The sequence below is a fragment of the Drosophila bipectinata genome, chromosome 3R (assembly GCF_030179905.1).
Source record: "Drosophila bipectinata strain 14024-0381.07 chromosome 3R, DbipHiC1v2, whole genome shotgun sequence".
NCBI lineage: Eukaryota > Metazoa > Arthropoda > Insecta > Diptera > Drosophilidae > Drosophila > Drosophila bipectinata.
In genome coordinates this window covers 19,184,195-19,291,298 of record NC_091739.1, presented here as the reverse complement: position 1 = coordinate 19,291,298, position 107,104 = coordinate 19,184,195, and the positions used below count along the sequence as shown (strand labels likewise).

Here is a 107,104-nt window from a genome sequence, read left to right as displayed (position 1 = left end):
ATAAGTATCTGGGGCGTGGTGTGGTCTTCCACATCCTTCGAGTCGGGCTCTTCTTCCGCCTTTGGGTTTATGGCATGTACTGAGGCATGTTTTAAGTGGTTTTACAGGACGCGCTTCATTGCTTCATGCAATCAATTTACCCAGCTCGTTATGTTTACCAAACGGTTGGCGAATTGTCGGCACACAAGTCTCCACCTCTACGAGCCCAACACACTGCCACCCAGCTCATATAAATTTATTCATATTTTAACTAATATTTATCAATACGAGCTGCGGTATGCGGTGCTCAGGTAGTGAAATTGTGTATATGGGTGCGTCCTGCATATTTAGTGCTTATTATGGCAAAATGATTGTTTTTCTTTTGCACAAGTTACATTTACATATCCGCATGTTGGATACAACTCTCCTAGATACGCACATAGACGCAAAAATATCCAAAGGTGGAAAAACATAAAAAATATATATTTATGCGCATACATTACCCAGCGTTGCTCTGCCATTTAATTGGTCTTTAGCAACTCACGTACATATATGATAAAAGAAAAATGCGTAAAACTTAAACAAAGTCCTTATGAAATGTATTAAAATTTAATGCAAATAATCACCTATTTTTTTTAAATAATTTTTCAAATACGCACACATTAACTGGTAGTCATTTTTAAGAAGACCCATTAATTTAAGTTGATTTTCCTTTTAATAGAACTCTTATTTTTGAACAATTTTTAGCCAATTCATTTCAGGATAACCCAAACCAACACTTATCTAAAATAGACAGACATTTGCATTGTAATTTGCCACTCACTGGGACACGTAAGAGCAGAGTGGCTCAGAATACGAGCATATACACAAAAGGTGTCAGAGGCCTTTTGTCTGCCTGTCAATGACAACCGGGCGAGCCAGCCTAAAGTGTGCCAAAAAACTCGGCAAAAGACTTTTTTAACCCCAAAAACGACAACGACGTCGACTTTGTCAGCTAAGAAAATTGTGTGCAAAATTCAAATCGCCTTCTTTCGGGCCGGTTGACGATGTCGATGGTAGCCCTTTTAGGCCCGCTGCCATGTCTAACATAATTTAAAGCCGTAGAATATCGAAAGGGGCAAAAGCAGGAGCAGAAGCGGGAGCAGCCGGAGTTGAAATGCCGGCCGATTGGGGGCCATAAGCTAAGCGCTGTCAGGCCTGCCAGTTGACCCTGACGAGCAATCGATTTGCCAACGACCCAACGACTTTTACAAGCCTGTCACTTGACTTGGTCGTTGGGCCCTTTGTTAGTCGATTTTATGCGGCAACAGAAGCGGAACAACATCGACGTGTGGTAATCGGTGCTGGGCGAAGCCTAAGTCGGATTATTGACACGCCCACACACACAAAGACAAAGGGAAAAAACACAAGGAGGCCATAAAAATAAAGAACGAACCTTATATAAAAAAATTATTCAAAAATTGTATTTAATATTGATTGTACAACTTTTCTATCCAATTTCCACTTATTTTTTATCCTTTTTTAAATCTTAAATTATTGATTTCTAAACCTGCCCGGAGTATCCCGTATCTTGTATTTCAATTAAACGTTCCGGCCCTTTAATCGAGAAAGCTCCAACCCATAACTCAGTCAAGGAAGAGCCTTGCGAGTGTCCTGCGATTCAATTATGCTTTGGAGTCCCGTGTCCTTCTTCCTCGCAAACTAATCGTAATTGAAGACTGCAGCGCGGCCTTCACATTCCCAGGTGTGGATGTGTACTGGTCTCATTATTTATGGGTCTGTTGTGCAATTTGGCTTAATTAAGGTGTTTGGATGTCATTTGATCTCGAGTTGGGTGTGCGCGAAGATTATCTGCGGGATGGACTACAATTTCGCAAGACAATTTAAGTTTTCTTTCTAAGTTAAAGAGGGCTCTGATTTTAATCAAAGCCCACACACCAAAGAAAACACAATTTTCCGTTTTTGAAATGCAATTACTTTGTCTTTCTAACAATTAGCAATGTGATTAAGATTTGGCTTGCCTCTGGCCTTGTCTATTTCATTTCAAGAAAATTAAAAGCTAACATTTCTATTTTAATTTCCAGAAATTATTCATCATAACTTAACGCACTAATTATGCAGTTTTCTGTGCGTGTGTTTGGAGGGGAATGTGTGTTGAGCATTTGAAGGTAATTTTTCAATGTTATTTTTCCTCGCTATTGAGAAGCATAAAAACCATAATGCACATGGTATGTATGAATATGGCTTTGTGGGTGGTGGGGGTGATGGGGGTGAGAGTGTGCTGCACTTATCCTTTCACTTGATGCGCATAATGAAGAGCACTTTGCGCTTATAAAAGCAATGGCTAAAAAACAGGCAACAAAACAAACAGCCAAGCAAACAAACAAACGTCAACGAGCGTACGATTCGCATAAAGAAGCCTGTTGGTCCTTCCCAAAACGGGTGGCCAGGAGGCGTGCCGGTGGGCGGTAAGTGGTGTGTTGCATTTAGCATGCTTAAGATCGCACCCACACAACCACCCATGCACACATTCGGGGCCAAGCGTGTGCGAAGGACATGAGCACTGCCTGCAAAAACAGCAACGAGGGTGGATCTAAAAAAATGCAATATTTTTGTGATAACTTTAAAAAGATTAGGAATATTTAAGTCAGAAATATTTATGACTTTTTTTTTTGGGGAAAATATCAAATTATTATTTTTCCAAATACTATTTGATTTGCTTTATGATATGCCCTCGGTACTGCCCTTTTATGATTTTTTTCAAATGAAATGCAAACAAGAGAGTAGAGCCAGGAGGAGTAAGGCTGTGGTAGCCGCCCCGCTGTCAATTGACAGACACGCCTTCTTTTCCTTATAAAAGAGAACTTAGTTTTTAATTCCAGCTTTTACGGACAACTACGCCCCATGGTGGCCTTGTTTTGCTCATTTAATACGTGAGTTAGCCAAAAGGACACTTTCTATTTTAATCATTTACCTTATTCTCATTATAAAGCACATTATATTAAAGTAACTTATTTCAAAAGTAAATGCTTCAAAATACAACTGCCATAGAAATGATTAGTCTTCTTGTGGAAAAAAAGGTTTATTTTTTATTTGCGGTTTTGATGTGTTTATGTATTTACAGCTCACACACATAAATCACATACACACACACCCGCATTGGTTAGAAGGGGCGTAAGTGGCTTTAGCCAAGCGTGAGCAGAGGGTGCAGGGCTGAGGGGCAACAGTAAACAGCTGCGAGATAAATTGCTCATCTGCTCGACCTCGACGTTGATGTCGCCTTCAGCTGACCCCGTCATCCCCATTCGTCTGCCTCCTCGGAGGCCCTGGACTCAGTGACATCGCTTCGCAGGGCGGCGAACTGAAGTGTTAAGTACATAAAACCCACATACAGTGCGTTTATCCATAATGATGACCTAACTTATGACTGGCTCGTCCACGCTGCGTATACGTAATGCGCATAAGAAGCGAAAAGCAGAAACGAAAAGCATTGCCGGAAAGCAGAAATCGCTTGGAATTGGTTGAGCTTGTGCTTGTCTCGGTTATTCGACATAAAGATTGGATTTATGACGGCAGTCACTTAAATTTGGGAGAATAGCCTGAGAAAAGGGGCTTCTTCAAGACTTCTCAAACAATGAATTTAAAAAAAATGAAAATGATAACAAGATTTAATAATTGTAGAGTCACACATTTATAATTTCCATGTCAAGCTAAGCTTAACCCATTGCCGGCCACTGCAGATGGTTGTGTCCCAGCCAAACTCATTTCATTGTAGTTCGCTCACTGCAGATGCCAATCTCGTAGAACAATTGAACAGAGTTTTGTTTAGTAGTTCAATGCACATTTCCCGCCATCACCTAGTTTCGAACGATTCCGGATGTTTTTGTCCGTGAATGGAGCAATCGTTCCTAGTTCTGTGCTCCTTGCTTCCAGCTCCTGGCTTTCCTTATGCTCTGCCCTTTTTGCCATTTGCCTTTTCCATGCGGATGCCATAGCCAGCAACCAATGGGGAGCACTTTGCCACTCAAGTGCCAAACAATTTCAAAAATCAACACCCACACCACTACCCGAACAGTGAGGAAGCAGGGAAAGGTCAGAAAAAAAAGGAAAGAAAACCAATTCATTTGTGGCTCTGTATTCGGATTGCACTGACACAGCCAGAGCCAACCAATCTTTGGGCTCAATTAATTAACTTGGCTAAAAGGTAACTCGGGGCTTGGCTCTAATGAATACCAAATGAGCACATCAGCGTGTGTACCGCCAGACAGCTCGCGATTTATTTTGAGTAATAAATTCGCTAAAAAAGTGTCACAAATTTATGGAACCGCCAACATTTCAGGCACGGATGACAGATTGTTCTGGATGCGAATGAACAGAGATTGCCCGGGGTTTGAGCCGTTGGGTTCCAGTCTCTGGATTTATGTGGCAGCGTGAACGCCGGTCTCTCGACTAACCCCGAAGCGATACGGATCCATATGTCGGTGTCCTCCTTTGTGGATCCTTAGACTCCTATCTCGTTTAGTCATTCGTGCTAATGTACATTTTTTATGCTCACCGCTGATAAGAGCGCCACAGACTCTGGCCTCGACTACGAATCCAAATCCATCTCAGTCGGCCTTTCGGTCGGGAAACGGTCTTTTCGTTTCAATTTACATATGGCCCCGCCTTTGAGGAACACTGAAAGAAAATTTTATAGGTCATTTTCAGTATAGATAAATAAAATGTAATCTTTAATTTTAATCTTAATGCCTTTGGAAGATTTAAACTACAATAAAATTGTAGTTTATAAGCAAGAACTATGATTGCATTTTGAAAAGTGCACATTTTCGTGCCACATATAAATGATGTGTCAGTTTGCGTTGCCGGTTACGTTTTTACATCCAACTCGGTTTCACTCATTTTACGCTTCGCCACCGCAGCTTGGTCTTGGTTTTGGGTCCTGGGCCATGTCCTGGTCTTGGCCTTCTTCACGAAAAAATTCCGGCCAGCCAGGTAAGCGGCAGGATGTTGAGAAATAGGAGAGTGGGCGTGTAAGTAGGTGGCACTTTGGAGTGCGCGCGAGTGCAAAAACAGATTACAGTTTGGGACATGTTTTGATAAGCAGCAATTTAAAACGTGATGCTATTTTGGGCTTATGCCACGAAGAAGATTCACCACAGAATCAATGTTGACTGGCATGCTCTAAAAATACGACAAAAGAAAGAAATTTAATTTGTATTGAACTGAATAAGGAATAATCCTAGGTCTTAAGGGCCAGAGATATTCATACGAAAATGTGAAACAAATTTAGTTTAAAAACAAAGTAGTAAACCAACGAACCAATTAACTGGAAAAAGTGATATATTATACAACAAACTTTGAAATGTCAACTACCGTAGTCGACTGCCAGGCTGTGGTAATATCCCACATGGGTGCCATTTAAGCAATCTGTCATATGCCCGCCAAGATGCTTAACTTTTCCCCCACTTCGATTCGCAGCTTCTACCCACTTTTTTTATGACAGGGCCCGACAGCCGAGCTACAATACAACGATAACAACGCAAAAATAAATGGGCATCCGAAGAGGCGTGTGAAAATGTTGGGATATCTAACACGTTACACAGCGACAAATATATCAATTTTTTCTTAAGAAAAAAAATTCGAATTCAGTCAAATAAAAGTAATAAGGACTACAAAAATTTAAGATTATTTTTAAGAAAATGTATGCAAAAATATAAATGTACCTTAATACAAAAATAGTTATTATTTTAGCAGTGCATTCAAGGCCTAACAGGAACTAGAAGAAGTGGATGAGATGCTGCCGTGTAGTTATAAAAATTGTTATCTTAAAGCTTCTGTCAGTTAGCCGGAATTCCCCTCCAGGTTCGCCCAGCTGTCTGCTGATGAAAACGAACTTGACAATACGAATGAGTTTCTTATAAAAACGGCAGCAGAAGAAAACGGAAAAGTAAAGGCGACCGAGTGAAGGGGCGGCAACAAAATGAAGCGACAGCAAAAAGTGCGAACGTGCCGCCAAAAAAAAAAGTGTGGCAGGGGGTGGCAGGATGGCCAAGCAGGGGAATCGAAATGGAAACTTTTGGCTTTTGGCTCAGATTGAGCTCTTTGGTTTGTCGCAGGTTTCTAGGACAGTAAATCTCAAAAAAACAACGAAAATGACAGAACACAAAATGGCTTTTTGTATATGTTTTCTATCGTTTCGAAATGTTTTCCAGTAAGTTTAATAAATCAAAATTATTTACCTTATACATGTATAAATAAAAAAGCTTAGAAACGGAGGTAAATGTTTCATTTGTAAAACCACTCAACACACTAATTAAAGTATAAGACACAATAAAGGACAGAACTGTGTTCATATAATAAATATGTTTCGGACAACACCAATAGTGTTTATGTCAACTATTACCGATTTTGCCTTCTCACGCGATATCACATTGTATTTTTATGTATTATTAAAAAATTGTTCAGTATACTTTCCTTATTTTTGAAGGAAAATTTCACAAAAAAATCGAAAAAAAAATTTAATTTTAAATTTATATCATAAAAATCGTTTAAGGTATTCCGCTGAAGAATCAGACGATTATTCGCTGAGATATGGCCTTCGCAGGTGGCCATATTGTCGTTCTTGCATTTTTCCCATTTTTGAAGGGGATCCTCCAGATAATTTGATAAAAAATCGAAAAAATAGCTTGTTCCTAGATTTTGATGCAGATTGATGGAGAATCGACATACAAATCGTTTAAGGTATTCCGCTGAAGAATCAGTCGATTATTCGCTGAGATATGGCCTTCTCAGGTGGCCATATTGTCGTTCCATGCATTTTTGCCCATTTTTGAAGCGGATCCTCCAGAAAATTTGGGAAAAAATTGAAAAAATAATTTGTTCCTAGATTTTGATGCAGATTGATAGAGAATCGACATACAAATCGTTTAAGGTATTCCGCTGAAGAATCAGATAATTATTGGCAAAGTTATGGCCTTCTCTTACACATTTTTCAGGCTATTCCCCAAAAAATTTTACAAAAATGTAAAAAATATTACAACATTATTATGTACGTTAAATAGAAGGGACATTCATAAAGACAAATGTAATTATTAAACTTTACAATACATCATAATTTGCAAAATTGTTGCCAAATTTTTGGTGTAGTTTGGTTTGTATTATATCGGAATCATGTATCTTTTGAATTTTTCGTTCATTGGATAATTTAATAAAGAAAGTATGGAAAATTGGCGAACAATAAGCCCTTGATTTTAAATAGGTTTCATCTGCCCTTTACCATAATACTAATGAATTCTTTTCATTGCTTCAATGTGGAACACAAACATATAATATTGGAAAAACATTTAAGAATATTTAAAATTTTATTAAGTTTTACAGCGTACTCCCAGTAACAAAGAAAAGGCTAATAAGTCCCATAGAAGAATAATTTTCATTATAAAAGCAATGGCTGCAGCTCCATTTTGAATTGTTGGCGCCAGCGAAGCATTTTTATAGGCGTTTTCTTTAGGCCGTTGGCGAATGTTGTATTGGAAATGCCAGACACAGCCACTACAACAAAAATAAAATAATGCAAAGGACATTTTCGAACATGTCCTACAGCAAAGAGGGATTCGTTGCCATACTCGTCCATCGAACGATAAACAGACGCGATTAAATGAGCAAATCGTTTAATTATAAGTCCACTTAATGCCAAGCGTAAAGCCAAAGGCTTTATGAGCGCTATTCTGTGAGGGACAGGGAGCAGGAAAGCGGCAGGGCCGGATATGTGAATGGCAATTTGGAATGCCTTTAGCCGGTTTGGCATCGTGACGCGACATTTTGACATTTACTGCGACATAAGAACACTCGGGATAGCCGATAGCAACAATATGTCAATGCAATTTGCCAATGATACGCCAGCCTGTGTGAAAAACCGCCTGCCAGGCACCCACGTCGCCCATCTCGATTTTCGACCCAACTGCCACAAGTCAAAATTCACTGGACAAGACGACTGCTGCCTTTGGCAGTTCTTTCTGAGAACTCGCAATGGAAATCAAAATGCCTCTGCCGGGCCTACCGATGTGTCATTTCGTACACCTTTGATGATTCTCGATTTAATTGCAACAGAGGAAACACTTGTCAAAAATTCGTACATGTCTTATTGGATTTATGTTGTTCCAGATAATCAATAAAAGATACTTTTTAATTAAAAATGAATGAAATAATCACAATTCCTAAAGCATAAACTCAAAATGAATTTTGTATTCATATTGGTTTGGAATTCTTTAAAGAAGAACTAGAGATGAACTAGCCCTGATAAGTAGGCAAAGTTTTTCGGGTTAGGTGTAACACAAAACCTTAAATTGCATAGTCATCAAACGATCTAGGACCCACAAAAAACGGACGAAAGGAACCCCAGTGCTGGATCCTGTGTACGTTTAAATTGCCATCATCGAGTTGAACGCATGTCAGGCTCAGTTCCAGTGCCTTGTCATGACCCTGCAACACGTTGACTGACACTCGCGGCTCAAAATGTAAAATCAATGCTTGCACCAGCTCACTGCTCTTCACGGCTCTACTCTTCTACGACTTGCCCAAAAAACTTTCAGGGCTGTCACTGACTTGACAGATTTTCCTAAGCGCCTCTAGTTGGGTCAGTGATTTTCTGTAAACTCCGGGATTTTCCATTTTTTCAGGAATACTGTGTTTTTTTTGGTAGGGGACTTGTTTTAAAACAAAGATGGTTTCAAAAATATGTAGCTTTCATATTGAATTTATAATGTATCTATGACCATTGAAATTCATATTTTTAACGCACTTATTGATTCGGTGTGTCACTCACAGATGCTTAAAAAAAAATCAATTACGTTTTAGCTAGTTATTTTTAACGGAAACGATAAAAAAACAGAGAGCTGAAATTGATAACAGGCAAGGCAACAATTCAGAATGCAGTTCATGTTTATTTGAATCCGTGTTGACAGACTGACAGAGTCGGACCGGCCAAATATTTAATTTGAATCAGTGTCACTGTCTATTAGACGAGTGAAGTGGCGGGGATGGATGTGTGTCGATGATCAGGCCAATTGTAAATCGGTTAAATAAAAACACCATCTGTGGAAACGCCAGTGAAAATGGGACAAAACATAATGAAATTAAATTTAAATCTCGACTCACATTGTTTTTACATTAAATTGTCTGGTGGGCGGGCGGAAAGAGGATTGGATTGAGGAAAGGACGAAATTAACAATGTGGGAAAAAGTGGGTTGAGAGGAAGAAAAACAATCCTTGCTACATGTTATCACCTGAGAAGCGACTCTTATGCGGTCGTTTTTGCTTTTGTTTCATTTGCCTGAAACTACAAGGGAACCACCCGGAGATTGTCGGTGGTTGGTGGAGCCATTTACGTGTTTTCATTTAATTTAAAACATTTTCTTTGCCAAAATTACAAAATTCATCTAGCCGTTGTGCCCCGGAACAAGGTACTGCCTTCAAGAAAAATAAGTATATTCAAGAAGCTTGAAAATAGAGAAATTAATTATCAGCGAATAACTTAAATAGATGATTTTAAAAAGGTGAGAATATATTCTGTAAGTTTGTCTTTAATTTCTATTATTTTTAATGATTTTTCTTTGTGTTTTTTACATCTGACATTCCGCTGCTTTCTCGGATAGAGCAATTTCAAATTTCGCTGCCACGTGACTTACTAAATTAACTTTGATTGTCGCTCCTTCTGTGGCATCTAAAAAAACAGAAATCAGATGTGAAAATGAAAAGACTCCAATCCAATTCCCTTGCCGGGTGATGTCGCCAGAGATGACGGCCTGACAAATCGCGTGCAAAAATCTGGGAGATCTTCGTCTACTTCTATCTCTATCTGTATGTTTTGGTTTTATTTTGTGCACTGCCAAAAAAACAGTAGCTTGTTTGAGATAAAAGAATAAAGGTATGAGTGCATTATTAACATCTATATTTCCAAATAGCGTGATTTTTCTAAAACCTAATTTTAAATTTTTTTATGAAAATTTTTACATTTTTGTTGTATTTTTCCCAAGTGTATGCTCTTGAGATACTCTTTCGCGGACTCCATTCTTTGAGTTAGGTTTTGCTTTGGCGCCTCGCAAAAAAAAACCGAGAAAGAAAAACCTTACCAGGCACCGCCGGCGCCTCTTTGGCAATTTGTTGTGTTTGCTTTTTTGCATGTTGTTTCTGTTTTTGTTGTTCCATCCCATTCCACTGGCCATGGTAAATTTTTTGATTAATCAAAGGACATTTTTTGTGCAGCACCGCTGTGTCTCTTGGCTGTTGGTTTGTCGGTTGGCCAAAAAGGAGGCCGAATTAATGCAAAAATGATGAGTGGAAATTTGTCAAGCTTATTTACTTCCGTCATTTAATGGGCCCGCGGCGAATCAGGGAGTTGGGGCGGTGTACGTTGGAGTTCTCCGGAAGCACCGAAATCCGGATCCGGAGCTGGAACTCAAGTCGAACCCAAACCAACAGACGCTGGAACTTATCTTTGTTTGTCCCTTATTTTTTGCTCCTCTTGCTTAGCTCGAGGCAATTTTATGCATAATTTTCGGTCAATGCCTGACAGTTTTTGTGTCCTTGTTAGCCCTCCCGCTCATGGCCGACTGTCATTCTTACCTGAGGCGGCCATTGGCCATTGCATATTTTAGCCCGGATTTGTCCTAATGCGTTGAATATTTTTCACTGCCTTGTAAAGTGTTTGGTTTTTCATTTTTTTTTATTCGGAGGGATGCTAAATCGAATTTTTCGTTGTTGGCATTTTCCTTTCATTTTGGCTGTGTTTTTGTTTGTTTGTTAGCTTGACTGCCGCCGTTGTATCTGTTTGCCATAAGTTAGGTAAACGACTGCAGGAAAGGAAATGAGGGGCATAAGCGGTTTTCCAGGGGTCCCCATTTGGATTTGGGAATTGAGGAGAAGTGGCATTAGGCAGTAGTTCTTTTTTAGCCCAAAAGCTAAAAAGGAATTCGGTATAGGATTTTTTTCCGGACGTTCTTCAAAAGGCGCCCAGCGATGTCTAGGAATTCTTAGAAATGGGGCACACTTGAAAGATTAAAGCATATTTATCAATTTACAAAATTGATAAAAGCTTTGTCAACAGGATCCTATTTCTTGTCAGGTCAGGTTTGCTATGCCTTTCAATTAATATACAAATTCACATTGTTCAGGGCAGAACGTATCGTCTCTTGATATAGACAGCATAACTTTTAAAAATCTCCTTTTTTGAAAATAATATTTTGTTCAAAATGAGCCAGTACGGAATGGTTTATGAAGTGATGAAGATTTTGATGTTTCTCTTAATCGAGTTGCTGCATCTCCAGAAGCTCTTGTTGCAACCATTTAGATGTTCGGCTCCTGATTTCACTTCTATACTTTATATTATGGCGATGCATATATATCTTCAAGAAATGGGAACACTCAGCTTGTTGAAAAACTGGAAGACTATCGAGAAGAAGGTTATTTTTGGCGTGGTAGCTTTTCATACATTTCTCGTCAACTTATCGCTTGCCCTTGTTTGGGACCCTTTTGGTTGTATACTCGGTTATGTGTTGGATTTCCCGAAATCACTGGGCCTTATTAAGTATTTATATATGTGTCGTCTGGGCATGGCTTTGGCTTTGCTTATGGCCTCTATGTCTCTTACTAATGATCGGAAGAAACTGACTGAAAATGATCAGGAAGAAAGCCAAGACAATGATACGTTCAGCCTAGTTAAATTGTGGGATGCCTTTCAATTTGAGCTGGTGTTGGACGGACTGGGTCTACATTACCGGGAGCCAAGACCGCCGCCAAGGCCACTACCGAAAATGAATCCTCCGCAAACCATTTGTAATATTCTATCCGATTAAAAATGTTTTTAAGGAGTTTATAAAGTTTTAAATCTAAATTAAAATTGTTGAAAAAATGACAAAAAATGTTACCTTATAGACATTTACCTTATGCCTGCTGTTCATTAAAATTGTATAGAATCATACATATATTTATTCGTATTTATTTATTTCCCATACATCATTTAATACAATTAACAATTCACATACAATAATTAAGTTTACTTGCCATTGATTGTGTGTGTTCCATTTTCCGTGCTCAAATATTCATGTGTAAATTTGTTGATATTCGAATTTTTCACTTCTATTGAAATAATTCTGACATTTAATAGTATTTGGTAGCAAATATTACGTTTAGATACCTAGAATATTAATATTTTATGCTTTTCATTCTGTGATGATTTTTGGATTTTATTTTCCATTGGCTGGTTTACACATAAATAATTGTTTCGTTTTACACTTATATAGGAAATGGCTGGGCTTCCTGCATGGACCTTAACTAATTCAATTTCGACTATATACAAATTCAACTGTTGCTGCCTTGGCTTGTTAACTTTTCACTTGGCTCGAAATGGTGCAAAGAATCCAATTTATGTTGGCACCTCTGCCGGACTGTTGATTGTTTTCCAAGATGTGTATCCACTTATAGTTGATTCCCGGAAACTTATGCTAACAATAGACAACCCGTTAAAGCTAGCCACTAACTTTGGGTGCCATGCCAGCGTAGAAAATGGACAATCCCTAGCAGCCAGGCGGCGAGAGAAGCTGAAAATGATATATGTTAATTATAGTATTCATAAGAGTTCTTATAGTATTTCTTAAGATTTTTCTTCGGAGGGCCAAAGAAGATCTTAAACTCACCTGGTTGGCCATTGATGCAGGAACCGTTTTCGGTGAGACGCTGGTTGTAGCCGGCATCCTTTAGGGCAAGGACGGTGGTTCGGACCCGGCTCTCTCTCCTTACACTAGCTAGCCCCATGATGTCCGCGGTGCAGCGCAGTTCCAGCACCTCACTCTTGCTGATGAACCTCTGGTCCTCGAGTGGCAGGCGCAGCTGCAGGTGGCTGATGAACAGGTGGAGCCCATCGGTGTTGCGTGTGACTTCGTTAATTTGCGGCTGCAAGCTGTACCCAGGGACCTGAAGGGCCGGAAGAGATGGTGGAAGTGTGAGAGGATTTTTAAAGCCAACAGTGACCGAATGCGGGCGTGACTGACAGCAGGTTCTAGTTGCGCTCCTACTTTGTCAACATTTGGGTCAATTCAACAGCCAAAACGGGGCGAGTGAATTAACGACTGACTAATGTACACTGCTACCGCGCCGACATGTGACTTGTGGTTGGGCCACACACGTAGTTGACACGTCTCAAATATGCAATTTCCAAGGTACAGTCAAAGAAAATATATTTTATAGAAGCGTACGATATTGAGATCAAATAATTTATTGATTTTGAAAGTTTGGTTCTGCAGTACAATTTGTGCTTTTAACATTAGTTATTTATTTTCAATAATATATTTAAGTTCAATTTTAGTTCAGTGTACTTTCCTAGTTTAACTAATTTTGAACTGTCATATCTTTGGTGTATATTTGAAACGCTAATCACATAATCAAAATCAATACTCACCGTCTTATTGTTGATGTACCACATCAATTTTGACGCTGGACTTGACCAATCGGAACTGCAGTTGGCTAATAGAGTGTCGCGGTATTTGTAGGCATGTCGCCAGCCAGTTATAAAAGGACCCAGTTTTGGTAGAACTAAAATAGAAAATACAGATACATTTGTATTCATTTTTTTATCATTAATTATAAGGTTTAAAACATTTCTGGAATATGTAATAAGTGAGTTTTTCGTCCATTAAGAATCCTGAATATATTTCTAAATATTTAATAAATACTTTATCACTACTAATTTGGAAAGAACGGAGTAAACTTTAATTAAGCTCATAGTTTGAAAACTACATTTTGCAACAGAAAATGCAGACTGAATTTCGGAAACAAAACTTATCCCAATTAGAAGGAGCCAAAAGTCGTAGCTAATATACGCACCATGGAGTGGGAATGCTATATGGTAAGGTACCGGCAGCACTTAGGCAATTACCGACACGCCAACACCAAATATTTATTTGAAGTGTTAATTAATCTTAACAAATAATTGCCCAGGACAAAGTTTTTTTGATGAAAACAAGCGTAATTTAGTTTATGGCTCGGGGTGGCAGAATGCGCCCGCCTCTTCCCATGACCGCAAGGCAACAACAAATCCGAGATCCAAATGAATGTTGTTTTTGTCGAGAATTTGTGAAATATGCTAAGGACCCGAAGGCCTCACAGTTGGCCAAGAGACAATGGTGGGATAGGGGAGGTGGGTGGTCTGTTGGTCGGCTGGTGTTTGACTGGTGGCTGTGGGCGAGGCATCAAAAGTCAGGCAGCAGTCAGCAGGACTGTAAACTTTTTAATTGACTTAATACAAACCACTTTGGTGGAAAGTTTCTGACCTGTTTCAAGTACAACTTACGGGCACACAGACGGATGGGCGGACGGCGGACGGAATCCGGAGTTCAAGTTGATGATTGCGGCCATGTTATGCCAGCTTTCTCATTCCCATTCCGACTCCCATTCCTTGCCCGGTCCCCTTCTACAATTGGCCTCTCGAATTGTGTGACTTGCATTGCAGGCGAAACAAAAGCAGCAAAAATGAAAATTTAACGAAAAACAAAGCAATAAACCAGGGTAAATAAACCAAAAATGGCCATGTACCCAAGTACCAGTAAAGCACCACAACAAGATTGAAAAAATACTCCACTCGTTCCAGTTTCGGGAAGGGCGGAAAACCCAAGCCAAAAAACCAGGAAAAAAGTAAAATCAGTTCTGGGGGAAAATTTGTATTGTCCGAATGCTAAACGAGTTTGAAATACAGAGTGGATTTCAAACTGGACAGGTGTAACAATTTTGGTAGGTCTGTAAATTTTGCGGGAAGAGCTAACCTCAAATGATAAAGGCTATATTAATCTTTAAATATCACTGATAAAAATTTAAAAATTTTAATAAAGTATTATTAAAATGGCAAATAAAAATATATCTTTTCTTGTTGCTTAAGCTTAAAAAAAATACTGCCAGATGGTCCTAAAGAGGCACATCTCTCAAGTAATTAAGTACGGCTCAGTCGCCGTTTAATGGTCAATGTTGGACACACATTGCTTCGGCGTATCCTGTCTCTCTGCTGAGCTGTGCAAACTTGACAAAGTTAATCAGTGTGATGACACACGGCACGCAGCTAAGCGGCAAAATATTTGCCCAGCAAAAGTTTAAACCAAACCTCAAAGCCCCGGGCCTGATCCGGTTTTCCTTCGCATCCCAGGTCCAGGCCATAGTGTTTTTCGTGTATACCTGTGTATTCCTCTTCCTGTTTCAGGCATCATCAAAGCGTCCTGGGTGATTGCTGTTTGAAAATCGAGAGCTCTCGGCCCACGTTGTTGTGACAAAGTTTTTAAGGTGGTTACGATGGCGATGGCACTTTAGTGACAAAATTCCCAAGTCGATTGTTGGTCTGTCAACAGCTTCGCCTTCATTGAAACAAAAAACAGGCGACACGAGCTAAAACTACCATGGGGTTAGCACTACGTACGTGCATAGGATCCTTTTGCCCAACTCTTGTCCACCCACCTCCTCCTCTTTCTCGATTTGACCTCCTGTACCAACACTTTCACATTTTCCCAACACACGGACACATTGTCCTGAAAAAGAGGACTTTAAACTTTGCCACTATCTCGTTGATGAAGTTTGATGCCATGGCTGGTTGGCTTTACTATATTTTGTTTGGCTGCCCTCGGGGTATTGTATTTTTTTACAGCTTATTTCTTGGATTTGTGCTGCTGTGTGTGAGTACATATAAATTAAAATGACGAGACCAACTGGCCACTGACGCTGGCATATGCCAAAGGCACTCGTGGCTCGTCGGACAATACGGCCAGCCACCATGATTATATGGCGGTCGGATTGCCCGCCAGCCACCATGTTTTTCTACTTTATCAGTGAAAAAAGCTTTTATTTAAATTTCATATAAGCTCTTAGCTTTTTAATACAAAAAACGGAATAGTCATGGTACTATTACTCCCAATATTTTATTTTAATAAGTATCAAAGGGTTTTTAAACATTTTTTTAAGCTATGTTGTAGATTAGGGAATATAAGTAGTTCTTTATGAGTAGTTGTCAACGTTCGAGCTGCAGTTCATTATTTTCATTTATTTGAATATTTTCAATTCTGAATGAATCACTATAAATCAATAATCCATAAATAAATGCCAACTTATAATGGAGTACTTTCTGTTTTTGCAAAAACCAATGAGGGAAGTTTGTCAGGTGATGGAGCGAGTCTGCGGTGGCCTGGGAACGGAAAAGCACTCCACGTGGCTATTTGAATGTAGTCTGGCACTTAATCTAGTCACTGGGATTACCATGTACATTGTACAGCAACTTGAGCATGGCTTACTTTGTCTATTTAAGTACGTTGAATAGATAAAAGTCAAATTGACATTCAAATAGCGAGCACAAATACTGTCTGCCCTTTACCAAACATCCAATTAAAGACGAAATACAAATACGAAAATGCGAATTCAAATTTGATTGTTACGCGTAAACAAATGCTTAAGTGCGCATTATGCAAATCAATATCTCTTAAAGTAACGTCAATAAATAAGGCACCCACAACCTACGCGCCATACCCTCCCATGGCTCCCGCAGTCACAGTGGTAGACCCATTTACTGACATAACCACTCCAACAGCGCCTACACCCACACACCGTCGGGAAAACCCCTCTGAAAGCCGCCCATTTAGCATCTATCTAGCTACAAAAGGAAACAAATCGCTGAGCGTCGAAATTGCGACAAATAAATCATTTTGAGCCGCATAGAAACTAGAAACAAAAGACATAAGCAGGCCATTTCCATTTGCCTCGAAATGACATTGGACCGAAATCAATTGATTTGAATTTCAAAGTAGAACCAGCCCAGTAACCGAAAGTCTGGCTGGTTGTGTGACGGAATGCCTGGCGGTTCCTTTTGGTCGAAATCAACCGCAAAAATAGGGACGAGGTTACACCAAAAAAATATTTTATGGAAAAGTTCAGATGGACATTATAAAATTATAAAAAACATCTATGCTGAACTTTACAATATAATTAAATATTAAATTTCATATTATTAGCAAATACAGCATTATAACTTTTAAATTTATTATTTAATTTATCACTGTGTAGGCCAGTGGGTTTTTCGGAGAATTCATCGCCATGTACGCCGCCAATCAAAGCGAAATCAAAATGGCGGGTGATGCGTTACCGGCGATGGTGTCGATGGGGCGGAGTGAGTGGTGCTGGTGGTGCGGGTGGTGCTGGTGTTACTGGTGGAGCGAGCGGGTGACGTTGACGTTAACAAACCCAACTACAAGTGCCGCAAACGAGTTGGTCCTGGGATTTTAGCATTGTTGTTGTCTAGGCCCAGCACGTGACAACGCCAAACGACCGCGCATTGTAGATTATAAATTGATTCCTACAAAACTCACAATTGAGTTGAATTTGTTCACTAGAGCGTCAGGTGCCGCTGCGGGACGTTGGCAGGGGTATGGGAATGAGGCATGGGCTGGGGGGTACTGTCCGACCACCCGTGGCGGTGGGCGGAGCCTATGGATGGTTGTCAGGATTTATTAACAATCATTACTCATACAAATGGCTGACGCGTGTCACAATTTTCCAGCATTTATGTGACGCCCTTTTGAACTGCCTACCGCCACTGCCACGGACCTACGGTCGCGCCCTTCCGCCGTACTCCTCTCGGAATCGTGATTCCCTCCGCAATCCACCCGGAAAATACTCCGCCGTGTGGCATTGATAAATGGAAAGGAGTTGTCGGTTGAACTCCTACCTACTACTATACCTCGAAATAGCATCGGGTTCGGTGGCCGTGCAAAGACCATTTATAATTTTATTAAGTGTTTGCAAAATTGCACATAATTTGTTGTCTTTATGTTGCAAAACATAAATCAAAGACATCTACAAAAATTTCAGCAAGTGCACAGTGGGATCAAAAGGATTTGGTAATAGGAAATTGTAAAAAAAGGATACGTGTAGCTTGACATATTTTGAAAGAGTCTGTATATGATGTCTGATACCTTTTTTAATTCAGTGTACTATGGACCCACGATTGGGATCATGTTGGGATGCATTTATTATATGTACATACCACCGACTGTCATATTGGCCGACTGATCGATCAACTTGAACTCGGGCGCATCGCCAGAGACCTCGCATCTGTACTGGCCGGACGAGCTGGCGTTGAGCTTCTCCAGCTCTACGTTGCAGATGAATTGATTGCAATGCGGCGAACCGTTGGCAATGGTGACACCTTTAACGGGGAACCAATTTGTTGTCGGCGGAGTTAGCGGCGAGTATCTGCAAAAGGAGATAGACAGTTACGTAGCGTTAGATGGAGACGGGGATGGTGCAATTGGAGACTGCAGCTTAAGCTCAAGTGCTGCGCCAAAATCGAAATCATGAAATATTGATGAGGGAATCAAGCAAAAAATTCTCTTTTATTTTTCGGTTTTCATTTGAGTTTCTGCATCTGAAACGTTTCTTCGCATTGTATCCAGTTTTTGGCAGGGCTGTCGATTTTATTATGAATATTATGCAGTTGCCACTCGGTTTCGCATTCTCTGCAAAGCACAAATAAAATTCAAATTCCGAAAATTCGAAATTCAAATTTCTTTCGTATGTTCGACGGGAATGTTGCATTTGATTTCAGCAATTAGCACGGGGTTTGGGCAAAATCGTTTTCCATTTGTTAGATTTTACGCATTGCAAATATATGCTGAGAGTTAACAAATAAAAAGAGGATTTTCGAAAACAAAAGAATTTATGATTTTACAATATAAGAAAAATGGTCAATTAAGAAATACTGACTTGAAATTTTATTTTCGAAAATATTACTTTCTAAACTTATTGCATTCCATACACTAATTGGACTGGAGTTTTGCAAAAAGATCAAGCAAAATGTTGTACTCGAACAATAAGCTCACAAATTAGTAAATGAAAAAGCACGGTCCAACTAATTCAAAATTGTAAAAGTCTTTGTGACGTTTTTTGTTACAAATAGAAGCAACCGCAGTGTCAAATGTGCATGAATAATTGAAGTCGAGTGCAGACCACACAATCAAAACGTTCACACAAAAGCGTAATTGATAAAAGCCAAATGCCTACGGCAGTAAATTACTGGAGAGACGGCTCCAAAGACCGCCCTCGTTCCTATTTCCCCCTCGTGAAATCGGACGACCCTCGCGAATATGTCAAAAACAATAATTTTGGGCTGGGAAAGCCAATAGAATGTGGTCGCCAAAACGTTTCAAATTTACATTCAACGATGTTGCAAGGGGCGTTCTTGCCAGAGGGTTGCACTGCAAAAATCAAGTTTTTGTTAGAAAGAATATAAACAATTATTGGATTTATTAGTTGTTGTTATTTCTGAAAGTGCATTTAATAAAAGTTGGGCGTGTCAGTCCATTTGGAAAAGAATATAAACCCTTAAATGGTTCTACTATTTGACATAAATAAAATTTTTTTCCATCACTTGCCATTTGTTGGCATGTTTGCGGCTTTAAAATCAATAACCAAAACATAAAAAAAAATAAAAACTGTAATGCCCAAATATACACCTTTGTTAAAAATTTCGCACTCCATTAGGCCCCGGATGAAGCGCAGATCTGGGCTCCGGTTCAGTTCTCCGTTGTGCAAGTGTGAATATGAATGCAGCAATGTGCAACAATTAAGCCAGTTAAATAAAAAACTCTCTTCGCACATATTTGGGCCCGATACGGTAGCGCCACCTGGCCGCAATTCCAGGAGCCCATAAAAATCCATTTCAATTAAGCATTTAAATTAGTTGCGACACTTTCAAGCGACCCATTGCCATACCACGAATTTCCTCGCCACTTTTTTGGGTGCCCGGTTTCACTTTGTTGCGGACAGTGTTGCAGTTTCATGACGTTTTCAATTTGCGCCATAAAATCTGCATGAATGCACCAGCACATTTTCCGATCTCGAACTGCCAACTCGGTAGTTACCAACTACCAACTGCCAACTCCCTGGCCGCGCACTTGCGACATTTTATTATTTCAAACTGAATGCCGAAAAATATTTTTTTATGGAGCATTTTTATTTGCTTTTTGGCCACAGCCGTTGGCTCACCTGAAAAACTCGAGGCCATCCTTGTACCATTTGACAGAGTTCAGCGTCCGATTGCCCATCGCGTAGCTGCAGAAGAGTTTCGCCTTTTGGGACACGTCGATAATTCGCGGCACGGATAGGTTCGACAGGTGCAATCCCTCCGCGGGCAGAGGCGCCATTCCTGCAACAAGAGTGGTATGCGACATGAAACCAGAACGGAATGCGATTCGATTGGCATTATTCGGTAAGCTGTTGATAAGTGCGAGCTTGCCACAAGGGCTCACGGGGCGTATGAATTCGAGTGAAGGGCTATACGGCAGGTTGACCTGACCATAAAAAAAAATTTAAATAATAGATTTTGTTTCGTTATCCCAAGGGATTTCATTGTTTGTTAAGTGATTTCGTTTTTTGTGGATAAGCCTATAAGAGTGGATCAAGTGTATGTAGGGTGTCAAGAAATAGGTGTTTTCTTATAAATCTTTAAATTAAATATTCGAAGTTATTAAAAAAATGCTTGTATATTACTGATGTACTTTTAGCAAGTCCCACTGTAAACAAAAAATTCAGCTTTTAAAAAAGTCCTCTTCGCTGGGAAAGGTGCCAAAAAGGTCACCATCATTAATGCCTTGACTTTGGGCCTGGCTCTCAGCACTTTCTGGCTTTCTGCCTTCGCACTTTGCACATTTTTATTCCTACTTTTATATTTATTTTTATTTTTGTTTTTATTTCGCGCCGCCACATTCATTATTGCATTTAAGCCGGACCCGCAAATGCAGGCCATGAATCAAATGCCGGCCCGACGTCCGACGCGGGTATTAATTAAGTTTATTTTACTTGGCCTGATAATAAAAATTATACAAACGGACGAAATGAAACGAAATGGCGACCAAGGACGAGTGGGCGTACTACTATCTTTCCATGGCCCCATAGACCCATGGCCATGCCTACCCTTATTCCTCCTGATGCGGCTGCCGCCGTGGCATGTGAACTATGAACTTTGGCTGACCGACAAAATAATTAGCCCGGACTATGGGCATCTCTTTCGTGGCTAGTGTATATCCTTTTTTCGCACGCAGCTAGCGGAAGCAACAGTTTTTCGTTTGTTTATGTTCTCGGCATTTCCGGCCAGGGACGAGTTTTAATGGCCCCTGGGACAACGGCTTGAACGTCGACTAATTACAACAAATAACAGACAAACAGAAATTAACTTATGTGCTACATAAATTAGCGATGTAATATGACTTTTTCTGGCATCCTCCCCGAAGGTCTGAATTTATTGCCCTAGCAACTGTGGAATGATTTTTGTCCTCCAGGGAGGTGAAGCGATGACTAATCTCCGTGACACAATTTGCAATTGTAACAACGAGCTTTGTAAATTCTAATAAAGTGCAGTTTTTGTCAACTAAATTCATAACTAAGTCTTTCGAATTATATACCATTACTTAATTGAATATATATTTGTATTACATAAATTATATTATATTGGAAGTTGTGTATTTATTTTCATTTTAAATAGTTTTAGGCATGTAAAAAAATATTTAAATTAAATTATGGTACTTAATTAAACACAGGATCATTAAATTTGTAACTTAAGAGAGAAGTATATATTTTTACTTTAACTACAAAACATTTGTTCTACATTTGCGATGCAAATACAAGTTTATTTTGGAATTATTTATGCTGCAAGGACATTTAACTTTCGTTATTTCAAATGTTTGCTACTGTTATTTAAGTCTTTTTTTTGGTCACCGTGTTAACAGTTTTTTTACCGGCTATTTGTAATGATGTTTTGTTTGCATACGAAATTAAGGCCAGATGACATGTGCGATTATTTGGGCTTTGCATATTGTCCTGGGGTATTTTTTATTAAAGACTTGGTTTATTTGATGGTAGATTACATGAAACGATTGCATTATTTATTTTGTTTTGTCTGCCCGCTGGAATAGTTTAAATTGCGGAGAGCTTTAAGCAATTTGCCAGCCATCGCAATCTTTTCGACAAATTGGTTTATGGGCGCATTCCAGACACACTACTCATAATGACGGGCAAAAAATGCGATTAGCCTGAAAAGCAATTAACATGTAGGGCACACTTTTGTACCCTTGTGTAGATTGAGGAGGATTTTAACCCACTGAATGTTAGCTAAATGGTATTCATAGATTTAAAAAAAATTGTTTCTACAATCAAAAAAGTATCTATTGACTTTTTGGCTACAAAATATGCTGTCTTTAAAGTATACATTTACTTTAATAGTTCATAACTCCACTGAGTATTGCTTAAGTGTACTTTGGGTTAAATAGAACATCTGCGAAAATGACTAGGACAATTCGTGGGCAGCCACAAGAATGCTCTTGTGCTTCCCGAAGCCCGAAATCTGGCCTAAGCCTCTTTGGGAAAAGTGTGTGTTTTGGCTGCTGCCGGTTCAGTTGCGTTGCCCTTGACTGATTGTCGGTCAGTTAATATCACTCAAGCATGCCGTGGCGACCAAGCTCCCGATGACAGGCAGGCATACAGAGGGACAGACAGACAGCTGACCATGTGAGGTCGGCGATGAGTTGGCCAAAATCAGAGGGAAGGCAAGCCCAAATGCAAAAGCTCCGGCTCATCCCCAAAGGCTCACATGCGATGAGATAATGAATGCGTTGACGTTCAAGGATTTAATGTGCCGAAACAATGATGAATTAGTGACGAGACAGAAATTTCTCAAGCGCAAAATAATGAGGCATTTGGCTTGCTGTGTCCTCGAGGACAATCATGATGGGCCTGGGCCTGGCCTGGACCGCTGTCCTTTGGGCCATTGTGCGGACAATTTGCTTTGAATTTAGTTGATTGCCGGACGGAATTCGGCGCCATTTGTGCGTGTATTTTTTTTTAAGTTCTTGCAAGGCATTAAATTTACAAAAAAATCTCAATTTCGAAAGATGTTGTTGAAAGAGAGCAAAGATACAGGAGCGGCTATTTACTAATTTAAATTTTAATGGCAAATACAACGATTTTCTTAGAGTCCTTGAAGCTAGGTAAATTTGTCTTTGTCATTGCTGTTGACATTGACATGTGGTACGTTTTTGTTTTTGCTGCTGGCGAGGTTGAAACATTAATTTGGGGAGTATACTAGAAAAATTCCGAAAAAATGTAATCATGGAGTTTTATATAAGATTTTTTAAGAGAAACTCTTAAAGCTTCTCTATATTTTTAGTGCCATTTTTGAGGAATTTTTACGTAACATTTTAAAGAAAAGTGCTACTATACACGATTCGCAACGCCCTTAAAAGTAAGCATTCTTTGAATTTTCTTGTTAGTTTTATGCCAAGCTAAAGGACTATGAGTTGCTTGTCAATGCGCTTTCGTCCTTCTTGGCTTTCATTATTTTTCCCGTGTCCTATTTCCATCTGCTCCCCATTTCCATCATAATTTTTTGCTCAACATGTTATTGCTGCTGGTTGGAGCACACATTTCATCTTGGTTACATTCTCCAGGGGGAGTGAGAGCTCAACTTTCCCTTTTTTTTGTCTGAGGCCATACATTTATTCTCCTTGTATTTCAGTTAACATTTTTAGTGGCTTTCAGAGTCGGGAAACAACAAAAGATTCATCATCTTCTTACTTGTATTTTGCTCTTTCCGAATAGTTTGTTCGGGGACTTAAAGAATAGCTTTAATATAGTGTGTTTCAGAAGGGAAATGTGGTTCACAAGTTTCGTTTTGTTGCTGTAGTCGGGGTGGATGTGTGAGTGCTGTATCCTGACAGTTTTATACACTTGGGGATTGTTGGGTTTTAGTTTTGGGAGGCTTTTTGCTCACGATATGCGTTGATGGATTGCTTCGGGGCAGTTTTTCTACATGGCTTCGGTGTCGGCGATTGCATCAAGTTCCGCAAAATGATGTCTTACTCTCGCTGATTAAAACGACTCTAGAAAGAACCAGACTTTTATGGAATTATGCATAAATTTCACTTAAATATTTAATCAGATGAGAATCCAACAGATGCTGCCAATTTGCAAAAATACCTACAAACTTGCAACTACAAGTTGCAGTTAGTCGGCACTTGATTATAACACGGCAAGCAGGTAGGAGGAAATGTATATAATAGTTTCAAGTAGAAGTCTGAAAACTAGAAAACTGGCACAAACGAGCATTAAGTTCATTTCAAATAAAGATGACCATGATTCCCACCATGAAGATGGGACAAAAATAAAAGAAAATACATACGTATAATGAAAAAAGTTAATTGATTATTGAATTTAAGCTAAGAATGTTGGAAAGGTATTAAAAAGTATTAGAAAGAAAAGAAAGTATTCTTTAAGATCCCAAATCTTTAAGGCAGAAGCAATGTGGTGGCTTGCATCAATATATATCCCAATTCCACTTGCCCTTCTTTATTTATTACGTGGCGTATACGCAATGCAAATATTCAGAAATGCATTGTTTATGCCCATGTTTTGTTTATAGTTTTTTTCGCTCCCATATTTTTCCATTTCATCTTAGCAGTTTTTTTGTTGTGCCTCTATTTTGGTCTCTGACAAATTTGTTTGTGTTTAAATTTATTTCCGCTCCGTGCAATTTTTGCGATTGTTTGTTCTGCCTTTTGCATTTTGCAACTTTTTTAATCATTTTTATAAATTCAGAGCTGCAGTAACCATTCCCAATCTACCGCTGCCATTCTTGGCGTTCCTTTTTCCTTTAATTAAAAAGAACTCTCAATACAATATGCTCGGCCCTGGGAAAACGACGCTGGCCTTTTTGTTTGCTCTTAATTTTTCCGACTTCTTTTTATTTTTTTCGGAGTTTTCGCCGGGTTTTTTGTTATTTTCGTCATGGCTTTTGTAGCCAACAGATTTCCCACGTCCCACGTATTTTTTTGTTGGTTTTTCCGTCTCTACAGAGACGTTGGGGCTTATTTATTGTATGTGTGTGTACGTTTCGAAAACAAAAAGTTTCAAACTAAAATTAGTAAACTGGGCGCGGCCGAGAGTTCCCAGTGAGATGTGGCCTACAAAACGGGGTAAAGGCTCTTTGATGAGAAACTGTGCCAATTGCAGAAGTTATGGCCGGAAATTGAAGAACACCCCACCAGTCTGGCAAATTTCAATCTTCACATTTTTTCTGTGCTAATTGCTGTTCAAGGAACTTTTTTATGGCCAGCGGCCCAGAAAAGCGAGAGTAACTGAAATTCTAAACTGAAAACCGAAGCTAAACTGTCGAGCAAAAGATCATTAACGGCCGGCCACACGACAAGAAGGGAAAGAATATCAAAAAAAAAAAATGTAGAGAAAAGGGGGAAAGGACACTTCACCTGCCACGAAGGAGCGGAGGCCAACTTACACGAAAAACTGCAACAAACACTCGAGAAAACTTTTCTCATTTAACGTCGACTCGAACTGAAAAGCTACTCAAAATCTATTTGAGTTGCCGACGCTGGCAGCTTGGCTCTGAAATAGAATAAAAACCATTGGACACTTTCGCAAACTAATAACAAAATATTAAGTTTACACAAATTCGAAATTGCCTGCAATTGACTGCCATTAAAGTTGTTCGCCTTGCGGGGTTATATCAATTTTAATGTACATTTTCAATTGCAACGTTTAGGGCGAAAAAAAAGTTTGTACTGGCATAAATAGTATCTTTTTTTTATTACGTATATTCTTCTTGGTCGCGTTGCAGCATATTTTATGGAATGTGCGAGGGAGGAAGGAAGGGAGCTTCAGGATCTGCAAGATACTTTCACATCAGTGCAAATGTCGTCGCATAATGTTTAAGAAAATATATATTTTTCCCATTCGATGCAATGTCGCCGCTGCGTTGTTTTTTCCACATCGTCTGCTTATTTTGCCAAAGTCAAATATTAGCTGAAAAGTTGAGAAAGTTTTCTCAAGCAATTTTGCGCTTACATTTTACGGAGAAGCGAAAGCAGTCGAGGCATCCCAGAAACTTCACGCTGGCTCCTGGTCTATCTGTCAGGAATGTCCCCCTGCTAGCTCCGAGTTCTCGGCTCTGCGTTCCCCGTTCATTTTTTCCGCATTCGTTTTCCCAGTCCGGGACTGCGGCCGGGTACTGGGGGCCGGGCGTATTCCATTTTCCCACCCCGCCTCCCGACGATCTTTATCCTGAGCAGCTGCCTGCGTGTCTGCGGCCTCCGCCTCCTGCTGCCTGCCCTCTTGCGTTTCATTTTCCCCCAAAGTGCATTAAAAAATATTGTTGCTGCATGGTCGGATACGAACAGCGCGTATCATTTTTGATAAAATTCATGGTAATTGTTTCAACTGTGAATTTATCGAAGTTTTTCATGTTACGCACAAAACTTTGCCAAAGCCAACACACAGAGAGACAGCCGCAGAGACTCTGACAGAGATAGAGACTGAGTCTGAGACCGAGACAGTGGGATAAGGAGGAAGAATTGTGATGGAGACAGGGGCAGGAGAAAGAAAAAACATCTGCGGAGGAGTCGAAGGTTGCGGCTGGCATTGCTTTAATGGTACGATGGGGAGGAATTGTGGATTTTCGAGCAGATTGGATGGAGAATGGATGCTCTCGACATCGACACGGCATCGCTGTCAGTTAGCTGCCACAGATCTCCTGCTTTGCCCCACTTTCGCCCCCGCTGCAGGACTCGTTCTGAATCACATGTGGCATGAGTTAAGAGGAAATTAACTCTTTAAAAGGAAAAATTGTTTTCTAATGACTAAAAATAAAACAACAGGAAATAGGTTCTACTCTCTGAAGGTATCCCTAAAAAAAACTATTGACTTGTCCTTTATCAGTAAATAAAATATTATAAACTCGCAAAGGCTAAGGCAACTGTCACTTCCATCTGAACTTTCAGACACAACTTGAGCATTTTCTGGTAAAATAAGCTTATGTGGTAGCAGCTTGCATATCACTTTTATGGATCAACTCCCAAGTGTCAGCTTACTTTGATCAGAGTTTCGCCCCCTCGGCTCGGCCACATCAAAAAGAATGGCCAAGTCGGAAGTTTTAATTTGGAAACCCGAAACCCCCAGCAAACTGTCTCAATGCACAGGGCCACAACATTTACATTAACTTTTGACCTTATCACAACAAAGCCAATAGAATCAATTTGGACGTCCAAAGACAACAACAGGGTAATGGTGCAGGGAGAGGGGCATTTGCCTGGGTATATTGGCAGATGAAAATGGAAATGAAAATGGGAATGTAAATGGAGACCAGTTTCTGGAAAACTGTGTGCTAGCTGGTCTTGGCAGGAAGAACAAACAATTGTGTATCATTGGCAATAAAACAAACACTAAAGGTTAAAGTTTTTCAACCAGACTTGTGTACTTTTGCATGCAGATGTGTACTTGGAGAGCTCTTAGTGGTCAATAGTCGTTTACAGGGATCAAAAAAGGGAAGAAATCGAAAAAATGGCTTGCAGTCTTTGTCGACCAATTAAGGGGAAATATTATCCATTTAATAGGAGTATTAATGCTTTGTGCACTTATGCAGATTTTGTAGTCCTTTAAAAATAGTTCGCCCTGAAGACAATTACTCCTTATTGCCCCCTTATTGAATTAGCAGTGGGGGGAATAAATAAAGCGAACGACTTTATCATTGTCCCCATCCCCAGAGCAGCATATTTCATCTTAAATTATTACAAATGTACGTGTCTCGGTGGCACACATAGGGAAAATGATAATACAATAACAGGATTGGAGCAAACTAAAGTAAAATTTAAACATATTTTCAACCCCCCAGTGGGTGATGCAGTTCAGTATAGCTCGGTATAGGTGTGGGTTTGGGTGTGGGGTGTTGGTTGTAAGCGTGGGTGTGCAAGGGTACGTGGCCTTCTTGATTCAAAGTTATGACTGCTCAAGACGCGGCCGGCGGCTCTAAAATTTATTGTTCGCTACTATGAAAAACTGCTGCTTCCCGAGGACTGGGCTGGGCTGGCTGTGAACGTGGCCCAGGCACTTGGGTTGTGCAACTACACGAGATTATGATTAATTGTTTAGCACCCTCTCTGCAACCGAAAACCAACCAACCATCTTCAATCTACAGTAAACAGCTACAGAAAAAAAACAAAGAAATAATAACAATAAACATATTTAAAAACGAATAAAGTATTTGAACTAAAAGAGTAATTTTTTTTAGATTTTTATAAACTTTTTCTAGAAGATGTGTCTGTAAATATTCTGTTGAAACTTTCGATAGTTCCCTGTACCTTCTTGGAGGCGTGGCACACGTGACACAAGCACGGCCGATGACATAAAAAGCATGCAACTTGGTCATGAGGCAGCTGCTTTGGCTCAGCACATAAATATGGAGCCGCGTGACAAAGCCAAGGCATTAAAAATTAATTTACCCCCGGCCATGACTAGCTTACAGCGAGAAAACATATATATTCATGGGGAACAAAAAACAAAGCTAGTACAGCACTCAGCGCTAATATTTCACGCTCATTTTTGCGTAATTTAAAAACATCAAATATCCAATTAAACTTGCCACAAGCATTCATCCTCAATTTATAATAATTACAAACTAATTAACTCTGATCCCTTGCCGCGGCAACGTTCGCTGCCATCAACCGCAAGCAATGCCGAAAATGCGAAAATAATTATTAACAAAAATTAAGTCAAATTATAGCCAGAACCCCAGAGCCCAACCACCCATCGACCCTCAAATCCTCAAGGAACTCACCATAGCAATCAAGCCGAGCAATGGGGCTCGCAAAAAATATTTAAATTTTGTAAATGAATTAAAGCCAGCCACAAAGTCAAACTTAGTCCTCGGGCTACAAGAATACAATAAAAAAAACATCTTCCACGAGGAGAATGGCGATAAGATAAAGGCCGAGAAAATCTGTTCCCAACTACAGTTCATTATTGACGTTGTCCTGCTGTTACAATATCCTGTTCGGTGAATTAAATGAAAGTACATGACAAGAAATTGTTGTATTGCAGAATTTTTTTCTTTATATTTTAAATAATTTTTTTTTTCTAGTTGAATCTTCCTATAAAATAATAATGCAACCCTTCTGTACATAAATATCGATGCAGCTTATTTGCCAATTTTCTGCCCAGTGTGGTCCTTGTCCAGGATCAAATGCACGTGGCGTGTGGGTGGGGCAGCAAACTTCATCAACCACACAATAGAACCACCGGAAAGATGTAGAGACCCGGAATGAGCAGCCTGAGCATGTGCGTAACGTTAATGGAATTAGAAAAGTTTTTAAGCAAAGCTGAATATATGAGTGTGATTTTGATAAAAAGTCCCTCACTATGCCACGGAATTGCGGATGGGGAGGGAGGGACCTGGGATGCGAACATAAGCAGGCGAAGCGCAAAAATTGCTTAATGAAAAAGTTTTTTGCTTTTCGGAGAAGTCCCCCTGCACATCTTTTCGTCACACACCTTAAAATCTACTCAACACGCATACGACGAATGGGCCGAGTATTTTTCTGACATTTTTTCGACTTGCGGCGAAAATGGTAGAAAAGTTTTTGGCAAACGCAAATCACTGTCACCGACAGTAGTACTAGCTGTGGCGTATAATCAAAATCCACGGCTATTGACGTGGGATCTCTGGAGTAGGACAGCGTCCAAAAAGCACAATGCATTATGCCCCATAACCATAATAAAAGTAAGAAATCGGAAAAAATAAATTTCAGACACCCGGAAAGTTCTTAAAGTTAGAAGAAATTATTTAGAAAAATACGGCCCTGACTAAATTAAAAATAAGTATTGTATAAATGTGTAATATTTATTGAATCAGACTTAAAGGTACCATTTATTGCGTGTCCATCAAAGCACACAAGGCGTTGAAACAAACATTCAATTTATATACGACCATTAAATCGAGGCAAATAAAATTAATGACTTTTTAAATTAAACCATTTTATTTTACGGCCAAAGTTTGGATATATTTTATGGCCACTAATGCAAATCGAAACGATGCAAACGAAACTTGAACGGCATTTAAAGCTTCTCATTGGTGTCCTTCTGAAATATATGACTTTAGGCTGGGTGTATGTAAGTTTTTGACATCTGTAACCGGATTCCGAGGTCGGAAATGTGATGAGATGTGAAAAGTTTTTTTTAAAAGTGTTGCTACACACATATCAAAATATCACAAAAAAAAACCAAATTTATATTTATGGTTCGGCGCCAAGGCATCAGACGGCTGGCCAAAAGAAGTTTGCCGCCTGGCCGGATGGCATTATAATTTCAAATTTTCATCCTGCCTGCTAATAAGAGAGCAGAAAAAAATCTACCCAGACAAACGAGCCGTTGGCCTCAGTGTCCGTCTATCTGTCTGAAGGTCTGCGTGTAAAATTATGCCCCTTGTCTGCCCAGCGGCCATTACGATGGCATTCGATTTCGATTTCGTTTAGCAGCAACAGCGGCAAGCTGCTTTGGCAACACTTACAACTTTCGACAGTTCAAACGGCCTCGGGAAAATCGGAGACGGAATTGTATTGCACGAGAGGGAGGTTGGCGGTGGTAGATGGGCTTCGATTCCATAGTCAAGCGCTGCGGGACACATAAATCATATTTCCCAGTGCGAGAGCTTCAAAGAGCTGCCATTGATAAATGGAAAGGATCAACTTTAAGCGGAGCGGTATAACAATGATTTAGCAAAGGACAACTGGCGGATACAAATAAAGCATTATCTGGTGGAGAGCGATTCCCGCTTAATCGATTGATAGCTTAAAGCATCAAAAGGAGTTTAAAACAAAGTTATTTATTCAATGAGAGTTGCTTCTGTGTGTAGCTGGGCGAAAGCAGTTTAAAAATAGATTGATGGCTTATTATGGCTATAGTTTAAATTAAATTAGAAAACAATTTAAATGAATTTGTGGAGTTTGTGGAGTTAGTTAATGTGGGGATTACAAAACTACTATTAAAGTATTAATCATCAATCTCATTAAATTAGGCCTTCATAGAAATTTTGTTTAAATAATAATTGTACAGTTCCCGAGTTTAGGGCAATTTTATTTAATTCTTGTAAACTTTAAAAGTACTTTAATATCTGACATCAAGCCATTTGGAATTTTTTCATACTTTAAGGATTGCTTTTATTGCAACTTAATTTCGCTTTGGCTCACTCAACAAGAATTGGTCCGATAAACTAATTGTTTATGAATCAATTTGCCATAGATGGCTCGTTAAGCGGAGGGTTAAATTTTTTATTCGGTCATTAACATTTTCCTGATGTGCAGTTTATGGGGCCGCAGACGAAAAGCATTTTGGCATCCTTGTTTTCTTTTCTCCTTTCTCCAGACTTTCTTTTTTCGCCATGTTTATCTATACATTGATGCGAAAATGGAAAAATATTAACAGCTGGTTTTTATGAAGCGCGCTCAACTATTGCCAAGTAATTCTCGTTGTTATTGATATTATTATCATTATTATGGTTATTTTCGGGTTTTTATGACCAAAGTTGGCGCATCGCTTTGGGGTCTCGCATAAATGAATTTAATTATTCCACTTCCCCCGCGAGCACAAATCCCACTGGAGCAGACCGAATAAACAGCCGAATATGATGTGTTCAGATGGCGGGCTTTGCTTGCAAGGCAGGGTGAACCGGCAAGGACATGGGCATTAATATGGATGCCAACCTGTTGCCTAATGGCTTAACAAATCTGGCTGAATAGCGAGAATAATTACAATTACGCAACAGTTGTGTGCGAATGTGGGTGAGGGCTTTCCGAAGTTTGAGTGGCTCTCAGAGGTAAAGTCTTGGTGCTAGGAAGTGCCCATGGCATGGCGGTCACATTGTTGGCATCAGCCTTTGTTGACAGCCAAAGCCGCAGTCACACTTCTCGCAGCAGCAGCCCCAGCACGAGCAACAGCAGCAGTGCAGCAGTTGGAACAGCAACAAAACAGCGCCAACACTACAACAACGCCTGGCCTCACAAACACAACGCAGCCCAACAACAATAGAAAACAGTCGTTGACATTTATGCCGGTGAATGTCACATGCCAGCTATGCCCCTCAACTTCAAAGTCCTACAGGCCAGGCATAAGGAAAGGGCTTAAATGAAATTACGACTATAAAATACCCGGTTCACATTAATTAGAATAAAAAGTTTTATCTATGTTGTAATTAAATTACAATCTTTGAATACTAAGTTAACTCTATTAGGGATATACCACTATATGTAATATTTTTGATTCAACAATACTGGGAATAAAAGGCTACTAAAGCTATCCTTTATAGCCAATAGTAGGACAGAAATAAAAGGCAGACTTTCGTTGCAAAATGGGGCAAGAGCAGATTTTAAAGATTCCGAAAAACAAAAGAAAATAATATATTTTTTGATGAATGATGAAAAACTAATTTGAAATAGTTTACTAGATATTCTTAAGTAATAAAAAGAGTATCGTCCAATCCCCTCAGTTCGTTTTCAGCTGGCATTGGGCCCTTCTCGTTTAGAATTTGGGGTGAAGTTGTGGAGAAAATAAGCAGTTGTGGCACATAATCCAATGCCACAACAAACTTGCTGAAATGGGAATGCAATGTCACGCCGAACAACAAAAGCGACGCGACAAAGAGAATATATATTTACACAGACTTTCTTATAGGGCACACTGGTAAACACGGAAATTTCTTTATTACCAAAGGAATGTCAACAGTAAAAGCAGCTTTACATTATATTAGAAAATACTTGCGGTTGAAGCTGTAGTTTGAAATACTCAAATGCACTTGAAATGGAAAACGTGCTAAAGATAATAGTAATCTCAGGAACTTAACTATAAATTAAATTGAAATCTCAGATAGTTTTAGATTCTTAGAGCTTAAATGGCTTAACAATTCCAATTGAATTTTGACGTAAATCGGCTTTAAATGTGGGAATATGCATATATGTATGTATGTTGTGTTAAGGCCAAATTGCAACAATTCCTTGATAAACTATATTGAGGCTTTTTGTCATGACAAAACTCCAACTAATGTGGGAATTTAAGGTTGAGTAATTTAACTGAACTTGACATTCTTTCTTTTTGGCTTAATGTAACACTGTAATATATTTATTAATTTAAATAATGGCCAGCCTGGCCAAAAAGCAGTGAAACGGAGTAAAGAAATGAACCCATTTATTTATATCCTTGCTTATATATGGCTTGGTCCCCGTTGTTGCAGTGAATTTATGTTGCTTGTGCAGCCAAGATATTTTAAATAATTTATTCGAGTTTACGGTCTTTATGCCTGCTGCTATAAATTAATAAAATATTTTAATTAAAAGCAGTCATAAGTTGACGGTTGACGTTTTCTACAAAGTTGTAGGTAAGAAAATTTCAAGATTAATTCCCTGACTTTGACACTTTTACATATTCAAAGGAATTCAATTGGATAGCTTCCAGTTAACCTCTGACATTTAACTATTTGTATTAGAAGAGACACATAAACACGCACAAACACTTCATATAATTGAAATGCAATTACTTAAACTGCCAGGCATCGCCGAGCTGACAAATCAACGACGGCAATATACCAATCCAAAGTCAATTGCTAAATGACATAGTAATTACTTCCAATGATGTGGTAACATTTTTACAGCCCGGGCGACAAAACATTAACAGGATGTCTGACTGCAGCAGCTAACTGGGCAATTTGCTGCAATCCAGTTAGCTGGAAAGCTGCTGAGCAATTTGCCCGGCCATTATTCATGGCACATATTGTGTCCAGCTACCAGCTACCATTTACCAGTTACCAGTAACCAGTTAGTAGGGAGCAAGAGCCCAGTCAAACGAGCGGCAAAAGTGGCAAATCTTTGTTCACACCTTCTCAAGGGAAAGCGGAGAGGTCCTGATTCCGGTTCCGATTCGCTTTGGGTCGAATCAGTGGACTGAGAGGGTCGGGTCGCATGTGTTTGGTGAGCTATTTTTATGGATTTCTGCGTATGTCCTTTTGGTCAACCTTAAAAGTGTTTTCCTCTACATAAATTTGCTATAAAAACCATTTAAACGGAAACGTTTCAAACATTCAAAGGGGGAACCAATGCCAAGACGCAGACTGAAAAAAAAAAGTTTGACTTGGTTTTAAGGAAAATAATTTGGGTTTTTTGAATAAAACTTAAGTAAAAGTTAAGTCCTGGTATAGATTTTTTGTTGTCTAGTTCTATATTATAAAAATATTTATGATTCTTCATGTTAAATCCTTTTCTTTCAGTTTAGTCCTGAAAAAATGGAATGAGTCCCAGCTTGGACACATGGGTACGCTCTAGTTGTCGTTTGACTTGTGGTCCGGATCAGATCGGTACAGTTCGGTTCGATTCGATTCGGGGTGGACCGTTCTGCTGGCCAAATCTAAACTGCTTCAATAAAGCAAATTATCGTTAAAATGCTGCTACACATAAGAAGATTTACGATTGCTCAGCTCGTTGCCCGTTCTCAGAGTTTGGGGCTCGGATTGGGATTGGCTTTGGGTTTCTGCCAGTAGTTGGGACTCGAAGGTGAAGCAGTTGTTGGCAGTGTATGGGGGAATAGGGACACAGAACCTTTGGTCATGATTCGGTTTTGGTAGCTTGTTGTCCGTTGTACATTTGCGGTTCCCCTCTTCGTTTGTTTACTCGGCAGCTCTTGATTTTTGTTCCCTTGAAGGATACGTTTAGTCGAACCTTTTTGCTTTAGCCTTCCTGTGTGGCTCTTTTTGCTGTTTTTCCTGGAATGGATTTTTTCGGGCTTGTTTTTGTTTTCGTGAGCTCTTGGGTCGCTCCTGCATTCGATTTCCCTAGCACAAGCGAAATGAGCGTATGACCAAAACAAATAACCTACAAAGTGAGTTGTTCGATGGAAAACGGGGTACGGTTCGAGGGGATAGCTGCTCCCATGTGTGCGTATACGTAACGTATTTTTGTATGTAACTGGTGTGTTCTCTGTATTCGTTGATTTGCAGTGCCATGAATGCTTCAACGCTTCTGGCCACAGCTGGTGCGCAAATCTCACACAGTTGGTTATTTGACAATTGATGATAGCATCAAGATTGGGTCGCCAAAATGGGCGGCCCAGAATCCCGGTCCTATTTCACTGTTGCAGCTAGAGAGGAGCACGTGACCAGTGGCACTGTCACGGAAATTGTTCAGAGGGTCTGGCAATTAGCCTTTGACCTCAGGTTGATGTGCGGAAATTCGAAAGGGAAAAGGTTAAGGAAATTCAGTCATGGAGTACCATTTATTATTTATGTGAAAATTTACCCTAAAAGGCTCATGAAAAGGGAAAGTAATTTAAATGTTTCAACGCAAAGGATAAAAAAGGAATTAAATTTTTGACTGATAGTATTGCTAGGCACACGTTGTCCTCACTAAAGCTTTATCGTTATGTATTTATGTTTCTACAAAAACCACACCACCAACACTACCATTAACTTTTGTCATTTCGCATTTTGGGGTTTTAGATGGCTAAAAGGTTTTTTGCGGCAACTGTTAAAATTGAGGCAGTATTTAATTGCAATTTAATATTTGCTATTTGGCGAAATCAGCCACAAACCACTTCCTGGAGGGAGGGCGGCATTATTAATGAGTTGGTAAATTTACATAGCATTTTATAGGCCATGTGGGCTTTATTTTTGGCCCTGGTCCAGCTGAAATTTCGCGCAGCATCCGTTATTTTCAGTTGGTAGCCTCTTGATCAGCGCTAATGAACTTTTTGCTATTCTGGCCCAGGACCCCTCCGGCATGTCCTTCGCGCGGGTGTGCTGGTGAGCCATCCCCCCACCGGTCCGTTATCAGTGTTAATGCATGCGTTTTCTTTGTCTCCTTTATCGGTACTTCCTGTCATTACTCCTGCTATCGTCCTGGCCCAGCCTCCTTGCTTCCGTGTCCGCGCATTACCTTGTCGTCGTGTCCTCATTGTCGTCGCATTTTCGCCACTTGTTCTCTCGTCCTGTTCCCGTGAGATTACAGCACTCACACTGGGAATAAAATTTAACATATTCTTATGGAAAATGAATGAAAAATAAAAATACTAAAATAAGTTAAAGGATTAAAGAAGAAAAATAGTTATAATTCTCTAGAATTAATTAACTTAATTTTAAAAAATATAAAGTATTTCTTTTATTTTAAAACTTATCTGCCAGTTCCCTTTTATTGGGACACTGGCCATTGCTTAATTTCGATGGCAATTATTTATTTAAACCGCCTGTCGCCCCCGCCATTCAAACATGGCCGGGCTTAATTGTTTGACTTGGCGTCTCTGAAACTATGGCCTGTATTTTCCATCGACCATTCTCCATCGCCCAGCGCCCATCTCCGCTGCTGGTGCCGCTTTGACAACTCGTTGACCGTAAATTTCCAAGTTTTTCATTAGGCTGCCTGCCAGTCCCAGGCGAGACTTTCTGCTCGGCTTTCTAATCAACTTGGCCGCAGTTTGTCGCGCAGCCGCCTCCTTTGTCTGCCACGCCCCGTTTCGGCCGCATCCCTCTCGGACCTGTGTGGGAAAACTTTTGTACCTCCCATTCTGGCATGTTTAATGAAAGCGTTTTCACTGCGATTTCATTTCATTTAGTCGCCTCCTTTGCCGGTCCATGGGCTGTTCTGTTCTCTTCGGTTCAGTGGCGTTCTGCTCTGTGCTGGGCTCCCGCCTTCATTCATTATGCGCTGCTCAGATTTGTAATTTACACCTGAGGCTAACAAGCAGTTGAACAATGGCAGCCGCGAGGGCAGTTATACAACTTTGGGTGCACGGGGAATTAGGCCAATTGGCAAGTTGTTGAAAACAACATAAGAAAGTTGTTAAGGACAATGAGGTATTTTATCATAATTTTAAGGCCATTTGCTACCTTTTTTTTAAACAATATACGATGGGACTTGAGGGAGATTTTTGAATATATTTAACTATTAATTATTCGAATTTTGATTACTATTTTAAAAAGGCTAAGGAGGCCTTTAAAAGAATGCAAAATTTGTATTCCTTGTTATAAAAGCCTTATTTTAAAAAGCTGAGTAATATTCAATTAACTCTTTACAATTACAAAAAAAATTTTAAGAGCTTTAGGAAAGATATATTTCATTATTATCCTTCAAGAATCAAGTTTTCTTACTTCAGTTTTTATTGCTATTCATCCTTCGTTTTTAATATATGACATTTCATCCGAACGAGGGAGGAAAAAAAGGAATTTGGCTTAAAGGCTTAAAAATTTGTGTTTGTACACACCCTGAAACACAGTGAACCGCTCGAATAAAGCCATCCTAATTCCTGCGAACCGCCCACTTCCCGGGACTAGGCCAAAATGCGAAATGGCTGGCTGCAATTATGAGGGTGGGAACTGAGGACGGCACTGTTTCCGTTTGCTAGGGCAGTTTCCTGCAGCAACTGCAACTGCTGTAAAATGTTTATGATGCTTTTATGGCAGCTGCCCTCGGCGCGGCAAGAGCCGGAACACAAGGGGGCACAAGGGGTGACCTAAAGAATTAACAATATGAATATGAATTATAAATATGCAAAGGCTGCAAGAGGAAAGATGAAGTGCTAAATGGCTTATTACGATTACAGTTATTGTTCTCATTGTGCTTTCTATGTACTAGCAGCAATTTAAAGCAATTTTCTTGTTTACACGAACAAAAGTGGCAACAACAAAGCAAAAGGGCGAAAGCCAACACATTTTTCTGGCATTGACGTCACTGACGAATTCCCAAATCCATCATACGCCACGTGGCCCAAGGTCGAGCTTTGTTCGCATATTTAAATTTCAAATAGGTTGCCCCCTCTTCATGGCATTCGCATGGCTACTTTTTCACTTGTGCATAATCTTTAATTTAAACAAATGCCAAAGGCAAAAAATAAAGCCCAGCATCTGAACCGAGAATTTCTATCCAAGCCAAGCCAAAAACTGAACGTGCCATGCGAACCAACTAAGCCACAGAAAATAGGAACAAAAATATATATTCTACACAATATATAAAATAAAACGTCGGGGCTATGGTCAACGGACTGGGGTCTGGGGTCAAAAGCGGAACGGAAACTGTCGTCGAATGGATGTGGCCGGAGCTGGGACTGGGAATCAACCCTATGGTTAAAGGAAAAGACTTATCTAAGATATTAAAGCTATTCACTGGGGGTTTTTTAGAAGATGGTGGAAAAGATTGAAAATATACTTAATGAATAACTTGTGGGATCCTTCTGAAATATAAATGAATTTGGGCTTTGGATTTACCTTGACTTTAAGTGATGCTTTTAAAATTTAAATAATTTTAATTTCGACTTTTATTCTAATTGCAAAGTTTCTATAAGGTAAGGTTCGTATAGGATTTTCGAAAATTCTTTCAAAGCCGCAACGAACATCGTAACTTGCCAATGCGCCCAGGATGGCTATTGCAGTGGCATGATAGGAACTGGAGGGATTTCTGTGTTGCCACACATATAAGCCGCGACCTGCGAAATTTGTAGCACGCGCAGAACTCTGAAATCGCACTAAACTGAAAGCTTTAAGTGTCAAGGAAATAGACCATAGTGTGAGAAACAGATCTTGACCTAGGTAACACGTTTTCGTCTTTATCTTTGGTTAGCGCCCTTTTTGTCATTTTGTGTTCTGTATTGTATTTTGACTTTGGGCTTGGGGTTTCTTTTCGGAACTCAGTTTGTTTTGTTAGAAATTTATTTATCAACGCTTTTTGTATTTCCGCTGTGGCTGGCTGCTGGGCTGTTGGGCCGTTTGGCTTTTTGTTTATTTTCATACACTTCCTCATTTTTAATTTATGACAATGGCCCCGGCTATTGTGAGAGCCACGCCCTTCAGCCCGGCAGTGTTATTGTAACTGATGCTCTTATAAATGGCCTCTGCCCGTCAGACAGAGTTTCGTTTGGTGCTTTTATCGCAGAACCGGAAAGTGGCGGATGCGAAAAGTGGGTGGCCCAAAAAAAGGGGGCTCCTGTCTGAGAGTGGCGGCGGGTGTTTTCCAGAGGGGCCCACGTACACTTTGTATTTCCGTTAGCCCCCATTGTCCTTGACAGTTTCATTATGACAGCTGGCAGGAGTCGCCAGTTGCCTCCCATTTTTCGTTGATTTTGGTTTTTGTTGTTTAGTTCCGCGATTGTGCTATTAAAGTGTCATTTTGTTGTTGGTGTTGATTCTTTTCGCCCGGCTCCTAAGACAATGGCCAAGTGTTGGACTTAATATAATTATTATTATTATTATCAAACGCGCTTCCTTTTCCTGCCGCACAAAAGCAAGATAAAGGACGAAGGACAAGCGCGTAGATAAAACGCCGCCATTCATACTCTTGACTGATTTTTAGTTAATTTCATTGCCTTTGTGTGTACGGATAAGAGACAATACGGGGTTTATTACGCAATCAACTCTCGGAAATCTTATACTAATTATGGTCATTCCATTCGCTGATTAAATGACCTTTAAATTGACAAAAATTGTTAGTGGTTACAAAGCTTTGAATTCATAAAGTAAGAAGTGGCTTTTAATCATCAAATTATTTCTGAATTGGATAAATAGTAAAATAGACTAACCCAAAAAGGGTTAAAAAGCATTTCGTCGATAATGTAAGATTATTATATGTCAACAACACAAATAATATTTTAATGAACTTTTAGCACCTTTTTCGATTAAATTATAACGCTTCCTGGACTGTCAAAAATCCTCAGCAATGTCCTTGAAACAACTCTTCCATCCGCGTAAATCCCGAAATGTGCAAATATTTAATTGAAATAAATTCAAGCCCCCAGCCGGGCAGATGACGTCTGTCTGTCCAGAGAATTCTGAATATTACGAGCAGTCAGACGTTTGCGAATTTCGGTTTCGAGTGCGTTATATTAAAAGCTGGCAAGCCGCTCGGGATTTATGGCTGCAACTCGCCTTTTTCGGCGTCCGCTGTTCAGCTCCACAGATTCCCCAGCAGTTTGCAGCTCCCGACAGCTCCCGGCAGCTCCCAGCAGCTTTCAGCTCCTTTGGCTCAGTGGCCGGGCTCACATAAATATGCAATTATTTTGCATTTTCCGCTCTCCGGCTCGATTTTTATTTATTCGCAGCTGCCATTTGCTGCGGCGTTGCGGTCTCACGCACATTTCGCCATGTTTATGGCGTTCGCGACTTTTGGGCGGCGACAGCAAATTGACTTTTACACAAAGATGCTGGCAGTGGCTGGGCTGGGTTTTCGTGGGCGGGCCAGCATGGTTGGAGCATATCTTTTTATGCGACATATTTATTTGTTGATTCATATATTTATTCTTATTTATATGCATAATTTGCATTTGACATATTTTTATGAGGCCCGGGCTGCCTGCAATATGCGGCGCAAGCCAAAAGAAATCAAAATACGGTTCGCAGAATGCAAATATTTTCCGAATCATCTGAAAATCTCTTCTCTTATTCAAGTCAAAGCTGTTAAAGCATAGTTCATGGTAAGCCTTTATATTTTATAAATATAAAATTTAAATAGAAAGAAGTAATTTTGTATTTTATATGCAAACATTTTTAATACTTTAGACAACAAAATCCAATTGATATCTTTTATATTCCATTTCTTGCTTAAATATTACATGACAATTTTATCCAAAGAATTTCCAATAAATATTTCGATAAGAGATCCTTGACCTCTTTCAGAGAATATCAAAATCAAAAACCCGAAAATCCTTAGTGCATACACAAGCGTGTATTATTTTGACAAATATGCTTGACAAAATTCCATAACATAGATGTTGAAAAAGGCACACTTTCTTCTATTTTTTAAACTATTTTTATTTAATTTTAGTTTGGAGTGTCCTGTATGCGGTTGGTCTGTGTGTGTGGCGTTGTGTTTTAATAAATTGAAATGCATCGGAAGAGCTGTCGAGAGGCTTTTTCATAGTGTAATTTGTATGTAGCTTCGGTTATTACTTATTGTTGTTGCCGCATTGCCTTTTGTGGCAGCGATAAGCCTTTGGCATATCGCATTTTATTTGCCTGGCAGGCGGCAAAGCTGCAAGAAAAATGTTTGTTCATTTAAGATAAATTTATTGTTGTGTCGATGCAAATTGCAACATTTATTGAATTGTTGCTGCTCTCCAACGCCACTGTTATTATGATTGCCAATGCCAGAGATCGTAAATAGTTGTGCAAATAAATTGCGAGCGCAAATAAATCGCAGCTTGCCAGCGATTGCCGAACGTTTATGACACTTGCGGGTAAGGGCGGGCTTACCGTTAATCATGTTCATAAATATAGAACGGCGCTTTAGTCTACACTTCGAGAAATATGTGTATGCAGATTTAAAAAAATATAAAGCTTTTTAAATGAGTACTTTTCAGTAGAGTAAGAATTCATGCGAGTGCACTCACCATTGAATGTGGCCAGCAGCAGGGCTCCAAGCAGGCGCAGCAGGCTCATCCTCAAATCCTTTCCAATTTACTTGTAATCCAGCGCAGAGCCGCTAGTTTAGTGTCGCTCCCAATGCCGGGAATGAGCCTTCGGATTGAGACCCAAACGGAAACGCGTTTACATTGCCGCGATAAGAAGCGGAAGTGCTCGGCTGAAGGCTGAAGGTTCAAGGCGGCGAACGCAGGAAACCGGTTGGCAGCAGCAGAAGTACCACAAGGACTCTGGGGCAGGAAGCACTGCCAGTTTGACTGCCTCTAAATGCGGCGTGCCACCCGCCGAGCGCTGCGTTTCCCGTCTTTTTTTTTCCCGTTGATTTTTAGCCTGGCTTTGTCTTGTCCCGAAGAAATCCAGTTTCATTGCTCGCTGCCTCGCTAGCTGATGATATTTATGGCTCCGTTAGTAGTCGCATTTTATAGGGCAAATTAACGCCGTTGCAGTTTTATTGTTCGTGGAAATTACCAGCATTAAGTGCAAATATATCTGTTAAGGAAGGTGTGTGTAGTTCACGTTAATAATGACTTAAAAAGATTAATGATTGGCTCCCATAAAGATTCCTAGAATATTGCATAAAAATTATGTATACAGTCAAAGGTTGACATATTTTCTTCCAACTATTAAAGCTGTTGCATTTTCACAGCTCTTGTAGATTCTGTGCATTTAAGATATTTAAATATTAAGCCCGCAGGCTCAGCTCATGCATCATCTCATGGCGGAGACTTTTGCTAGCTTACATGCATGAAATCCACGTTAAAGATTTATTGTTCTTGGTGTACGTTATCCTACAGTGCTCCTTCTACTGCTGATGTTGTTGTTTTATGGGTTTCTGGTTGCCTGCCACTGTTGCGTTCTCGGAATTTCGGGTCTGTCTCGCCCTCCGACATTCAGACTTTGGCTTTGGCCTGTTTTTGCATTGGCTTAAAGCGAGACGAGACATGCAGAGAGCAGGTTAGGATTTGCCTTGAGTTACCGTGTCACCCATGTGACCCATGTGGCGTATACGTCATGCGGATTGTCTTTGTGGCAAGTGAAACGCCACAAGTTGAGTAAATGTAAGCGAGAAAGTAAAGAGCCAATCTCGCGCAAGAACACAAAACGTCTTGTTCAAGACTGTTGTCAAAAACATTAGAAATAGGGTTGTAAATGATAAAAAAAAACATAGAAACGACATTTTTTTTAAAGGTTCTTTAAGCATCTTTAAGTAATCATATTCCCTAATTTACAAATACCTTTTAAAATTTGACATTAAAAATATTCTTTTCAAATACGAAAATTTATTAGCTCCCGTATGCTGCGGAAACCCACATTATATAATACCTCTCAATTTTCTGTCAGTTCCCCAACACATTCATCTTGTTCCATCGAGTTCGCTTCAGCAAACCGGAATGCTAACAATTCAAAACTCAATTTGTAATACACTGCCGGCTACTTGGACTTTTTTCCCCACTCCCCTTTGTACTAACTTGACTCCCACGCCAACTGTCTGACAAATCGACAGTTGTATGCTGCAGGCCTAGCCAAGGGGAGCCGTGGAATCCGGCTGGGCCACCCGAGAGGGCCAAATCAAATTGGCCGCCAAACGTTGCCTGGCGTCAAAAGCCATCCATCAAGGACATGGAGCAGGTCACACAGGGTGGGCGCATCCAACTTTGCATGAAATTGGCTGTGTTTAAGCCAACGGCAATGGTAACATCATGAACTTGGACTTGGACAAAGGCAGATGCAGTGAGAAATATTTTTTATGATTTTGGTTTTCATATATTTACGAAGAATATTTTTAATTTGATAAATGTAAGTTTTGCTAATAAAAGTTAACTAAAACATAAAGTTAACTAGTCTAAACATTCATATTCATATAAAGTCAAAAATTGAATAAAATAAAAAGTGCTTCCTGTGCACTGTTACTCTAAACGAGAGTGGGAAAAAGAGTTTGATTAGCTGTTGCGGGATATGAGACCCACCACTTGAGACTTAATAAACTGATGCCGCCGGGCATCACGGGCCGAATAAAAAACAACAAAATGTAAATAAATAAACGCTTAACTCCTTTCAAAGCCAAGTTTTCAGAGTAGAAAAAATACGTGCTTGTATACGTGCATACGATACGATGCTGGCCGACAACAGCGACGAGTTTTTTGCATTATTTTTGCCTAAATCCCCGGCGGCATTATCATCAATTCATCATCACAGTGGGCGGAAAGGGGCCGGGCAGGAAGTATAGCCGTTTAGTTGCCTGAGCTGCCTCCTGCTCTGTTTATTTAATTTCGACAACAAAAAGTACTCTTGCCAACAAGGAAAAAGAAGAAATTGCCGGCTGCCTGAAAGAGTTGGTCCGAAAGCTTTGTATGTGTGGATGTGCGTATTAATGTGTCTATTGGTTGGTGTGTGTGTTGGCCATTGCGGCTGTGGCAGCGTCACCAGCATAACCATAGCCGCAACTAACGCCAGCGGCTTGACTGCGACTCTCAGTGATGGGTCGACCGACACTTCCAGAAAATTCGAATCATAAACGTTTTTGTTTTAAAAAAGCGCCAAAAATGTTTAACAGTCAAACAGTTTTTTTCAAAACATTTCAAAGTTGAGACTAAAAGACTATTAAAGACTATTATAATATTTCTCTAAGTGCAAATGGGTGTATTTGCTTTTTTTATATTCCGCTTTGGCTGTTGCTTGTGCTGCGGCTTTCTATGCCCAAACAACAGGCGAGCTAACAGCAGCACATGAGTCAAATAAATTACCCCAGCATTGTTGTTGGCAAATTTTTGATGGTTTAATTTTGTGGAAAATAAGTTAAGCCGCTACTGCGGCGACCATATAACACACACACTCGCACTCACGCCATTCAAAATAAATACGCACACATGAGCAAATACAAAGCATGCGAAAACCCACTCCGGCAAAAATTGTTGCCTACTTTGCTGCGCCGCGTATACGCAATAAAATAAACGCGTCGCAGTTACATTTCCGGTCTCCTCAGCTCAAACCCAAATGGAAACGGAGTGACTGTGGTATTGGTGCTCAGCTCTGCCTCTCGGCACATTTTATGCCGCATTGCCATTTTTATTTATTTATTTTTATTTGCCTTTGGCTGCCGCTGCCACTGCCATTGCCGCTGCTGTGCGCCCTTTATTCATTCATTTATAAATTATTATTGCAAAACACTCTGACTCCGCCTTGGAGTTCTAAGCACTGTTACTGCCACTTGAATGTTTAGAGATTGTGTGGGCGCGTGTGCATTTCCGTCAGCATTGTTTGCTTAAAAATGTATGAAATAATGAGTTTTTACCCGCAACGAATTGCTGGCAAAACAAATTAGCCAAATGCTTCAATGCCTGCACGGTTCCAAAGAAACAAAGCTAAGGCAACGGAGCTCAAGAGAAATTAAAGCGAGTGGAATCCGGTCACATATCTTTTCTAGCTTTTGATTTTTTGTATGTGGTTGATTTATATTTGGACCAGTCATCTCTTTTCCTCATTTTTTAATGTTCTTGGCATGCATGGAAACTGATTTTATTTTTTCCCTTTTCGTATTCGCTTTCGTGCGACGGCTGTTTTGAATTGAGCCACATCATCATCATCCACTTTGTCATCGTCATAGCCATCATCATCATCATCATCTGAGCCTGATGGCTGACATTGTCAAAAGGGTTTAAGTGGCTATACTTGAACCAGGAGGAGAATCAGCAGCAGAAGCGGCAGCAAGAGCAGCAGTTGAAAGTCCTCACCCCTAATACTAGACAAATATGAAAGCGCCAGCGGAGTGGGCGACTAGAATGGTGGGTGGTTGGTGCCCTGAGGAAGCATGACATGGAACTTATATAGCCACGTTGCCAAGGAGCAGTTTTAAAGCAAGTCCTCCAGCAGCGCAGAGCGGAACGAGCCACAAAATGAAAATTTAATGTTATATTGATTTCGATATTCTATAAATAATATAGTGAATTGTGCATGACTAGCTGAGCGTTCAACAAAGGAACAAATGAAGGAAGTTTACCTTTTATTATTTAATGTGAATTAAATCGTTTAGAAAGTATGTTTAGTTTAAAAAAATTGGGAAAAATATTATCAACAATATGTATGACTTAATAAATTAAATACTCTAATTTTTAAAATGATTGAACTTAAATAAAGTGAAGTCATAAGTCTTCCAATTTTTAAATAATAGTATCAATAAACACTTTTTCTAGATAAGCTCCCCATTAAGAACCCTCTTCTCCATTATATGCTTTGCAACCGGCAATTAAAATCCCACCTTTCAGTTGCTCCAATCACACCTTTCGTTCGAAATACCGTCGACAATAAACATTTAATTACCAACGATTGTACCCTGAGCAGGGCGGTAATTTGTCAAAGGGTCTAATTAAAAACTTGTAAAAGCCTCGAAAAATACCAAACTTGACAGGAATTGACACGTGAAAGAAAAAATAATAACAAAACACCCGGAGATTCGAAAACGTGAAAATGTTTTGTTAAGAGCTGATTGGACCATTTTGGAAACACGCAATTCACCTTCGTCATTGTCATGTTAATTAATTTGCCGACACTCGAAGAGACAAGTGAACATGGCCGGTGCAAAAAAAAGTATTTATTGTGTGTAACGGGGTAACCAAAACTGTCAAAAGCATTCGAAGGAGCCAATCTCGAGTGGCAAGGGTTAACTTCCCAGCCTTTTACACTTGTTAAGTCTTTCCGATGGCCATCGATTCCTCTCCCCATTCCATTTGCCTTTCTGCTCAGGACATTACACTTTTCAAATGGTAAAATTTAGATTTTCTTTAAGATCTGTTCAATATTTATTTTTAGAGATGTACATAAATAATAATAGCCTCTTTATTAATTCTATAGATAAAGATTATTCAGCTTTATTATAATGTTTTATACTAAAATACTTTTGTATTTTAAGATTATAAGTTCTTATCTATTCATATATTTTTTTTCAGTGGACTCGAAAACAACAACAACAGCAGCGAGACAGATACAGTTCAATGCTCTGGCACGGTTCATTGCAGATGGTAAACCGGTAGCCGGCAAACGTTAAAATGGGAAACGGACAGGCCGAAACATTCGTACACTGGGGCACTCACAATTTGTATTCTTTCCTACAATTTTTTTTTTCGTTTCTTGTTCGTTTATAGCTGGCGAAAATTACGTCTTTTTCGACTTATAACCGTGCTGCGTTGCGTATACGCCGCGTGTGACACATGTGGCGCGCGCTGAATACCCCTGCACGCACAGCAGGCTCTTCGAGACTGAAGCACCGATGCTGCGAATTCACGGCTCAGGATTCCTCTGGCAGTAGCTGCGACGGGCAGCGCTGCGGCAGAGCGAAAAGAAGAAGACCGAAGCGTTTAGGACCGGAGCAAAGAAATTCGTCGATGGTTCGCTGATGTCATGGGAAGCAGTTGGGAGCAGTCGAAGATGGCCATTCCTTCGCATCAGGGGAGGACGAGCTGGGGGGACAGTCAGCGAAGCGGCTATATAGTGAGCCCAACATATTGTCGCAGGGCAGCATTCTAACGAAATCAAGGACGAAGCTAAGCACTTCGTGGCAGAATCAAGAGTCCCAGTCGACTTGCCGCTCTTCGTAAGACTGAAAGCTGCTCTTTTGTAGCTTTGTAGCTGAGGTACTCTTAGACACGACTCTCGTTTCTAGGTCAGTTAGGCGGGTCAAATTATAGGGAAATAATATTTATTTTTCTTTTAATTTGTATAACCATAAATACTAAACATGTTTTTTTACATTTTACATAATTTTTTTTTTACGTTTTATTTTATACTTTCTAAAATATTAAATTCACATAAAAATCGCACTGTTATTTAACAGTGCACTTTTAGAATGTTAAGGGATGTTAAAAAGTCTCCAAAATGTTGTTCAGCTGCTAAAGAACATCAGCATCCGCACTGTTGTATCCGCAACCCTTCAAAAATGAGGAAACTGCAGGGAACGAAATATCGCCCCCTCCGAATGCCATATCTTTACCAAAACAAATCCGATTCTAAAACAGAGTTTCTTAAATGATTTTTAGATCAATTCTCCATCAATCTGCATTAAAATCTAGGAACAAATTATTTTTTCGATTTTTTCTCAAATTTTCTAGAAGATTCCCTTCAAAAATGTGCAAAATGCTTAGAACGAAAATATAAGCGCAAGTGAGGCCATATCTTTAACAAAACCTATGCAATCCTTGAAGGGATTAAGGATCTATCATAGCTTTTCCAAATGTACTTGAAGTCTGATTAGATTTCATTATTCACTAAAATCGATTAAAGGCTTATTAAATTTGTATATTAATTTAAATAGGGTTAAAGGACTTTTGGTTTCATGTAACTTTTATGAAGGACTATTTTAAAAATAGAACTTTTACAACCATTTATCAACCAATCAATATTTCACGATATAAAGAACGAAATCAACGGTGTAATTTGTTTTATGTTGAAAAGAATCGCAAAGAAACAGTGAGGAATATCCTCTTCTGAATCACTCGTATCGCCTCTAAACTGACATTCAGTGGACCAAAGCCAAAGCAATTACAGACTCTGACAATAGGCATGGAAATCGGGGCTTTTAACATTTTTTGATGGCCGGCAATAAAAGCAAGCTCCAGCTCCAGCTCACACCCTTCAGTCCCACCCCCTATTTCCCTGCCGACCACTTGCAACTTGGAAAACTAACCCAGATGTATCCATGAATGTAAGGGAGGAGAGAAGAAATAGCGCTGAGCTGAGAACTTCACGTAGCCAAGAAAGTCGCGTCAAGTACGTTTGGATATTTAATGCCATTTGGGGTCGTAAAATTTTGAGTGTATCTTCTTTTTGGGGCCAGGCTTTTCGGAAGTCGAGGATTTCCAAATACAAAATGCAAAGCACTAAGGACAAATTTGGGGCAGCGCAATTATCATGGTCTTGGACTTGGTTTAGCCATTAGATGACCCCAACTATTTTTGCAAATATATTTTACGCATATTTTATGGGCTTCAAGTTCTGTTTTCCTTTTTCCCTCTAAGGACCATTTTATGGCCTCAAAGTCAAGCAAAAACGGACCTCCAGGGTAATTCTCATGTAGCTTTAGATGTTACTCACAAATAAAGATAGAAAGTAGTTCAGTAGTGATAGACATTACCTATAAATATATAAAATACTTTAAGGAGATTAAAATGAGGACAACGATAGAGAGCAAAAGTTAGTTTTTGTAGGTAAATGTGTTATGTTCCAGATATTTTGTTTCCTTTTTAAATAGAGCTTTATAATTTGTTGTTAAAAATAGAAATGTATTATAGTTCCCTTCAAGTCATTAAAGGATTGGAGCTCCATAATCCCTTATTATACGGCTAGAAGCCACATGTTTTCGGATTCACTTAACACCTTTGAAATAAACTATTAAATAGTATTCCATTACCCGAAAGAATGTTAGAAACATGCAAGAGGCAGCCCGCATGCATGGAAAACTACTGGGATACTTTTGGTTCTGGGATGGTTGGTTAGTTGTTTGGTTTTGGGTTGTACTCGCACTTAAATGCGCATTAGTAAGTTTCATGAGGAGACAAAACCTCTTATGGAAAGGCAACAACATAGGCAACAAGAACAATGTCGAGAACAATTTAGAAATTGAGCTTGAAGCCAGGCGAAAAGTTTTTGCATTTTATGTGTTTTTGTCATTGGAGCTCGCTAATTTCCGTGGATAATAGTTTCATCTTCGTGACAGCACCCCATCTCTCTTCAGTTCTACTCCGCTTTCTCTTTCTTGTCCCCCGATACGTATATCTATCTATCTGCTTTCCTCTAATGCTTGACATGTTGAATTTGTCGTCTTCAGTTGGGTTCGTTTTTCAAGTTTCTTCTCGCATTTCTCTTGTTGCGTGTATTGGCGATGTGCTGGTGAGTGTGTGCGGCTTGGGAAGTGTTTGTTTTTCCCTTTTTTGAAAATATGTACGAGTGTGTGTGAGTGCGTGTTTATGGCGGCTTTAACTTGTCGCAAAAGTTTGCAATTTAAAAAAAGTAAATTGAAATGGAATCATTGTCTTTGGGTTAGAATCCGGCTTGTTGGGCTGGCCTGTGCACTGATGCCAAATGCAGTCAGTTGGCATGAAATGAGCCGCATCCATAGGCCACACGGAGCCAAAAAGATCCTAAATTAAATACGCATTTGTGCTTTGAATAATCTTGAAATTTGTTTAAAAAACACACTTCACCGGAATTAAAAAGAAAACTTTCATAAGTGATTTGGTAACTTTTCATTTCTGCACAAGTTTTATGAGGCAGTTGCAGTTGCAATGGTGATCCTGGATGGTGGTGGGTGGCGCGTCTCACACCCAAATTGACCCCATTAATCGTTGTGGCTCGAGACTAGCAGTTGCGAAGCAAATGCCAAGCCAAAAAACAATGACAAAATCACTGGCCCAAACAAGAGCACTAGATTCAGTTCCGGGGCAGTCAGTGGCATGGACTGAAGGAAAATGGACCAAAAACTTGTCGGGAGGCAGAAGGCAAACGGCAAAAGACAGTAGAAAACGTCGTTTTGCACTATGCCACTCTGGCATGGCTGTTTTGACCTATTTATGGCTTGTTGATCCTTTCAGGGGATAAGGCATTTGTATTTGTCTGCCGTCAGTAAGTGGAAATTATTCAAATGCACCTGAATACCTGACTCCCGAGTTGATAATTTTGCATTTAGCAAATTGATTTGATTTACCTAGTCTGGGGATACATGAATTTGATGACTTCTACATAGTCCATGAGTGTTTATGAATATGTATTTATGGATGGAAATGAATACCCCAGAATGTCTTAAAGCGAATTACTTTACATTATAAATACGACAGTATCTTGGTTTAATGCAAAAATCTTAAAGGAAACTTCATATAATTGATTAATTTTTGTGCAATTTTTGTTTCTAAATAAGCTATATAAATTTCACTGTTTCATTTCTGAATATTTCCCTTTCTCAATTCTCATATTTGTCTTCTCATATCGGTGAGGATATTTTTACCAGCTGCACTTAAAGGCTTAAGGGCTTAAGTCCCTCTCTCCTCTCGCAAAAAAACCCCTTCATATTGGATAGATGTTTTTGTGAGCGCCCTAACAAATGATCAATGCTGGAAACTGTTGCGTTTAATCTTGGACTTGGCTCGATTTCCCCAAAATCCATTAATCATTTCGGTCATCAAGCATGAAAGCGATTACTCATACATAGATGGCTCCCCACACCACAGTTGCCCCCCTTTTGGCCAAACAGAAATTGCCACAACAAACACTCCCTAATAGGCAGGCAAATGGAAAAACGAAATTTGTGCGACTGTGTGTGTTACACACAAGCCTAGAAAAGGGATGGGGATAGGGGCCAAAGGACCTTCTGATGCTGGCTAAAATTGTGAGCCAAGGCTGATCTAATATTTGTTCAAGTGTTATTTCTGTCGGCTTAGTTTGCCCCAGAATTATGCTACAATATTCCGTTATATTTATCACATTTGATTGTGCGTATTAACGGCAAGTTTAGTGGGGCGTGATGACAGGGACCTCCAGCAAGGGGAGTGTGTGAAATGTGGCGAGGAATTAATAAGATAACTTTTGTCTATATTGGCCGGGCCAAGACAGCCGCTGGCTTACGACTGTCAGCGGGTTCAGCGAAACTTGTTTATTTAACATTTTGGCTTAATTTGTTTTTATGGCTACGAAAGCGGTCGACTTTGGCTTTATTTCTGTGTAAATCAGCAGATTTATATATTTCACCAGACTACGCGCTGACTGGCTAATTTGATTTTGAGACCACAACTGAAACTGGGAGAGGAGCACATTTAAATGGAAATGGAATCAAAGTTAGGGACATGTTGTGCAAGTTAATTAGCACAAACAGATGGAAGGGCTTTCGGAGGTTTGGTTTTTTTCAGGGTTACACATAGGAAAAATTATTAAAAAGAACATTGGAAAAAAAGAGGAAAAATTCAATACTATAGATAAACTCTCAATGATACGAAAAAACAACACAATTGTTATTGAAACCCAATGACTACGCATTTAAGTGTTTTTCTCTAGGTGTTGTCGCCCAGGCTATTCGCATTTTGTGCGCAAATTGTTTCAAGGCCTCGGTTCCAATTCAATTGCCTTAGTGCAATACCATTTACAATTGTTTATTTTAAGTGGACTCACTGCACATGAGAGTGTGTGTGTATGTGCGTTTATTGCGGCTAATTAAAAACAAACAATGGCCGCACAAAGTAGGTTGCATGCGGTTGCCCTGCAACGACTACAAAAGGCCAGCCAATCAAGTCAAAGCCACATTACACGTTAGGTTATTTTCAAATCTTCTCTTTCACTTTTCAGACACACTCACACACACACATAGAGAGTATTTTTCTTTCGACATTTTGCGAGACCAGGCGCAGGCTTTCTCCTACTTTCTCCCCGCCTCGGACCAGCCCTTTGGTTTCGGGCCTTTTGTTGATGCGGCGCCATAATGAAACAATTAAGTGCACAAAATTAGGTTACAGCAGCAGTCGCGTAGCACAATGCCATGCAAATGCTGTGAGTAAAGTAAATACAAGTTGAATGCAACATCGGGACAAAGGCGACTAAAAAAGAAAAGACAGTAAGACAACAGTGAAGGGAGAGCCGGCCGGACACAAGGGCCGATGGGCTGAAGGGAAAACAACCGGGACAGAATGTGACAGGAAGGCGCTTCTGGCAGGCCACAAAAGGCAGGATAAAGGGGAATTAAAGGTTTTGGAAGAGAGCGGGGGAATCGTTACTTTGCACAGTGATTAAAAAGCATTAGCACTGCATATATATAATTGAAGTACCAAAATTATTTTAAATTTAATATAAAAGTTACAGGTTCTGCACTGGTACTTTCATTTTAACCTGAGACACAATTACTCAAAGGCAAACATTTTTCAGACTTAAGCACACTGTAGCATTGCACTAACTGGCTGCAGAATGTCAGTCCCCAGATCTCAGAACCTTTGTCCATTTAATGCGCCAGGAGCTCGGACTCCAGAACTCAGACGACGACATGTGTTATCAGTGTCAAGAGCTGCGCTAAAGTATGCTACAGAAATCGCATTGTGCAGCTAGCGGGTTAAGAGTGTGTGTGTGAATGGGCTAAGCATTTGATGGGCCAAGCTAGGGGACGGTAAGAAAAGGGAACGGAGGGCAGAAGGATGAGATGGCTTTATTATTGCCATTGTAGCGAGAGAAATGGAGCAGCCACTTGATCTACTTACCTAAGGAACCGAATCGAGTGGTAAACTGTTGCTTTTCGTTCGTTGTTCGTTGAAAAAATATCCAGACCATAAAATGGGAAAATTATTTACTGAAATGATCGAACTTTAATAAAAACCTAAATCAAAACACTGCCACTACTATGGGTAATATGAAAATGTATATGCCTCTTGTTTTGATGCAGCACATCGAACAAAATAATTTGGCTGCAATGTTTTTGTTTACTTTATCCTTTAGGTTTTCTCTCTGTTGGTATTTTCTGAAAATTTGCTCAATATTGCATAACATTCTTCTTTATAATTATTATTTAATAATCATTGAAAAAACATAGAATAAGAAAATAAACAATAAAATACATATAGATCTAGAGCATCTAGACCAATATACTGGGCCTGGTTTTTCCTATTCGGTCCTTACTGGCTCTCAGTGTTTTTGTTGGCTTTCTGTCAACATCAGGCCACATTCATATGTATGAGGTGGTCCGGTCAGGACGAGGGAAAGTTGCCTATTTTTGTTGGCCTGTTCATATGTGAAATGTGTTTCAAACGAATTACGTAGATGGCCTCGCCAATCTCCCCCCAGCTAACCCTATCTAAACATACACTGAGTAGAACCTTTTATTTTCGGTGGTTTTTCGCTAGCTGGAGGGCGCAGATTGATGTTGATTTTAGTGTTTGTTTTTCCGTCCTTGCATTTTATGAGTGCATGTGTCGTTTCAATTCGGCTAAACAAAATCATAAAAGAAAAACACAGTTGACTGCGAACATAGGGCGCCGTCGAATTATAAACAGTATACTACCAAATGAATAAACTAATGTAAACATCATTTTGTTGGATGGACACTATATCGATCATCTACTGTACAGCTCCCACTTGAAAAGCCAGATGGCCCGAAGCTATAGGGGTTTTCAATTAATAGAAAAGCTTTCGACTGTGGGAATATTTAGCCCAACTGATTTAATTAGCGAAATGAATTCAATGTTAATACAGTGACTTAACTGATTTATGCACTTGCCACTGTCTCTGTTCCTGGCCATTTGCAATTTGCTCAAATTAATTTGGTAAGAAATCACGTAGATAAGCAATTAACATTGCCACCGAGGACGCAACAGGGTTGCCTTTGCCCGGTGTCCTGTCATTTCATTTACAGGCCACGTACGAGATGTCCGTCTATTGTTAAAGAGCGTAAAATACACAGGCAGCTTTCAAATGCTGCAGATACTTTGCTAAAGATGCAGATACAGATACACAGATGGTTTTTGCACCTCGGGACTGCTGTTTGTTGCCGGAGCGTCTCTCTGAATACTAACCAACTTAGTATTTTCCACTGCTGACTGATTTCCCTATCATTCTTGAGAGAATTAATATAATGGTCCAAAACAATTATCTAAACGTGATCTGATTTTTGGGTCTTCTTATTGAAAGCTTTAGCGAGTCCAAAGACTTGAACACATTCGGGATTTCCAAAAAATTGCAATTTTAATTTCGCATTTAGAGCATTCTATTGATCACCAGCTAATGTCACTTAATGGCCACAGGAAAAAATAGAACAATAATTTAAATAAAATATCCAAAACTAAATGAATGCAAATTAGCATATTTAAAACGTAATGCCTGCTGACAATTACACAATGCTAGCTCTCCCAAAGCTGCAGTTTTATTATTTATATCGCATTAAATGCCAAGCCAACAAAACTGGGCCACAGGGAAACAAAATGCACTGCACTCGGTGAATTCATATGTATGTATATATTTTTTGTGAGCATAGTATTCAACGCAGAAATAATTAAATGGAAATTTGGTGGGAAAAAAGGAGTTAGAGAGATTCGCGCAGAGCTTAATGTGAATTTTCATCATTTTACATTGTTTTTAAGGCTTTAATGCATAATTATTGCCTATGATAATTAATAATAATTATTTTAGGCGGTTTATTTATGGCCTCAGATTTGTAATGAGATTAAATAATTGTATTTTTGGGGCTTTGCAATTGTTAAATTAAATTATTTCTAATGCACTTTAAGCCCGTTAATAAAGAATCCAATTGGAGGAGTATGCATTCAATTATTTAGAAGCACTTTTCCGTGGTGGTGGCTTATTAATGAAATGAAATAGCTGCTTCAAGCACCAATTCTTTAACACAACACTTTATTTAGCTTGCTAATTCAAGAAAATGAAAAGTTCGATTTTTTTAAATGAGTGTTTGCATATGCCGAGAGCGTTATTTTTTGCATGTCTGTGCGGGTATCAAATATTCAATTGACTTTTACCCGAAATATTTGCCCGGTCACGTTTTATTGTTAATTTCAACAAATTTTTGCAAAATGCATATAAAATTTAACGACCTCCCACAATGCCGCATACAAAATGAAAACCACTGTATTTTTGTTGGCCTGGGCGACGGGTGCCAATGGTTGGAAAAAGTTGGGTGGTGGTTGGTAGTGGGTGGCATTGTCAAAATGATAAAAAAAAGTAAACAAAAATATACCAGGCGATACGGACATATTGTAGGCAAACACACATATTTTGTTATAGGCCGATTTGCGCTTTGTGCCTTTGCGACATATCTTTTGGCGTGTCCTTTTTTCGGGTTGTTTTTTTGGGTGACTATGGACCGCATTCTCCGGCTTGTTGCATATTTAAGCGCTTTTAAAACATTTGTTACTCTGTTTTCGAAAGCGTGTGCTTGTGTCGGTGTGTGGTAGTGGTCCCACTTTTATTGTTTTGGTTATCAATGCTCAGCGCTTTTAAAAAATTCAATTGCGGTCGGAAGTCGTCGCACTCACATAAACTGCGACCCAACCACCTCTCGTCCCCTGGACGGCAACAATTTACATTTAAATGGCGATAAAAAAAGTGATACAAATGTAAAATTCTAGACTAGACCCAAGCCGGACCGCTTCGCTTTAATGACACGACATTTTCTGGCGACATGGAGAAATGGGGCAAGGCAAGGAAAGAGCGAGTGAGAAAAAAAGGACCTCTTACAATTTTGCGCAAAATGCAAATTTAAATTCTTTCCAATTGTTATTGTTGCTGTTCTATTTGCACTTTGGTGCAAACACTCGACGCCTCTCGACCAGGCCACAAAACAAACGACAAGCAGGAACATACGTTAGCTCTCGTTTCCTTTTGGGGATTCCCAATCGACACTTTTCCGCCCCCGAAAAACTTCACATCCACCCCCGCCTGTATCCTTTTCAGTTTGTTGCTGCTGGTTTTTTGAATGCTGCCAGCTTCTGGCGTCCCTTTTATTCGCTTTTGTATTGGCGAAAGATTTTTAAATATTTCATGATCTTCGTTGGTGTTTCGTCGTTGACCGCATTCCCACAAAGTGCAGGGAGAAATTTTCAATTTACAAGCAAATGAATTTTTATCGATATGAAACAATAATTGCAATGCGTAAATATGAGGATGATTCTCTTAACTGATGTTTGCTCAAGCTCCACGTTTATTTGTAAGCGATTTAAAATAATAGTTTAAATGTTAAAAGATTTATTGATTATACTTCACATACTTCACATATGTATATATTTTATAATCATAAAATAAGTAGGTATATTCAAAATCCATTTATTAGAAATACAAAACCACCCATAACTTGGAATATTTCTCATATTTTAAGAAGTATTTATTCCAAAACGCATTACCGAGACGTTTGGTTGCCTTTGGCGGAAATTTTGCCAATTTCCGAAGTGACAGAATCAGAGAATTTACAACGCCGTCAATCTTTATCGAAGCCATTGCACTTGGCTGGCCAAAAAGCAACAACCAATGGGCGGGACTTTGAGCATCTTCCGCCCGGGGCGTGGCACGTGGCATATTTTTTTTTTCGAAAACCCGATAAGCGAGTGCAAATCAGTTGGCAAGCTGACTTTCCGAAAAAAAAGTTCTTCAGTTGATTTTCTGCGGCATTTTATTTCCTAAATTTGCCGATTAACCGAATGCGGCTTTTTCCCCGAGACTTTTGAGCCCGTGCCAAGAAGTTGCCATGGCCAGCAAAAGGATTCTTGGCAAATCTGTTATCTGCCCGACTTTTCAGTCGTTTGACTCACAAACTGTTCCAGTCCACTGCAAACGGACTGCGTTCATAATTGACAAATTTATGACTTGTGGGGGGTGCCCGGTTCGAGATGAATGATTTATAACGAGTGGCCTTAAAGACCCAGGACTTCAATTCGAAATATTGTTTTAATTATGCAGCTCTATCTGACAGTAGATAAGTGTACAATGCACATTTTATGCTCCAATTGGCTTCAGATTCAGATGCGAATGCAGTGCAGTTCGGTTGTAGATGGTAGATGGGCTGGTTCTGTTGCTGGGCACGCATTTTAATGAAATCAAAAATTTACGACACTTTTGCCGAGTCAAGCAGAAAAATTCAGCTAGTGCTGTAGCTTTCAAAAGACTCCGTTCCACATTTTCTCCCGTTTTTCATGAAGTCTCTGCAAACAAAAATCTGTTTGCGCTTAGAATTGTGCAGCGAGCGAGACCAAGAAGGAGTTTTTTCAAAAAGGGAGTGATTCGGGCGGCTTGTTGGGGAAGGAAACTTCTCATACATGCAAATGGTGCATTGAAACAATAAAAAGGGCGCAGCTGACTGACGGCAGCTAGGGGGCGGGATGGCACCAGTTATTTATGCAACGAAGCGAAACAACTAAAATGCAAAATGCGCGAAGATTCCGTTTCGCCGAAGTGACGAGCCATGCAAATTGGCGAAGTGGTGGCACCCAGGCTTAGTGCCACCCCACAACCACTGTGCAACATGCTGCAGTATCTGGTGAAAAGTTTTGGGTGCCACTTGAACGACAACTTGGCGAAAACTTGGCTTACTATAAATAAGAAATAAATTAGTTAAATGTATTGCCATTTGAGATAGTTACACTTTATTTGCTGAATTATAGAAGCTAATTAAATTCAAGGAAATAGTTTTGGGAGTTATTTCGTCCAATACATAATTTTGATCGCCTTTCGACTTTGAATTGCATCTGACTTACACTGCACCCACAGAAGCAGCCCCTTGAGCTGAACACCTCTTCATGTCAACCACAAATGTTGCAGCTTTTGTGTTGCCGCCTTCACAACGGACACAATGCACTATGTTAATTTCTGAAGGAGATCTTCCTGTAACTGTCCTGCGTTGTTCTGTAAGCCCTCGTAAACAGAGAGCCACTCCGAATTAAAGTCAAAACGCCAAGTAGTGTCTGTCAGCGTCAGGATTTGGTCAGGGAAAGCCTTCAAGCTTCTCTCCAGACTCCCCAGCAGACAGAGGTATGGGCTTCTGATTCCTGATTTCAGACTCCGCTTTTGCCCCAAGACCCCAACTCCTGTCAAGATTCCACAAGGCGAAAATTTTGCCAGCGACTCTGGCAGTTTGGCATCTTTTCTGACGCTGCTTTTGTTGACACGGCTTTTGCGGCGTTGTCACAGCCGATGTCTCGTGTTGCATGTTGCACATCCATGTGCCACATGTGCAACACTCACACAACCAAAATAAGAAAAAAGGCAACAAAATGTGAATGGAGTGCGAACGCGCAAAGCTGACGTCTGCTGTCATTTGCCATTTGGCTGCTCCTTTTTTTGCATGCCACCGTTTCCTTGGCTTAAGGCCTTTCCTCGCAGCATTTTCATTTTTTCTCGTTTTTTTTTTTTATATTTACAGTCTCTTGGGAACGAGCAACTTGCCGCTTAATTATGGTACCAACGGGGCTAAAATGTAGTTTGAAAACCTGATATGAAACCGCCTTAAGGTGACATCGAAAATAAAAAAATGTATTTAATAAATGAGTTCTAATAACTATCCAAAAAATTGTGTAATAAAAAACTAAAATATAACGTGTCAGTTAGCCAATAAACAATATACAAATTAGGGTTATGCCAGTCCCTAAATTATAGATATAATTTCAACGATAGTGCGGGTGGAAATGATTTTCCACACAATTTCTATGATAATTGCACAAATCTTAGAGTTGACTCGTAATGGCTGTAAAACTAATCAAAACTTGGCTGGCTGGATGTAATAACTTCCATTTGCAGACATCACTTCCACTTGCATTTCGACTTTTTCGTTTTTTTATTTTGTTCAAACCCGTGTTCCGGCTCGTCTTCGGGTATTTTTTGAAGTTTTGCAAAACTTTTAACTTGACAAACCCAACAAGTGCCGATGACAATGGACCGGCCATGGACGTCGAAGAGAAATGGTATAAAATATTAATAGTCAGGCGAACTTTTGCAATTGACTATCATCAGGGAAGTAGGCGGTGCTGGGTGGGGGCTGGAAGATGGTAGGTGGCGATGGGGTTGAAGATGGCGATGAAAATAAAATTGGGAGAGGCCATCAGGCATCAGCATCTATAATTTCTTACGCTCAAACAAACTTGGCCGGCGAAAATGCACTGCCATCTGGCTTGTCCTTTCCGCCATTTCCTTTCTTGTCTATTTTTTTTTTGTATCTGTGCCCTGCGTGTGTTTTACAATTTGTTAATTACTGCAAAATGAACTCCTCACTGATGACGATGCTGCAACACGAGGCTGTGACTCCGCCGAGACTCTGGAACTGGAACTGCGAGATTGTGACTTTAGCAAATGGCAGATGCTGTTTCCTCTGCGATCCGGAATGAATCTCTGAGACTGCAATGCTTTCAGTGCAGAAGCCGAGTTGCTGATGGCAAAGTTCCTTTTCGCAGGACTCGTCACTTTCCTTGTCGCCATTGTTGGCTGACGTGACGTTACATCAGAGGACATTCTCTCGCCAATGTTCTGGCCGTGTTTGAACACTTCAAAAAAGTCAATTAATAGAAAACCAAAATTGTTTAGAAATTCTTTGTGAAAAAATGGGTATCACATGTATGTATATAGTGACTTTTACAACCTCCACTTAAATCTATTTTAAATATATTAAGTGTAAAGAAGATTGGTTTAAGTAAAAAATTAAATAATAGCTATCTTCAGAGTGTCATCTTTGTTCCTTTAATTTTTTTCCAAGTGAAGATCTATCTACTTACTAATGCGGTTTGTTTTCGCCATTTTTGTTTTGCGCTTCGTTATTTCTTGTTTTGTTTTAAGTTCTGCCTTCTTCACTTCCCTCTTTCTGCTCCTCTCACTGGTTCTGCATACTTCCTTGGAACGGCGCTTTTCAGAAGGACAAACAACGTCACTACGCGGCCAGGATGCCAAAGAAGCTTGAGTCGCCAGGCGCAATTTTTCATTCTGGGCCCAGGATGGGCAAAAGGACATGGGCAATGGGACAATGCCACCCATTCATTACCAGTGCTTTGGTTGCATGCAGCGTAGCCATGTCCTGCGGAAGGATTGCTCAGTTAGCTGCTTTTAGCTTTAGCTATTTTACAAAACTTTTAAAGTTTGATTTAAATAAGTTACTGTCAGTGAACTTTTGTATTGATCACAAAAAAGTTATGTTTACTAAGGAGTCATGTGAATTTAGGTTCTAATGTCTTTGAACATCCACTTGAGTTCAAAATCCATTTTTAAGAAGCAGATGAGAAAAAATTAAAGGATGAAAGGAAACAATAATGGCTAGGATCAAGGATGTTCAAAAAATTTAAAATAATGGAAACGTTAGATAAAACATGAGTATAATTAAATAAAAATTTAAAAAAAAAGGAAGTACGAAGTTATAATGATTTTGTTGACGAATAAAACTATGGTAAGACTTATATTGTTTAAAAAAAATCCCATTAAATTAGTATTATTGTTTAAAGTCCAATATTGTTAAAATAAAATAAAAATATAAAATATAAGAAAACGAAATTAAATGTAAATAAAAAGGAAAAATAAAAAAAAAAAGATTACTTTTTTTCCTTTGAGTATATAGGAAAGGAAAATGGAAAGCGATGATGCGTGGGGTTTAATAGAGTACGACAGTTTAAAATTAAATAAGATTAACAATTTGTAGTAAATGAAGACAATATTTTGGTAAAAATGTGCCAGACTTGTGCCATTGTATTGTAAAATAAATAAAAATAAAAAATGTATTAAAAATGCCCAAGATAATAACATCTCAGGTGTGGACTAAAAGATAAAAGAGATTACTCTATACTATATTAAAGAGCAACTTGAAATTATAATAAAATGTATATTTTCGTTCATAAAATGAAACGTACAAAACGAGAATAGCAAATAATAAATAATTAACCAAAAATATAAAAAAAATACAGAAATAAGAAGCCAAATAAAAATTTAAATTTTTAAATAAGTCATTTTGGGAGCTGTTGAAGGACTCAAGGCCCACAACAAAGTGACAAACGATTGGATAGCATGGTCTATTGCTTGATACGGACTGTTTACAAACCGTATTAAGCATTTTTTGGTTTTTGGCCACACTATTAAAGCCATTTTAGAAGAATTAAGGGTTAAAAAATTTTTTTAAAATTAAATTACATTACAGATATTACAATAAAGCTAAATTTTAGCCATAAGAGCACCACTCGTATTACCCGCTGTCTGTTGCCTTCTGTCCTATTTTGTTTTTCCCATTCCGGGATAGTGTCCTGCAATCGCCGCTGTACATCATCCGCTGGTCTATCTGCTCGTCCTCCGCCGCTGGCTCGTCTTTCCTTCCTTCCTTCCGTTTCATTGCCAGCCGCGCATCCTTCCGCATGATGACACTGTTTTTGGCGGCCACCATAACCACCATCCTTCTCCGTCTCCTCATCCCGACCGCGACCCCTTGCCCATTTTGCCCGTTTCCCATTTTGCCAGCTTCAGTCCCAAGTCCCAGCCGCGGTCCTGGCCTCATTTAACTTGTAATTACGCTTGAGCAAAAATCAAAGTGGCTCAAGTTGCCAACCCAGCGGCAGCAGCAGCACCAGTAGTCGCACCGAAAACCTCCATCCACCGAGCTTGTCACCATCCATGGTCTCCATCTCCCCCATCTCCAGGGTTTAGCACGTGCCTTGCTTTTCTGACTTTTTCCACCAGCTACGGTACTCGTGGATTCAAAAGCATATTGGACCAAATTCGAGAGCTATTGATTGGTAAACTTTGGAATCGTTTAGAACTCAAGAGGACTTTTAACAAAAGCTAAAAATTAAATATATGTATCTTATTTTCAGCCATTTATGAATTTTTAATATGATATGATGTCTAATACAATTGGCTCTTAATATCAACTTTTAGTCGTTTCTAAATAAAACGACTTTCTTTTTTCCTGTGTCATTTTTTGGGGTATTTCTACTTTTTTTTTTGTTTTTGGTGGCCGCCAATTTGAGCTGCATAAAATATTTAAAGTCTCGCTTGACTCTGATTATTACAGTTGTTCGCTACCCTTTTTTGTCCTGGCGACTCAGTTTCCCGAACGTGGTCCCTCGATCCTTTCTCTGGTTTCGCAATCCCTTGACGTTTTGCGTTCCCAAGCCTATGACAGGTTTTCATTTAGCAGATGCCTGCGACTCCGGCGGCTTCTGTTACATTTTTTGCCAAATTATGGCGCAAACCTTTTTCCTGTTTTTCGTTATTTTTGTTTTCGTCGATTTCCTGTGCGACTTTTACGCACTTCCGGTGCGGGACCTTTGGGCTTTAGGAGGAAGAACCTAACTGGAATGATGTGCTGATTTGTGCTTAGGCTTTTAGTACATAATTTATAGGAGAGGCCGCGCATAAACAGATTAAATTATGTGAATGCCAACAAGAGGCTTGAATAATACAAGAAAATTTGGCAAAAAGTCAGAAAGACTGTGGAGAACTGAGTGAGCGAATTTTAGGTCATAATTGTTTCTGTTGGATTTATTAGTCGCTATTAAAATCATATTTTTTTTTTTTGTTTCTAATGGTTGTCACCCAACCATTTCATTTCTATACCTGGGTCTGTTAGATCTTTGGATTTTTGTAATTAGTCTTCTGCTTCAATAGGAATCTGACGCAACAAAAGACAGGCTCTGACCCCTTTCAAAAGGAATCAAACTGATGGCCATCTCACAAAGACTTCCATTTACCCTGATTTGAATTGGACTGCCGGCTCTTAGTAACATCCATATTGACAGATATATGGTGGGCTTGTATTACACTGGAAACTAAATTTAAGCTAAAATTTTAAATTTATTTAATTTAACTAAATTTAAATTAAGCTATTTTTTTTAAAGACCGAAAAATGATCTTTTATTATGGATTTAATTGATTATGGATCTGTGTATTTTTTCCTGTGCAAGCAGTTAAAGGGGAAAACTGTTTTAGGACCGGCTCCAGTTATCTGCCGGTAAACATGGCTTAAGCTGCAAATAATCAGAAACGCTCATATTTGCGCACAAGCACAGTGGCCCACTCATTTGGGCAAAGCCCCTGGAAAGAGGAGCGTCCAACGAGCATTCAACTTGGCATATCGCACTCCTCATCCTTCCATTCGACCACAATATCAACACATTTGGGTTTTAGCCATAATGAAGTTGCTAACTTTCGAAGTGCGCCGGCAATGGCAGTAGCAATGGCGGCTAAGACCAAAACATAATCAAAACCGAATTATGTGCTTTAAATGCGTCCAAGTCGTTGTCTTCGTCCCTTTACCTCATTTCCTCCACTTTCCATCCCTTTTCTCCCTTCACTCTGGAGTTTCCCGCATTTCCCCCTTTTGGGAAAGCATTCAAACTATCATTTTCCTACTTAGGAGAATGTGTGCCGACAGTCGCCAGAAGTCTGTCCCGCTTTCACCCATATAGTCGCATGCATATAGTAATTAGAAAAGAAAAGAGTTGCTTGGAAAGAAAAGCAATTAGTGTCTCTCTCAATTTCTATGCGCATAGTTTCACAATCTTCTGGCACACAAACAAACATGTATACGCGGCTGGCTGGTCCTCAAGTCGGGGCTCTCATCATCATCTCGGTTCGAAGGGATTTTCTTTCCCCATTTTCATGGGCTTATTCGGTTACTTGGTGACTGACCCGAGCTCCCTGCTCCGGCTGCTTGAAGTATCCTGCGAGTATCCTAGAAGTGATTAAGCGCATTTGCGCTCCACGCACACAACAGCAAATATGGAATAAGTGGCACCGCCAGAAATGCCAGGGTTTAACCCAATTTACGCTTTAAAATTATTGGAAATAGCTCTATTTTTTATCCACATTTTTTAAAAGTCTTAAAACTATAGATCCTAAGTTTTTTATTCAGTTTTTCTGAACTTTATTTAATTCTTCAAGTGCACTTAACTCTATTTCCCATCACCAGACTATCTTCGGTTTATTGGTGGCGCCAACAGAGAACCAACAGATGATCAACACGGCGTATGAGTGTTCGGTGGCGACCCATTAATGGCCTTTCGATATATGTTTTGTGATGAAAACGAAAACAATTAACACCGAAAGATGAAACGAATCATGGTCAGGGCTGGGTCAAGAAAATAGGAGAGGATAGGCATTCGGATGGACTAAAAACAAAGAAAAAAAAGTAGAGGAAAAACGACAACTGGGTATTGGGGAAACTACACAAAAGTTGAGAAGTGTTGAAGCCAGGCAAAGTTTTTTCATCAACGAAAACATTTTCCGACCGACGGCGAGTAGTTTGCTGGTCAAGCGTGGTCGGGGTTTTCCGTAAGTTTGATGGACGCGTTCGCCGGACAAACGACGGACGAAGGACGACGGACAGCGGTCATTTGGACGGCCCGCGGACGGATGTGAGCCAAGAAAGTTTGAGGGACGACTGGTCGGTGGATGTGGGATAGGTAAACAGCAACAAAGTAAATATCAAGTTAACGCCTGCGGCTCTCCACTTGGAGCTGCTTGGAGGAGAAACTAAAAGCGGAAACGGAAGTTTGCCATCTAGCAGCGAATTTTGTGCGTGCGCTGATGTCGATACCGAAGCTGATGCTTCTTCTGCTGCTGGTGCTGGTGCTGGTGCGTATTTCCAATTCCAATTCGAATTCCTATTTGATTTTTGCAGCTCAATGGCTACCTTACCATGTCGTACCCTTCACATTTGTCTAGGCCAAAACAAATAATGGCAGAGATTCCATATCGCTTCCAAGTTTCTATATCAAAGTGCTCTGTGTCTGATATATCAGTACCGTTGGGTGAGCAACTTGTCCTTTGTTTTTGGCTTTCAGTTATTTGCATGCCCTTTGCTGCTCTAATGTCACAGCGAATCCATATGTGTTTTCTATGGTTCTATGGTTCAGTTGAAGGACAGCGAATAGTTACGACGCATACATATACATATGTGTGGGATTATGTGAAATCTGGATAACTCAAGTTTTGAGATTTACAGAGACTCGAATAAGCATAAATCTATGGGTTTATATATAGTTTCATCCCATATATGCATGTATAGTTTTATTTAACCAAACATAGAGTGTTACAAAATCCCCCTACCTGAACGGCTAGGAATGCATTTTTTTTAATTGAAAAAATTGTACAGAAAACTTTGTTTGACATTTATTGCCGTAGGCCAAACATTTTTAGTTTCCACTGCGTTCTGAGCCGAGTCTGCGCTTACAACATTTCAACAAAATTAAAGAAGTTTTTCGCTTGCAATTTGTCTGTGTTCAGTTCCCAATTCCTGCCTCTGTCATTTGATGCCTTGCATACGAAAAAATAGGAAACGAATAAGAGTGAACCAAAAAACGAATACAAAATAAATTTTTCATTTTTGCCAAGTGAAGCGGAATGCGAAACCGTCATAGGCTTTGTCATCGCATCGCCTCGCAAAACCCAGAAAAGTATGCGGAAAAATATTTGGCGTGATAGAGGCCAACAGGCTCATGCATATTCAATTGCTGATTGCGATTGTCATTGCAAGTGTGCTCTGCCAAAGGAGCTGGAAGGCAACTTGAGCCTGAACCAAAATATATTTGCATGGATTTGTGGAAAAGAATTCAGTTAAAGTGGTCTAAAAACTACTGTCGATTAAAGCTGGTTAAGGTTGCAAATATTTTTCATCTTTAATTTATTTAGCTATCTCTTGAGTTAATACATAATACCATGAGCAGGGGCGTTCTTCTACAGAACAACTTATAGGAGAAAAAAAGAGAACTATTACAAAATCCTACCCCATGTTTTTAAAGCGTTTTCACCGGAATTGCCTGTCTAGATGCCCCGCACAATGGCCCTGCTGGACACGGCTGCAGGACGCGATTTTAATTTCATTTTTTCATCGTCGCAGTTGGGAAAAGAGCCCCCAAGCCACCGCCTCGCCACTCCGCGGCGTCGTCCTTTGGTGCCAATATGAAGCTAAGAATAGCCCGCCCCCACGTCGCTCAGGAGAACGCCTCTCCTTGGTCTAAGTATGCAACAATAACAATATTTAAAGGTATCTGCCAATTTATTTTAATGGCCGCAATTAAAGTTAATTACTCGCGTAGACAAAACGTGCAAAAGCCAAGGCGATGACGAGGATATTGGTGGGCCAGGGGAGTAAAGGAAGAGTAGGTGGGTGGTGAGCGGAAAACAGGCGACAGCTAGGTGCTCCAGCATCTTTCCTGGTACTGGCAGCGCCCAATTAGGCATAATACGCTCGACTTGGCCGGGTGTCGCTGCTCGACGTTGGCTAAAACTTTGCGGCCTGCTGACTACTTCTGCTGGTTCCCCTAAGGTCCTCAGACCATCTTCCTTGGCCTGGCTTGCCTTAGATTTTCATTTCCCCCGTCCAATTTCCGGGCTCGTGTTTAATTTTCCTAATGATATTATTGCAGTTGACCCTATTAGAATTTGACTGCGGCAAATGAGTCAAAATGAATATTTAGTTTGGGAGGAGTGCAAATTTAAGCGTTTGCCTAATTGCCTGAAATGTGATATGGTTACTCAGCCAGAGCGGCTCGATCAATTAATTTCGACGGCTAAGCCTTAAAGTTAAGCTAAGCCCATTGGACGCGGTTAATTGCCAAAGCGCCAGAGTAGCTGGGAAGGAAAACAAACGAATCCGAATGCCCAGAAAGCCAGACATTGTCGTGGCCATTTATCGCGACTCCATTTTCTTTTGGCAGCTTCCACTCACTTCTTTTTGATTGGGTTGCCAATTTCATCACAGAACCATCGAGCTGTTCAGAATTCCATGGAACATTTCACAACAAAGACAAGCGGCTGCATTGTTTCACTCGAAGTCTGTGACAACTTTTGATTGATTAGAATTGATGAAAATATACACTGATAAATGGGTCAGGTTTTAATTAGAATGGTTATTTTTAAATAAATAAAAATCTTGTGTGATTTTACTTATCTATTAAAGAATCCCTCCAACCTGATAGCTTTACCAATTTAAGGGACAAAAACAATCCTGTTTACTTGCAGAAAAGCCATACTACTAAATGGAAATTGTTTTCATGCAGCTTCTGGCTAAATAATTTCTTTCGCCCTGCCACAATCGCACAAGCGACAAACACTTAAGAACAATAGTTGCCAGGGGAGACAGCGCAACGGGTACCGGCGGGTCATAGGCAGGGGTAAAAGTAGCAGCTCCAACTGCAACCACAACAATAATGACTTTATGAAAAAATGATTATCCTGCCGAGCTGTCTGCAGTGCCAGCTCAACGTCTACGGTTTACGGTCTGAGCGATGCTAAGCATCCGAGTCTGGCCAACTCTATTAAAGGGAAATAATAATTTTTGGCTAGAGATGGTTGGCCAGATACTTTTTCTAGAGAGCTAAAAGTACCTGCAGATAAAATAAACTTTTTTATTATGAATCTTATCAAAGGTACTTATCAAAGAATTAATAAAAGTTGCCAGAGATGTTTATTTGTAAATTGCACTTTTGGTTCCATCTAATAGATATTAAAGTATAATATCATACAAATTTGTATTGATTTTTAAGCATTAATCTTATTAAAATAAACATTTTTAGTGTTCCATCCCTAGACTTCATTTGGTTCATTTTCTTTTGTGGCAAATAAGCAGAAAATCGTTTGCCAAAAATGTTGTCAACCACGGAAATGGAAATGACCAAGCCCCCAGACTACAGACTGGGACTCCAGGTCCAAAATCATGTTAGCACCAAAGCCAGAAAAAATAGAAAAACGTAGTCTAACCGTAGACGGTGGCTTCATTCGTCTGAGGCTGAGACCCCTCTGTTTGCCCCGATTCCTCTGCTTTTATCCGAGAAAATTCTGCTGTTTACGCAAGATGACAAAAGAGCGCTACGATGAAGGAGCTGCAGCCGGGGGGCAAATAGGTTCGGTCTATATAGTTCACCGTTAGATATATGGTAATGGCCTTTCGGTGGCCATACAAAAGCGTTTTCACTGCGTAACTTGGCCAGCCACTTTTGCCAGCGATATCTTTGGGTTGTCATCAAAAAGCCAGCGACAGCCAGACAACGAGCCAGTGGTCTGGGAGCTTGGTGGACTGCAGAGTTTTTGGTTTTCAGCCAAATTACTCGAAACTGTTTGAAGATGGGCCACGAATCTAGGATGAAGGTGAGGCAAAGGAGGCAAAACTGATTTTGAATTGAAACGGAGAATTTCAACTTTTGCATCGCTGGCAAAATTCTAATGAACTCGAATTCTATAACCTAAGAACTCAATCGAATGCAACATTTTAGTTTATTTCGCATTGAACTTTTCGCATTGATACATAGTTGTCTTTGAATCCTCCGTTGATATAGTTTCTTAATTAAGTTCTGGACTCTGCAGCAATGTTGTTCTCTTCTGAGTTGCTTATTAAAAGTTTAATGCACGTTTCCATATTGTACTCGACAAAAGGGCTTTCGTAGATTTCGTACCGGCATCCTCTTTTTTTTTATCCCATTTCTATAGTAAACCAATTCAGCAAAGTGGGCATTTTAATCTGTGTCTCTGCAAGAGCCGGACGGAATTTATGGTACGGCGAGGAGGAAGTGGACAATGCATTTGACCCACTCAAAGGGTGGTAAATAAAATAAATAAACTGCAATTGCTGTGCAAAGAGTTTTTAGCTAGCAGAAAATCAGGCGACCAACAAGCAGCAGTAGCATTTCCACAAAATGGGCAAAAATATAATTCCAAAATGGGATAGAGATGGAGGGGGGGTCATCGAATAAACGAAGCGATGACTTACATAAACATTTGGACAAGCTAACAGCGGAGCAGAGTAAACAAAAATGACACAACACATAAAATGTCTAACAGACACACACAAACACAAAAAAGCCCTGGGTGAACTTAGGATGCAAGGGGAGGTGGGTCAGCTGGCAACTTAAACGAGCATCCGAAAGGATTTTGTGTACAATTTCCGTTTTATGACTCTCCAGAGTGGCAATAAATCTCACACAAAACTATTTCCGTTGCATTCGAGCTGCTGCTTAGCCCTCTCACATGCAACTGCAGGAGATCGGGGAGAACGGTTACTGGAGACCGGAGCACTGAGAAAGGAGCAAGGAGAAAGGAGAAAGGCGAGAGCCATTGCTGCACATTATCTTGTGCGCAAATCCGAAAAATCCAAATCCATTCGCTATAAATGGCGGTCGTCTGGCTGCGGCTTTCGTTTTTGGCCCCCCACGGGCCAAACGGTCCCGGGTCATTGTCGGCCATCGAATCGGCCCGATCCCTTCCAGGCCCCTTGGCTGCTTATGACCCGGCTAGGTCGCGTGTTTTGTTTGGCCCATGGCACGTACACGATGGAATCAGGCACTAAGGGAAAACTCTGAAAAATCTTTTATTTGAAAGGTAAAATATTTTCTAAATGTTTTTTCTTTAAAAAATTGTCTGAATTGAAAACTGTATTAGTTTGTCAGTTATTTTCATCATGCACAGTTCTTTTATTATAATAATATATGAAAATATTTTTTTTCAGTTGATAAAATCGCATATTGCTTCTTTTGCCAGACCGTTTTTACAACTATTTCCGTTGCTTGTCTTTGAGCTGAGTGCGCTTTTAGTGCGGCATCCGCTTCGGCTACGCCCATCGAAAATTATGAAATACTTGCACCGAATCAAAGATATAACAAATGAATAAAAATAAAAAGTGAAAAGAGATTTGCAAGTCAATTTGTCAAGAACCAACAGGGAGATTTGCCGGCTCATCTTTGTCCTCGTCATTAGCGCCAAAGTCACGATTTGACTTTATTGAAAGCACTTTAATTTAATGTGCGTGGATTTTGCTTTTCACGTTTCTGTTTCTTTTCCTTGGGCATTTTTATTTTTAGCATAATTTTGCATAAACCTTTGGTGTGTGGAGTTTGGCTCCGTTCATTCGTTTGAAGGCTGCAACACGGGGCGTATACGTAACGTGTAATTTCATTGCATTTGCATGTTTTATAAGACATGCTCTCAACTACGCTCCGTGATTCTGTATTCCCTAACCCTGTTTCTTGTTGGTTATACCAACTCCCACACACAGAATGTTATATATATATTTTTTAAAGGGATTTTGCTTCTCTTTTCATTTTGCCGGCTCAAGCAAAGTTTTATTGACAGTAAACGTGGCCGATATGAAACTAAAAGTTTTTGCTCGCTCTGGGGATTTCGATGGCTGTGCTTTTGGAACACACATTCACACACATGTCCTGAAAGGAGCTGTGATTCATAAAACAAAAGCTAGGTATGCTTCAAAAATCGAAAACATTTTGCTGTTTGCAAGTGTTTAAAACTGAAGTTTTACACGTGTCCAGCATGCGAGTTGCTAGTTCTCTCATCTTAAAACTAGAGAGTGTGGTGGCACAATAAAATGCCTGGCATTAGGAGCTATGAAAATACTTGAGAGAATTTCTCGCATTTGGTTATTGTTGGCCAAAAAATAACTTTATCCGAATTGGCTGAAACTTTGCAACACGTGTTACGGCATGTGCCAGGAGCATCGAATAAGCCATTTCGGGAAAGTATAACTTTACTTAGATTTGCCAATAAGTGGAAGCAGTTTATTGAAGTTAGATTTTGATACTAAGCCTGCATTCAGAGTATATTTGTGATGGCACTGCAAAATGTATTTTGCTTATTTTCAGAAATATCCTTCCAAATATCAGGTTAGTAATTAGCCGTGGTTCGCTCTGCGTAGCCCACCAGAAAAAAGACATCATGTCGTATGTAATTGAAAACTACTAACTAGCTTCAAGCATTCAGCCATATCTGCCAAACCATCTCAAACATCTAATTAGTCTGCACCCTGATATGCAGAATCTACATAGTGATCCAGCAGGCTCACAAAAGAAGCTGAAATTCTGACAGCGATGGTGGAAGTTCATTAGGCGCCACTGGTTGGCGCTTGTCAAACAGACTTGGCCAACATTTTCTTTTCACGGGTGCTACCGGCAACACTGCGTATGCGTAATTTATGTTGCAGCTGTTTGCCCAACTGCTAAACGTAATGCTAATGCGGTAAACTAAATGCAAAAACCATTTTAATTAGCACGAAAATCATTGTAACTCGTTAACGGGACCTGGCTGTCATGGCAGCGGGAATCGGAGGCGAGGGTACTATAGGTAAAACGCGAGAGAAACCTACGTGCGAGTAAGCCGGGTTAACTTACCACCAAGGAGGCGGTGGCTCACTGCAGCCATTTCGACATAAAGCCGAAGAAAAACAACTACATGGGACGCCCAACAAAAAAGGAGGTAGTCGAACTTGGCAAAGGGGACTGGAAATAAGGCTAAAAGCGAACCTGGCACTCCGACTTGCTTTCAGCATTTTACCCGCATTTTTCCGGAGCACCGGACAGAGTGCTGATGAAGAGATAATATTGTGATCACGTTCGGCAACCTGCTGAAATGCAAATACTCCGCTCCCAATGCCCGCCGCTGCCAAACCGTGTATGTAATGCGAGTCGCGCTAATGAAACGTTCATTAATCATACGCCACTTGGCAGCGGCTGAAGCTATATATGGATCCGACTTGGCCCAGCCTTTGCCTTATTTTGGATGTGGGGTCAGGGATCAAGTTAGTTAGCAAAGCCCAGCTATGTAGCCGAGAATGTGCCTTCAAATCTGACAGCGCCAAGTGCCAACTGCCAACACGAGGACACACACACCGAGGCCAAATGTCGGCATATTTGCGTGAGTGTGAGAGTTGCACTGATAAAAACTATTAGTTCTTCAATAAAGAGATTCTTAAAATAAAAAGCCCTGAATAATAATCATATTGAAAGTAGTAGTATTTCTAATTTTTGTATGATTTGTACATTTTTTTCCAGTGTCTCTTTGATTATATTGCAAGTGTGTGGGAGTGTGGTGTGTGTGTCCCAGGTAGTTAGTTAATTAATATTCCCGTTGCCGCACGTTTCATGTTTGCATTAATTTGGCAGGTAACTTGTCAACATTGTTGTTGTTGCCGCTGTTGGCCCTTTTGGCCTGATGAGGATGTTGGCGATGCCGGGCTTTGTCTAACAAGCTGCACACACACATCCACATGCCCATAGACAAAGCGGACACACAGACACTCACACATACGAACACAAGTTCATACAGAATAAGACAAGGAAGCACGCGCTCACGCTTCTCCTCCATAGTTAAATGCATGTTCTTGCCTTGTAATTAGCAAAGATCGAAGTGATTTAATTACTTGAGCAAACTTTTAACATTGTCTACATGGCATACAAAAACTCTGGCCTAAGCATAATCAGCTCAAGTCGTTTGCCGAGCTGTTATAGATATTAGTGGATATTAAGTCGCCAATCCCAGGATTTGTTTATCCATCTTATAATCAGACGTGGTATTCTTATCATTGATGCGAAATGAATGTAATTAGAGTTTGCCAATTGCTTCCCGCCCTTGCTCCAATAAGCCTCTAATCGGGCTCGAAAGATGCCAAAGGACTTGTGGAGTGAGAAGGTGTGTCTATCTAGCAAAATTTTTAAAGAATCTTTTGGATATTATATACTAAATAAATTTGTTTGTATGCATATTTATATTCTAATTTGTAAGGTTTGTCATATTTAATCCATTTTATCATAAACAATTTTAATAACTTTGATAAATAAAAAACTGGAAAGAAACATCTACAATTTTCAGTACGTGCTTAAACTGTCCAACCCCGATGGAGATACAAAACATAAGCAAATCAGGCTTATTTGTTCTGTCTATGGTAGCTGATGTGACTTTTTGCCAAACTGACTTTTATTAAAAGCGACAAAAACCCTGCTAACGATTGCGCATACGCCGCGTATCCCACATCAACCCCAAAACCCAACTTTGTCGCTTGTTCAGCGAGTATTATGCCGTGCTTTGTGGCTTCACATGTACAAGTAATCTAATTAGTTTTATGCTAATTAGCACGCGGCTTTAATTTAATAAATTATTATAGCGCATTATTTGGCCAAATCTACACGCAATTCCTACGCATTAGGGGGGGTGGACATGGTAAGTTTACGGCCCTACTGATTTGGGTTGTCACTGTGAAAATCTCTGGGCAAAGCCAAAGATTAGTAAATGCCGCTTAAGGTCAACAGATTTTTAGCTCAATTTAAATTAATTTGTAATTTCTATAGAGCCCTATACTTGAAATCAAATATATGTGTCTATGATTCACTTTAAGCCGTGCCTAACCGACAAGTTTGAAACCACAGTCTCTTCTCAACTTTTAACGGGTTCATTTAATTAAAATTTAAAACATTGGCTTGGCATTTAGTTATTAATACATGTGAGTGCAATTGATTCAACTGATCAAGCTTCAAAGGCGGCAAATGGACGTTAAAATTCTGATTTCAAGGAGAAACACTATTTAGAGTTTGTATGCGCGTCGCATGACCAAATCAAAGTATGCATCATTGTCGATCGAGGCACTGATCGTGGCATAGTAGTTGAGAAACTCCTCCTTGGTCACAATTCCGTCAGGATTCGGGGCACCTGCCTCAAAGTTCTTTAGGAAGTCCGTGAAAATCTCCGCCTCTGTCAGCTCACCACTCAAGTACTTAGGATGTTCGCGTACCGAATACACGTTTTTCAAATCGGCAGTTGTTATTTGATTATCGCCATTGACGTCCATTTTTTCGAAAGCCTTTTCGATGACACGGATACGTGAATTATTCATTGGTGGCTGAAAATATTTAACAAGCATTAATTGGCTTTTAAGCATAACACTATTAAAGGTAATCGAACTTACTCTTAGTTTAACCAAAAACTCAGTCATATTGATATTGCCACTTCCATCTGTATCGAATCTAGATAAGAAAATAATACAATCAATTATATTGTCTGGCTTAACTTATGAGTCTCTTTTACCTTGTAAACATATCTTGAATTTCTGAATCGCTCAACTCCAGGCCCATATCCTTTACTCCTTTCTTGAACTCCTCGGAGCTCAAAGTTTTGCTGCCATCGTCGTCCATCACTCGAAAGGATCTGGGAGGTAAGAAACGAAATTAAATGAGGACCGCACAGATTGATTCTCAATATGGATGAGTACGCAAAAATGAAAAATATATTCCTATTATTGGTCCGGACAAAAGCATAAGAATATGCCATTGATAGCTACCCAGGCAGCGGGGGACTGGAGATCATTCAGCTATGCATTCGATGCATTGAATTTTCCGGCTGGCAAACAAACAAATTGCATAAATACAAATGAAAATGCGCGCTCACGAGCACGAGGCCAATAGGCGCAGTCACCATCCAGCCGGCAAACAAACAAAGTGCACACACCGCCATCAACCATCCGTACATATGTTGCAGATGGGAGGATTTTGTACAAAATGTCTATATATTCAAAACGAGAAATTGTTGGCAGACAACCAGGCAGGAGGTGCAGGAGATGGTGGATGGAGACAGGTGGTCGCGGTTGCTCCTCGAAGCTCAAATTGAAATAAAAACTAGCAGTGGGCTGAGCCGACTAGCATGTTTGTGGGCAAGAGGAGTGGTACAGGTATAAAAAACTATGTTAAAATAAATATAAATTATTGCATTATTAAGTAAGAATCCTGCCCCAAATACTGACTCTTCTATATTTATTACCTTGCATATCATTATTATTCCCAAATCCAAATTAGAAATCATAAAACTATTCTCAGAGTGTGCCTATACTCTACAGCAACTAGAGAAATCCAATTATGTTTGTTTGCATTCAGTCAGCGATTTTTGCCACTCCCACTCAGCCCCTTATCGGGCTCATAGCCATAGTGTTTTTTCTATTTTTTCTGCCCGGCCTGCATACACTTGAAAGCGCTTTCGAGAATGTTAGTTCAACATGCACTCGAACTCTCGGCATGCTTGTATTTACATGCGCCTAGCTGAGCCTGAACTTAACATCATCATCAACGGCAGGGGCAGGAGCAGCCGGGAAAAGGGAAAGTTTCAGTTTCATTTGCCATATTTTCCTTCCTGGCTCAGTGCAATGCCAATTTCGGCCATCTTCTCCGTACATGCTCCCATCACTTGTCGGACACTCAACCATTTCATAATACACCAACCCGAGGATGTTGCGCTTCACAAGAGCCCTAAAAGCAGGGCCTGGAAAATGAAAAGCATTTTTTAAGGCATAGTAGCCCAAGTCCATTGCCCATATCAGGCAGAAGTAGAAATTGGTAAACGAATCACATGCACATTTAAGAAAATCAAATATCCCCTGATGTCAAAATTGGTTGATAGCTTAATTGCAAAATACCAACTGTTCTGTAGCCTTTAAAAACGAAAAACTTTTAAGGACGTTAAAAGGGCATTTAAAGTTCCATAGAACCAAAATTGTTTCCAGATAGTAAACAAATAGAAAACAATTCACCGCATCAGGCCCTACCAACCATAAACACATACCAGCCACATTATGCAAACAGGCAAACCTCGCCTTAGTCCATGATTTCTAGTCCTAGTTAAACCCATGAAACCGAAGGGATGTGACGGTTGAGAACCAGCTCACCTGGACAGGCCCAAGATGCCCGTGGCACCGCGGCTGAAGCACTGCAGGCGCAATTTGTAAATTGGATCCTTTTCGAGGCCATTGGCCAGCTCTCGTCTGGCCAAGTTCTTCAAAGCGGCCTCGTTCGAATAGGCGTTTTCGCGTTGCATCTGCGGAAAAATAAATAGATTCAAAATTATAAGTAGATCAGAAAAGTTACTGTGGTCTAGATTCTTTTGACATGAAAGAAAGTTTTGAGCCTATTAATTTTATTTGCTCAGAGAGTAAAACGTAAAATTATACAAGACGTTAATTTTTTGTCTATTTAAGAAACCCATTGGTTTGTTTTACTTAAAATAAACTCAGTATTCAGAAATCGTACAACTTTTTTAAGGTCTTAATTAAAAATAACGTTGCTTTGTCGAGGGTAATCTTGTTTATTATCTGCCAATTGCCTTGAGGCAATCAATGTAAATATGTTTGATATTAAATTTTTGTTTCTATGATGCCACAATAACCGTCGGTTCAGCAAACACCCGTACTTTCGATTAGCTTTAGTTGCCAGGCACCAATGACAGCCACAGCCGTGGGCTATTACACCCGGAATTGATTTATTTCAGCTCAAAGGCCTCTAATTATGCCGCAGCGCGAAGGCAAAGCCAGACAATCTCTAAGAAACCGAAGCTATTTTGTAATTTGCCGGGTTGATTAACATTTTAAATGAATCTGTCCAAATATGACTTGTCAGTCGGTGTATATGGCGCAGTGGATTTACGGTTCAATGCATTCAAAGGCTTGTCAGAAGTTGTTGGTTTAGTTGACGGCGTAAAAATGATAGATACTTGCTAAATTAAAGACGCTTAAATACTACGGACGAGTTGAATTGCTAAAAAGGAAAATTCAAGCTGTAAGCTTGTATTATTTTCTAATACGGGCTTCTGCCATATGTTGTTACTCAAATTAGAGGGGATGTACACTTTAAGATGCAGCTCGTTCTTCATAATCATAACTATATTTACCTTGTACTCCGTTGGCATTCTGATTTTTATTAATTTATTAAAATTGTATTCCAAATTGTATTGATTTTGAAGAAAAGAAGTGGTATGCAATGTACAATTTTGTTTGTAATACTAACTCATTTGATCTGTCAAATCTGACTTATTTTCCAAGTGTAGCCCAGATAGCCTACGTTGTCCCACCTTTCGCCCACAAAAGAGCAGACAACGTGAGGGGGGAGGATGAATTCTGACCAGGTGGCTCTTGACTCAATGAACTGTGACGACTCGAGGTTCAACCAGTTTGATTAGCACTCAATTTGGCGGAGGGCGTAAGTGTGTGCATTCACCTCAATATTTTACGCATGACATCACCATCATAATAGTTTCTGCCTCATATACAGTATGTGTAATACGCGAGCATTCAATTAGCTATCATGTGGCTAAGCGAAGCATTGATTTTCTAAAGAATTTAATATTGCGACATCATTTTGATTTCGGCATATCCTTGACCCGTGCGAGAAGCTTCCCAATTTAATGTGATTTATTGACTCATGAATCGGCCAAAAGTAATGAAGTAAACAGCCCTGACTAGTCAAATGTTTATTTTTTCAATCAATACCATTGATTTGACTATTCAGAAAGCAAACGAAAATAGACAATTACTGGAAAACTAGCATAGTCGGAGGACCTTGAGCGGGAGAAAGGCTTTCGAGGACAGTGGAAATTACATCGATTGATGTGATTTGAGTAACTGGCATGTCACACTGAGTAAACAACCCCATAAAGCTCTTAGAAGCTATTCAGAAGTTGTTTGTTGAAGGTATATAGTATAATTATACATATATCCATAGGGGGTTCAAAAAATTCAAAGTCCCCTAGCTGATGACCCCGTTAGACAGACCGTTAGTCAGTCACGACCAATACGGCGTGAGTAATGAACGGTGCTCTAATTAACAGCCCCAGGTGGCATTTTAGTGTCCTTTAATGAGACACGCCATTTAGTCACAGGTCACTGTGAAAAAAGTGGTACTTTTCATAGAAAATACAGTTTTAAGCTTTTTTAAAATCAAAATTTTAACCATTAGTTTTATTAATTATTATTATATTTGAAAGAAAGCATGTCCTTTTTTCTCGGTAGCTTTTCTTTTAGTAAAATTTTCTAAGAAACTTCGAGTCTTTCTTTTAAAAGCTTTCTTTTAAATGGGGTTTCCCGGGTCTTGGCAACATATGTTGCCTCGCAACAAATGCACCTTGAATTTAAAAACTGCAGCATCCTCGGAAAAAGTCAAGGTCGTCACTTGTATTGATTTCACCGGGGTTCGCTGCTGATTCTTTTTATTATATTGCGCATACGCCACGTATGCAAAAAGTGAAATGCCAGCTAACGAGCTGAGAACGAAAAAAAAGAAATAGGGAACCAAAGGAGATGCTAACGAACTGCGATAGAACATGAAAAATAAATTATGGCTTTATTGAGGGTAAGGGTAAACAAAAAGACGATTTAACACGTCAGCAGGACGCTGAGTGCGACAGGGATAATGGTGACACACACACACGCTCACTCCCTGGCGGCATCGGAGACACACAGGACTCAGAGGACAGCGGCAGAAGACCTATAGCAAATAAAGCAAATAGGTCACGTTCAAAGACAACATCGATTAACCATAAATTGCGAGTTAAGCAAAAGGCAGCCAGGACAACGGTAAAAGCCGGCAAAAAGGACCATGGCACAGGCCGAGTTTAAGCATGATTTGTGCGTGTCTTTATGACACGGAACACATTCGCCACCAGATTCCCTCTCCATTGTTCGCTTCTCCTGCTTCTGCTTCAGATACTTTTCATCGGGAAAGGACGACACAGTTGCAGATACGAGTAGATATGGAGTTGTGATGACAAGCCGCTCGTTTCGCTAACAAGCAAAGTATCCGCTACTGACACCGCCAGCTGTCGCTCAAGCTTTTCCTTCTTGTTCCACTCCCTCTCCAAAAAAATGGAGCAAGAATCGAAAAAGCCAGCACAGCAAAAGGAATGACGTGTGTGTGTATGAGTTCGGGAAAACTTTCACCATAATTAACAGACATGTCGATTATTTCGTTGCCACACTTTTTACCTTTCCCCGGCAGCTGCTGACACACAATGTCTATTATTATTTTATTCCAGTTTCAACGGATTCAACTTTTCACAACACAATGCACAAAATGTCGTTGCTACAAAGCTGAGTTTTTGACGCACGTGTCGCGTGTACGGAGTGTTGCCAACGAATGAGGCAACCACCACCGGGACAACCACTCAGCCGTTGCAGCTGTGGATAGTTTTGCGCCCCACCCACCCAGTTATACCATAAGCGGCGTCCTTAGGCAACTACCAACTACATGGTGGAAAATATTTTAAAGAGATTAACTATTTTAAAATAAATTAAAGGCAGATTAGGATAAATGTATTAACATATCTTTATTCAGCATAATTAATATTTTAAAATTGAGCTTTTATTGTGAGGTTGTTTTGTCTTTTTGTAAACGTGTCTTCCCAACTGTATTTCAAGTGTAATTTTCTCTCAGTGTCCTGTAAAGAAAGCTTAGCAACACATTTATTTTGCTTCCAATAGCCGACGGATGCATAGATACATTTTTACGCGAGCTTTTGTGGCTTGTCGCATTTGTTTAGGTACATTTTTTTCAGATCCCCTTTTCCGTTTATTATTGGGGTGCTCACCTTTTCGGGACGGAGGGGCTGGCCGGCAGGGTATCACATTTTTATGATGCGACACGGCATTATCATTACCGCTTTTGTGGTGTCGGAGTGCATAAAATTTATGCGCGCATATTATGCTTCCGTTCTGCCAAATTGATGTGCTCTTTATGAGTTGTACCTTCCTTATTTCAATACTCTCATGGAGGGTGCAAAAAAATTTAAAAATAAAAGTAAATAGCTTAGTGTATTTTCAAATTCGTCTTGGATACTTTTCCTTTGTTTATTTAGAAAGCTAGATAAGATATAAGTTGATTGCTGGCAATGTCGATGAATTTTATGTTTGATGCGACTAACAAGTCGTATAACGACAGAACATTCGCATGCAAAGTAGTTCAGATGTAAGGAATCGAACAATCAAATAGAAACAAGACCCCTTCTATTTTTATGGAGGCTTTAAAAATATTTCTTCAAACAGAATTCAAGCCCTTAAGTACATTTGTCTATATTTTATTATCTCCCTCCATGCATTTCTCATTTCGGGGTAATGAAACGGTTTCTGCTCTTATGTGGTTTTCAGTCGGTGGGAATAAGTAAGAAAAATGGCCCCATCTTGTGGGCGAGATTTGCGCCTTCCTGTTGGCCAACCGCTGGCTGTCATCGCTCCTCATCCCCCGACTTATGGCCCTCACTTCTTGGCCATATCATTCTGCCAGTGGTATTATGGTGTTGTGCATGTGTGCATGGCTCGCTGCTTTTTACTGTCAACTACATTTTGTCAAATTACTTATGCAAATCTTTCAACTTTTACAAGCGCGTCGTTGCCACGACATCAGCGACACTCTGCCACTCTTCTGCCACAGCTCCTCAGCCATTCCTATTTTTATTTTCATTTTTTTTCCTTCTGTGGCAAGGCCAGCGTAAAAAGCTCGTTTAGTGATGCTGCTCAAGTTATTTTTCCCCAAGAAAAATTACGCTCAAAGCCTGACGTGAAGTGGCTGAAATGCTGCTCATATCACGCACAGTCACACAACCACGCAGCTATCCGGAGGGGGCGTGGCCAGTCTCAAGGGCGCACTGCCCACTCAGAGCTGTGGGTGGGCGTGTCAGAGTTTGTGGTGCAGGGGCAGCCGCATTGTCAGGACAGTCTACTAAAAACCTATTTTGAATACCGCGCCAAAGCAACAAAGTGTTGGCCAGGCATCTCAGGTATTAGACAAACAAAGTTGCCAGCCATTTGGCAAGAAGGTGCTTTCATTTCCAAAGAAATAACAGAGAAAAAAAGAAATTTAATGGCAAACTATTTACCCAAAGCTGTTTTAGCTCTAAAATTTATTCATAGAGTAATTTCTAAAGAAAAGCTATTACATTTTTTTTTTTAATTTCAGTCAAATCAAAGTACCATTTTCCAGTGTGAAGTCACCTCTTTTGTGCGATCAACAACTGGGGCTTTATGCTCTTATAAAATAAATAAAATTTATGCTGTGACGCATTATTGCCTTGTCCTTTGTCCTTTTCCGTCCTACTCTCGAAAGCCATTCACTTTACTATGCGCCGATGTTGTTCTTGTTGTATTTAAAAGATGACAAATCGTCGCCAGGTGGAAATAGAGGGGCGGAAAACTTCGTCAGTGAGACTCATTTTGTGGCACTGATAAATTTGTCGTCTATAAAAATGCTTCTGCAAATTTTTGATATCCTCTAGAGTTCTTTTTTATTCATGCTGTTCCAGAGTCCAGAAGGGTCCCGATGACCTGGGAAAAGGAATAAGAATTTTAAGAAAATATTGTTGCTCATGTAGCTATTGATAATTTTGAAAATATGGCTCAACACATCAGTTTACGTTTTGAATATTTATTAAATATATTTAATACATTATATTTATATTTAAATTCAACAAAATACGGTATCAGTTAGCTTCTATTTATGGATGGAAGCCCCTAGCCCTGCTTATGATAAATACTTGGCTGGCTCTCTGCCTTTGTCTGTACCTGGCCACTTGAATCTGACATTGCTGATGATGATGATGCCGCTGGTCGAGGTAGCTTTGAGGTGGAGTAGTGGCCCATCGGGTTCTCAGTCCATTATTTATGAGTGTGTTGACATGGAATTATTCTTAGTCTCCATTGTGGTAGCCATGGAATAGCAAAGTCCTGGGGATCTGTTTTTGTCTCCTAGCGGCGGGCGTGCAAATTTCAAGATAACTTTTTACTGGACCGAAGGCCAAGCGCCCAGTAAATATTTGCTTAATTAGTGAAATGGCCCCAGCCCACTCCAAGCCACCCCAAACACCAACAACAATGAGCAGACCAAGGACATAAGCCGACTTTAAAGCCACGTTTTACGGCCATTGACGCTGGAAAGACATCAACGGGGAGTGGATGTCGTGGTTTCGTTGATTGTTGACCCGCCGCTTATATTAATTGAGTTTGTTCGGGTTTTGACCTTGCCGCATACTTAATTGAGGACCATTCGCCATTTGTATCATCTTCTAGAGAAATTCTGTTGCTTTGGCAACAATCGCAGGGCCAATCATTAATCATGGAAAATTTTTCGGTCGGTCATACATCATCGCTAGCTGGCAGGCATTTCATATGCATGAGGTAATCGAGTTTAGCAAATTGCAACACTGTCAATAAAGGGCCAGTCCTGAATATAACATATATTCTTAGCAAAATATGCATGGGTCGAAGGAGCTGGCAGCAAAACAATTTACTTCTAATATTTCACAGAAACATCAAACTGTCGTTGACAATTACTGCAAGCTAACTTTATTTTATTTAATGAATAGTCCGGCTTGGCCGGCAGCACAAAGGATATGTGCTTCTCCTATGCACTTGGCAAAATATCTTATAAGTTCAGGAAAATAAGAGTCTTTATGTAGTTCGAAATAAGTTTATAAATTCAGGAGAATTGCAAAACCCATTAATTATTTTTTCAGTACATTAGACTATAGGATGTAGGTGAGTGCGTGTCCAACGCCTAAAATAACTTTGTTCCCAGTAATAAATTATGAGCATGGACAGCTCACCGTGTTGCCTTCCAGCCATTGTCCATATTACATATTGTGCATGTAGGTATATACATTTGCTTAAATCTGACCAACTAGCACCATATGACGTGAACATTTTAAATACCTGATTCTATGGCACAAATTGTCCATTGTCTGGGCTGGGCTTCAACGTCGTTACCATGGACGATGGACAAGGAATGAGATCTCCCAGTAATTTGCAAATATTTCAATAGAATATTGCATGCAAAAAAGTCGAACCATGTGCGCCACACCAGGGAACAGAACAGAATCCCTGTTCTGGCATCTGCAACAATAAATTTCAAACGAGAAAGGGGAAATGAATGGTGGATGCTACACTGAATCAACTCCAACTCTCCTGTCCAATCCATGAAGACGAGTTAAAAAATACAATTCCTGCTCAGTCACACCAATCCCAATCCCTTTTTCGTGTCCAGCTCGTGTTGCTTTTGTTAATTGTCGAGCAAGTTTTGATTGCGATGGAAAGGATCAAGTATAAAGGATCAATAAAGCCATGGATTCATATTCGATTCTGCCCTTTTCCCCCAATACTTAAATCTTTAAAATAATTTTTTTTTTTTTTTTATGGTATTTCCAAATTTAAGCCATGAATGATACTCCGTTCTGCATACTTATTAAAGAGCCTGCATGCCAAGGCTGGCTGCTATTGTAATCACAGTACAAGTAGTGTGAAGTTGTTACAACATCAGCCACTGCTTTTCCAGCCAGTACAAGGCTCTTGTTCCTTTTCCTGCTCCGGGGGTCCTAGTTGTCCTGGTCGACTGCTCGTCTGCTGGTGAAGGCTTTATTAAAGCAGGTGCCCACGTCTGCCTTTGCTTGTGCAAAATATGTTAAAATGGCAAACTCGTACAAGAAGTGCATTTTGGTGGGCGGGCCTGCTGTGCCGGAAATTTGAGCTGTTGCAAATGTGAATATTCTTGGGGCATGTAGATCCATTGTAGGCGTTTTCTATTGCACTTGACAAGTGCCGGGCCAAGATGTTGATGGGAAAATGCACAGGTCCTGTTGGAAATGGGTTTTGGAAAAGGCATAGAGAAATCAAATTTCCTCGTGACATGTCAATATATGTCATAGATGGTTCTAAAAGGGTCCCTCTTTTATTATTTGGAAATGTTCCATTCTCTTTCCTATTTTCAAAAGTATTACAAAAGAAATCTCTGGAGGCTAAGCATAAAGCTTAAAATTATAGTGACACATAGCTACAATTTCGTCCCGAATTTCAAAATATGGATTGGCTCGCCTAATTTAACGGCTACAAAAGCCCCAACAAAATTTGGTTGTTACAACCACCCACTACATCGTCATTGAATCGCCATTGATGCTGCGTTTTTAGCCGACAATTGGCACGAGTCGGCCAAAAATTGGCGCACAAAGCAATGGACTAAGCAAATTGAAAGCAATTTGCATAAATTCCACCGCTGCAAACGCAGAAAGCGGCACCTAAAACCGCTGGGGGGAGCTGGCGGAACACCGATACCCCTTTTAGCCCTATTCGATGACCCCTTTTACACGCGGCCTGCACCCATGCCAGGGGCTACATCATCTGCCCTAAACCGGATGGACATTGCAGATTTGCGGCATTTCCAACAGCTGGCTAGTGGGTCAGAGGGCAGGCACCAATGGTGGTGCTCGGTTTACGGTTTGGGTCACGGTTTTGTTTTAGACCATTGTCTGAATTATTTCTCAGGGGCAGACAGATTGTGCTTGAAATTAAAAGGGTCAAAGAAGCATAATACTGCCTAAATGTATTTAATTTGTGTAAAAACTTTACTCATTATATTTATCTTTAAAAAAGCTTTTATAGAAACTCAAAAAGCTAAAGACGCAATTTGGTTTCTCCTATATCCTTGAATACTTAAGTTCTAAAGAAAATACAATTATTTCAGACCAATTGGTTTGTGTCTCATTAAAAACAAGGCCACCATATCCTATATTGTGTAATTTATAATTATGCCAGCGCTTGATTATAGTCTTCTTTATTTTTGACAGTTGGAAGACACCTAATTGATATGCATCCCATATGGTTTCTGCTCACACCTCGGCCCCAAATGGGACCACGCACAGTGTTCGGGTCTGTCATCAAACGGCGGCGAAAAGCGAGGCAATTGCATATTTGATTATGAATAATTAATAATGTTTGGCGTTCATTGAATTAATTAGTAACCCTCTCGAATCAACGGTCCCGCCCATCCGCTCAACCGCCCACTCACCCACCGACTGTGGCCCTTCCGTCCTTCCGGCAGTGTCTTCCGCCAATCCCTTTATCTCCGTCTGGGCCTCATTGTAATAAGTTTGGCGTGTGCACATTGTAAATTAATTAGAGACCAGTTTTCATTGCATTTATGTATGTATCATAATGGCGCGATCCGGTCGACATAATGTCATGGCAACGTGAAAACTCACACCTCGAAGCGGGGAGAAAATTGTTAACAATTAGTCAACTGAGCCAGCAACAATGGCAAATAATTAATTTTAATTGTATGCCACGCATAAGTGCGCTGGAATGCCAATGTATGAAAACAACATGTTAAATCATTTAAAATTCAAATTAAATAGAACGTATAGAGAGGTATTAAATACATTTGAAATAATTGAATCGATGTCACATTCGGTAGCAAATCACTGAATAATATTTGTTTGAAATATTTTATTTTTTTCAGGATCACTTCATTAGGTGACCCTTTCTTTTTTATTTCCATCATATAATGCCCTATAAATCTGTCAGAAACCTTAAATTCAACAAAAACTACAACAATTAGCGTATTATTTGAAGTTCAATTATAAGCCAGAACCCCATACAAAATGCAACCAGCTCTAATACCCCAGACAAAAAACAAAACTTGATATAAGTGTGGGGGAAAAAACAAGAAGAGCTGCTGAAAAACAAACCACAGATGCGGGCATCGTCTGCTTTGGTATTAATTTTTAATTACGCGCTTCAATTTGCCGGAGAATCAGTAAAAGGAAAAGAAATTCCTGAGCTCTTCAGAGTTTAAGTGCTATATATACAAAAACCATATGAGTGTGCCTCAAGGGTATAATTGTTTTGAGCATTTTGTTGGCTTTGTTGCCCTGAAAATATTAGCAATGTGAATTATGCAAACAAGAGATATCGCTATCAGGAAAGTAACCAGGATTCGTATGATAGAAACAATATTTTTTTTACAAAATATAACCCAGCAACTTCTTAGCAGTGGCAGCTCCATTTTTAGTCCTAGTATTAAGTTTTGAGTTTTCTGCTCTTTGGAAGCCACTCACCATAATTGTTGAATCCATCAGCATCAAGAACTTTTATCCCCACCAACGGCCTTAGCCGGTTCAAAACCAACCAAACAAACTAAAATGTGCAAAGTTCTGCAAAGGACTCTACGTAGTAATAGCTTCGACCACAGGTAACAGTTTTCTTTTTTACCTTTCTCTGCTGCGCTCTACTCTATCGCAAATCCACATCTCGACCCCTTTGGCCAATCCTGGTGAGAGCTCTTTCAATATCCTTCATTACCCCAAAAAACGTAAAAAAAAAGAAACTGGAAAATGCGCAAAAATAAAATCATTGAAATCCAGCTTGCCGGCGCTTTGTACGTAATGCGTTTGATTCCTCGGCGAAAAAAAACTGCAGGTCGTGGAAAGTCTGAAAGACCAGAGCTCTCTATAGTTGCAAATAGATAAAAAGTTGCATAAAGAAGTTATCGAAAAGTGCTGGTCCAATCCGACGTATCAGCATTGCCGAGAGTTGCAATCGAGTACACTGTAAGATTCGTTTTTAGTTTCTGATAAACTTTTTTCAATAAGCCCATCTTTTATAGAATTGGTGAACCCTCTTTTGAACAGTGCCATCTATCTGCTTACCCCCCGTTCTCAGCTGTCTGTATTCTGTCTGGTTTGGTTGCACAGCAGGCAGGCAATAAGATTTCGGCAAGTTGGCAAAAGGCGTTCCCAACGATGACGACTTATTGGCGTAAGCTTGTTTGATGTATTAGACATACGTGTACGGGTGGTTGTCTGGATTCCTAGCCATATCAGAGCATATTCATCCTGCGATGGTCGGCCATGAAGCGTGCCAATCTGGTTTTGTTGCAGACTTCTCCTTATGCTATGGGAGCAATGGCATTAAAGACCTGGCGGAAAGCTTACGCTGCAGCGACACTCGCCTAATGACCCACGGCCCATTGCTAATGAACTCGTTGGCGGCCCTAATGCACTCAACTCAAACCCACTCATACCAACTGGCCAACCGCTGGCCGACGACTTTTGTGGTCACTTTGGAGACCAAGCTCGCTCCTACGTCAGGCCGGCACGTTTTGTGGAAATCCCAACCCATATAGGCCATATCCTAAAACGGACCATCGGATCCTATGCTGATGCTGCCAACCCATTTGCACTGATAGAGCGGCTATAATGAAGTCACTAGCTCCGTCAAAAGCCAAAACTCAGAAAGACTGTGTGGGCGGGTTTTATATTTTCAACATTTTTGGGGCACGGTCATCTAAACTCATAGTGAACAATCGCTCTTGCTGCTCAGGAAATATTATTCCAAATAAAAAAAAATATAGATATATTCAAAGTAAATATTCATGACAACTTTTATTTTGAAGTCTATAAATATCAGAAAACCAAGTGTAACCCTTCACATGAAAGGCAAACCCCTAACCACTGTGCCGGGATAGGGCCGATGGCGTAATGATGCCGACGTGATCGGGATGTGGCGCCCAGGGCCTAACGAATGTGTGTGAGCAAGCGTGTGAGTGCAAGTGTGAGTGGTGAAAGTTTGCACCGGCCAGCGAAAGTAGCCAGAGGCACAACACGCTCTGCATAGTTAAGGGCGACAGCAGCTAGAACAACCGGAAGGACATCTTTATCAGCTGCGTCATTGTCCGCCTCTGTCTCTCTCCCGTATATATCTCCCTTTCTCTTTCCCTTGGCAGTTGTGGCCACTGACTGTCTCTGTCAGTCAGTGTGTCGGCCTCTCTGTCTGCCAGGCATGTATGCATAACTTGGCACATTCTGTGTGGTATAGTTTTGACAGCAGGGCCTGGCCCGCGTGATCTCTTCGGACTGGTTCCCCTCCTCGTTTTGGCCAACTCGGAAGCATTTAAATTGTCAGAGTCACGTCCATGTCGCCCGATGGTGTTTACCAAGTCCATTGTCAGCTTCTTGATTATCCTTTGGCTGTTTCTTGCGTGTTGTACGAAGATATGCTAATGAACTTAATTAACTCTTTTTGGAAATATAGTAGTTTGGCTTCTACTTTGTGAAAACAACATTTTTTGTTACAACCAATTAATTTTTTCAATTAATTTATAAAATTTTAGGGTAAAATCATTCTCGAAGAATTAAAAATAGTCTTTAATTTCCTTTAGTTGCAAAACCAGAAATGTTTTACTTGTACTGAAATCCCCTTTAATGCTGAAAGTCAATGAATTTAAATGTCTGCCGCAGTTTAATGGAAGACATTTATTTCCATATGTGAAAGTACTTGAGCATTAAAGTTGATGTGATTAAGTTGCATTATTTATTAAAATAAAGAAGTGTAACAGGAGTGTACAAGGCGGAAGGATATGTTTCCTTTTATTTTTGGGTTTTGTTGGGGGTGTTGGGGCACATAAAATTTATTTACGCATTTTTACGTTTTGTCGTGAAATTTGCGTTGATTGTTTGGAGGGTCAGGGTCTCCGGACCTTTCCACTCAATCCCCCGCAGTACCGCTCGCCGTTTTCCTCTCTTTCTGACGGCCAGCTACCTTTCCCACTCTGGCTTTGGCCAGTTACATGTGGTCCATTTGTTTGTTGGCCACATAAACATAACAAACTCATCGTTAACTTTTTATTTGTTGCTCTCTTTCTTTTGTTTGTTTGCTAGTCGCATTATTGCTCACTTCCCCCAGCCTCGAAAATGTGCCAACCCGCCGTCCAGGACTCCGTGACTCCCTTCCTTTTATTTGCCACCATTCGCATCGGTAGCACCGCCCATTTGACCACGCCCACAATGCGTTACAAATAAGCGTATTATGGGGCCGCTTGTCCTGCGGAATGGACAAAAGCAAATCCTTGACTCGCTGTGATAAGGATTTCTTCATTTTTTATCTGCCCCCAGGGAAATAAAGTGAATAGGTTATAAAACAACCAGCCAGCCCAGGAGGAACAGGACTCGTACAAGGGCCAGAATCAGAACTCCTAACAGGACCAAGTCTGCACTGAAAAGATTTTGACAAACAAGATTGTTTTCCCCTTTACCTCACTTTAATTCTAATATCCTTTGCTTTTAACTGGAAACTTTAAAAAAATGCAGCAGTTAATGGTAAATATTATTTAGTTTAAATTTTGAAATATAAATATTTTAAGTGCAATCACCAAGTTAAAGAATCGAGGCTGAAACGCAAAAGAAATCAACTCCGGAGTCGTCGACACGATGACTTCGTCTTTCTGTTCTTAACTACCTCAATGCTCAAGGATATGTGAGTATCAGTCGGTATTCTGTCTGAATGTCCGACGCCTTGTGTGTATGTATGTGAGTGAGTGTCCGAGAGAGTGCTCAATCCCTCAACCTCAACCTTAACATCAACCCAACCCACGCACTTTGGGCTACCATTGCTGTTGGTTTTTATTTGCCAAGTCGTTATTATTTTTAGACACACACGTCTTTTGTTTTTGGGTCACATGTTAACCAATCCCAGGGTTGAGTAAGTGAATCAACTGTGATTTCGGTTGAAACAAAGATCACAAGTGTGGGGACTTACTGGGTATTAGTTCTAAAACAGAAAACCTTAAAGATTACCTATATATTCTTACCAACATAGATAATATATTAAACAAAAAGTATTATTTTTTCAATATTCAAGTTAAGTCCATCTTAGAATTCTTGAAGGCCCACTCCTACCGTATAGCGTCTTCACTTCTGATCGGATCCGTTCAGGACAATGACAGCTCATTGTCCGGCAGAACCCCTTTCCGCTAAGCCACTGAGTCAGGCTATGTTCTCTAGCTGTATCTCTACAATCTTTCCCTTCGCCTTTTGCTACTGCCCGGGTGTAATAAGAATAAAATGTTTCTGTGTGCTATAATACTTTTGGTGTGCGAGTGTGTGTGCGAGCGTAGCTTGTTGTGGTCCCATAAGTCCAATTCAAATGTCCTTTTTTATACATTTTCATTTCAACTGTGATTCTCCCTGTTTGCCCTTGTCTTTTGTGGGCAGGCCACTGAGTCCTTTTCCTGCGCCTGTGTTTTATTTGCGAATGTAAACCGAAGGCGAGCATGCAGCGAGTTAATGGCTAATGTCATGTTCCGGACTTAACAACAACATTACAAACGAGCACCGAGAACTTGGGACAGAGGACTCAGGACCAGCGGGCAAACAGCAGAGGTCCGTTGGCTGTTTTCTGAAAATGTGAAAAACTGGACCAGTGCAGACATCAATTGTCCATAAGAAAAGGTTGCGTATACGCATCGTTGTCCTACTGCACACACACAATCGTACAACAGGACCGTGAGTGCGTTGTCGTCCTGCTGCCTTTATGTTTCGGCTGTGATTTGCAGTCATAAAGCGAAATTACAGTTATTGTGGCGAAGGCCAAGACAGGCAGGGGTTAATAAATATAAAAAGTAAGGTTAGAGCCTTTCTGGTCTCTCTTTCTGGTCCTAATAACCTCTCGCCCTGTCTCCATCTAATTTCGTTTTATTTTCGAGTTAATTAAAGCTGCACGTTATTGTCGTTAACCTGTGCCACCGACTACCTGTCCTCGAATGAAGTCATTGTTAGCAGGACAATGCCTGATTACCCACAGACATTCTCTCGAAGCCTGTCCCCTCTCGATTTATGCTGCACATAAAATAAATGCGTCACAGCGGCAGCTGATGTCCGGCAAAAATGACTGTATCAGGTCATGACGCAATAAAATGTATGGAAATAAAAAAAAAATGAAACTAGCTGGAACAAAAAGTTTGCTGAAACATGAGCTTGTAAATGGAAAGTGCCATTCATGTGATTTTACACAGAAAAAACAAAGCGGTTCAGGCTTTTGAAATTAAGCTTGTTTAGTGGAATACTTGCCTACTTCAAACATGAGTGGCTTTATTAAATTGATTAACAAAGCGTTAAAAATAAAAATGCCAATTTGAAGAACTCATTATTTTTTAAAATGGCTAAAAATCCAGCAGGAAACAAAAGATGTATGTATGTATCTTTAAAGACATACTCGTTCCACTTAATCTTTTAAAAGCTAGAATGTTTCCATTTCAAAATTTGGTCTTTTAACAGAAATCCAAGCACTCAAAGTGTGACTATAAAATATACACACATATAATCTATTGCCGCCTATGAAATTTCTCGTCTCTACAAGTGTCCCATTTAATGGCACTAAGTTTTCTCTGGGCGCATTTAGTAGCAGCTGTGTGGATAGAGTCGTTCGAAATCCTTTGGCCCACGTAATAAGTTGCATACATAACCAAATGGCCTGGCAACGGGCGATTGTGGATGGCCCCTGTCGTTTCAGCTGTTAACCCAATCAATATTAAATTATGAGCTGGCACTACGGTTGATGACAAGTCCGAGGATTGGGCCTCAAACCGAGCGAGACACATTTGGTCAGGCAAATGAAGCATGGAGTTGATCGGTCCCATAAATGGCCTACAGACCGCACTCGCACTCAGGTGTCCTGGGAGCCTGGGGTGTCCGGGAGTCGTGTGCCTCAGTTGCCTGGGTGTTCAAAGGGTATGGGCTCGCATAAGGAATGGTTCGGATGGGTGGCTGACCAAGTGACAAACCACAAAAGGCTCTGACGTTAACTTTAAGCATTATTTGCCAACTTAACGCACACGCCACCCACCGCAAATGTTGCTAATTCTGCGGTTATGCCTGCAACAGTTGTGCGTGGCCTCTCCAACTATGTATGTTATATTAATGCGCCGTTTGCGGCTGCTTTTGAGCAGCCACCGCAAATCAAAGTCATGATCTGACCCATCCACCCAACGATGTACAATACCGCTGTCTACCCCGAATCGCCAACTGCCAGATGCCATTGCCAGTGCCACGGCTGCTTAATGAAGTTCAAACATCGCTAGGCTATTGTTGCTTCTGCCCTTGCTCTTGCTCCATCTCCTTCGCTCCACCTTTAAACAGATCTGAGTCCTTTTCCTCCTCCGTCTCCAGCACCTGCTGCTGACGGTGATGTCAGATGGCCGGCCTCCCAACGTGGCCCTGTGAGCGGCAACTGTTGCGGCGTTCAAACAGCAGCAAGTCAATCTATGATAGACAAACAAGAAACAGGTACAGTGGAAAAAAAATTCAAAATAAAATTTAAGACTAATGTCAGGGATTTCAGGAAACAAGGGATATAATTTAATCCTCTGACAATCAAGTTTTCGTTTTTAAATGCTTTATTTATCATTGTTACCAATTTTAATGTATTAAGGCCCAGTGTGCCTTATGATTTCGTCTAAGCCCTACAATTGCCATTCTCCACGTGCACGCACCACTGCATCATCGCACCACCCATTCCCCTCCACCGCTGGTGTTTGCATAGCCAGTGATGCATGCCAGTAGCAGACGGCCCAGTAGTATCCTGGGCCCCCTCCATACCTTCAGCCAACACAAACTTCCTGAATTTGATGCGGGCAACGGGCCTATCACAATGTGCGACACGGACATCGTCATTTGCCGGAGCAGATGCGGCTGCAGGTGGAGTGGTTGCTGCTGATGTCGATGTCGCTAGTCCTGTTGCTACCCCGTTATCAGGCAGTCGAATGTCCGGCCCCAGCATTAAGCTCAACACTAAGCCCAATCCAGGGCCCCGGAAAATTGCAATAATATTGTTCGAGAGGCGGTCGTCTGCTCCAAACTCTTCTGTTTCCACTCCGGCAAAGTTCAATGTTAATTTTGGACATTTACCTGTGCTAATATTGGTCATATGCAGACATACAGCTAGCTTCAAGATGGTAGAAGTATTTTCTGAAATATTACATTAAAAATAAACAATTGGTTTCCAAGAATAGCTACTTAAGAAACATAATATAATGTCCATGAAACCACCAATAAAAAATATCTTAAGTATTATCTTGATGATTACATCTTTAGTAACCATATATTTATCAATTTTCCTTAAAGTATTAACTTCAATTGTATCCCCACATGTCTAGCAGTCATTTCTAATGCCAATGCATTGTAGTGAAGGGGGAAAGCCAGTGTTATTCTACTATTACCAGAGTTGTTGGTTTTCTTACAGCCACCCACAGAACCACCGATCCACGGGATGACCCTCACATCCACCCACGCCCCACAGACCATGCAATGTTGTTCTTTCCGATGTCGTTTGTTTTTGTTCGAAATTGCGCCATCAGGAATATGCACAGGTGCATTTTAGCACAATAAAAACGTAATTGCTGGCAATTTAATGCTGTTGTTCTTTCAACGGCCATGCCCACCTATCCCCAAGCCCCCACCGGCACGCCGGCCAGAAATCAAGCCAGAAATCGCACTCGGAATTGTTCAACTTATTAACGGCAAATTGCTGCACCGAATTCCTTATTCATGCCATCGTCCACATGACGTATGAGCAATTTTCCGAATCTGTCATGAAATATTGAGCGAATAATACAAAAGCCAGTCGAATGGTCGACCGGTCGACTGGCCATCTGGATATTAGCCTCACGGAATTTGATTAATGTGCTCTTTAAGCAATTTTAAATTGCCGGCGAAAGATGCCGGGAACGAAAAAAAATGAACGAGCAGCGAGTCGAAAGTCAACCCTTTTCAAAGACTAGCCCCGAAAATAATTTGCGCCCTCTTGGCAACATTTCAAATCGAAGTCATCCGCTCGTTTTTCACTCCGTCTTTGGCCGCCTCGCTTTGCGCCTAATTAAATTTGGCATAAAGTCCTTTTTTTATAGCACCGCACCGCCAGCCACCCGCAAACCGAGAAAGAAGGAAAATTACAAATTGCCAACTTCATGCTCGCACAAAAAACTTTGCCCATTCAAATGTTATTGGATACAGATATAGATACTCGCCCATTTGGGTCGGCTTTTCGACTTTTCACTTCCTTTTATTTTGTGGCATTTCCTTTTTTTCTGTAAATAATTTTGGAAATTGAAGGGCAATTAATCACAGACACTCGATTGAAAATGAGATACAAATTTGTAAGCGGACCGCCCATAGGTCTTAAAAAAAAAAAATAAATTTCTAAACCAGCAAAGGACCGCAGCGGCTGAAAAAAGAGAACAGAAAAGGTAAGGACACTCTGTGGCTATTACAAAAGGAATTTGAAAAAAAGTTAAATAAAATACACAAAAAGGGCGCAACTAAATGGACATTTATTTATTTATTTAACCAACTTTCATTAGTCGCAGATCCCTGAGGAGGGTCAAGTGGGATGTGTCGGTCGGGTCCCTTTAAAACGTGACCAAGGGCTTCAGACGCAAATTTAATTTGAACTCCAGCCTCTCCATAAAATTGAAAACAATTAGGCCGCCACACAAAGCCAAACCGCAGTAGCTCCCCTCGCAGTCAAGTTATCGCCAATGAAAAGTAGTTACCATAGTACAAAAAATAGTTATAAGTTAAAGGATATAACATTCCTGAAATGCTCTGCTTCATTTCTTAACGATATCATTGAATTTTCCTTTGTTTTCATCAAGTTATGAATTTTAATTTCAATTAAAATTAATAAATTTGTTTTGATTCTGCTTACTATAAGTAGTTCTAATAGTGTTTTCAGACTTTTAACTAAAGTTAGGGTATAAATAGAAAGTCTTGCGCCGGAGCAGGACATGGTTGTGGCCATAGACGGTGGTCGGTAATCCATAGTCCGTAACCCGGAGGCCGTGTTCCGTTGCCAGTGTCGTTGTCGTTGCCGTTGTCGTCGCTTAAATAGAAGCCAAAGCCATAGCCAGAGCTGTAGCCGGTGAAGTTTCGACTGCTCGAGCTTTAGCAATGTAAATCCAATCCGGCGTGCAGCCATCATGCGGTTAACACTTCGTATGACATAAATTACGAAAGTTTGCACATACTTTTTCACACACAGCCGCACCAGCAGGCCCCAACTCCCCGGTTTTTCCTTCTCGTTCGCTTTTTAGCTGGATCTATGTGCATTGCCCTGGGCATATTCTTTACCAAATAATGCTTCCCGGCGTGCAAAATGGTTTTCAACGGGGCGAGTATAGCCTCCTGCCACTCTTTTCCCCCTGCCCATCTTATTGTTGCCCCTCGGCTGTGCTGCTCGTTCTAAAACAAAAGCCTGTGAAGTGTGTCTGGCATTCTTTCATTTCGGCTTTGGCGCGGCGTTTTAAAAAAGTTTAAAAGTTTACCCAAGATAAAGGAAATGTATATCTACAAGTCACACATATACATATATTTAAATTGTCCGGCTATATGTGTGTGTGAGCCATAAGCATTTTTCCGAAAAAAAGGAGAGGCACTGTGTGAAATATAAAACAGTTTTTTAATAAAAACCTATGAGCGTTCCCTCAATTTTGACTGCAAAACTGTTCTTTATTATTATTAGAGCTAACTTATTAATTTTGTTAAATATTTTTTTTTTGAAAACCAAGTCAAGAGTGTATATTTATTAAGCCAAACTAACTCTTTTTGGAAAATCCCAAATCCCCTTTTAGCCCAAACCTTCCCCTTTCATATTATTTATGCAAACCACTGTGCCACACAGATTGGCGGTGGTGCGTGCCTACTGCGACTTTATGTGACGAGGGGATCACAGATCGCGGGGCAATGTGGGGAGATGGTCGTTTTGCAACTGAGAAACAAAAGTTTGCCCTTTCGCCTGTTGTCCTGCGTCCGTTGTCCGATGTGTGTGAAAGTCTGCACTTAACACTTTGAACACGCACCCACAGACAAGTGTCGCATAAAGTTAACTGCGCATAGAAAAATGGAAATTTTTATTAGATTTCGATTTTTGTTTCTTGTTTGTAATTTTTTGCGTTTAGCCCCGCCTTTGGTTTTGCTCAAAATCCTTATAGTCGCAATACATTTGTAAATGTTTGCCATCATTTTATATGCTCGCATTACATCGCACATTGATATTGTCTCTGTGCGTGCTGATGCCTCCCAGTTCTGTGGAGGGTCCTGAGGCGGCTTCGACACTTCACGGCTCCAGGCCAAAGGCTTCTTTCGATAAAATTGTCAATTTGGACGCGAAACGTCGGATGCCTTCAAGGCTGCCTGCCAGTCACTAAAAAGTGAGAGCTCTTTTCTGTTGATATGCAAAACGATATGTTTAGAGCTCGTTAAGTTTTCAATAAGGATAGGTTGAAGTCTAATGGTTAATAGTCTTTAACTATTAAACTTTCACTCCCTTACTTCTTTAATTTCAATTTAAACCCTTTTATATTTCACTTTATAGTTACCTTTGGCCAACGCCAACTTTCACCTTGTGCTCTATTGTTTTCCTTCCTGTCATCTTCTTTAAGCTTGGTAATTGAATATAGCGGTTTCATCCATTTATGTAAATACGTGTACATTGTTTAGTTGAATTATTTTCCGCCTTTTTGCACATTTTTATTTTGCCGATATTATTTCCATGGCTCATTCCCAGCGTCCCTGTTTCGTTGTCTGTAACCAGATTCCTATGCCCTTCCCCCATTTCTGCAGGCTTCTATCTTTTTGCTTTTTCCCAGCTTCTCTCTGCTTGGCCGCACATGAGTTTTTATAGTTTTTCATTATTTGCATAGGGCTTATCTCTGGGGAGAATTAGTTGAAGGGAGACAAAGCCGGCAAAGGGGGTTGAATAGATATGGGGGCGTGGTCCAGGCAGCAGGAACCAAAGAACCGACCGTCGATTGTCGCGTCGCTTGTCTCTACAATACACTTTAACTTAAAAAGTTAAAATTCAACTTCAAAATTAAGATTGTTAATGAATAATTTTAAGTAACCAAAGACCTTTGATTATTTCAAAGCCAATATTTCCAGTTACTCATTTTATATTACCAACATTATAATATCCATTTTTCGAAAGTATTTCCCATTTTTTTTTTTTTTTTTAGCTAAGCGTATGATGCGTGAGGAATCGCTCCCTCCCCATGGAATGGCTGTTGCTTTGGCCTCGCAAAAATGGAAATTTGCTACCGCTTATTTATTTTTTTCCCAGGCATCCCGCTTCCACCTGCCTTCCACCTGGCCTAGCCGGGAACAGTCCCAGTCCCGGACTCCACCCGCGCGGGTTGTGCAAACGAAGCATGAACCGGGAGCGTAATTCAAGCGGAAAATTGTCGCGCAACGTCTCGCTACGTCTTGCCATCTTTTCGTCCTGGCATCGTCCTGCGAGTATTCCCGGCACGGTGCAGCGAGCTATGTAAACGGCACACGGCTCTCTACGAGTTAACAATGTTTTTAGCCAGGTTTCAGTTGCTGTTGCCACTGCTGTTGCCGCTGTCGTTCTACTTGTACCGTACTTGTCGCCTTTGTTAATATTCTCGGCTTGCACACCGCCTAAAATTGACGCACATTAGAGCCAAAGTTCTGAACCTTTCGGCTTCGACCATCCTGTTCGGTTGGAGGCTTCCGGGTAGCCAACCAATCGGACTGTTTGATCGGGCATTGCATTAAGCTCATCATTTCCATCTGCCCTAGCCACATCACAAGGAGGAAATGATGGAGGCACCGACATTCTCTCCGTCATCCGTATTCGTATCCGCACCGCCATCAACCTCAATTGAAACTCGCGGCCTTTGATTACACTGAATTCTAATTTATGATCATTAGCGCTCTCTATAATCTATAATATTTTAAACAGTAATCTTTAATAAAGTTACCATTCCTACGGTTGCTTTAAAAATGTTTACGATGCAACCAATTCGAATTACCAGATAATTTTTTAAAGTGCATTTGTTGCCGATTTTCGATTGCTGTTCCAGCCGCAAATCGTGTTAGCCACGCCATTAGCAAAAGCTTGCAGAGAAACTGGCATAGTAGCAACAACAACGCGAAGAAGCGGTCATGCAATCGCTGAGGACTCTGAAACGGATCCTGGGTCATGGACGTCGGGGTCGTGGGTATCCTGCTCCTCTAATGTGCGCGCTCCAATAACCGTAAACCAATTCAAAAGCATATTTGCAAGCGCTGATGGACCGTGGACCGCAACGGGCTGAGTTGGGCGGATGAGCTGCCATCGAAGGGTGATGTATAGAACATCGGATTGTGGGGGTCTTGAAATATAATATTTAGCCCGGTTGGAGAGTGTTGAGCCCTTGGTTGTGTGTCTGCCAAAATCACTTGAAGTTTAAGGCACTCGGAAAAACAACAGAAATTTATTGTATTTAGTATTAAGTTAACTCTGACAAAGTTCTTATTCATTTTTCCAGGTGTATATTCAGTGTAATCTCGGCTAAGAAGCCCTGCCTGATAGCTGGCCTATGTCACCGATGAAGATGGCAGTGGCAATGCCTTTGAGTTGCCTTTTGCACCATGTGCGGGCCATAACAATGTGGAAAATTGTTTCCTGTATCAATTTCACACATTAAGGAAGCAATTCGATTTTATCGCTTCCTCATGACTACACGTTCAATTATTGAAGAGTTTACGTTTGCCGTCGGCGTTGTTGGCCTGAAATTCCTGCGATGTCGATACTTTTAGCATTTCGGCACACCCACACCCCCGGATGGCCCGCAAGTTAGAGCCATAAGTAGACCCTGTGTTAGCCTCTTTGCCAAAAAGCATTTTGCATACATTTGTCTGACTTCTTTTCTTCGGTCTGAGCCCCTTTGAATGGGTGGGTGTGCGTGTGTGTTTTGCACTCGAGTTAGGAGGTAATTCTTTTCAATTGTTGTCTTACAGAGCGTTTTACAAGCCATTTTCTGTTGTCTGGTTTTTGTATCTGATTGTGTCGGATTCCATGCGATCTGTGCCTTGTTTTGAATTTTTGTTTGCTTGATTAGCCAGTTTGTGTTGTGTGTTTTTGGTGTTATGCGACATGTTGAATCAGCCTCCTGTTCTAAAATTTGGTTTTAGGGAGGGTACTGCTGTACCATACCATACCTTAAAAACCACAAAGAAATTCCCAATACGTTTCCTGAAATTAACCATTCCCCGAATGACTTTACATTTTGTTTTTCATATTCACCAATTTTGATTATGCCACACTGGGAGAGGGCAGTCCTGAATCAAAATTGAAATCTCTACGTCGACAATAGCATTAGGTGAGCATGCCGGCCTTCGACCTTGCCTGTGCCTTTGCCGCACTCCTGGATCCAGGACTCTCAGCCGCTTTGCCGTTTGCTGTTTGCATATCAATTTGGGAATAAGCAACTCGGCTCGGGAGCTGACAGCTCCCGGTTTGTGTCAACAACTGTTTGGTATGCGTGGCATGCGGAGCGATGAGGTTGCCATCTGGGCCACATACAAATGAGCCATTGTGGGTCACGTAGCACTCAATAGGTCAACGGGTCATAACAGATTCGTTTCGCTATTTGTTTATCGATGGCTTTTGGCCCGACTGCATATGCAATTAATGAACAATGGACCAGGCTCCCCTTGGTCAACTTTGTGCCAACAAATTTAACGAATTAGTAAAGAAATTAAAAAGTAATTTCTGCAAGTCGCCGGGAACGGGACGAAAGATTTGCATTTGCCAGTTGGTAATGTGGCGCATGCAAATGAAGAGCAGGGGGACCAAGAGATATCCGTAAACGGCTGATGATGATGGTCTGACAATGATGCCAACTGCCAGCCCGAAGTTGAAACTTTTAATTTGATTTGCAGTATTTTAATGGATTTTAATGAAACGCAAACAGGCGACGATTGCAGTAGCACAAGAAAAAATAAAGAAAAAGAGCAAAAAGAACTCAAGCCGAGTTGAGCCAAAAAGGACACTCGAGGGAAAGAGTCCTACGAAGGCGACAAGGAGGGGGGTACAAAACTTTGACAAATGCCAAAGCGCGAAAAATTCACTTCACTTTATTTTGGATCTGGCTCGTTCTTTTCGGTAAGTTAGACGCAACTCAAGAACTTCCACTTGATAAGCGCCTGTCTGTGTCTGTGCCAGGGCCTGGGCCTGTGTCTCTCCCTTTCCGTTTCGTAATTGAAAATGTTTGAAATTCCATGCCCATGCCGTCTGTCGGCTCGAAATAAACACCAGAAAATCATGGAAAGTCTTTGGGGAAAATAAAATGCAAAATTAATTTCAATTAAGTGTACTTTGCCGAATCAGGAATATGACAGCTATGCGTCATAAGTCATGCATGTTCTGCGACAAAGTCACTACAACAGAGAGATGGCGGGCTAATTAAAATTACATAAATTACGCATACGCCATGTGGCGTCCGCGAAATGAAGCGAAAATGTGAAAAGTTTCGCATTTTTGATCAAAGTCCATGGGCCGACTAATTTGATTAGCTTCCAGGGCCAGCCTCATTAAGTCCTGGCCCTGTTCTTTGCCCTTCGGTTGCTCGTCTTCATCTTTTTCGCTTTTATATTACGGCCTTTCCTTTTTGGGGCTTTCTATAGCTTTTCGTCTTGGCATCTCCCTTTTTTTTGTGTGTCCTGTCCCATCTCTCGGACAGAACTCATGCAACATTTAGTGGCAACTAATTGCAGCAGCATTGAAATTAATTATTTAACCCTTTTTATTGTTTAAGCCTTCTCGGCTTTCCAGTTTCGCTGCCTTTTTGGCCTGGCTTTCGGGTTTTGACCGGGACGCGCCTCATTAGCATAATTAATTGTGCAAATTTGTGTAGTTAAACAAGTTATTATTTCAAATTAAACGACTACATTTCATCACGGCCAAGAGTCGAAGCTGTCAGAAAATTTACTTACGATCTCTTAAAGCTCCTGCAGTTGAAAAGTCTTATTCATAAACTTACCTGCGTAGATGAACAACAGTATTAAAGTATTAACGGATATATTAAAGTATGATGGAGTTGAAGCTTTGGTTCAATAAATGTTTTCAGTAATAAAGTCTGAATTTCCTCAAGTTTTGGCTTTTGATAATTTAAAACTTATTTACCGTTTAATTTAATACTCTTGTTCCAATATGTCTGTTGTGATACAGATTAGTGAAACGTACTTTGAATAAACGCATTGAAACCCATAAATTGAATTATTTATTCATCTTATTTATTTGAGTTTTTCATGAACAGCAGGTAAACAAAAACAAATGCATTGCAGTTCGCCTTTGAAATATTTTACACAATTTAATGGCCACTCGCCAATATGGGAAAAAAGACAAAATAAATGCTTTTATATACATTACCATTATTTTCTCACGTTTATTTTGTTCTCGTGTGTTTTTTCTTTACAACCGAAAGATGTGCAAATGAGTAGATAAATTAATTTATACATTTATGTTTTATAATTTCCATGCTTTTTCATCACACACTCTGAGTTTTATTTTAATTGGATACATTTTCAGACGAAATTCAGGCTTCATTTCATTATTATACTGTACTATAATATTGCATGCTTAATAATTTTTTTTTTCTGTGGCTGTATTTATAGGGATGTGACCCAGCGGATAATATTTAGTGTTATTTTATAGTCGCTCAGCTAAATAAATCGTTTTCGCCTGATTATTATTTTGCTGTTCGTGTTTTTTTTTTATCGTTTGCCTAAATAAATACATGAGATATATAGCGAATAGCTTTATATACATTCGTATTTAGTTGAGCCGGCATCGCGACTTGATTTATGTTATAGTTGTGTGTCGTCTGTTTCGAATGTTTAAAATTATATTTACAGCACTGCTATGCTAGACTTAATTATAATGATTTTTACAGCATCTGCCCTTTCGTTTTAAGCTGATAAAATCTCATGTTCTTCCATTATATTTGTTTTTATTTTTTCACATTTATTTTTATTGTAGAGTATTTTTTTGCGTTGTTTACCATTGGTGTGGTGTGTGATGTGCGCGAATATATTTGCTTGAAAAATGTTCCATGTGCACTACGAATGAAAATCAATTGCCAAATAGCAATTGAAAAAATTACGCCTATATACATATATTCGAAATTCGATTGGTTTGCTGGAGAGGGACTTATTTTGGCTAGTATCAGAGTCAGGCAGTTAAAACAGTTTTTCCGTCAGTTGCAATACGATGGAGTATAAATTTCCCATTTTTTACTGCATAGTGTTTTTTAGCAAAGCTGACACAAAAAATTCATTTACATGAAAAATATGATTTTTACTACAAAGAAGTATATATATAATAAGGGTGTTTCACAATGTGAAAAGTGATAACATGGTGTTTTCTAAAACGATTTTGTTAAACATAAACGTTTGTGGTTTGCATTTCATTTATAATTTTTCAGACAAAAAAAGGAAACGTGAAGTGTAAATAATTCATATTTTAAACCCTTAATTTGATTAGGTTGAGCATTTTCTTATTTTACTTTCATAAAAATTTAATTTTTACGAAACAAACTTGAAAATAATAGGAAGTTTTAAATAAATTGCACACTTAATACTATTTTGTTTCTATAGCATGTATAAATTGTAACATTTTAGTCCTTGAGGCTGCCCTTGCTCCTTGAATCGTATTTACACTTGGCAACCCAAAGCTTTTCCTATTGGCTAGAGTCACGGTCTTACCTTTGTCTGTTATCCTAACTAACTAACTAACTAGTGACTAACTGACTGACTAACTAACGTGATGATATAGTTGACAAGGTTGCCAAACGAGGCAATTTCCATTCCAAATCGACAGTTTTCACTTAATCCCCAGTATTCCCTATAGCTGTGAGTGTTCATGACGGGCGCCACAGGCATTGGAGCAAAGAAAATACCGCTAGGATTGCGGAAATTATTGATGTCCTGCCACCAAGACAATTCCTTTGTCGTGCTCCAGAGTCTTGAGTGGTAAAAAAAATCAGAGGTACAAGAAGTAACAAATTAAATTTCTAATAAAATGTATAAATAAATTGGGCTAAATTAAACTTTATATTTGAAAATCTAACCTAAAAATTTTGAACCGAAACTCACTTGTATTTGCGTGTCTCAGTGGCATTTGATTATTGAAGTTGTCGAATTGCGACAAGGATGCACTGAGCGTGGTTTCACGCCTCAATTCTGGGTAATTTTCAATTTCCGCCACGCACTTGAGCTCCAGGATCTTTCCGGCCTGAAAGAAGCGCTGTCCTTGTAGATAGAAATGAACTTGCAGCCTTTGGCGCCGCAAAACGTAATCATGGGCCGGAATGCTCGTGTCAATCGATGGCTGCAGCTCACCCAAAAGTGGCTGAAATTAAAAGAAAGTCCACCAACTATTAATACTACACTAATAAGAGTATTGGCTTAATTAATCATTATCTGCAGATCGAATAATCACCTGTTCGCCATTGATGTACCAGGTTAGCCGAGTCGGCAGGCTGGAGTAGTCCGAGGAGCAGGTGGCACTAAGAAACTCTTCCATGCGATACATTGAATTAAAACTCTCTATTAGCGGATCGCTTTGCGGCAGGGCTACAAAAAAATTAAAAGAAAAGTTTCCAAAATTTAAAAAGAGTTTTTCAGAAATGCTGACTCAAGGACCCACCTGCCACCGTCATATTATCGGCCTTGTCGGCCAATTTAAAATGCGGTGCATCGCCACTAACTTCACATTTGTAAACGCCCGTCGACTTAGCTCCTTGCAAACTCAGGTCCAGTCTACAGCTGGATTCGTTGCATAAATATTTGCCATCTAGCACCTGCAGTCCCTGAACACCAAACGTCATATAAATCGGACTCGTCAGGGGAGAATATCTAACAGGCACACATAGTACGAGCATTATTTTTAGAAGAATATATAAATTCATAAGCTGGTCTTACCTGAAAAACTCCTCATGATCCTTGTACCATTTAACAGAGTTTAGGGTGTGACCTCGCATGTCGTAGCTGCAGGATAACGTCACATTGTCCCGAAAGTCTACGATTTCCGGGACACTAATGTCCGTGACAAACAGAGCTGATGCAATGGGGTAATCTAAAAAGGGTTTTAGGAATTCTAAGTACCATGAAGTGAAATAATATTTAATGTTCCAAAAAATTATTTCCAAATCATAAAAATCCCCCTAGAGCTTAATACATAGTTGATAATTAAAGAGAACAAACTATATAATTTTTCTCCATATACTCCAAACTAAACGATGGCTCCTGACATCCTGTTTAGACTATCAGGTCCCAAAAAAATGCCACAGGGCAGTGACAAAATTTGGTAACCAAAACTCGGAGAGATGCACGGAGATCTGGTGGGTGGAGGTCTTTCGGTTATGCGTAATTTTTAATTCACGCAGGTGACTGACCTGGGAAAATGGGAAAACTAGGGGAATGTGACCAAATTTCGGCAGGACCTGGCGCATGAGACATCGAATAAATTTGAAATTTCATGAAATGAATATGCAAAACAGTTAGTTAGCCAGGTGGACCAGCACCAGAGGGAGATTCCGAGACTCGGATAGAAAATAGGAGAGAAGGTAGAGAAACGCAAAAGCCATGGATATAGAGCCATATGTAACTGGCATATGTAGTTATCCCCACATCCTTTTGGTGATAGTTTTTGGGGGCAGAGTTCCAACAAAGCTGGCTACCGACCAAATAAACAACCAAGTGGGCGGTTGGCCCAGACAGCTGATAAGAAATGAGAACTAACCAAATGTCAAAAGAGTTGACTTTGGCAATGCCAAAAATAAATTTAGCATAAACCGAGAGATGCGTATTCTTCAGAAGGGCTCTAAAATTGTGAAACTTATACTTATAAATATAGATATTGAAAATAAAATTTTTAGGACTTCCATTTCTGAAGTACATATTTTTAATTAGCAATTGAAATGTGATAAGATGCTGTATATTTTACAAATTACTTTCATATTGTTTACTAAAACATCTAAAAATATACCTGAAAAAAGGGAAAATTTAAGACTCATGGAAGCCAAACCAACACATTACCATTCTGTGTGGGTTAAGCTTGTTTCCCCGCTTAACCACACAAAAGAGGATGGAGAAACTAGGTGTGGGTTAAGCCGAGTCAGAGAAACAAGCACACATAGATATATTTACACCTCAGCATAGAAAACTTTGCTGATAATTAACCTACACATTTCATTTGAGAGTGGCAAACGCATTCATTCCAGGACTACGTTCCCCCATATCTCCTCCCACTTGTGGACGAATTTACATAGGAATTTTTGGGGACAGTACGACGTGGGTGTACAAGTTTGGTGATAAATTCATTTGGAGCGGCCGAGACTAGACATTTAGGCAAACATTTTTGCTGTGGCTTGTTTTTTATTTTTAATAGCTCCTTGTGGTTCAGTGGGGAGGTGTGTGTTTCTGTACAACAATCCACACAGCTCGGTCGTCTCTTGTGGCTGGCACATATGCATAAATATTCATTTCATCAGTAGGCCTAAGCTCGGCTACTAAAACCCACAAAGTGCCTAAAAAGTATCTATGAAATACCAACAAACAACAAAATTGTTTGCTCTTTTTTGTTTGAGAACAGAATGCATCTGGATCTACAAATTAATTGGGTTCCGAATGATAGAACAGTCCAACTGATTTTTCAATGTAAATAAACAGCTCCATCCCTTTTGTTATTTGTTGTAGTTCCTTTGCGGTTACCAAGGGCGACATCGTAAATTGGATGCTCCAGAATGGACAATATTTAATTCCATTATGCTGGCTAAATAGTTGTTGCTGGCAAACACTCTAAATATAGAATGGCCACAGAAAATTGAAAAGTTACAACTCCCCAGCAGAACTTTCTTTCTGATACTCCTTGCTCCTGGTTTCTTTTGTTAGGCAACCCTTTGTGTGGCTCCTGGACTGCATGGAGCTATATATCCCAGAATGAAAGTACTCTGAGGTGAGTTTGTGGGAAAAATGTGTCAGCGGCAGTCGAATAAAATGGTAAAAAAAGTAACAAAACTCTTTTTTCACTTTTTAGTATTATGTCAAATTAGTTTATTTTCTTGGAGATATTAAAGAATTAGGTATTAGCCATAAAACTGATAATCAAAGGATTATTATCAATATAATATATACATCAGTATTTTATTACGGAAAAATTGTACAATAAACTTTACAAACTTGAAGAGTTGTGAAAGCAAAGCTAGCACACATGATGGAATACCATTTCTAGGTCCTATAGGAAAGAACGAAGAGAAAAGTGAGCCAGCTCATTTAATGCGCTGCAAATTAATTGCCCCACTGCCATTGGCAATTCGAGTGCTCCGACAGCAGGGAATGAAAACCAAGCAAGAAGTGAGCCAGAGAACTGGGGGGATGCCTTTGGCAGTCTGCCTAATTGCGAACATTTCAAAAATACAATTTAAGTTTAAACTGCACTCAAGATGTGCTGCCGTTGCTGCTGCCTGCTCCTTTGGCCAAAGTTGCGGCAGCAGAAATTACCAAATGCCAAAAGGGATGACGGCAGCAACGGCAGCTAACCATAGTGCAACTGCAACTGCGCCAGCCGTTGAAATTATGGCAAAAGTCATTAAAAGCGCAGAGTTTTCCCAGCACTCCACTCACCAGAGGCAAAAGTTTCCCAATATTGATTTGCGGTTGCTGTTCCGCGCAAACACCAATAACAATTAAAATAATAATAATAAACCGATTCGGGAACGGCACTCAACGGCGGCAAAAGCCCGGTGATTTGACCGGCTCACATTACGCATACGCACCGTTGTCCACAAATCCCCGCCATCGCTTCATTAACCAAACAAATATTGTAAAACCAGGGACACCAAAAGCAAAACACAAATTGAAAGCAATAACAGGAAAAAAAATAATAATAATTTCCTCGATTACGGGCGGAGACAAAAACTTACCAATTAAAAGTGCGATGAACAGAAACATCAGCCAGCCGTAATCCATTTTTTTGCCGGCGTCCTTATTGTTGCTCTTGTTTGAATAAAATTAATTGCTTCCAGTTATTGTTGCTCTTGGCTTTGGCAGTGGCGTTGATTTATGCAGTTTATCCCTGTCCTCCCTCAATATCCCGCCTTTATCTCTTCGGATCCTTTTTATTTTGTTTCGAGTGCAGTGAAGAGGATGCGACAAAAAACTAGAATCAAACAGCCAAGTGGAGGTCAAACGGGTAGCTCAATTAATTGAACACTGTGTCAAAGGAAGATGTACAAAAGGAGAATGCCAAATCCAAATCGAGATGGAGAAACGGAAAAAAGAGAATATAAATAAATAAAACTTGAGCGACAAACTCATGCAGAAAAGTTCAAAGGATACGCTCTGTCAGTGTCGTTATAAATAAATAACAAACATTAGAGCTGCTCGAAGAAAAGAAGAAGCCGATGCGAATGGAGTTGGTACACAACAAAAAAATGTAACGAGGCTTATATACATATTCATAAGCACAACTAATTCATAAAATAACTTTTTCCTTAGACATATTTGTTAAAATAAATGATAACCGATCGATATAAATAATGAGCTGGGAAAAAAAAAATACGTTGATAAAACCCACTCGATTTATTTCTTCGTGTACCAACTCGCATGAAAGGGAAAGCAGGAAAAAACAGAAAAAAACAAGGACATGTGGGCGTGGCAGACGCCCTGGCATCCTGTTTTGTAGGACTGGCTGGTATGTGTATGTGCGTTTGTCAACTTAAATAATTTAAATGCCAAATTCAAACGAATCCATGTGTTTAATATTTGAATAAGCCATCGACTACCACCAGCCACGCCCCCAACACAGAAGTCCTTGTACTTCAGTACCTTTTTTTAGCCGTTCACTTTATTTATCTTGGTTGTTCGTGCCAATTTGGTTTGGTTAGAGTTGACATTAAACTGAAATTGAAGCACTCTGCGGAACCGGAAGTTTCCAATCCTGTTCAGCTTGTCGCCACGTCCATGTGGCAATTTTAAACTTATTTCGTTTTATTTGGTTTTAAGTTGCCAAAAGTTCATTCACTACTTTTATTTCCTTTTATTCACTTTAACTTTTTCTTTTTTCGGTCAGATGAAGCCTTTTTCAACAATCCTTGATGTTTAATTGACCATTCGCAAAGGGATGGAATAGTACATTTTATGATTCTCTTATCTTTGAGTCTTTTTTTTCAAGCACATGTATTCGTAATTATGTTTCTTTTACTATAGTAAGTGAACTCATGGGCAGTTTTATGCCTTTTTTTATGGGACACAAAGCGGGGCGACGATTCGGGAACACTATGGAAAAGTATCTCCGCGCGGATTCAGGCTTACGAGCTGACTGATGCTGCGAATTCGAAATCGGGAGTTCCATTTCGCAGATGCCATCGCTTTTGGCAGCGCAGCCGGCGTCGCAGCTGC

The 107,104-nt window shown here is 40.0% G+C and overlaps 4 protein-coding genes across 8 annotated transcripts; all 4 read right to left on the bottom strand.

Moving 5' to 3' along the window:
* Nucleotides 1-11,964: 11,964 nt before the first annotated feature.
* Nucleotides 11,965-60,008, bottom strand: beat-Vc (beaten path Vc). 4 transcript variants are annotated; one of them, XR_011443253.1, is made up of 8 exons: nucleotides 46,354-46,506; nucleotides 41,236-41,755; nucleotides 20,041-20,200; nucleotides 18,041-18,249; nucleotides 13,430-13,563; nucleotides 12,669-12,945; nucleotides 12,170-12,572; nucleotides 11,965-12,111 (listed from the first exon to the last, which is right to left on the bottom strand). XR_011443253.1 is itself a non-coding variant. In XM_017249313.3 (7 exons), exons 2-7 carry the CDS (start codon nucleotides 41,282-41,284, stop codon nucleotides 12,508-12,510), a joined length of 894 nt encoding a protein of 297 aa, XP_017104802.2. In that variant the 5' UTR covers nucleotides 41,285-41,755; nucleotides 46,354-46,506; the 3' UTR covers nucleotides 11,968-12,507. The 4 variants fall into 4 exon arrangements, 3 of the variants coding, with proteins under 3 accessions (XP_070137646.1, XP_017104802.2, XP_070137647.1); XM_017249313.3 differs by having other exon boundaries at nucleotides 11,968-12,572; XM_070281545.1 differs by lacking the exons at nucleotides 18,041-18,249; nucleotides 20,041-20,200; nucleotides 41,236-41,755; nucleotides 46,354-46,506 and adding an exon at nucleotides 59,485-59,938 and having other exon boundaries at nucleotides 11,966-12,572.
* A 12,884-nt stretch (nucleotides 60,009-72,892) lies between these two features.
* On the bottom strand, nucleotides 72,893-76,323 carry LOC108130330 (calcyphosin-like protein). Its single transcript, XM_017248726.3, has 5 exons — nucleotides 76,169-76,323; nucleotides 75,171-75,319; nucleotides 73,544-73,663; nucleotides 73,425-73,482; nucleotides 72,893-73,358 (listed from the first exon to the last, which is right to left on the bottom strand). Exons 1-5 carry the CDS (start codon nucleotides 76,184-76,186, stop codon nucleotides 73,044-73,046), a joined length of 660 nt encoding a protein of 219 aa, XP_017104215.2. The 5' UTR covers nucleotides 76,187-76,323; the 3' UTR covers nucleotides 72,893-73,043.
* A 19,481-nt stretch (nucleotides 76,324-95,804) lies between these two features.
* On the bottom strand, nucleotides 95,805-96,668 carry LOC138926515 (uncharacterized). The gene is made up of 2 exons (XM_070280936.1): nucleotides 96,353-96,668; nucleotides 95,805-96,316 (listed from the first exon to the last, which is right to left on the bottom strand). The coding sequence occupies exons 1-2, from the start codon at nucleotides 96,528-96,530 to the stop codon at nucleotides 95,961-95,963; spliced, it is 534 nt and encodes a 177-aa protein (XP_070137037.1). The 5' UTR covers nucleotides 96,531-96,668; the 3' UTR covers nucleotides 95,805-95,960.
* A 4,872-nt stretch (nucleotides 96,669-101,540) lies between these two features.
* Nucleotides 101,541-106,763, bottom strand: beat-Va (beaten path Va). 2 transcript variants are annotated; one of them, XM_017248723.3, is made up of 7 exons: nucleotides 106,532-106,763; nucleotides 105,628-105,916; nucleotides 102,626-102,779; nucleotides 102,351-102,559; nucleotides 102,144-102,277; nucleotides 101,798-102,053; nucleotides 101,541-101,666 (listed from the first exon to the last, which is right to left on the bottom strand). In XM_017248723.3, exons 2-7 carry the CDS (start codon nucleotides 105,671-105,673, stop codon nucleotides 101,563-101,565), a joined length of 903 nt encoding a protein of 300 aa, XP_017104212.2. In that variant the 5' UTR covers nucleotides 105,674-105,916; nucleotides 106,532-106,763; the 3' UTR covers nucleotides 101,541-101,562. The 2 variants fall into 2 exon arrangements, with proteins under 2 accessions (XP_017104212.2, XP_017104211.2); XM_017248722.3 differs by having other exon boundaries at nucleotides 105,628-105,863.
* Between the last annotated feature and the right edge of the window lie 341 nt (nucleotides 106,764-107,104).

What these genes read in the sequence shown, in the direction of transcription:
- beat-Vc (XM_017249313.3), bottom strand. Translation starts at nt 41,284, where the DNA reads ATGAGCCTGCTGCGCCTGCTTGGAGCCCTGCTGCTGGCCACATTCAAT. An exon ending in GCTGCTGGCCACATTCAATG is followed by an intron (nt 20,201 to 41,235) that starts GTGAGTGCACTC and finishes CTCTTGTTGCAG; the next exon opens with GAATGGCGCCTCTGCCCGCG. An exon ending in GATGGCCTCGAGTTTTTCAG is followed by an intron (nt 18,250 to 20,040) that starts GTGAGCCAACGG and finishes CTCCTTTTGCAG; the next exon opens with ATACTCGCCGCTAACTCCGC.
- LOC108130330 (XM_017248726.3), bottom strand. An exon ending in GGCATCTTGGGCCTGTCCAG is followed by an intron (nt 73,664 to 75,170) that starts GTGAGCTGGTTC and finishes CTTACCTCCCAG; the next exon opens with ATCCTTTCGAGTGATGGACG. An exon ending in ATTCAAGATATGTTTACAAG is followed by an intron (nt 73,483 to 73,543) that starts GTAAAAGAGACT and finishes TTTCTTATCTAG; the next exon opens with ATTCGATACAGATGGAAGTG.
- LOC138926515 (XM_070280936.1), bottom strand. Translation starts at nt 96,530, where the DNA reads ATGGCGGTGCGGATACGAATACGGATGACGGAGAGAATGTCGGTGCCT. An exon ending in AGGATGGTCGAAGCCGAAAG is followed by an intron (nt 96,317 to 96,352) that starts GTTCAGAACTTT and finishes CGTCAATTTTAG; the next exon opens with GCGGTGTGCAAGCCGAGAAT.
- beat-Va (XM_017248723.3), bottom strand. Translation starts at nt 105,673, where the DNA reads ATGGATTACGGCTGGCTGATGTTTCTGTTCATCGCACTTTTAATTG. An exon ending in CGATAATATGACGGTGGCAG is followed by an intron (nt 102,278 to 102,350) that starts GTGGGTCCTTGA and finishes ATTTTTTTGTAG; the next exon opens with CCCTGCCGCAAAGCGATCCG. An exon ending in GGTACATCAATGGCGAACAG is followed by an intron (nt 102,054 to 102,143) that starts GTGATTATTCGA and finishes TTTTAATTTCAG; the next exon opens with CCACTTTTGGGTGAGCTGCA.